General features: G+C 34.9%; 1 protein-coding gene across 7 annotated transcripts; it reads right to left on the bottom strand.

The window, feature by feature from the left end:
• Window positions 1–23,754: 23,754 nt before the first annotated feature.
• galnt14 (UDP-N-acetyl-alpha-D-galactosamine:polypeptide N-acetylgalactosaminyltransferase 14 (GalNAc-T14)) lies at window positions 23,755–111,600 on the bottom strand. 7 transcript variants are annotated; one of them, XM_073932855.1, is made up of 18 exons: window positions 111,257–111,600; window positions 107,743–107,799; window positions 98,003–98,172; window positions 78,763–78,861; window positions 67,790–67,857; window positions 67,449–67,514; window positions 60,230–60,351; window positions 57,464–57,551; window positions 57,096–57,180; window positions 51,849–51,952; window positions 44,087–44,213; window positions 41,745–41,837; window positions 41,549–41,632; window positions 39,507–39,651; window positions 35,317–35,364; window positions 29,793–29,912; window positions 27,120–27,436; window positions 23,755–23,981 (listed from the first exon to the last, which is right to left on the bottom strand). In XM_073932855.1, exons 1-17 carry the CDS (start codon window positions 111,389–111,391, stop codon window positions 27,278–27,280), a joined length of 1,770 nt encoding a protein of 589 aa, XP_073788956.1. In that variant the 5' UTR covers window positions 111,392–111,600; the 3' UTR covers window positions 23,755–23,981; window positions 27,120–27,277. The 7 variants fall into 7 exon arrangements, with proteins under 7 accessions (XP_073788956.1, XP_021324149.1, XP_073788957.1 ...); XM_021468474.3 differs by lacking the exon at window positions 35,317–35,364; XM_073932856.1 differs by lacking the exon at window positions 107,743–107,799.
• Between the last annotated feature and the right edge of the window lie 19,048 nt (window positions 111,601–130,648).

Below are 130,648 nucleotides of genomic sequence, written 5' to 3'. Positions count from 1 at the left end.
TTTAAAATAGGCAATATCCTTATAAATAAACTGCATAACTGCACTCTAAACAACTTCATTCTCACCTAAAAAGCCTCAAAAGTATATTATGTTGTACAACAGCTGCAATATTTGTCAAGCTGTATAGTGAGTTTATCAATCTGCTGTCACTCTATGTGAGTGGAGTAGGTGAGAGCGGGGCACTAAGTAACACTTTTTGGTTTTGGTCAAATAATAAACGCACTATTGGGGTTAGACAAACCATTTGTTTCTTACCAATAAAATACAAGCCTCTCCTACAAATGAGAACTAAAAGTATGATCGCCGGACCAATGGTTTCTGTGCAGTAGTGGCAAAAGTGCCAGGAGTAAAAATGTTACTATTCATCCCACCTGCGGGGCAAGTTGTAACAGACAGGGGGTTAGTTGTAACATGCTTAAAAAGGCAGATTACACAAAATTATTTAAAATCAGTTTATTTAAATAGTAGCTATATTTTCTCTGTACCTAGCTCAATTTATTTTTTATTCTTCATAGCACAGTATGTTTATTTATTTATTTATTGGATAAACACATTTAGATTATCATCCATTATTATTCAATGCCTTTATTTGTAGTATTAGCAATAAAATATTTTTGTCTATATTAAAAAATACTTTTATGCTACGAAAATGGTTTCTCTTGTGTTTCTCATCCAAATTTCGCCTAACTTTTTAAATAATTGGCAGGAAGACATCTGCTGACACTGTGGTAAAAACCTCAGTAGCATTTTATGCATGGCTAACCCTGAGTAAATACCTTAAAACTACATGTTACATTTAACCCTGCGTTACATTGTGCCCCGCGCTCCCCTAATACAGAAGGGTGAGCAGGCTGTAGGAGTTCTGATATTGCAGAATAGCACACGGCTATCAGCCAATCAGATTCGAGAACCAGACAGAACTATTCTATGTAAGTGCAATGTATCAAAAACAATCAACAATGCAACATTATGACTGTAATACAAATAGAGTAAGTCTGCTGAGACAATAACATGATCAATTATAAAGAGCTGGACCATGGTGTGATATGAAACAATAGACAAAAATAAAAATAAATAAATAAAGAGCATTACACTGTAAAAAACCCAATCAATAAAATAGTAGAAGAACAAAAATATACATTCAAGCCGGAAATTATTTCTACAACAAAATTATTCACACAATTATTCATATATTGAACTAAGTTGATCTAATTCTCAAACCTGGGCTTAGTTTAAAGTTAGTTAGTTATTTAGTTAGTAGGGTATGTGCACAGCTAGTGTTTTTTCCCATACCGACAATCTTCCCCTGAACGGTTATTGTGTCTATTTTTCAATTTTATACGGTTGCTTTTACAGTATTGATGTTTTAATGTAATTCAAATATAATCAGTTAAATAGACTTCAGCGTTCATTTAGTTGATCAAGCATAAAATGATATAAAAAGCTGTGTACATGCACGCGCAGTTAGGATCTGCAGGCTAGCACAAAAACTCTATGCAGGGGTAAAATTCATTCATTCATTTTCTTTTCAGCTAAGTCCTTTTATTATTCCGGGGTCGCCATAGTAGGAAAAACAAACACTATGGAAGGTTACAGGTTTTCAACATTTTTTTTTCAAAATATCTTCTCTTGTGTTCAACAGAAGAAACTAAGGTTTGAGTAAAAGCCGAGCAATTATTCATTCAATTTATCCAGCACATATTTTACGCAGCGGATGCCCTTCCAGCTGCAACCCATCTATGAGAAACATCCATACACTCATTCACACTCATACACTATGGACAATTTAGCCTACCCAATTCACCTGTACTCCATGTCTTTGGACTGTGGGGGAAACCAGAGCACCCGGAGGAAACCCACGCCAACACAGGGAGAACATGCAAACTCCACATAGAAACGCCAACTGACCAAGCAGGCTCGAATCAGCGACCGTCTTGCTGTGAGGTGACAGCACTACCTACTGCGCCACTGCGTCGCACCCTGCGGTAAAATAGATGTTTATATAATAAAGACATGGCACAGAAAAATGGAATTTAATGCAGTATTTTTGTACATTCTGTGACCCACTTTATATCGTATATCAATCAGGCAGTGAGGATTGTTGATTTTTTAAGACATTTTAACAGACCTTAAATCTTAAATGCGCCAATTTTGTAATGGCATATACATTACCGGAAGTCTATCTGCAAATACTCTGTTAGTTTATCTTCTTTTGTGAAGAAAGAAACCTTTGAAGTCAAGATTTCTTTTCCCAAACTTTTATTAATGAAGTAATTAATGAAGAAATTTTCTTTTTATGTCAACTATCCAAGATTAATCAAAAATACGTGTTCACAGTGTGCAAAAATATATTTTAAAATACTTTTATACTTTAAAATGTCAAATGAAGTGATATTTTGAGAACTTAAACATAAATTCAGCCAAAATTAATATCTTCTAAGTTGGAGTCAAGTTTGGGCGAACTAAAAGAATTATTAGTGATATTTTAAAATAGTTTATGTTACTGGTTGAATCTGCTTGATTTTTTTAAAACATCATTTACATTTTTTTGGTTAAATTAAAAAACACAGAAAACATGTAATGCTCTGAAAGCATTTAATTTCATGTAAATGTATATATTTTTATATTATCTCTTTCAGAAAACTCTTTAAATATAATACCTCTTGTTCTTGTGGCACTGAATTAATAAAAAACATGCAAAATAAAAAAAAAGTAAAATAAAAAAGTGTATTGCATACATTTTATTTTAAATTCAATGCAAATGTGACAGGACTGACAGAAACACGAAGACAAATTGTAAAATAGTATTTATTTGTAGAATTTATTTACAATTTCATGTTTTTAATGAATTGATGTGAATGATAACAACCTAAACTTGCTATTTCTGAAGTTTTTTTTTTCTCTCTCCAAATAAAAGTTTTTAGCATAACAAAACCATGAAATCTGTAGGTTTAATTTGACTGAGGACACTGACAGGGTTTGTAAATTTGTAAAGTGTTTTAATAAAGAAAAAAAAAACTCATTCATTAACAGAACAAAAACATATTCATTTACAGAACAACTCACAGAAAATTAACCCTCGGTCCATTTCGGATTTTTAAAAAAATACATTTTATTCTTTGTATTTACGTTTTATTTCAAGGAGAGATAATGTAGGCTTCTGGTAGAATGTCTTATGCCTGGAAATATATAAATGCCATGCGAAATGTAATGTAAACAAACAATAGGATGAGTGTATTTCTAAAAAATATAAAGCCAAAAATATATTTTTACACAAATCCACATCCTTTACACAATTCGTTTTATTATTTTCGACAGTGTTTCTCAGAAATCGCGTACTGCACCTTTAAGGAAATTGCATATTGTCGGCGCAGTGGCGTTGCTGTGGTTACAGTGGAACGTGTTCGAAGAACATGTTCGAGGAGAAACTAGTTTTGACGTCGGCAGTAAATGTCTGACCATCGTCGACAACGGAGGTATGTTAAGCTCTTCTTAAATGTTTAAATTTCGTTTATTATAGGCTGAATGGTTGTTTCAACTTGCTTTTGGTAAAAGACATTATTTCTCTGTAATATAATTTCAGATTGTGATTAGTTTTTGACCGTTTCTTCGGCTGTGGCAACCCCTGATAAACCAGGAAAGTGAGTGATATTCGTTTTTAAGGTTTAAATACTATATTTTCTACTATATGTATTACTATGTTGTACTAGATTGTTACACTGTCGACTTGTCAATTCTAGGATTTTGAATGTGATAATATACTGTATTTGATGTCAGATTTATTCCTCCCTGAATTATTAGCTCCCCTGTATATTTTTTTCCTCAATTTCTGTTTAAAGGCAACATTTTTGTCACACATTTCTAAATACAATAGTTGTAATAACTTGTATATAGTAGTAAGTTGTAATAAAAGTTGTAATAAGTAAAAGTACCACATTTCTAATATTCCCTTTTTTTTTTTGCCATGATGACAGTACATAATATTTTAATAAATATTTTCAAGGTACTAGTACTTCATCTTAAAGTGACATTTAAAGGGTTGACAGCTATAAATAGGCAAGTTAGCTAAACATTAATCAGCAAAGTCATTGTATAACAGTGGTTTGTTCTGTAGACAGTCGAAAAAAATAATGTGTAAGAGGGCTAATAATATTTACCATAAAATAATGTAAAAAAGTAAAAGCTGCTTTTATTCCAGCCAAAATAAATCAAATAAAACTTTTCTTAGAAGAACAAATATAAGAAATATTGTAAAAAAATCCTTGCTTTGTTAAACATCATTTGGGAAATATTTGAAAAAGAAAACTAAATTCATAGGAGGGCTTCTAATTTTGATTTCAAATGTATTTCCATTATAGTTTGTGTATTGTTATCTTCTTTAGTATTTACAAGTTAAATGTAGAATGGCATTTGTTGTGTTGTAAACACACAAATAGATAAATAAAGATAACATAAATATAGATTTAACATTTGCAGATTGTTCTGTCGTCAGATAAATTGATTTGTTATTATGTATTTGTTTGCTGTCAGGTTTACCACTTATTGCATATTACTGTACGTCTATTGTCTGATAGATTGTCTGGATGTTGTATTATTTATTTGTAATTTATGCTGTTGGCCAGATCAACATTGGTAGATTTTTAAATTGTTATTCTATTTACAGTTTGACTAATGTTAATGATTGTAACACATTTATCTACGTTTATGTATCGTCCTCTTGTAGAGTAATTTTACCTGCAAAACTGTATTTGTTATTTTTGCAACAGAACTAGTCTGGAGACAGTGATAGATGAAACAAGCATGCATTTGTTGAATAATTTGGTTGACTTTCATTGAATGGTATTAAGAATAATTCTTGACTTGTTATACTTTTCTTGTCTTTTGCAGTGGAGTGGACCGCATGGAGAAAAACGGGAATCACACACCTCAGCAATGACTGGAAACTGCATGGATGGATGGATGGATGGATGGATGAATGGATGTCTTGTCTGTGGCAGGGGTTTCTTTTTCAGGCAATGGACATACAACAGGGAGGAGAGTGAGATTCACAAGAGGATAGATGAAAATATGCTTGAGAAGCTGGAGCTCAGAAAGCAGGTACGCTGTAAAAAATGCAGGGTTCCACACAATTCAATCATGTTGTCCCAACGATCAATTAAGTTAACTTAACACTTTTAACAAATTTATCTGAATATTTCTTTTTTAAGTGTAGAACTATTTGAACAGATTGAACAATGGAGTTAACTTTCAAAGAAAGTTATTAGTATTAATTAAACACTTGATATCTTTCTCTTTGGCAGATTGGCATGCAGAAACAGAGAAACACACTTCAGCAATGACAAGTACATCATTATAAATGAGTCACTACCTTAAATCTTTAACGTGAATGAAATTAACTTTAAAACAGAGTTTTAATTTTTACAGAGTAAGTGAAGATAGGGTATTTCCTTAAGACAGACGGACGGACGGACGGACGGACGGACGGACGGACGGACAGACAGACAGACAGACAGCTAGATAGATAGATAGACAGTCCTTAACAGATATGTTTGCAGGTAATGGACAAGTAAGCAGAGCTTCATTGATTCTGTCTTTGTCTTTTACAGATTGGAGTGGAGAAATAAGGGATTCACAACCCTCAGCTATGACAGGAACCTGATTGTCTGGTATTAACGATATATGATAGATGTCCTTCCAAGAGGAAGGGGGTGGTGGTGGGCATAGATAGTTATTTAAATGTCCTGTCGGTGGAAGGTGTTTTTTTCAGCCAATGGAACAAAAGAGGAAGAAGAGGAAAACTCTTAATGAGAACAGTGGAGATATGCTTGAAGAGCTGGAGCTCAGTGAGCAGGTAGAACTTTTTGAAAAGATTGAACTATGGAGTTAACTTCCAAAGAAAGTTAATATTAAGTTATTATAATTTAAGACTTGATTTCCTTTTCTCGTTTTTTGCAGATTGGAGTAAACTGTATGGAGAAATACAGGAATCACACTTCAGCAATGAGTGAAAACTGCATGGATGTATGGATGGAAGGATGTCTTGTCTGTGGTAGGGGTTTCTTTTTCAGGTGATGGACATACAACAGCAAGGAGATGGAGATTCACAACAGGATTGGTGGAGATATGCTTAAAGAGCTGGAGCTCAGTATGCAGGTAGAATTGTTTGAACAGATTGAACAATGGGGTTAACTTCCAAAGAAATTTATTAAGATTAATTAAACACTTGATATATTTTTCTTTGGCAGATTGGCATGCAGAAACAGAGAAACACTCCACAGCAATGACAAGTACATCATTATAAATTAGTCACTACGTTAAATTTGTAAGTTAAATGAAATTAGATAGAAGGATGTTCTTCCAAGAGGGAGTTGGTGATGTAAATAGATTGCTAGATAGGTCTCTTTTCTGTGTCAGTTATTTTATTTGCAGGTAATGGACACACAACAGACAGAAGAAGGAGAATCATGAGTTTCTCTGTGGAGACATGCTTGAAGAACTGGAGCTCAGAAAGGAGTTTAAACTTCTTGAACAAATTTAAGAATGGGGTTAACTTCCAAAGTAATTAGGATTAATTAAACACTTGATATCTTTCTCTTTAGCAGATTGACATGCAGAAACAGAGAAACACATCAGCAATGACAAGTACATCATTATAAATGAGGTACTACCTTAAATCTGTAACGTGAATGAAATTAACTTTAAAACACTATTTTTACAGAGTAAGTGAAGATAGGGTATTTCCGACAGACAGACAGAGAGACAGACAGACAGCTAGACAGATAGATAGATTGTCCTTAACAGATAAGTTTGCTTGTAATGAACAAGTAAGCAGAGCTTCATTGATTCTGTCTTTGTCTTTTACAGATTGGAGTGGAGAAATAAGGGATTCACAAACCTCAGCTATGACCCGAACCTGATTGTCTGGTATTAACGATATATGATAGATGTCCTTCCAAGAGGAAGGGGGTGGTGGTGGGCATAGATAGTTATTTAAATGTCCTGTCGGTGGAAGGTGTTTTTTTCAGCAAATGTAACAAAAGAGGAAGAAGAGGAAAACTCATAATGAGAACAGTGGAGATATGCTTGAAGAGCTGGAGCTCAGTAAGCAGGTAGAACTGTTTAAAAAGATTGAACAATGAAGTTACCTTATCAAGGAAAGTTATTATTAAGTTATTATAATTTAAGACTCTTGATTTCCTTCTGTCGTTTTTTGCAGATTGGAGTAAACTGTATGGAGAAATACAGGAATCACACTTCAGCAATGAGTGAAAACTGCATGGATGTATGGATGGAAGGATGTCTTGTCTGTGGCAGGGGTTTCTTTTTCAGGTAATGGACACACAACAGCAAGGAGATGGAGATTCACAACAGGATTGGTGGAGATATGCTTGAAGAGCTGGAGCTCAGCAAGCAGGTAGAACTGTTTGAATAGATTGAACAATGGGGTTAACTTCCAAAGAAAGTTATTAAGATTAATTAAACACTTGATATCTTTCTCTTTGGCAGATTGGCATGCAGAAACAGAGAAACACTCCACAGCAATGACAAGTACATCATTATAAATGAGCTACTACCTTCTATTTGTAAGTTGAATGAAATTAGATAGAAGGATGTTCTTCCAAGAGGAAGGTAGTGGTGGAAATAGACTAGATAGATCTCTTTTCTGTGTCAGTTATTTTATTTGCAGGTAATGGACACACAACAGACAGAAGAAGGAGAATCACAAGAGTTTCTCTGTGGAGATATGCTTGAAGAGCTGGAGCTCAGTAAGGAGTTTGAACTTCTTGAACAGATTTAACAATGGAGTTAACTTAAGTTATTAAGACTAATTAAAGACCTGATATCTTTCTCTTTGGCAGATTGTCATGGAGCATGTGGAGAAACTGGGAAACACTTCAGCAATGACAAGTACATCATAATAAATGAGGTACATCCTTAAATGTGTAAGTTAAATCATATGAACTTTATAAAGCATTTTAAATGACATGTTTAACTTAAAGTAAAGTAATAAGTTAAAAGTAAGTTAAAACATTGTATTATTTTTACAGAGTAAGTGATGGTCATGTATTCTCTTCATATAGATATCTTGTACTTAGCAAGCATTTTCTTGGCAGGTAATGAACAAATAGGTAGAGCTCTATTGATGCTCACACTTTTTCTTTTACAGACTGGAGTGAAGGAACAAGGGATTCACACACCTCAACAATGATAGAAAACAGATGATCTAGTATTATTGATGGATGATAGATGTCCTTCCAAGATGAAGGGGGTGGTGGTAGGTGGATGGATGGACGAATGGCTGGATGTCTTGTCTGTGGCAGGGGTTTCTCTTTCAGGTAATGGACATACAACAGGAAAAAGAGGGAGATTCACAACAGGATTGGTGGAGATATGCTTGAAGAGCTGGAGCTCAAGAAGCAGGTAGAACTGTTTGAACAGATTGAACAATGGGGTTAACTTCCAATAAAGTTAGGATTATTTAAACACTTTATATCTTTTTCTTTTGGCAGATTGGCATGCAGAAACAGAGAAACACACTTCAGCAATGACAAGTACATCATTATAAATGAGCTACTACCTTAAATTTGTAAGTTGAATGAAATTAGATAGAAGGATGTTCTTCCAAGAGGAAGGTAGTGGTGGAAATAGACTAGATAGATCTCTTTTCTGTGGCAGCTATTTGCAGGTAATGGACACACAACAGACAGAAGAAGGAGAATCATGAGTTTCTCTGTGGAGATATGCTTGTAGAGCTGGAGCCCAGTAGGTAGTTTGAACTTCTTGAACAAATTTAGGAATGGAGTTAACTTCCAAAGTAAGTTATTAGGATTAATTAAACACTTGATATCTTTCTCTCTGGCAGATTGGCATGCAGAAACAGAGAAACACACCTCAGCAATGACAAGTACATCAATATAAATGAGGTACTACCTTAAATCTGTAACGTGAATGAAATTAACTTTAAAACATAGTTTTTACAGAGTAAGTGAAGATAGGGTATTTCCGACAGACAGACAGACAGACAGACAGACAGCTAGACAGATAGATAGATTGTCCTTAACAGATATGTTTGCATGTAATGAACAAGTAAGCAGAGCTCCATTAATTATGTCTTTGTCTTTTACAGATTGGAGTGGAGAAATAAGGGATTCACAAACCTCAGCAAAGACAGGAACCTGATTGTCTGGTATATCAGATATATGATAGATGTCCTTTCAAGAGGAATGGGGTGGTGGTGGGCATAGATAGTTATTTAAATGTCCTGTCGGTGGAAGGTGTTTTTTTTCAGCCAATGTAACAAAAGAGGAAGAAGAGGAAAACTCATAATGAGAACAGTGGAGATATGCTTGAAGAGCTGGAGCTCAGTAAGCAGGTAGAACTGTTTGAACAGATTGAACAATCGAGTTAACTTCCCAAGAAAGTTAATATTAAGTTATTATAATTTAAGACTTGATTTCTTTCCCTCGTTTTTTGCAGATTGGAGTAAACTGTATGGAGAAATACAGGAATCACACTTCAGCAATGATTGAAAGCTGCATGAATGTATGGATGGATGGATGGATGTCTTGTTTGTGGCAGGGTTTTTTTTCAGGTAATGGACATTAAGGCTTTACATTAACAACTGCCAAATGTGGATAGATTTCAGCTCTAGCGGGTAAGACAGCCACTCCCACTAGCCACTTTGGCTGGTTGGAAATAATTTTTACATTGTAGTTTTCTTAAAGCAGGGTTTGACAATGAGAATGGCCCAATATGCGTGCAAATGTAATCTTAGAATGGAGGAGCAGCACAAGTGACAAAAATAATTGTGTTCGCTCGAGCAAAAGCAGGTGAATACCTTATGAGAGGATGTTTACTTGCATACACAGGTAATGTGATTCGCGTGACTATTAAAAAGCGAGCAAGATCCGGTTTACTTGCGCAAAACAACCTTGTAGAGGAAACGCATGTGGTGCGATCGTTCTCTTTGAAATGGATTAGTCAAAAAGCGATGCTCATGTACCCACAGTCCTGCTGCTTTCAAGAGCTCAAGATTGAAAAAAAAAAAATATATATATATACATATCCTTTTGTAAGCAGCAGCAGCAGTCACTGCTTTCGTTCTAATTATTCTCAGACACGTGATCATCCTTTCATTATCAGACACGGTATGTTTTTTACCTGCTTTCTTTTGTTTACAGTTATTTTTGTTTATATAGTTTAATTATCATCCTTTACAATAACAGTGCTTTAATATGAGCTTAACTCCCCATTTATATGTAGTTAACTGCTGATCTGGGACCTTCAGCCAGGACAGATTACTGTGCATGTTTTAGATACACGACAATCGATCTTTTTGAATGCACTTTTTAGTCAACAAAACTTTTTTTTTTTTAAACTGACATGTATGCAGCTGTATTTTGCTTGTTTTGACACATTTAAAATGTGTGGCTAAAAAAAATATTATTTCTTTTTGGTGTGGTCAAAGATAAATTTAGTAAATCCTTAATTTTGAGCCCTAAAAAGTCATGTGAAATAAAAACTAGATGCAATACGACACAACCCATTTTCTCATGCACAGCGAGCAAGCTCATACACAACGCACACAAACAGTGAAATAAATGAGGAGGCATGTGGACAACACAACATCTAAATCAAGTGATTTTAGCATGTCAAAGTGACATTTATTCATATAAAATATATTTTCCAAACAACAAAAGTTGGGCTAGTGAAAATGGCAAGTGGCTAGTAATGTTGGAAAACTACCAGCCACAGTGGCTAGTGATCAAAACAGTTAATGTCAAGCCCTGATGGAGACAACAGCAAGGAGAGGGAGATTCACAACAGGATTGGTGGAGATATGCTTGAAGAGCTGGAACTTAGTAACCAGGTAGAACTGTTTGAACAGATTGAGCAGTGGAGTTAACTTCCAAGGAAAGTTATTAGGATTAATTAAACACTTGATATCTTTCTCATTGGTAGATTGGCGTGCAGAAACAGAGAAACACTCCACAGCAATGACAAGTACATCATTATAAATAAGCTACTACCTTAAATTTGTAAGTTGAATGAAATTAGATACAAGGATATTATTCCAAGAGTAAGGTAGTGGTGGAAATAGACTAGATAGATCTCTTTTCTGTGTCAGTTATTTTATTTGCAGGTAATGGACACACAACAGACAGAAGAAGGAGAATCACAAGAGTTTCTCTGTGGAGATATGCTTGAAGAGCTGGAGCTCAGTAAGGAGTTTGAACTTCTTGAACAGATTTAACAATAGAGTTAACTTAAGTTATTAAGACTAATTAAAGACTTGATATATTTCTCTTTGGCAGATTGTCATGGAGCATGTGGAGAAACTGGGAAACACTTCAGCAATGACAAGTACATCATAATAAATGAGGTACATCCTTAAATGTGTAAGTTAAATCATATGAACTTTATAAAGCATTTTAAATGACATGTTTAACTTAAAGTAAAGTAATAAGTTAAAGTAAGTTAAAACATTGTATTATTTTTACAGAGTAAGTGATGGTCATGTATTCTCTTCATATAGATATCTTGTACTTAGCAAGCATTTTCTTGGCAGGTAATGAACAAATAGGTAGAGCTCTATTGATGCTCACACTTTCTCTTTTACAGATTGGAGTGAAGGAATAAGGGATTCACACACCTCAACAATGATAGAAAACAGATGATCTAGTATTATTGATGGATGATAGATGTCCTTCCAAGATGAAGGGGGTGGTGGTGGGTGGATGTATGAATGGCTGGATGTCTTGTCTGTGGCAGGGGTTTCTCTTTCAGGTAATGGACATACAACAAGGAGAAGAGGTTGAATCACAACAGGATCAACGGAGATATGCTTGAAGAGCTGGAGCTCAGTAAGCAGGCAGAACTGTTTGAACAGATTGAACAATGGAGTTAACTTCCAAAAAAAGTTATTAGGATTATTTAAACACTTCATACCTTTCTCTTTGGCAGATTGGCATGCAGAAACAGAGAAACACACTTCAGCAATGACAAGTACATCATTATAAATGAGCTACTACCTTAAATTTGTAAGTTGAATGAAATTAGATAGAAGGATGTTCTTCCAAGAGGAAGGTAGTGGTGGAAATAGACTAGATAGATCTCTTTTCTGTGTCAGTTATTTTATTTGCAGGTAATGGACACACAACAGACAGAAGAAAGAGAATCATGAGTTTCTCTGTGGAGATATGCTTGAAGAGCTGGAGCTCAGTAAGGAGTTTGAACTTCTTGAACAAATTTAAGAATGGAGTTAACTTCCAAAGTAAATTATTAGGATTAATTAAACACTTAATATCTTTCTCTTTGGCAGATTGGCATGCAGAAACAGAGAAACACATCAGCAATGACAAGTACATCATTATAAATGAGCTACTACCTTAAATCTGTAACGTGAATGAAATTAACTTTAAAACATAATTTTTACAGAGTAAGTGAAAACAGCCTACTTCCTACAGACAGACAGACAGACAGACAGACAGACAGACAGACAGACAGACAGACAGACAGACAGACAGACAGACAGACAGACAGACAGACAGCTAGACAGATAGATAGATTGTCCTTAACAGATATGTTTGCATGTAATGAACAAGTAAGCAGAGCTTCATTAATTCTGTCTTTGTCTTATACAGATTGGAGTGGAGAAATAAGGGATTCACAAACCTCAGCAAAGACAGGAACCTGATTGTCTGGTATTACCGATATATGATAGATGTCCTTCCAAGAGGAAGGGGGTGGTGGTGGGCATAGATAGTTATTTAAGTGTCCTGTCGGTGGAAGGTGTTTCTTTCAGCCAATGGAAAAAAGAGGAAGAAGAGGAAAACTCATAATGAGAACAGTGGAGATATGCTTGAAGAGCTGGAGCTCAGTAAGCAGGTAGAACTGTTTGAACAGATTGAACAATGGAGTTAACTTCCAAAGAAAGTTATTATTAAGTTATTATAATTTAAGACTTGATCTCAATTCTCTCGTCTTTTGCAGATTGGAGTGAACTGTATGGAGAAATACAGGAATCACACTTCAGCAACGATTGAAAACTGCATGGATGTATGGATGGAAGGATGGGTTGTCTGTGGCAGGGGTTTCTTTTTCAGGTAATGGACACACAACAGACAGAAGAAAGAGAATCATGAGTTTCTCCGTGGAGATATGCTTGTAGAGCTGTAGCCCAGTAAGTAGTTTGAACTTCTTGAACAAATTTAGAAATGGAGTTAACTTCCAAGGTAAGTTATTACGATTAATTAAACACTTGATATCTTTCTCTTTGGCAGATTGGCATGCAGAAACAGAGAAACACTCCACAGCAATGACAAGTACATCAATATAAACGAGGTACTACCTTAAATCTGTAACGGGAATGAAATTAACTTTAAAACAATTTTTACAGAGTAAGTGAAGATAGGGTATTTTCTTACAGACAGACAGATAGATTGTCCGTAACAGATATGTTTGCATGTAATGAACAAGTAAGCAGAGCTTCATTGATTCTGTCTTTGTCTTTTACAGATTGGAGTGGAGAAATAAGGGATTCACAACCCTCAGCAAAGACAGGAACCTGATTGTGTTGTATTACCAATATATGATAGATGTCCTTCCAAGAGGAAGGGGGTGGTGGTGGGCATAGATAGTTATTTAAATGTCCTGTCGGTGGAAGGTGTTTTTTTTCAGCCAATGGAATAAAAGAGGAAGAAGAGGAAAACTCATAATGAGAACAGTGGAGATATGCTTGAAGAGCTGGAGCTCAGTAAGCAGGTAGAACTGTTTGAACAGATTGAACAATGGAGTTAACTTCCAAAGAAAGTTATTATTAAGTTATTATAATTTAAGACTTGATCTCAATTCTCTCGTCTTTTGCAGATTGGAGTGAACTGTATGGAGAAATACAGGAATCACACTTCAGCAATGATTGACAACTGAATGGATGTATGGATGAAAGGATGGGTCGATAGATGAATGTATTGTCTGTGGCAGGGATTTCTTTTTCAGATAATGGACATACAACAGCAAGGAGAGGGAGATTCACAACAGGATTGGTGGAGATATGCTTGAAGAGCTGGAAATCAGTAACCAGGTAGAACTGTTTGAACAGATTGAACAATGGGGTTAACTTAAGTTATTAAGATTATTTAAAGACTTGGTATCTTTCTCTTTGGCAGATTGTCATGGAGCATGTGGAGAAACTGGGAAACACTTCAGCAATGACAAGTACATAATGAGGTACATCCCTAAATGTGTAAGTTGAATCAAATAACTTCATAAAGTAATTTAAACTATTGATGCACTATTTACCTTTTACAGATTGAAGTGGAGAAACGAGGGAATCATACACGTCAACAATGACAGGAAACTGATGGTCTGGTATTGCCTATACATGATAGATGTCCTTCCAAAAGGAAGGGGGTGGTGGTGGGCATAGATAGTTAGATAGACTTCTTGTCTGTAAAAGGTAATGAACACACAACAGGCATAAAAAGGAGAATTACAAGAGGATCAGTGGAGATATGCTTGAAGAGCTGGAGCTTAGCAAATACATACTGTAGAGCTCTGTTAGTCTTGTCTTTGCCTTTTTGCAGGTTGGAGTGGAGCATGTGGAGAAACAAGGAAATCACACACCTCAGCAATGCCTGGAAACTGATGGTTAGGTTAGATATTTCCTGGATGGATGGATGAATGTTTAAATAGACGACCTTCCAAGTGGAAGGGGGTGGTGGTGGGCATAGATAGTTAGATAGGTGTCTGTGGAAGGTTTTTTCTTACAGACAGTGGAACCACAAAAGGCAGAAGACGGAGAATCACAAGAGTGGAGATATGCCTGAAGAGCTGGAGCTCAGTAAGGAGGTTGAACTTCTTGAACAGATTAAACAATGGAGTTAACTTTCAAAGAAAGATATATAGATCAATTAAAGACTTGAAATGTTTCTCTTTGGCAGATTGGCATGGAGGATGTGGAGAAACAGGGAAACACAACTCAGCAATGACAAGTACATCATAATCATAGGAGAAGGCTAATCTTTCCCCTGGCCACAGAACACAGGCTTGAGACTAGCAAAGAAAAAATTTCCTGTGGTATATTCTCACTCAAACCACTGCCTGCTTCTTTGCTTATGGAGAGAAAAGCTGCTCATATCTGCTGGTTCTTGATCAATATTTGATATCCAGCTTGGCTCTCTAGACCAGAAGCTGTGGATATGAAATATCAAGGAAAAATTTAGATGAAATTAAAAGCCTAGAATTTAGAAATTTAACTTATCTTGAACAGAAATTGATAGATGATTTAACTGCATTAGAAAAGGCAAAGGCTGTTTTTTAATTATATTGGTCTGCGATAGCAAATCACACACGGTATTTATTTCTAGCTAAAATGAACAGTGCTTTGTTAGATGCTCTCTTTAAAAATTTGCACTAAACTATTATTTTTACTTTGCATCATCATCTTGGAAATAAAGCTTTGTGTCTTTGCACCTGAATAAGTCATGATTTGTGTATTTAATTTCGTGTTTGAGCAACATCTGTTTCAAAATCTTGCAAATTCTGTGGTGTTTTAATTAGTTTCCATTTGAGAAAAGTTGAGCATATGTTGTTAAATTAATAATTATTTAACAAGTGTTGATCGGATTTGTACTTATTTCAACAAATGTTATATATTGAATAAAAGCATATCAATTCTAATGGTGTCATTGATTCTGTGATTTATCCATATAACTTTACTTTGCACAAAAGTGTTAAAAGATGTGTTCTATTATTAGAATGTTCTTCACAATAACCAAAATACAGTAATTGTAAGAAACACTCGTCAGAAAGGTTTTTTTAAGGAACCTAATACAGCTCTTCTATGGTACACATGGATTTCAGTTTCTTATGGATTACAGTTTAAAAATAATCACTTTTTACTTTCAGAACCTGGCTAGATTACCCCAGAAGACCGAACTCGGTCAGAAGAGAAAGAGTAAAATAACCGATATTAAATTACAGGAATTTACCATTAAATAACAGATGTTAAATTACAGAAATTTACCATAAAATAACCAATGTTAAATTACTGAAATTTACCGGAAAATTACAGATGTTAAATTACAGAAATTTACCATAAAATAACCGATATTACATTACAGAAATTTATTGTAAAATAACTGATGGTAAATTACAGAAATTTACCGGAAAATTACAGATGTTAAATTACAGAACATTACTGCAAAATAAAGGCTGTTAAATGACAGAAATTTACCAGAAATTTAAAGACATTTCTGTAATTTATCGTCCGTTATTCAATGGTAAATTTCAGTAATTTAACAGCCTTTTTTAGCGTTTTTTTCCGGCACCCCAGATGCTGGAAAAAAAACCGTAAGATTGTGGATTTCTTTTAACAGTGCACAGCGATTATACATTTTAAGGAAATCAGCAAATTCATGTCAAATAACTGTTTCTGTTAAGCTGGAATAATAAAAAAAAAGCATTCAACAGAAAATTACACACTTCATCTTTAAAATGCCACGGTTACAGTTCTGCTTGAGCAATTTGTTATTGAAACAGGAAGATCTCTGCGATATAATGATTTAAATCCTACAGCAGCTCTTCTGTCGTGAAATACAGTACAGTTTCATGCTTAACCACCAGGATTCTGAGATATACTAAAAATAGACTCCTCTGTATTGTATTGACTAGTGCAGCTCTCCTACACATATCATTAGGTAACATGTCTGAGACAAATCTCTCTCCTCTCACCCCTCTCATCAGCTCCATCTTCCCTCATTATGACTCATTCTTACTGAAATAACACAGGCGTGTGGTGACCCATGCGGAATTCACACTTTATAGGCCACCTATTGTGCACCCCTTTAATTCTTAAAGTAATATTGGTCTCGAGTGTCTCCAGAATGTGTCTGTGAAGATTCAGGGGGATGGGGTGGGGTGGGGTGGGGGGTCTAAAAAAAAGTCTATTTACTATGACTTAAATTCACCCCATCTTCAGAAGACCGGATGTCTCAGAATGCTCATCTGCATCATTTATGTGCCTGTTCACAGTCCATTTGCATTGACAGATAAGTAACGCACACAAATACAGTACATTGGTAATGTTTGTGATGCACTTTAAATGAATGGACACATATAAAAGTATGCTTAAAATGTCAGCTGAGCACTACAGCAGCATAACATTAAAGTGTGAAACTGTTCAAATGTCACAGAGTTGGTAAAGATCAATCATTGAGTAACAATCTTTTAGCAAAGCCTTCCTTGTAGTGAAATAATGTGCGCAGACACATTCATTTAGGCATTTTTTGAGGTGTATTACCTTTAAATATAAAAGCAATCTAACGCATCCTCAATGGCTCTGATCTTGAGAGAAAAATAAGACTTTTATGTTTATGTTTTTATGTTCTCTCATCTGAACATTATGAATTTTATCCATTTGGATGCGCATATGCATTAGCCAATCCAGGCTCATTCTGATTATGTACCACTATGTACATATCTGAAGATCGCATATGTCCCTGGAGCTACATTTTTTGCAGTTTTTGTTTTCATGTATCCACTAGAGGCCAAATTTTTCTCACAAGGGGCATTTGTACCTGCTCTTATTGCATAAATCCACCAGAGAGCACTGTCGACTGACTGATTTACTGACTGACCAACCAACCAATCCCCCCATCCTCCCCTTCACTAATCCCAAGCAATACATTTTCAAAAGCACTGATTGACCCGTGCTTACCACATCCCTAAACCCAACCACAGTATTTTAAAAAGCAACCCAGAAAAAGAGAAGCACCCTGATTTTTACCACGTTTTCAGATTTTACCACATTCTCACCCTGTTATTTACTTGTTTATTTTATTTCTTGCCTTTTGCTTTCTGGAACCGTTCTTCACTGGACACGATCCCCATTGTCACGGTCAACTTTGGTCTGTGTCTTAAATCCACCAATGTTGGATCTACCAGACAAACTGCGCTTAGCAGGTAAGTGAGAAAAGAAACAGCGTCATACCATTCGTAGCGATCATTATAAAAATGAAATACAGCCATACATGGCTACATAATTTGCGATCTCCAGAAATGTATATATATATATATGAACATTTATTATAACATAAATGTATATGCAAACATGGGAAGAACATGCAAACTCCACACAGAAATGCCAACTGACCCAGTGACCTTCTTGCTGTGGGGTGACAATGCTAACCACAAAGCCACCGTGTCACCTTTATATATATATATATATATATATATATATATATATATATATATATATATATATATATATATATATATATATATATATATATATACATATATACATATATATATATATATATATCGTTCATTTATGTAGTGTGCTTCACAGACGTGAGTGGGCTTGACAAACCACCTGTTGAAACATTCTTCTCTTTCTCCCCCCTTCTAACTGTAGCACTTAATTCTCTGAGCACAAACAGTTCCTTCATATTATTATATAAAATATAAAGGGACTTTATAGGTGGAGCGAGTGTTAATCACTTGTGCACCACCAGTCCTGAGTCTCCAGGAGGATAAAAGAAGTAGCGATGACAGTGGAAGATGAGAGAGAACCATGCCTGTGACACTTTATGCTTGATCTTTTGTGTTTAGGCAGCTGTTGTCCGTGACATTTAGTTTTCTGTTAATATTCTTATTAAAATAGTTTGAAATGTTTGCCCATTACTGACTTTTCCTTTCATGAGAAAGTTTATACTGCTATAAACTCTCTGAGGCTGGAGACCACAGTCATTCAGGACTGTCAGAAGAAGAAAAAAAAAACTTTAATAAATGTTCATCTGGAGCGGTTTCATAGTAAATAGTTAAAAAGATCTGTTATATGTTTTATTATTAATATTTAAAAAGCATATAATAAATAGTATACATTAGAAGAAGCAGCAAATAAATGAAACAGTTTAGCCTATTCAAATTAATAGCAATTATAAAGAAGTTGAATCGCTATCAAATCTCATGAACCTTTTCTTCACTGTGTAACTTAAATAATTCTGATTAAAGAGCAGCGAATGACTCTCTCATTTAGATTTTTCATTAGATTACATTAAATAACAGAGGTGTCTCTTTAAAAATGCACAGATCTATAATGAAAGCATTCGAATTCCGAACTGTTTCTGCTCATTTAAGACTAAATTTGTTGTGCTTAAAAGAAAACCCACCAAGATCGCCATGATTACATTATTATGTGTATATGTCTGTTCAAACACACACCCAAAACCGAGAGCATTCACATTTGCTCCGCTTCTAATCGCATGTACAGAATCCGTTTGGGAAACAGTGTCTATTTATCACCATGGAGCGCTTCTGACAGTCACTTACTGCTTACATGAGATTGAATAGGAGAGGCAAAGGTGCCTATTTTGGAAAGAAAGGGAATCCTGCCATTTAATATTTATTTCAAAGTGTTTTTATGCCTAAATAAAATGAAATCCCAGATCAAATTCACATTTAAGAGCAAGGGGCGTCCCCTGGTGGTTCGGCGGTAAAGGTTACATTTAGGGAGGTTTGGCTCTTTAATGTTTATTGCCACCCTTTGACTAAAAATACGGGAAAATACTTCTATGGGATAATAGCGAGATAGAATTGTAAAATTAGGCAAAACGGAAAACGGGAGGGGTAACAGTTACGCATCACATTGCTTAGGGAAGCACAGTAGCAATCCCTTTTTAGACTTGCTTTAGCGTAATGGAAATTAAAGGTATAGTTCACCCAATCATACTGTAAGTCATCATTGACTCAACCTCATATGGTTCAAATATGTTTGCGTTTCTTTCTGCTTTTGAACATAAAAGAAGATATTTTAAAGAATGTTAGAAATTGGTCCATAGTAGGAAAACCAAATACTAGAGAAGTCAATGGCTACCAGGGTTTCAACATTCTTCAAGATATAAAAGAATGAAATTTAAACTGGTTTACAACAAGTGGAGGAAGAGTAAATATTAACAATGCTCATTTTTGTGTGAACTATCCCTTTACAAAAAGGAATGGATGGATTCTTTATTCATGTAGGATGGCTGCGTTCACACACTGCCAACACACATTTATGTGAAAGTGAATTTGTGCATAATAGGTGCCCTTTAAAGCTATTAGGTTCGAACTCAAAGCTGGAATCAGGACAGCGAATGTAAGAAAACACCCAGAACTTAATTGGATGTAATTGGCGGGTGCAGCAGGCAGACTTGAACAAGTGATGAGGGCATTTGAGATGCGCCACGTCTGAGACTCAGAGTTTCTCCAGCTCCTGCAGAGCTCAGCTTTCTAATGAGAGGAGGAGGACAGACTGAGGAAGTGGTAATTGGATCCTCCCTGTCCTGTCGCCTGGGCATGTGTGGCAATGTGGCTGTGCTTTATTTAGATCCTCTAGGCAAACAGTCTCAGTTCTCCCATTGCCAGCAGCAACCGCAGAGCTTGTGAGAACAAACCACTCCTGCCCATCTTGAGCTCATTGGCTTGCAGAGCAGAAGTTTGCTCTCCGCAACTGCACTGCGCGGCAGCCATGCCATTATATTATAGACTAATGAGGCTGTGCTGACGTGCTAATTAAAGCTGGCTGCCTGTGCAGTACAGTACGCTTGGGATTTGGCTATTTTTGATCGTGTAATGCAGCTATATTAAATACACTTTGATCACTATTTACTTGCAAAAAGCAAAGTTTGGATTTGTAAAGTTGAATGCACATCCTTGCATTCTCAAAGTTCTCAAAGATGGCATGCTCAAAGTTAAGTAGTCATTTGCACCAGAAAGATTAAGGGCCCTATCATACACCCGGCGCAGTGTGGCGCAAGGCGCGGCACAATAGTCTTTTGGTAGTTTCAGCTTGGCGCAAGAGTCATTTTGAGGCGTTGCGCTACGCTGTTTAAATAGCAAATGCATTAGCGCTCATTTGTGCGCCCATAGGCGTTCTGGTCTAAAAAGGAAGGCGTTCTGAGGCGGATCGCTGGCGCGTTGCTGTTTTGAGAAACTATAATAGATTTTTCATTAGACCAAAACTAACCCGGTCTAAACTCCGGCGCAAAGTTGCGCCTCGCTTACGCACTGCTTAAAATGCACAAGAGAGCAATAGGCAAATATCTTTACATATGAAAAAATTTAAATATTAAGGATATATATAGGATATAATAAGAATAGATATAGGATATAAATATAAACGATTAAAATATTATGAAACATATTATTTTCTAGCTTACATAAATATGAAAAATCACTGCTTTTATGTCTTCTTCATCTCGGGAGGTTTTTTCAGATCATTCATAACAATTTGCTTTTGTATAATGTTATTATTATTAGCAGTATTATTTATTATATCCATATTTATATTTGTTTTATTGAAAACAAGCTTAGATTTGCCCACCTGTCAGGTTTAAGACCATAAGGGGCACAGCATGTGTTTTAGCATATAACTCAGGTTTTTGAGCACATTTTGTTATTATTATTCATTTATTCTTTTGCTTTAAATTAAAACTGAATTTAGAAATAGTTTTGAAACGAATATTTGCGCTTAACAAACAAAATAATTTATTTATAGACTAATTGATGTCTGTGCAAAAAGGTTTCCCTATCCAAAAGCGAATGTGAAAGTAGTTCCATTATCTCTCATTCTCACGCAGTAGATGCTCTGTTTAACAGTTTTCTGTTAAAAAACTGTTAACTGTTTGCTTGTGAAATGCTCATTTTTTCCACTTAGACTTACTTTGCGTCCTGTAAATAGCGAATGCGCTCTTGGACTCTTAAAGGGAATAGGAGATGAGACTGTAATTGGTTTATTCTCAAAACACATCTATAACTCATTAAGAAAATAAACTCAACCCTTTTAGACCATGCGCCGCGGTGCAAGGCAGATTTCCCATCCTTAAATTAGCAAAAACGTGTCCTGACACGCCCGAAAGCTTTTGCGCCCTGCGTTTTGCGATCGGCATGTTCTATATAAAAGCAACGGCACGTAATAGAAGGAATATTTTCACATTAAAATGAGTTTTTCCCCTAACCAACACCTTGCATAAAATAGAAACGGCTTCTATTGTCTGCAGCTGAACAACAGAACACTGACTATGATCACCTCAGGTACACCTCATGTGCTTTATTCAGCGTTAAATGCTAACAATGCGAGTTTGAATACCGTTTTACATGACACTTATTGCCATATTACTGAAAGCAGCAGCAGCAAACTCATGCAAGCCAACTCCTTTCAGTGATTAAGCATCTAATTTAAATTAATTTAAATTATGAATGTAAGTTGTAATATGTAAATTAGATTATAAACCTTGTCAGCGCCAATAGCCTAGTGATACCTAGTAATACATATCACGGAGGTGCTTGTGGTGGCCTGAGTTTGATTCCCGGCTCGGGTCCTTTGCCAATCCTACCCCTATCTCTGCTCCCCATGCTTTCCTGTATGTAAATCTCCACTGTCCTATTGAAATAAAGCTGAATGGTCCACTGGAGGTCGCATTTCAGTCACTTTAAGAGCCTTTCTGAATGAATGAATGAATAAATGAATGAATGAATAAAATATGTGGTTTTCCACCAAGGCAACCCGGGGTGCTGAAATATAGCTGAAATATATAATAATTGGCTAAACTGACATTGGGCGGGTTAAAAAAACCAAAACAAAAACAGAATTCCGGCACGTAACGCACATTTTTAAAGCACAGTATCTAACTTTAGCATTGTTTTTTTAGATAAACAAGAATGTATACGTTTCTTAAACATCTGCAAACATATTATCGTATTTGTATGCTTTAGAAGAGTCAAAAACTTCAAAACAGCATCTTTAATCCTTGTCCAGAGTCTGTGATTTGTTTTTGCAACAATATCGTGTAATGCTTAAAATGTCTTTGCACTCATTTAAAATATGGTTGTGTAAATCATTTCATCCACTTACACATGCACTCATCAACAGGCATTTCCAGACCTCAGGAAATTTTGTTGGCTGCAAATTCTGTGGAAATCTTTGAAAAAAGGTCTGTAAAAAAAGCATAAAAAATGCAAAAATAAATTTTAAATAATTAATGAATCGAAATAAAACATACAATTAAATATGATGATTAAAATATTAATAAATAAATTATAATGATAAAATATGATTAATTAAGACCAAAAACAATAATAAAAAATCAAACAAATAAATTAAACATCCAAATTTGATCAAAATAATACAAATAAATTTGATTTATACAAAGAAAACTAATACAAAAATATTATAACATGGGCGCCATGGTGGCTCAGTGGTTAGCACTGTTGCCTCACAGCAAGTAGGTCACTGATTCGAGTCCCGACTGGACCAGCTGGCATTTCTGTGTGGAATTCTCCGCCTGTTTGTGTGGCTTTATCTGGGTCTTTCCCCCACAGTCCAAAGACTTCCACTAAAGGTGAATTGAATAAAACTAAATTGGCCTTAGAGTGTGACAGTGTATGTGAATGAGTGTGTATGGGTGTTTCACAGTACTGGGCTGCGGCTGGAAGGGCATCTGCTGTGTAAAACATATGTGGGAATAGTTGGTGGTTTATTCCACTGTGGTAACCTCTGAAATAAGGACAAAAATCGAAGAAAAATAAATGAATAATATAACAATATACATTATGTATTGTGTATAAATACATAATAAAGAAACTATATAGATGCCTTTCACAGTTTAGTATGGAGCTCCCTTGCATGAGCATGTTCATATGTTCGAGGATCCACGTAAAACCATAGTATAGACAAGGAGACGACAAAGAATAAACACAAGCTGCAGGCCATTAAGAAAAAATAGGGAATTTATTGTATGTGGATGTGCTAGCAGATGTATCTCACAAGTGCTTCGTCTCAGGGTAAAGTCAAGCGAAACAGAAATAAAAAGGTTGTGCGCTGTTCTCCAGTGTGAGCGTGTGTGTGTCACACTCGGTGTGTGTCCCGCAAGTTTGTGTGCGTCCAGCTGCCAGACTCTGTTCTGCTGAGCATCAGTATGACTGACACTCCGGGGAACCTGGAGAAAAAGACAGAATAGAAGATCAGCACAGACACATACTGTACACCGACACTAGGGAGGTAAGACTGGTTATTAAGCACAGACTGAATGTCAAACTTTAATATGAGGTTTATTAATTATTGATATATAGAAGAAACAGATGCCCAAAACATAAAAATAGAGTTGAATAGTAATATGTAGAGTTGAAGTCAAAATTATAAGCCCTGCCTGTGTTTATTTCTGTTCTATTTCAAATATTTCCCAAATGATGTTTAGCAGATGAAGGAATTTTTCACAGTATTTCCTGTAATATTTTTTCTTCTGGAGAAAGTCTTTTTTGTTTTATTTCAGCTAGAATAAAAGCAGTTCTTACATTTAAAAAAACATTCTAATGTCACTACCCTTAAGCAATATATTTTTTAGTTCAGAGAAAAAGCCACTGTTATACTAATGTGTTTCCTAATTATTCTAACTTGCCTAGTTAACCCAGTTAACCAAAACACTTGACTACTTTGTTTATATTTTAGTAACTATAACTGACTTTTTATTCCCTTTGTGGTCTCATTTTATCTGTAACATTGTAAGCTGTGACATCGACTTGCTTTTTACTACAAACGCCGTTTTCGACTGTAAGTAAAATAGTAAACAATGTAAACATTTAGTCTTCGGCACAAACAAATGAATAACCATTCATAATTCAACATTACTGTGTCGGTGGACTAAATGTGTTCGATAGGATGATATTCTGAGGACTCTAACCTTTCAAAATAAACTGTGATTTACAAGAATAAATGTGTGTGTGTTGTTATTACGATACACAAATACAACTTGTACAAATATAGCAAATACATTCGTTATAAGCTTGCTATTGAGAAACAACTAGCTACAAAGGCTGCTTGAGGGTCGTCAATATTACTCATGTTCTTTCTGATGTAATCTATTGGCAAACACTGAAATCTGCAAAAACAGCATCCCAGTGCGCCCACGTCCTAATGCTGGCTATTAAGCCTTTAAATAGCACTTTGAGCTGAATACTAGTGTCTTGCAAAATATCTAGTAAAATATTATGTGCTGTCATCATGACAACGATAAAATAAATCAGTTATTAGAAATGAGTTATTAAAACTATTATGTTTAAAAATGTGTTGAAAAAAATCTTATATCCGTTAAACAGAAATTGAAGAAAAATATACAGGAGGAGTCATAAGATATAATTCAGGAGAGAAAATAATAATTAATGAATAATCAAAATTAATGTCTGTATAATGTTGTTTTTATGATCACCAGCAATCTAGTGGCTACAATATATGGACTACAGGTTCCAGTCATGCACTGCTCAAACACACCTGCTCCTCATTCCGTTGATTTTGGCTGAGAGCTGCTCATGAACTGATTACATGAACTATATACACAGCACACACGCAGACCTCTTTGCTGACTCTTATTATACTGTGTTGTAAACATTGCAATGTATTTTCCTTGCCTTGCTTTGCCATGTTAGACCCTTGTTTAATTGTTTATTCCTGTCTGCTGCCTGCCTTCTCACCACTTGCCTGATATTTGACTACGACTCTGGATTTTCTGTGTATATCTGTTTGATCCTGTGTTGGCCATTGTTTGCATGACCTTTCTCCTGTCAATAAACCTGCATTTGGATTTGCAACATGATTGTCAGCGTCCACATCACATTACAGTTGTCTACTGAAACACTTTCATTTAATTCATGCTTTGCTATAATCTTTAGCTTGTTTTTAAGCTATAATCTACACTTATAATAAATAATTTATACATGATTATTTCCCTACATAATGCATTAATTAAAAACAAACAAACAAGAATCGCTTTTGACATTATTCACATGTTAAATAACCAGATCATGTTTTGGCCATAAAACCTGTAATACGTGCTGTCTGCCTTTCCCGTAACATATTCACATAGTCTTGCCCATTGTGTGCGACAAAGTCTACACTGCAAGCGTGGCAAAACAGACAGCAAAAAAACTAGGCCATCCCCATTATAATCAACAAATCTGTCTACACGGCAAGACTGTCAGAAGGACAAACACAGCAGAAAACACCACTTTGAATTTTAAAAACCTGCACGCCAAGCACAGCCTTGACGTTATGAAAAAGCCAACTATTCTCAGCCAGCCCTGTTGCAGTGAAATACAAGTTAAAGTTCAAAGTTTGGATGGAACTTATAGTTATTATTCATATTATAGTTTTACTTTTAGTCATTTTACTAATTCAACATAAAGAAGATACATGTTGATTTCAGAAAGCCTTGTTTTTAGTGAAACAGGTGACATGTAAGTAATTTATTTAACATACAATCGACTGAACATGCTGTAATCCAATGATCTGATACAGTATATTCTTATTTATAGATTTTTCTTCAGCTTTTAACAAAATGTGTTCTCATATTTCATTCTAGAGACTTTCACTTTCAACTATGTAACAATCTTGTTGGCTGGATTTTAGACTTTCAAACCAATAGAACACAAAGAGTGCATGACATACGGGTAGTTTGATGTATAAATCAGCAGTACAACATGCAAGAATCGTATTTCATGTAGTAAATGTACACCAGGTACTGATGAAACCTAAAGAAAGAACCACTGAAGTCACATGGAATGTGTTTGGTTCCTTTTCTGGACTTTGAGTGTCCAGAAGATTTTTTATTTACATTTTTTAAGGACAACAGTATCTCCAGCAGATAGCCAAAGATGCTGTTTAAATTGTACAGAAATCTGTGTTTTTGAAACAAATGAAGACAGCAGAAGTCATTGATTTATTTGAATTATGTATCTTGACGTGTTTACTTTTTCAAAAATTTTAAATGTTTTTTAGGTTTTGTTTTAAAGATTTATTTTTTTTACCCAGACATTTAAAAAGAAAATATTTTAGATAAGTAATTAAAATACCGTAATACCATGAAAGGTTACCAAGGTTATCATACCATCAGAATCTTATACCAGCTACATAAGGGTGATTAATTAATAACAGAATTTTCTATTTTGTGTGAACTAATCCTTTAATGTTAAGACGGCACTTGTTTTTTTTGTCAGTCAAACTGATAACACAAAGTGCTGGATTAATATAGTAACAAAATCCAGGTCATTTAAATACGTCAGGTGGTTATGCAGTTCCAGCATACCTGGGGTGTGCTGAAGAAACAAAGGGAGTGGACAGAGCAGAACAGCAGGACACAGATGTAGCACCTCCTGGAGGTACACACTCGCTCTCTCTGCCTCTCTATCCATCTTTGACTCCAGCTGAGCTCTGAGAGGTGACGAGAGGCCAAGGAGAGAAGGATCACGAGAAAGGCATTTCCCATCTCTGTGTGTGTGCCGACAGCTCGCACGGGCTGATCACCAGCATTTTACTGCTCTCGATGCCATCCAGAGCCATCTCACTGTCCACACAGAAACGAGACGCCAGGTGCTCCAGGTGAGTGCCAGATTTCTGCCAGCGCTGCAGGAGGCATGAACACATGCATAAGTACCAGGGCTGCTCAATATATCCTTTTAGCATCAATATCACAATGTGTGTTACATTGAAGGATCTGCAGTGTCCGATTTAGATTATAATTGACAAGAAAATGTAGAGCATGCTAAATTTGATCAATATGAAATATTTTTAAATATGTTTTTTAAGGCCTGTTACATTCACTGTCAAGTTGATTTTTAACCATAGGTCTCAAACTCGATTCCTGGAGGGCTGGAGCTCTGCACAGTTTTGCTTCAACCCTGATCAAACACAGCTGATCCAACTAATGAAGGTGTTCATAACTCTTTAGGACACCTCGATTATTTGGATCAGCTGTGTTAAAGCAAAACTGTGCAGAGCTGCTGCCCTTTTGGAATTGAGTTTGAGACCTATGATTAGGTCCACACGGAATCTGCATGTGCAAAAATCTGCATTTTTGATTTCGATAATTATTTTTAAATTAATATTTATTCAGTTTTAAAAATTAATTTCAGTAATAATATTGACAAAATAAATGTGTTCATTTGATATATTTAGAATTCAGTTTGTAAAGTAATATTTTCTGTCTATTAGTAGATATATTATATACTTGCTTTGTTTACGAAATAAGTGGATGTAGATGGATTTGCATTGTAAACATTAATTACAAGCTAAAAAGCAACTTTTTTTATTTTTCATATATTAAGTTTTTAGTTACTGTATGATACTCCCAAAATCATTCTGCATAAAGTCGCAGATTACAAAATTCTTAGCAGAAATATCAAAAAATGTTGCAGATTCTGTCTTGCCCTGTCTATGATTTAAACCATATAGGTACAAAAAATTGTAAAGTTTGCCACTTTGACAAATACTAATTGCATTTAATTAATTTATACAATAAAGACTATATGAAGTGTTATTTTACATAATGAATTTCTATGCTTCAATTTCTATAGTTCGACTCGACAGTTTAAAAGTTTTCTACATATATTTTTGGTTAGACATGTAGTTTAGATATGGCGTGCAAATGCTGAAGATGTTTCTATTAGGGTTCTATTAGTTTAGAGGATAATTTTCAGCCAGTTTGGGGTTTTTGTTATATTGCTTTCTTTTATTTGTCACAGCTTGAAATCCTCTTTTTCTTAATAACATACATTAACTGATTTATTTTTCTTTTGTGAGACACTTAAACTTGTACATATTATTTTTGCTGTTCGAATTCTTTTCACTTTTGTCAATGATTTACTTATTTTTGCATTATTTGGTGGTCATTTTGCTATAATTGCCACCAACTCTACAAATTAATTCATACCAAAATGTTACCTCTTTAAGCCCTAGAGCTAAACTTTAGTCGTAACACATGGACATAGAAAAATTAAGACCCGTTTCAAATTATGTAAGACCTACAACACAATATTTCAGTGAATCTAAAATTTAGTTTTAGAAATTTAAGATATTTAAAGACTTTATAAGACCCCATGGACACGCTGATAACTAATTATCATGGTTTCACTTTTCCTTGATAAAATGACAATGCGTTTAATCAAGGTCTAATATGTTATGTTGTAATGATATAATGCAGGCTTGAAAGTGGAACTAAATAGTCCTGCTTGTTTGTGCCATGCAATCAGCTAATCCATTCCCGCAAATCACACTCTAAAGCAGCACAAGTTCAGGTTTGTTTACTTGTGGATTGGTCTCAAATCGATTATGTTTACATATTGCATTTCTATACTTCCATACTGTTCGACTCCACTGAAAACCTTAAAGCATTGTTTATTTCATTTTAATTTTTGTTCTGTTGTTTTCATATGTGCTTATACTATTTTGTATCATTTAGTATATTTTATGCAGATGCACTCACCTACAAATCATTCCAATCAATATATAAAATAAGGAATTCTTTCCTTTCCTTTCCTTTCTTGTAAAACTACATTCACATTGCAGAAAACAAAATATTGCAATGACAGCTTTTTTTCCAATATCGTGCAGCTCTAACAACTATACATCGTCATGTAATAAAACGTCATAAAACGTCATGTAATATAGAGTGTAGCATGCATTCATACATCTCATTGCACACACACTTAAAAACAAAGAAGCAAAAACAAAACAAAGCAATGTTTTCTGATGCTACAGTGTGCTGCATGTCCCTGACACTGACATGACGAATGTGATGTGTGGAAATGCTGACACCGGCCTGAGAGTAAAGCCTCTCCTGAGGGGCTGTCTAACGCTGGAACTGATACTCATAGAGCTGATGTCAGTGGCTTCCTCCGGGAGCTTTCTAAGTGCGGCCTGATTTATGGTCTGTCACGGATGTCTCCTGTGCTTTCGTCGGGATTGACTGCAGCGGAGGTACCTGCTTGCCGTCGCTGATGTTGCACGGCATGAGTAGGATCTGGGAGGCAGGGAAAGTGGTGGAGACGGACAGACAGTACTGCTGCTGGCGGATTTGCTGTCCGTGGGTGTAGATCCACTCCTGTGGAGGAAAGAAAGCAAGCTTTTCTCATGCTGAAGTGACACAGAATGAAATCAAAAAGCAAAGGCAATTCCTTTACAACTGGTTCCGTGCATTGCACTCCTTTGATGAATGTACATATATCTTTCGGCTGTTTTAACGATGAAGAAACAACTTTTGGGAAAACAGACTCTCTCAATCCAATTGTTGTTGTTGTTGACGACTGAATATGAGCATTTCATTATAAGTTTCCCACCCCTAAACACTGAGCCTCCTGGGCACCACTGAGAGCTGTCTACTAAAATCTGTCAATTACTTTTCAGCTTGACCAATAGCGAGAGAGTTTGGGGCGTGGCTACTTCAGCAGACAGGCTGAGACAGATGGAAGTTAGCTACTGTGGGATCATGACTGTCTAATCACATGGGAAAATAAATTCAAATACCCATACGTATGGACACAATCTGAAAAAATATTTAAAATATCCAGAGACAAAACAAGGATACACGCTGGCAAAGCGGCAAAGCTTTTACAAGTGGGAGGAATGTTTTTGCAAATGTACTGTCAAGCTCCCATCAGAATATGAAAATACTGTAAACATACAGAATAGCCTCAAGAGGGTATTATATTATACAGCTGGGATGTCTGGTAAAACCTATCAATTGTATAACCGAATAGCAGTGGGTGGAACCTAAGGTAAAATAATGTAGGGTAGTGTACTCGCCTTTGACATCTGGCTAAGGGACCACCAATGAAAACAAGTCTTTGGGCCAGTTATTTGGTACATTTACATTCTTGCAGAACATTGATTAATGTACAGGTACATTAAAATAAATAAACGGACAAAATAAAATAAACATTAATGCTATGTCTAAACTACACGCATGTTAAACTCGATGTTGTGCAGACTAATCAACATCCCAGCAGGCAACCAACATCATATAACCTAGGTATTTGGTTATATTTTGGTTGCGACATCAAGGAGCAAAATCCAATATCAGTTTAACGTCAATTGACGTCATAATAAGACGTCTATACAACGTCAGTATAACATCAGTAGACGTTGATCTTTGGTTGGTTTTAGATTGTGGAATAAACCAACCAAAGTCCAACATCATCTAAACGTCATAATGTGACGTCCATACAACGTCAAAGTCTCACATCAGTAGTCGGTGATTTTTGGTTGGTTTAAATTTGTGGCATTAACTAACAAAAATGCAACATCTGCCTGGCGTTGGACATTGACATCTGTCTGACGTTGGGTTCTAACGTCAACCCGATTTTCATTTCCAGCCAAAATGCAACATCCCCATGACGCTGGACATTGACATCTGTCTGAAGTTGGGTTCTGACGTCAACCTAATTTTCGTTTCCAACCAAAATCCAACGTCCTGTGCCTGCAGGCATATGACTTGCATGCTGGTTAAACATTTTGTAAATCGTGAGAGATCACCGATGCCATGACAATGTGGCATTTCATCCAAATACTGTTGATCAAAACCCAATGTGTTTTTTTTTTTAATTAAAAATATCAAGTTTAGCTAATGCTCACAAACACATGTTATTGAAACAACAGGAATTCATGTAATGTTTTACTGTGTCATGTTGAAAATAATAAAAAAATAATAAATAATAAAAAAACAGCACATAAATAAATGAATGAAAGGTGTATCTGTTTCTTTATGATATCTAAAACACCTGTGTTTGTGACTAATATTGTAGGAATCGAAGAAGAATTTGTCCAGAAAGCCAGATGCTACTTCCGTGTTCTCGATTATTAAAGTTGTCAACCACTGATTGTTTGAGAAGCAATGTGCCAATGACTAGCTTGGATAATAACATTATCGTGTAGTCTAAATCTTGCATAACACATGGTGTTAGTTTGCTCTAGAACTAGTCTTTGGGCCAATGCATTTGCCTGTCTGACAGACCCAAAAGCAAACCATTTTTGAAGCTTGATTACATAAATGTTTGCTATAACCAGAAGGCTATTTTAAATTATGAAATATGTACAGTAGGAGGTGCCACTGGCACAAAGCCCATTTATATGTCAAAAGATCAGGGGGAAATTTGATGGCATTATCTTAATAACGTTTAAAACTGGTAAGTCTATTCTTGACAGTAATGTCACGGGTTTACTTCACAATTCATCCTTCCGGCATTTACATTCATGCATTTTGCAGACACTTGTATCCGAACCAATTTGCAAGGGAAGAAAATAAGCAATCTGTCACAGGGGCTACAATATTCATAGTATACAATGCCAGGTTTATTAAGCAACTAGATTAGGAAACAAGCTAGAGTATTACATTCTCGTTCATTTAAAGATGTCTGTTCTAATCTGTCAGCTCCACTTAACTGGTAAACAGAGAGCGAGGGAGAGAAGTTGGAAGAATACAGCATATTTTCCCTTTGCTTTGAAAAGGTGGTCTCATTTGCTGTTCTGAGACACGTAGTGAGAAGATGACACAGAAGGGCAACGTGAAAATGTACTTTTGTGAGCCATGCTGATGAACCGCTTCCCATCTGGTGAGTCTTACAGACGCTTAACAAGGTCACACGCAGCAGGCAGTGGGGAAATATGCTCTTGTGGTGTTATGAACACACTTAAGTGCTCTGAAATCACTTCTGTGGTGTTCTGGACCCAAATCTACAGTCTGTCATCATCTCTGAGCTTCATAATTTAGAATAAACATTTGAAATATTCAAATTTTTATGGTGCACAATAGAATGAGAGATAGAGAGAGAGCGAAAGTCCAACACAATATCGCAGCAATTTATAACTTTTTGATTTAGTGGCTAATTTCTATGAATTTGTACAGTCTCATTCTTATTTTTCAGTTTGATTTGCTCATCCTCCAACCATCTCCAGATTGGAGGAAAGTCCTTACCCTAGATGGAGGAGTTCAATTATATTGGGGTTTTGTTCATGAGTGAGGGGAGGATGGAACATGAGATTGACAGGTGGATTGGAACAATGGCAGCACTAATGCGGTCGATGTATTGGTCCATTGTGGTAAAGGAGGAGCTGAGCCGAAAGGCAAAACTCTCAATTTACGGTCTATCTACAGTACGTTCCTTCTCTCACCTATGGTTATGACTCAAGCTTTGGGTCATGACCGAAATGACAAGATCTCAGATACAAGCGGCCGAAATGAGTTTCCTTCACAGGGTGGCTGGACACACCCTTATAGAGAGGGTGAGGAGCTCTGACACCAGAGAGGAGCTCGTAGTAGAGCCGCTGCTCCTCCACATCGAGAGAAGTCAGCTGTGGTGGCTCAAGCATCTGTTTTGGATGCCTCCTGGACGCCTACCTAGGGAGGTGTTCCAGGCATGTCTAACCAGGAGGAGGTCTCAGGCAAGACCGAGGACACGCTGGAGGGACTGTCTCTCAGCTGGCCAAGGAATGCCTCGGGATCCCCCCAGAGGAGCTGGAGGAAGTGTTTGGGGAGAGGGAAGTCTGGGGTTCTCTCCAAAGACTGCTGCCCACGCGACCCAGCCCCGAAAAAGCAGATAAAAATGAATAAAAGAATGAATGATTTGCTCATCCCTCAAGGAGGAATATTGGTGGTCTTTCTTTTTTAAAAATATTTCTGAATAATATAATTAATTCACATAAATTAGCCAACATGTAAAATAGTTTCCTTGAGAGATCAGGCTGGACAGTCTAAGGTAAGGCTGGGTGATAAAATGATAATCAGGATTTCTGCATGTTTCACCAAGTCAATAGGATTTTTAAGACTTTAATAAGACTATTATAAATGAAATTTCAGATTTATACACGACTAAATGCTAAGATTTTTTTTTAATGCCCCAGTTGGTCCAATAGAAATATTTTTTTTTTACTTGCCTCATCAAAAAAGTTCTTAGCCACATATTAAATAGAGCATCAAAACAAGCAAACCCTAGTTGCATACATTCTTTTTTTCAACATAACTTTTTAAAAAACTATAATAAACTAAATGTATGCACAACAGTCTGTCCAGGAGATTTTTAAAAAGTTTTACCGAAATGTATTTTTGGTGATTGGACACAAATGTGGAAGCTCTCTTGCTTTTGTCTTGCTTGCCTTTCTGTTCTTTTGTGGGTTTTGGCTTGCGTTGTGTGATATTATGTTGACTTGACTTTAGAATTTGATTTTGTTCTTGTTTCAGTTGTAGACTGTTACTGTTTTGTACATATTTCATAATCCTTGATCATTGGTTTCTTAATTCCCCTGAAAATCTACGAGTTTAGCCATCACTTTGTAACACGCAGAAAACTCCACTGTCTAAACACACCAGTTTAGAAGTGAGCACCACTCGCTGTAAGTGTTATATATATATATTTTTAGTTAAAAGTGTAGTTAAGATAGGGCATCCAAATGCTGAAGATGATTCTATTAGGTAGTTTAGAGGATAAATATCAGGTTTTTGACATGTTGCTTTCTTTTATTTGTCACAGCTAGAAATCCTCTTTTATTCTTAATAACATACATTAACTGATTTATTATTTTTTGTGAGATACTTAAACTTGTACATATTATTTTTGCTGTTTGAATTCTTTTTAATTGTGTAAATAAATTAACTTATTTTTGCATTATTTGATGGTCGTTTTGCTATTATTGCCACCAACTCTCTACAAATTAAGTCACATCAAAATGTTACCTCTTTAACCCCTAGAGCTAAACTTTAGTCGTAACACATGGACATGGAAAAATTAAGACCCGTTTCAAATTATATAAGACCTACAGCACAATATTTCAGTTGTAATACATGTACATAGACAAATTAAAACCTGTTAAAATGAAAACGTTCTTAAAATGTAAGATATTTTAAGACTTTTTAAGACCCCATGGACACCCTGATAACTAATTATCATGGTTTCACTTTCCTTGATAAAATGACAGTGTGTTTAATAAATGTTTAATATGGTGTTATTATGCATGCTTTAAAGTGGAACTAAATGGTTCTGCTTGTTTTTGCCACGCAAACTGTTAATCCATTCATGCAATTCACAGCCTAAAGCAGCACAAGTTCAGGTTTGTTTACTCGCGGGTTGTTCTTAAATCGATTATGTGAGCAGCTCTAAAGAAAAGCGCTTAAATTGAGCAAAGAACGCAAATGTCTCATGATTTAGTTTAAAGGCAGATGAAACAGTGCTTTTGTTCTCAATAGCACTGAAAAACAGAGGAAACACTGTTACCATGAATGATCCAGTTAAAGGCTATTTGTTGATTTACTATTTATTCACTGTAGTTACTGCACCATAATATTGTGGTAGGATTGGGAAATACTATACACACATGAACTTTGTTCATTTATTAATTTTCCTTCGTCTTGGTTCCTTATTTATCAGGGATCACCACAGTGGAATGAACCACCAACTATTCTGGCATATGCAGCAGATGCCCTTCTAGCTGCAACCTAGTAATGGGTAACACATGACCTTTATATTATTAATTTGTCCTTCCAGGATATTGTGAGTCCAATGGTTCTGGAAATCAAAACAGATCAATTTTCATGATAATTTTCATTATCTTTTTTAAATCACTTCCTAAAACGCACCTTTTTAGCTTGGCTTTTTAATATTATTTTATTAGTCCTTTCTACTGCTACATTTTTAAATTTTAGACGTTTCATTTGTCTTATTTCTATGTTTTGTATTCTGTCTTTTTATTGTTACTTTTTCTTATGTACAGCACTTTGTTCAGTCTTGTAACTGTTTGTAAATGTGCTCTATAAATAAATGAACTTGAATTTAAACTTGATTTTTACAAGATTTTATATATTTTTATAACAAAACACAAAAATGAAGCAAATAATGCCTTAAGTTTTGAAAAAAGGTAATCCCAAAAGCGCTTATTTTAGGTCACAAATATCAAATAAAGAAATAGAAAAGTCCCTGAAATCTCTTGGAGGGTCTAATTCATGTAGATGTGGTAAATGAATGAAACGATTATAATATAATATAATTATTACAATAATTGCTGTTATTAAGCTACCCCTATTATGCAATTTAAGAATTGTTTCAGTTTCTGTTTATTGCTAAAGCACATTTAAAAACAACAGCACTTGACCAAAGTGTGGTACATAACAGTTCATAAAACAAACAACAATAAGATACAGAGAACAGAAAGAAAAAGCACAGCTCTCAATGAATAAAAATGTGTTTTAGGACTAGTTTTAAAAGCAGACAAAGTTTTGGCCCTCCTTACAGACAATGGTAATGAATTCCAGCTATTGCAAAGGTACAATCTCCCCTGTGTTTCGAAATAAGGAGCATAAGGTCAGCAGACCTCAGAGACCTGGACGAAGTGTGCAATTGAATTGAAGATCAGAAAGTCAGGTTGGGGCAAGGTCATTTAAAGCTTTAAAAACAAGCACTAAAACCTTAAAATCAGTTCTAAAACGGGAATCCAATGAAAGTAAGCCAGTCCAGAGGAAATGGGTTCCTTTTTAAATGTTCAAATTAGGGCTGGGCAATATGGCAAAAACACAATCTCTATAATTATTTTTCATGTTAAACGATAATAATATATATTTCAATATAAGTTGGTATTGCTTCCATATTTAAAAGAGTACCCCATCAATGACTGAAGCCACAAAAATTAGAGGGTCCATTAAACGGCATAACATTTTTGGCTGATACATTTTCAGTGGAAAAAAATTCAGTGCATCTCTAATATCAACACACTTTTAGATTCCTGTTGTTGCACATTTCTGCTGTGTGATTGGCTCTTAGATCAATGTAGGGTTAAAAAAAAGTCCAGAGCTTATCATTGTTATTGACATAAATTTTATTGCGATTCTATATAATATCGTTTATGAGCCCAGCCTTAGTTCAAATTTAATCTTATTAAATTTAGTCTTGCAAAAATCTGCAAGCCTTAGCTGATAAAACCTTGACTGTGCAACAGTACTTATCAGTTTGTAAAGTTTAAAATTCATATTCATCATTACAGCCAATTTTTTAACAGCGGTATTAGCATGGGAAAGCAAAGAGCCCATCAGTGTTAGCAGCTGTATTTGTATCTGTTAGGACTAAAAATCATAATGTTAGTCTTGTTCTCATCATTCATGCATTTTCTTTTTGGCTTAGTCCCATAATTAATTAGGGGTCGCCACAGCGGAATGAACCACCAACTTATCCAGCATATGTTTTACTCAGCGGATGCCCTTCTAGCCGCAACCCAACACTAGGAAACCTTGTTCTCATTAAAATGTAATAATAAACATTAATTTCTAAATATTTTTTACAAAAATCATCTCCCTTTAAATTTTTTAATTTGCATAGAGTCTTTCAATCATGGTCCCTAAAGCATGTTTTAATATAATAAAGTATAATTAATCAATCAAACATTTTAATATTAATATAATGTATCATTCTTTTTTTGTATGTCATTTTGAATGATAACTAATGCAGTATTGACAAAATGCAAACAATTCTTCATCAAATTTTACCTCTGTGTCCATCTCTACAGCCCAAATTACATTTAAGGAATTGAATAGGCTTTAATAGCCATTCTCAATTCAATTTCGAATGACGCACAACACTGTTTTTTCACCAGGTCTCATGAGCAGGTGAGAGAGCCATGAAGGTTGACAGTAGGGCAGATTAGCTGCGTGGAGACCAGAGGGCACCTCTTTGTTTAATATAATTACACAGCAGTGCACAAATGTGACCTGAATTAAATCCCATTACCCTGCTGTAAAAGCTGCCCTTTCAACATGCCCCTGGTAACATAGCATTTAATGTAATCTAGCATCTCCGAGTCACTGCCTAACAGTGTGAGATGTCACCGATTCCCGACACCGTGAGAGTAAAAATACACACTACCTTCGCTTGACCAAATTGTTTAGGGTAAAATATGACCACAGTGCTTTCACGATATGCTTTATGTAATCATTAAAACATGGGTACACTTTTTTGCCAAACTCAAATGACCAAAAGATAATGCAGGTAGAGCTAATTCTGCAAGCAACATTATTAAAACTAAAGGTTCCTTATTGGTATAGAGTGGAGGAACTATGACGTCAATTTGTATGCAAGAACCCGGAAGCGAGTTAGCATTTTAGCAGTTCCGGTTCCCTCATCCCAAAGTCAATGAGTTTTTTTAGTGGGATTTTGGTTAAATTGCTTAAATAATGTTCGTGGCTACCACAAACTCGAGATACTTTTACATTTTGTTCTACGACATAAAACACATCAGTTACACAGTTGCTATCAAGCTGCTATGTCGGAGAAATTGTACGTCATCGAGCTGAACTGGTCTGGAACACAGCCCGCTTGAGTTGGGCATTTGGATTTGTCTGTTATTTAAGCATTTTTATAAATAGTATTTTATAGTTTGTATTATTTTTCTAATTGAGCATTCATATTGTGTGTTGCATTTGCTTAAACTTGAATTGAACTTTTAATAAATCTGTTTTATGAAAATTCTGCTTATCATAGTGTAGCTGTCTCTTTATTGCTTTCACTAATGCAAACATGTGAAAAAATAGGTACAAATAAATAAATATTTAATGAGATTTTAACGTGATTGCTTTACATTAACATACATCTAATCATTTTTTGACGTTTTTTTTTTTTATCCGAACACATTTAACTGTATGTCATGTGTAACTGTAATATGTACGCTCACCTTAAAAAAATATATAGCATATGTGAATGTATGGGCTGCTTTTCGCTGTACTTCGTGAAAAAAAAAGGATATTGAATGTTGTTCTCTATCCATTATGGGACTTGCAGGCATTTTACTTAGGTAAGCGGGCTGTACGCGCACAATAAACTTATGTAAATATAACTTATGATAATAATAGGCACATTTATAAAACATACTGTACGGTACGTTTTTTAAAACATTTTTTAATAACTGTAAAGCGAAACAAATGTATTTCTTACAAGAAATCTATCCAAAAGGTACCCAAGTCTTTATACAAATGTGCTTTTTTTTTTTACATATTTAAATATAATATACAGGGTGGATTATAATATAATAAATTAAGAGAGTAAATCTTTGACATGGACCATATTTCGAAAAATAAGCTTAAAACATTGTCGTTAGCAGTGGTCCTGACATACCAAGAGAGCGCCCTGAAGTCAGTGTAGTCTGTTTATAGCCTAATGTTAGCTTTTCAGTTCTTACATTTGCATTTAGGACCCACAAGAGAAAAAAGTGATATCATTGTGGAAGGATTATCTAGTTGGACACAATGTGTGAGTGTAATGAACTGTTTGAACATACAGCTTATTACTTGCAATCTTCAAAAACACTATGGGAAAATCCTATGGGGATTTTGACGAGGGAACCAGTTTTATGCTAACAGCCGATTGGTCTACAAGGTGACGTCATAGTTCATCCACTCTATTGATGGTTCCATGAAGGAAATATAGCATCCATAGAACCTTTCCTTTCAACAAAAGGTTCTTTATGGAGAAAAACTTCTTAAGGCTTCTTAAAATGTTCTTTGAGGAACTCAAAATGACTCTTCTATTGCATTTGTGTTAAAACCTAATTTTGAAATCTTTATTTTAAAGAGTGAACGATAGAAGTATTTATTGATATAGAAAAAGAAAGCTGCTTATTTAATAATTAATGCATGCTCCTTCTGATATTATGTCATGGAGTCTTGTACCTGATTGGCTGCTGGTGTCTCTTTGGTGATGATGCAGGGTGCGAGTGTGAGCACTGGGAGATCCTGGCCTTCGACTACTCGAGACTCTAGACAGTTCTGTCTCTGCCGGATCACACCAGACTTGGCATCAGAATCATCAGGTACTCTGGATCGAGGGAATTAAGCACAATAGTATTATAATAACAAATATACAGAATAAAGGGTACACTTAAATGAGGTCTCAATTCTTGCTCCTAAAGGATATTGTATTTAGAGCGGTTGCTATAATACTCAATACCTCACTGTATGTCATATACATACACAGAGTGACCAAAGAGCCTGTATTTATATGAAAACTCAACATAAAGATTTTTATGAAAATTCAGCCACAAAAAGCTATAAATAGCCCATGAAAATATCAACGTGAAATGAACATTTAAATAAAATGCATTTGTTTTGTAAGTTCTTAAGTTGAACATACCTGAATTATTCATCCAAGTACATCTTTCAATTACCTTTTTACCTTTAACTCAATCGTCCAATGAAAATTCCAAAGGTAAGCAGCACATTTCATAAGATTCATTGAATTTTTGAGTGCACCTCAAATTCTATCTAACAACTGAAAGACAGAAACTAGTGCCACTCAACATTTTTTCCATCTTTGAAAATCTGGCAAATATATAAGTACATTACAAAGAAATTCAAATGCATTTCTCTTTGAACATGTCCATTTGTCCAAGAACTTTATCCAAACTTTGTCCAAAAAAAACATTAGTTTGTTGCTTTTTTGAGAGAATCATGTCCATTTGTCCAAGAACTTCATCCAAACTGCCCAAAAAACATTAGTTTGTTGCTTTTATAAGAAAAGCTTAAAGAAAATTGAGATATTTGAGAATCTCCTAAACTGTAACAGGAAAGCTTCTGTGTATTTAAATGAATACTTAACATTTTTAAATTGAAGTTTAGTCTGTTAGTTTTACTTATAAATGTGCTCAATGTGTCATTAAAAGCAGGGATGATGTTGAGATTATGTTGATAAAACTCATCAGCTTCAGTGTTTCAGGGTCATTGTTCGCAGATAGCCATAGACTGGCATTACGCAAATGTATTACAGATCTTCAAATATCAGTTATTGAAGTGAAACTGGAGTCTCCGATAACTCATTTTGGCAGTTCATATTCAATTATTTCATTAACTGTTAGCTATAATATATGCAGTAGGTCCTGCATGAATGATGATATTTAAAGATCACGTGAAGCGCTTTGAAATGTGCAATTTTTATTCGATGTTTGACATAATCTCAACTGGAAAATGAATAAAGGGTAGGATGTAGAGTAGCTTCTCCCTATTTACAAAAACAGACAATAGAATTTATTTTTTATCACAGCTCTGCCAGTTAGAGTCGTTGAGATCAAGCACATCAAATGAAAAGCAAATGAGAAGTGTCTTGAAGGGGGAAGGACATATGTGATACTAGTGAGCATTTAATTGGTCAAGATTTCATGGAACAACTGAAGTATGAGGTGACATGAAAAAACACGATCCATTTTGTCGTGACAAACTGCAAGCTGTGGATGTTTATATCAGTATTATATTTTTTAAATGCAAATTTTATCTGTTTTGGGGCACACATACTCAAACTAACAGTCTGAAACTAACATCTAAAATGTTTTATCTTAATTTCATGGGACCCTTAAAAAGTAAGATGTAGGCCTTTAACTAAAATTGAATTTTTTGTTAACTAATTTATGTCAACATACTGAATAATACACGCACACCACACACACACACACACACACAAAAAAACCCTGATTATAACATACTAGTTTTTGAAGGACAACACGCATAACAAACATACAATATATGAAATCTGCCTTAGTGGGTGGAAAGTCTTTCCATTGAGACAGACGTGAGCAGACAGACAGCACTAGCGAACTACAAAACAGCTTTAGGCACAGAGGGGCCATACGCTGCCGTGCTAAATAATAACATGGCACTTTACAATCATCAATCACCACCCGCAGACACTCAAATACACACACCGCACTGACTCCTCAACTCACTTGAGCTCCGGATAGACGTTGTCCAGATACCACTTGAAGGATTTGCAGTTGAGACTCTTGCGGAGCTCCTGCCTGCCGTGAATGCTGATAAGAGAGAAGAGAATGAGCGGAATAAGAGATGAATCTTTTCCCTAATGCCTCCTCATTATGCAGCAGATATACACACATAAACGCACACGAGCTATCAGTCACTCACTCTCCATAGGATTTTCCCCTGGCAGCTGGTCGAGCCGAGTAGTAGAACAGTTTGAACTCATCCATCCAAACCTCAGCGGTCCTTCTGGTGTTCCTGAAACAAAGTGCATTGAGTATGAATGTTAAAGTGTTCCCCAAAAAATAAAGAAGACTTGTCAAATCGTAGCCATGAAATATTGTGTGTGCTGTACATAAAGGTTGTGAAAAGATCCGCCACAGACTTTCAAATGCACACTAGATTGTCGAAGAAGAAAAACACATTCAATTCTATACCTATTAGTTGTTGGTTGGATTTTGAGAGTGTTCTGGGTTTTTACATTCAGATGAACTATATAAATAACCTTCTGGGGTCTGAGGTGATTTTGGGGCAACTAAGATGTTTTGACATGCCCTGACAATTGTTATTACAAAGTATTTGCCAACATGTATGTGTGGATGTATGGATGTATGTATGTATGTATGTATGTATGTATGTATGTATGTATGTATGTATGTATGTATGTATGTATGGATGTATGTATGTATGTATGTATGTATGGATGTATGTATGTATGTATGTATGTATGTATGTATGTATGTATGTATGTATGTATGTATGTATGTATGTATGTATGTATGTATGTATGTATGTATGTATGTATGTATGTATGTATGGATGTATGTATGGATGTATGTATGTATGTATGTATGGATGTATGTATGTATGTATGTATGGATGGATGGATGGATGGATGGATGGATGGATGGATGGATGGATGGATGGATGGATGGATGGATGGATGGATGGATGGATGGATGGATGGATGGATGGATGGATGGATGGATGGATGGATGGATGGATAGATAGATAGATAGATAGATAGATAGATAGATAGATAGATAGATAGATAGATAGATAGATAGATAGATAGATAGATTTATTTAAGAGAGTGTTTTTAAAAAAACATAGATAGATTTATTTAAGAGAGTGTTTTTAAAAAAACATAAACTTTTGTTGCCCAAAAATGCTGTTGGTGAAGACGGAAGGCCAAAACGGAGTAAAAAATGTGTTTTAGATGAAAATGTATTAGTGTGAACATGGTCATAGTCTGACATCTGAAAAAAGTAAAGTAAAGTAAAGTGAAGTAAAGTAAAGTAAAAAAGGAAAATTTAACATTTAGCTCTGCTTCATTTAGCTTTTACATTAGTGTTTTTTATTTTTTATTTTTTTTTTGACACCAAACTTTAACATAAGGCATATATATTTAAGGATCTTTTGCCACATAACTTAACATTGTAAACACTTGACTGGATTATAAATGTTTTAAATCACAATACATTTGTGCACTAAAAACTTGAATTAAGAAATTTTTTTGCTGCTTGTTCAAACTACTTAAAAATGAGCTGAAACCATGAGCAGGGACAATTTACACCATCAATATGTAGCATGCACTGCACTTTAACCAATCCATACTTGAAACAATACTGCCTACAACTATGTGGACACCTATTCATTGTACATATTGCTGTCAATTTTTCATTGTCCTGTTTTTTTGGGAGTATGCTGTTGTATTTTGTCGTTGTATTTGCACTGTCATTTTATTTGCACTGTCAGTATTTTGCAATGTTGTGGTATTTGCATTATATATGTATTTTGTAATGTCTGGAGCCAGCACCTAAGCTTTTCACCCATTATAGCACACAAGCTGCTGATGATGTGACAATAAAAGTGATTTGATTTAAATCTTCAATCCACCTAAATTTGTTAAGTTATCGATTAGCATTTTGTACACAGTACATATAAATGACCATATGTGATTGTTACAATTCTAAACTTGCTAATGGATGTAAAAACATATAGTATTAAGGGGTGTCTAATAAGGTCTGCTAATGTCTTCTTCAGCAATTATTCATTAGCGCCTCTGAACTATATGAGGAAACAGATTTTGTTGACTGAGCACACTGCATAGCAATTCAGATTCAGAGAGAATGTTGTGCTGGGCCCTTAATATTTCATACAGTTTCATGCTGAGGTTTTTCCCCAGAGGCGAAACGTGATAAAAGCAAACAAATTTTACACAGCAGATTTTCTTCTAGGCAGAAGTTGGAGCATTATCTCTATCTTTGGCAAGAAAAAACAACAACAAATAACACAGGAAAATATTAAACAGAGATAACATAAAAAAATAAATAAAAAAACTGATTAAAATATTCAGATTTACAGGTTAACATCCCCCAAGGACAAAACAAGGTCTTCTGGTGCTGATAAAAAATGTTGCATTCTTTATCAGCAGGAATATTTTAATAAAAAAACTTGTATAGATATGACTTAATACAAATATGCACACTTCTCAAGACTCTTACTTTATGTAGGTGTTAGCATTGCCCTCTGGGAAGATGTAAGGATGTTTCTTGCGGAAAACGTGGCCGACCCTGCTACAGGGGATAATTTCCAGGCTTCCTCCACACATCCATACTCTGAACGAGATTTCTACAAACACAAACAGTGAACACCAATCACAGTGTGTTAGATTCAGTAATAACAATAATAATAATAATAATTATTATTATATTTCCAACACTTCATTTCATGGTCTCCAAATAATAAGTATAAACTCACAATACAGAAACGGATTAACTTTTAAATTAAGGCCTGTTCAGAGTTCTGTGGTTAATTAACTGTATATGTTTTCGATGAACCCAAGTGTTCATCCAGTTTTTTTTAATTGCAAAATGTTTATTGACAAAGTTTTTAATGGCAAAATTCATTTATTGGCAGACAATTCCACCAATTAGAGAAAAAACTTCAGAAATAAAACTTGTATCGGAACTGCAGCAATGGTTTGTCCGTTTGTCATCCTCTGAGAAAATGGTTGATGGCCGTCTAGTTACTACAGATGCAAAGGGAGTGCAAGCGCAAAATTCATTGAAAATGGTGAAGGAATCCACGTGCCATGCACTTTTCACATGCTTTTACATGCGATATGTGAACGGACTCTGGTTGGGTTGCGTCATCGCTAGCTCAGGTCAAAATAACACAGATTGTAATTAAAAAAGGATGCAAGGATGTTGCCAGTGGCTTTTCTTGTGCATCCCAGCCACTAGCTCCCCATCTGAAATATTTTTTAGCACAAATATAATATACATTCAACTTCACATTTTTTAATGTTCAGTGTGTATTTAAATAATGGTGGTTGGTTTCTATACTCGAATGCTTAGATTTGATTACCATAATTTGTTTTGTTTACAGAGTTTGAGGTTTACTGTATCATTATTGACATCTTATTGATGTTGATCTACTTTAAGGTTTGCTTTGATTGTTCAGGGTTTACATTTTACCATTGCACACACTTTGTAGCATTTTATTTATCAAGTTTAAGAGTCTCTTTAACACTTATGTTTATTTTATTATAAGACATAAGAGACAAGATATTTTTGTTGAATTTTTTGTTTTGTTTTTGACTATTAAAACTAATTGTCGTAGTAATGTTGGTAAATTAAAATAAAGTGGTTAAATAAAAAACTCCTGATATTCCTAAATGGATTGTAAAAAATATTACATCATTTTGATACCAAATTATATGATAACATTATAATATTTTTTTTCTTGTATAGCCCAGCCCAACTTTTATAGTCAACAGAACCATAAAAATATCCCACATTTCTCTCATTATCAATGTTGAAACTGCTTAACATTACATTTTGAAACTTCTTTTTCATCAGGATGTTTTGATAAATAAATGAAATACAAATAGTTGGTCTTTGCTGTGCACTTTTGATCTTTTGAACGTGCTCTTGATGAATGCAAGTACTAATTTCTTTCAAGAAATAAACCCTACAGGCTCTGCATTGATTACAGTTTTTTACAATTGCTATGACACTTTTATCAATACATTTAACAAGTTTCCTAAACTCTTAACACAGTTAGCACAACATCCATCTTCGTAGGCTATACAATTAACACATTTCTTGTTGTTTTGACACAAAATGCATTCAGTTAACACAAATTTAAAATGCTTTAACTTCTTTTACACACAAGCACAACCAAGAACAAAACAATGTAATTTTACAGTCAAATTTACAAATGCTTTAACACAGTATGTCAGAACAGATAACACCATGTTCTAAACAGAAATTATATAGGATAAAGTCAAAGTGAACAGCTGTTCTAATTGTGAATTGAAACAAATATATTCCCTGTATTTTATTCAATTGCCAATGAGAAACAGCATATTGCTGTTATTTAAAAAAAAAAAAAAAAAAAAAAAATATATATATATATATATATATATATATATATATATATATATATATATATATATATATATATATATATATATATATATATATATATAACCACAATATGCTGTTTCTCATTGGCAATTGAATAATATATATATATATATATATATATATATATATATATATATGACAGCTGATCCCCATCTAGAAAGCACACTCAAGTCTTGAGGTTTTTCCAATCACATGATCATATGTTCTAATAGAGGACTCTTGAGGTTTTTAAAAGAAACAGTGAGCGCATCAAAGAACTCTGTCACCAATACGTCCAGGTAAGATTATGCAATTCAGTCATTACTGTACTATACAAAGTGTGTTTTGCAGTAAACTACTCTTTAAACCTGGAGTTCATAAGTACATACAGTAGATATACAGTACAGCATTTGCATACACTGTGTCTAATTACTTTCAGAGAGTCATGAAGTTAGAGGCCAATTACAGTTTTTTACAATTGCTATGACACTTTTTTCAATACATTTAACAAGTTTCCTAAACTCTTAACACGGTTAGCACAACATCCGTCTTCGTGGGCTATACAATTAACACATTTCTTGTTGCTTTGACACAAAATGCATCCAGTTAACACAAATTTAAAATGCTTGAACTTCTTTTACACACAAACTCAACCAAAACCAAAACAATGCAATTTCACAGTCCAATTTACCAATGCTTTCACACAGTATGTCAGAACAGATAACATCATGTTCTAAACAGAACCTATACAGGCTAAAGCCACAGTAAGCCACAGCTGTTCATATTGTCAATTGAAACACAAATATATTCTCTGTATATATATATATATATATATATATATATATATATATATATATATATATATATATATATATATATATACAGAGTTCTGTAATGTGCTCACTGTTCCTTTCAAAAACCTCATGAGTCCTCTTTTTGAACATACAGTATGATCATGTGATTTGAAAAACCACAACACATTTTTTTTTAGATGGGAATCTGTTGTCATATTTATATATATATATATATATATATATATATATATATATATATATATATATATATATATATATATATATATATATATACACACACACACACACACATACACACACATGTATATATACATAAATGTATGTATGTATATATATATATATATATATATATATATATGACAGCTCCCATCTCCCATATGAACATGATTCCCATCTAGAAAGCACACTCATGTGTTGAGATTTTTAAAATCACATGATCATACTGTACGTATGTTCTAAAAAAGGACTCATGAGGTTTTTGAAAGGAACAGTGAGCACACTGCAAAACTCCGTCACCAATATGTCCAGATAAGGTTATGCAATACAGTCATTACTTTACTACTTTACAGTACTATACACAGTGTGTTTTGCAGTAACCTACTCTACAAACCTGGCGTGCATACATTAGTTATAGTACAGTGAACCATTTACACTGTGTCTAATTACTTTTAGAGAGTCATGAAGTTGGAGGTCAATCAAGTCCCACATGAAATTATCTATGTTGACGAGGCTGGCTTCAACTTGGCGAAAAGGCGTCGCCGTAGGAGAAACATAATAGGCCAAAGGGCCATCGTTACCCTGCCGGGCCAGAGAAGAAGTCGGCAGGCAGTATAGAAAATTATTTAGTTTTTTATTATAATTGCTTTGCTTTTTTTTGTTTGTATAGCTTGCAGTGATGTCCTTTTTCAAATAAAGTCTGTACTGCAGCAATTCTGGGTCTGTAATTTTTTTTTTACATTAACTGTACATTTTATAAAGCATTTTTTTTTCTTTATTTTTGTATTGTACTTTTGCAGTAAAATAAAGAAAATGCATGCATTTACTAAACCCAACAAAGTGAAAATGTAGAGTGTCTTAAAATATAAGGTCAAAGCTGACACATAAACTAATGCAGTTTCTGTAATTTTAGCTGATGATAGTGTTTTTATTGTCAGTGTGTTCTGATTGACTGAATGTTTCTGTTGAAAGAGAACATGTGTTTGTGTTTTGAACAATAATGTCATTTTGAAACATGTTTGTAGTGTTTTGTTAAACAAGGTGTAGTACGTTCGTTTATTATTGTAATTTGAAAAGTAGTTTAGAGGTTTAGTTTACAATGTGTGATTTTGAGCATAAAATTAATTGTTTTGTCAATTGTGTGTTTTAGGTGTGTTGCTGCGTTAAGAGTTTAGCAAACTTGTTAAATGTATTGAAAAAACTGTCATAGCCATTGTAAAAAACTGTAAGTACCACATGAAATTTTCAATGCTGACAAGGCTGGGGATGTCGCCGTAGGAAGAACATGATAGGCCAAAGGGCCACAGTTACCATGCCGGGCCACAGAAGATATCAAGTGTAATGTGGATGAGAACATGTGGCAAAAGACCGGGCAGAATAGAAGATTACTTTGTTATTTTATTATATTTGTGGTGCTTTTTCTGTTTGCAGTGATGTCCTTCTGCAAAAAAAGTCTGTACTGCAGAAATTCTGTGTCTGTATTTTTTTTTACATAAACTGTAAATTTTATAAAGCAATTTTTTTCTGTTTTGTATAGAATTTTTGCAGTAAAAGAAAGAAAATGCAAGCATTTACTTAACCCAGCAAAATGAAAATGTAGAGAGTCTTCATATATAAGGGCAGAGCTGACACATAAACTAATGGAGTTTCTGTAATGTCAGCTGATGATAGTGTTTTTATTGTCAGTGTGTTCTGATTGACTGAATGTTTATGTTGGAAGAGAACATGTGTTAGTGTTTTGAACAATAATTTCATTTTGAAACATATCTGTAGTGTTTTGTTAGACATAGTGTAGTGTGTTTGTTTATTATTGTATTTTGAAAAGTAGTTTAGAGGTTTAGTTTATAATGTGTGATTTTGAGCTTGAAATTAACTGTTTTGCCAATTGTGTGTTTTAGGTGTGTTGCTGCGTTAAGAGTTTAGCAAACTTGTTAAATGTATTGAAAAAAGTTTCATAGCCATTGTAAAAAACTGTAATGACTCTCCTGACACAGCACACAGCAGAAACGTACAATATGTAGAGTAAAATAACTTGCTGACATGTGTATATGTGATTTACAGTAGCGCTCCAGGATACAGCTCCACTCTCACAGCAAGAATTAGATCATACGGCTGAAATCTCCTGTCTAAATATGCCATTGCCCAATGCTCATTTGCAATTATGAGCACAGCAGCCTACTCGAGTCTCAATAAACCAGGCCTGCAACAGCTCAAGTCTAATTCCATCATATATGCATGGTTAATGATAGTTTAAAACTACCATCCTATTTCCTATGCATTGCTATCAATGATTTTACAAAGTCATACAGGACAAAGTTAAGTTCACCAAAGTGTTAGTCTACTTCAAATGTCATTCCTCTTCGTGATCAGACAACCCAAAGTCTAAATTTATGATTTATCATGCCTTTTAAAATAGAATGATTTTTGTCCATACTGGCATTTCCAATGTATTTTAGAAAAGATCTCAATTTTCACTACACAAGCAAAAATACACATGAAAGAATCTAAAAGCTGATGAATGTCCTGATCAGGAGTGGGAGTAGTTGAATTGCTCTCAGACAAAGTATAACTATTTTGTAAATATTTATATTGCATTAGCACGCAGCCTTTGTGACTAGCCAGTTACAGCTTTTCAAACTGATTGTGACTCATTTTTGATTTTCTGTTCAACCCTAAAGAAAACAGACCAAAGTTAAGGCCCCTTCACACCAAATATAAAGATAAAGGCTGCGTTCTAAACATTGTTCTGAATGTAAAGGTGTATTCACACCTGTAGATTGTTTTGTTCCAAAACAAGGATTAAAATTGCAACATTGTTGCTCTTTGTTCGTGGTGTGGTTCACATTCACACTGCAAAGTTTCTAAATGAACAAAAATAGCTAAAACAAGTCAAGTGCAAGTAAACTCTCCTCACATTGGTCAGAGTTCCACGGTTTATTTTTCAGAGCTTCGCTCAGCAGTCAAGTGTCCTTACTTTAGTTTACGACGATGAGCAATAAGACATTATAAGCGAAAAGCTGCGCTTTAATTTTGAATGGTGACACTCACAGACATCATCACCAAATATAAATCAGTGGTAAGATTTTCTCATACATAGACTTGGCTAGAAATGTGCATTATAGGCTTTACATTATAAAGAGAGATATTAGATAAACCAAGACTTAATTTCAGTCAATTTTCTATAAACGGATAAACAGCTCTCGTATAGTTCAGCATACTTTCACTTTTGACATGAAACGCACATTTACCTGTAGGAAAGACATCCCGCTCTAATCATAATTCTTTCGTCTTATAGCAAGATATGCCTATTACATATCCATAATACACTGTGATATAGCCTTGTTCCTTAGTTTGTTGGATTGTTTTGCTTTCTCTCTACACTCGATCCGCTCCAGAGGAGAGATCTGTGCTGGACAAAATTTTGAATCCCGCTCCAGCCTGTTTCCACCAGGTTTTAGCCCGAACCAGACCACTCCTGCTTATATTCAGCATTTGTTGTCCCGCTGCCCGACCCGCCCCGTTTTCTACTCGCCGCGTCTGTTCTTGCTAATGAGCGGGGGGAGAACAAAACAGAAAACCACCTAGCTATACAGAGTCCAAACAGCCTATAACAAGCTGTCTGTATAAACACACACACAGATAGACAGCACAAAGTTCTCTATCTCATTGGCGTGCACACGTGCACACACACACACACACAAACACACACACACACGCAACAAACAAGCTAAATGCAGCATCACGCTGTCTTATTCACACACATTCTTACGCATGCTCGCTTGCTTAGGAGTCGGGAGCGATATTGTTAGACCGCCCGCTCCCAACCAAAATTAAACCAGTTACCGACCACTCCCGCGCTTTATTCGAAAATTTATTCCCGCACCGCAGAAATTTGATCGGGTCCCGCAGCTCCCGCGGTACAGCCGCTGGAATGCAGACCTCTACTCCAGAGTTCGTTTTAATCAAGCCGAGACCACCTCATTCAGGCGATCTCGGACCAATTGTTTTGACGCGGATCCCAATGCGATTGCTGGGTTCACATATGCCAAACGAACTACACTAACTGCGGAAACCACCATGTCCAAAAAAAAAGTCTAGGTGTGAAAGCAACCCTAAAACAATAGCAGAGTTCAGACCACAGCTATAATAAAACTATATCATTGGGATCACTTTCAGTAAGAATTTTCTCCCAATCTAATAAATGCTAAAACAGTGACAGTCAGAATCCATTGAAATATACCTGTGAAATGATCACAAAATTTAAACCTTTAAACAACATTGTGGAGATACTTATTGCTTGATGTTTAACCCATCATTTTAAAGATCATATAAAGATAATAACATTTGGTTATGCCATGGGAAATAATGACTGAAATAAATACATGACAAGCTTATGAATTGAAGTCTAAAAATAGATGTATTTCAGTTATCCTGTGCTAGTTTTGTTGTATTTGTGTTGTGTTTGAAAATATTGGGAAAATAAGCGATCGCTAAATTCACTGTTTTTCACATCGATTCGACATCACAAGTTGGATTTACTGGTCAGATGTGCTTATAGCACACCAAGGACATCTGCTGGTCACAAGGGGGTAATGCCAAGTGACAAGCATAATCTAAAAATAAACAGAATGTTATCGTTCGCCTGTGTGGACAAAACAAATTAAATAAGAATACATATTTATTCTTATATTTACAGTTATCGTGTTTGATGTGCCTTTAACGTAGCCTGAGTTTCCTCTGTCAGTGCTGGATCGGAGAAGGAAAGTGATTGAGGTTTATGTGCTGTCAGACAGGTGCGCTCATGCATAGTAATAATAACTCACCGAAATTCTCCCCTCCCCAGATGTCCATGGCGGTGTCATATTTCCCCAAGCGATTGAACCAGGATCTGTCAATCACGAAAAGTCCTCCTGCGATGATGGGCGTTCTGAGGGTTGAAAGAGTGAAACATTAAGCTTTGACACTAAACTCTTCAATCCTGGTGACTGCGCAAAATACTGCCGTCACTCAGGATTGATGTATGAAAACATTTCTTTCAGAATGCGGGTGAAGTGAAGAGCATTGGATCGAGTAAAGAGGATAAAAGGTCAGTGAAAAGAGGGTGTGTGAAAAAAACAGTTCTTATTCTCCTGATGAAGCTCAACATGCCCTTCAAAATCAATGCATGCAGAGAGCTGCTTCAAACGCTGAGGACACTGGAGAAACAGCGCTGGTTTTATCGGAAGCATATGAATTGCATCAGCTGTAATCTCTCATTGTGAAGTGGTAGGACAGATCGTTTCCTCCGCACTCCTTAAGGACCACTCACGTACTTTCATTTCACATTTATTTCCTTTCTCGCACATCTGTTCTCATCGCTTTTTAGTAGGCAGAAACAAAGCCCAAAAGCTTTAACAATTGGGCTCAGTAAATGAGTGGAAAGTGGAAAAAGCTGGCAGAGGTTTTAAAAAATGAATGAATGTGAATGGATTTTTAGTAATACAATGAATTTAAGTTCTATGATAAAGGAATGCCAGAATTGAAAGTATGTAAAAATCTAGTACAAACTAAAAACAGCCCCTGCCCCAACAACAAAGAAAGCATGGAGGTAGTGTTTTTTTAATTTTTAAGTAGAAAATATTTTTTGTAACATTTTAATCCCTTGTTTTTTTTTCTTATGTAAAGATATTTGTGTATTGCTGTACATCCTGTGTGTATTAAGCAATGTGTAAGCGTTTGAAGCCACATAGGTGCATGACTAACACGTTCAGCACTGGACCTTATACTATCGTTTATTTGGTCAGTGGCGCAGTCTATTTCTGTCTGTTTGAGCATTCTACTCAGAAAATAAAGTCACAACATACTGACCACGATACACACATACACGCACACACGTACACGCACGCACACAAACATACACAATGGAAAGAAATTAAGAGACCACTTAAAAATTCTCTAAATTCATTGTAAAAGAGCAATAGCTTAAGCGCAGTAGATAGTGCTGTTGCCTCACAGCAAGAAGGTTGCTGATTTGAGCCTCGGCTGGGTCAGTTGCTGTTTCTGTGTAGAGTTTGCATGTTCTTCCTGAGTTTGCGTGGGTTTCCTCTGTGTGCTCCGGCAGTTTCCCCCACAGTCCAAAGACATGCAGTACAGGTGAATTGGGTAAATTGGCTAAATTGTGTTTGGATGTTTCCCAGAGATGGGTTGCAGCTTAAAGGGAATCCGCTGCGTAAAACATATGCTGTATAAGTTGGCGGTCCATTCCGCTGTGGCGACCCAAGATTAATAAAGGGACCAAGCCGACAAGAAAATGAATGAAAAAAAAAAAAAAAAAAAAATATATATATATATATATATATATATATATATATATATATATATATATATATATATATATATATATATATATATATATACAGTATGGATGGATGGATGGATGGATGGATGGATGGATGGATAGATGGATAGATAGATAGATAGATAGATAGATAGATAGATAGATAGATAGATAGATAGATAGATAGATAGATAGATAGATAGATAGATAGATAGATAGATAGATAGATAGATAGATAGATAGATCATCAGTAGTCAACAGAATAAACCAATACACATAATTAAATACAGAGAGACTGAGATTTTTCAGGTAATTTCTCTATCTCTACCCTTGTCTCTCTCTATACAGTACTAAATATATGCCAAATTTCCCATCTGAATAATACATGCACAGATACTGTATGCAAATTCTCGACAGCCAGAGAAAAACTGTCTGTCAGTCAAGGGTCATACAGTAGATGTAAGTTGTGCTGTCGCTCTAACATATATTCTCCTGATATACACACTGGTTACTTCCCATCTGTGTCCACACACACACACACACACGCACACACACACACACACACACACACACACACACACACACACACACACACACACACACACACACACACACACACACACAACAAAACACACAAACACACAAACACACAAACACACACACACACACAGACACACACAGACACACACAGACACACACACAACACACAACTTTTGTTTATCCCAGATCTATTCTGCATGTGTTGGCGGATGGTTTGCGAGAGACCCAGAGACCCAGGCTACAGTGCTGCACCGGTGCACAGACGGATCTCAGCCTCTCTCAGCCTGACTGCCTGCTTATCTGAGCTATTAACAGCCTTCATTACAGCAGAGGAACAGTGTGAATTACAACATAACAAGAGCAGAGAGAGAGAGAGAGAGAGAGAGAGAGAGAGAGAGAGAGAGAGAGAGAGAGAGAGAGAGAGAGAGAGAGAGAGAGAGAGAGAGAGAGAGAGAGAGAGAGAGAGAGAGAGAGAGAGAGAGAGATAGAGAGCATGGAGGAGGAAAAACATGCAGGATTTAAAGGGTGGCGCTGCTTTGTTTTAACATAATCAAAACTGATTAATTAAAGAATTTTATAGCAACTCAATATTTTAATTATGATGCAATTATTAAATTCTTAACGATCAACCCTCTCAGCGGAAACCAATGCTTCAAGTGCCCCTTTCTACCTTCAATGACAACATGAAATTAAAATCCTATTTACATTCATAATAAACGCTCTAGCTGGGAATGATTTTGGCACGTTAATATCAAGTTTGTTTTAATCAAAATATAATACACTAATGTTTGAGTGTGTGTGTGTATGTGTGTGTGTGTCACAAAGGCATCATGAGAAAATTAAGTCGAAAATTATATTAACCAAATACATTTGTATAATTATTGGGTGTCACCCAAAGTGCTACAAAAAAAAAAAGAAAAAAAAAGAAAAAAAAAACAGGTACTAGAACTACTACAGTAAGATTGGAATGGAATGTAGTGGAAAAGCCCACAAAATTATTCGTACTTAACTGGGCTGTACCATGCAGCGAAAAAGTGGGGAGCTTCAGTGATTCTGTTAGGGCTGTGAGATTAAATTTTATTTAAAAATTAATTTAAACATATTCCTATTATTTATTAATTTTACAATTAAAGAAGCACCTAACTGCTGCAGGAACATACAGTATAATTATACAGTATGAGACAGTCTATCGGTTGAATAAAGCACAGTTGCTAATTAATATTTAATGGATGACCATTGTAATTAAGGTATAGATGATTACAGCAACATCCAGGAATATTACATTAGGTGCACAAGTCTATAATCATTGATTCACAAACAAACAAGTGCTTACTGTAACATTGTATGAATCTATGATAGATATGCGCAGTTGTCAACATTAAGTCTATCTTGTGTATCTTTTTCATAAAAATAAAAAAGTAATAACATTAGAATACAAATATTTGTGTCAGTACAAAAGGATGGGCAAGGCTAATCAAAGTTCTGATACAGAAAGAAGGGTGTAAAAAAGGACGACTGAACTGTTGTAAGCAGAGTTTCTGAGCTCTCTCAAATGCTTGTACTATATTATTAATCTTCAGGGAACATAAACGTCTCCAATATTCCAAATTTAAATATTTTCCACCCAATGCATGACCAGGGGGCCAAGACTCGTACATTAGTAATGTGTTTTCACCATGTTCAAATGACACTATTTCACAGATCTAATATACTGATGCATATGCAATGTGTTTTGACTGCTTGTGTGTGTGTGTGTTTGACATGACCTTGTGTGTAAGAAACAGCTCAGCCAATATGCTGTCTGACAGCTAGCTTCACAGATCAATCCTGTCTTGTAGATAAAATTGCCCATATATAGATATCTGATATACGGCAATATATGTTAATTTCCTATGTGACCTTCAAGTTCATGTTTAGATTGTACAAATGTGTGTAATACACTCACCGGCCACTTTATTGGGTACACTTGTCCAACTGCTTGTTAACGCAAAATTCTATTTAGCCAATAACATTGCAGCCACTCAATGCATTTAGGCATGTAGACATGGTCAAGGAGATCTGCTCCAGTTTAAACTGAGCATCAGAATGGGGAAGAAAGGTGATTTAACTTTGAAGGTGGCTCACCAAAATTGGACGATAGAAGATTGGATAAAAGTTGCCTGATCTGATGAGTCTTGGTTTCTGCTGCAACATTCAGATGGCAGGATCAGAATTTGGCGTCAAAAACATGAACGCATAGATCCATCCTGCCTTTGGAGTGCAGTGGTTCAGGCTGGTGGTGATGTAATGGTATGGGGGATATTGTCTTGGCACACTTTAGGCCCATTAGTACCAATTGAGCATCGTGTCAACACCACAGCCTACCTGAGTATTGTTGCTGACCATGTCAATCCCTTTATGACCACAGTGTACCCATCTTTTGATGGCTACTTCCATCAAGATAACCCGCCATGTCATAAAGCAAGAATTGTCCCAGACTGGTTTCTAAAACATGACAATAAGTTTACTGTACTCTAATGGCCTCCACAGTCACAAGACCTTAATTCAATCAGCAACTTTGAGATATGATGGAATGGGAGATTCGCATTATAAATGCGCAGCCGACAAATATGCAGCAACTGTGTAATGCTATCATGACAATATAGACCAAAATCTCTGAGAAATAGTTCCAGTACCTTGTTAAATCTATGACATGATGGGTTAAGGCAGTTCTGAAGACAAAAGTGGGTGCAACCTGGTACTAGTAGGTTGTACCTAATAAAGTGGCCAGTGAGTGTATATGCAATTTACTAACGTCAACATTTAAAGTGATTAAAAAAGTTTTTTTTTTTTCAAAATAGTCCTAAAACTTAAATTGGTGTTGTTGAATAGTTTTAACTTTGACGAAAGGTTGTGATCCACTTCACATGGTGACTACTGTATTTTTTTTTAATATGTGCATACGTTCAAATATTGTAATTAGCTATAATTTCATACACAGATTAATATATGGCATTCAGATTTGCCATCTTACAGTACATCATTTCTATCACCAAATGTCATCTCATGTCACCTTTAAAACCTCTCTTTAAACACTTTCTTAATAAAGTAATTTGAACTTCCAGCAAACAAATAACAGTCTCAAAATTCTCAATAGATTCTAAACATGGTGCTCAAACCTCTGTCCTCATTTAGCAGAATGGTTATAAAAGCTCCTCTGCTTCTTTTCACCTACTTAATGGGCTCTGTAGGGTCAGCTCTCTTGGCTCGCTTTTCAGCTGATAGTTGCTCCCATTTAAAGTGTAAACTCCAGTCGAATCCTGCGGCAAGAGATGAAGTGAGGGAAAGCAGAAAGAAAGAGAGAGACAGATCAATGAAGATCCTTTTGCTCTATTTTCTTGTGCCTTAAATTTTTAGGAGTCATAATTATACACTGCGGCAGCGGTGATAATTAAAGTGAACTGCAGATGATAGGTTGGGCCTTTCATTGCAGCTAATTGTTAGATTTGTTTCTGGATGACACCGCTGATTGGGGGCTGTGACCGGCAGCCCTTAATGTCAATGGTGGAACAGTGAATGAGGAATTATAATTGCTGCTTTTACCTCCTCGCAAGTCTGAGGAAGCAGCGACGTAGGCAAACGTGTCCATATTAATGATGTCAATCACGGGGCTGGCGACAGAGGTCGGGTCCTGAAAAATGAAAACATTTCCAAATGAGACAAAAGAGTGCATGAGATTTGATAGAGAATGTGGACTCACTGTCTGTTCAGCTTGATTTCACAACAAAAGAGGTGGAAAATCGGCGAGCGCAGGGATTATCTGTGTTAAGAGTGAGAGAACGTGCGCTCACACACACACACACACACTCGTCCAACATCATTACACCAGACGCTCTGACCTCATCGCTCAACCCTCTCATGCCTCACAATGCCGCCTCGCTAAAATAAAAGAGCACTTGATATGTGTCAGCAGTACTAGCTTTTCAAACTTCACCAAATTGCTTGTGATATGGATTTTAAAAGGAGAGCCATTGTTCTGAAACTAAGTTGTCCCTTCTGAGTTAACATCTGATTTCAGAGTACACATTTGGATTACATGTTAAAGTCACAATGAAATTTAAACCAACAATTCTTATAGATCAAACTTTATTCAAAGATGCAAGTCACACTGTTAAAGGGATAGTTCACCCAAAAATGAAAACCCTGTCATTGTCACGATCACCAGCAATTTAGCCCTTGTAGATCGCTGGAAACACTACTGTACTACATTTCCCATCAGGCACCTCACTCACGCACCAGTTCTGGGTCACCCCTGATTATGTACACACAGCTTGAAGCTCATCATGGACTTATATCCTGAACTATTTATACACTACATTTGCGCACACACAGTGCTAAATCTTTTTATCCTGTAGCATTTCAAAGTGTTTAATTGTCTAGCCTTGCCTTACTTCTCGTTTATGTTGTTTTGCCACTTGTATTGACCATTGCCTACCTGATTCTGAGTTACTATTCTGCATTTGGATCATCAATTCTATTGTACCCCAACTCACATATTACAGTCATCATTTACTCACCCTTTACTTGTTACAAAAATGTAATTGTGTCTTTCTTCTGTTGAACACAAAAGAAGATATTCGGAAAAATGTTGGAAAACTGTAACCATTGACTTCCATGATAATTGTTTTTCCTACTATGGAAGTCAATGGTTACAGGTTTACAACATTTATTTTATGTGCAACAGAAGAAAGAATCTAATAAAGGTTTGGAAGCACTTGAGAGTGAGTAAATAGTGAGAAATGTTTAATTTTTGGGTGAATTTTTTAGCCCAATCAAGTGCTAAATTGCTTATTAATCATTAGTAAGGTTGTATTTGGGTTTACATATTGGATACTATTACTAATGTAGAATAAATAAATACTTTACAACTATTAATAAACAGCCAATATCTTAGTAAGCAGATAATGATCAAGTAGTTAATGGTGGGAATTGGTACATAAACTAAAGCCTTACGTCTTAATTTATGGAATATTGCAGTATTTATTACAAAGATATTAAAAAACACATGATATGTAAAAATCCGGAAAATTTCAACAAATAAGGCAGGCAGGAGAGTAGTGATAGAATGCTGGTGTAGTTCTGGTTAAATTAAAACTGATTTGATTCAGGTTTATTACAAATGTCTCTGTTAAAGATCCAAAAATCAAAGTCATCTATTCTCTTCTCTGTTTTCTGTTCAGAAGGATGAGGACAAGACATTCATCCAACCATATGAGACATTGACAAAAGAAAAATGATTTAAAAAATGAGTAAAAATTAAAAAATTCGGTCAATTTTCATAGAAGAACATAATAATAGTAATAATAATAATAATAATAATAATAATAATAATAACAACAACAAAAAAAATAAATGTTTAGCCCTTTAAAAAGTTGCTTTCTTAAAGTGCCGTACAAGCAAGCAACACAATAGTGAAAAAAACACATGTGAATAAAACAAATCCATGTCAAACAACGCATTAAAATTACAATATATAAAAGCAATGCAAGACCATGTGAAATGAATAGTCAGAATCCTAAAAGAAAATATTTTCAAAAAAATTTAAGGGTCCCTATAAAATTTGCTTTCCTGGTGTCTCCTGGGAGAGACTTCCACAACTTTGGAGTATAAAAGGAAAATACTCTGACAACCCTAGAGTGAAGCGGTGTCTTGGAAAAAACTAAAAGACCACTCAATGCAGATTATATGACATGGTGTCGTAAAGTCCCAGCGCAGATATTTTCTTGATCTTGTTTCTTGTTTTACTCAGATTTGATGTACATTTGTGGTCAAAATTGATGTCCAGTCTAAAAAATTGATAGTGCCACCCTTTAATCAAACATACTGATTTCATTCATAATGTACTATAATCTTTAATGTGACAAGCGACAACATATGTTTGTGATGTAACATAACTAAAATGTTTTGGCTTGTTCATTAACAAATTGTGTCTGAACAACAGGTGTCAGCTAAATGCTGATTTGTTGTGAAAAAAATCATAATTTCATGGTTGTGAAATGAACTGTAAACAAAGTAAATAAAAAGTTGAACATCACTGCTGGTGTATTGAATGTTTAACACATTGACAGCATTAGTTTTGTGGAAGTCTGCTGGTCAAAAGTCAAATAGCAGTGCTGCTAACATTTAAGCAGAACAAAGTGGCGTTATTTTGTTGTGCTTGACAAGAAATGTTACATTTACTAACCGCTGACCCTTCTCCACAGAAAACGAATTGAAAGAGGACACTAAAAGATGGAAAAAATAGCATATCATGCAGGCAGAATTTCTTAGCAGACTTTGAACACAACAAAACTGAATATAAAATGGTACCTCTTTGACCCTCTGCAGCAGTGGAGGCAGCCAATCTTTGTTGACCTCACAGTGACTGTCCAAAAAAGTCAGGATCTGGGCTCCTGCAGCGTCAGCCCCTCGAACACGAGAGCGGATCAATCCTGAAAAAACACACACACAAACAAATATTGACACACAGACAGACACATAAGCTATAAAATTCTTTCAAATTCCCAGTATTTTTTAGGCGTAGGTTTGATTCAAATGTTAGTATCTGTTTTATTTAATACAGATCTGATAACATTTTTTCCAAATTCAAAATAAAGTCTTTTGGTTTCCTTTTTTTTTTTTTTTTTTTTTTTTTTACAAAAAATAACATTTGATCAGAATCAGAAATGTTTTCTTTTCCTGTAACCTAAAATCTGGGTTATTTCACAAAATTAAAATTTCTAAACTAATCTGAAGTTATTACATTAGAATTGTGCTGTGCAAAAATGAATATACACACATAGTAAAACATGGATACTTTTAGTTTTTTCATGTAAAAATATAAATATCTCTAAATGACATTCTCATTTTTAATTTGTGAAAAGTCAATATTTTACATTTTAAAGAATTTTACAAAATATTTTCTGCAATAAATATATGGCCATTTATATACTGTATAAAAAATAAAGTACGTAGCCTCTGCTTTTGACCACAAAAAAGCATTTTTTCTATCTGTATGTGCTCATGTTAGATTCCCCTTTAAATGCTGATAATCAAAAGCACAACATTTTGACTAATACATAGAAAAAGGCATTTTCAAGATAAAAAATATGAAAATAATAATTTTTTTATGATAAAAGTTTATTTTTTAGATGAGATCTGATCTACACTGATCGCATCAGGGAGACACAAAGGTCCCGGAACTCATTCTGGACATAAACTATAGCAGTGGTCCCCAACCATTTTATCATCACAGACCAGTCAATGCTTGACAAATTTACGTAGATTGCTAGGTGACCACCGTTTTCTCAGAGGATGACAAGCAGACAAAACCTTGCTGCAACTCTGAAATTGTATTTATAGAGAAAATTTAAAGCACTTCAGTGTTTGAGTGTTCTGTGTTTGTCTGAAACAAATAGTCTACCGAAATGTGTATATCACATACAAAAGTATGAAGCTGATCAGTCAGTTATTGTCACGTGACTCTCTGTACTCTTGCAAGATTCTGAAAAGCTGAGAAGTTTTCAACTAGGCCTGCCTGGAAGGCTTAAATGTATGAGCGCGTCGCTCCCAATATGCATGCACAAGCTGCACGCCTCCATCGGAAATAACTAACTTGCATGTGGAAAAGACGCGATATGTGAACACCCCAATCCACCACCATCATTTGCGATCTATAACAGTTGATCTTTTTCTTGAACAGACATGCTCGATTCACCTTACTTGTTGACAAATGTGTTGCAGAGCCTTTTCCTCTTTCCATGAAACTTTTCCAAAGATGTCTGTTTCTTTCTAATTTTGCTAGCTTGTGGGTTAAATTTTGGTGCTCAAGTGGCCAAGATGTAACCAAGAGACTATGGTCATTTTTTAATATATATATATATATATATATATATATATATATATATATATATATATATATATATATATATATATATATATATATATATATATATATATATATATGTATATATTTAAGTTATATTTAAGGTATATATATATATATATATATATATATATATATATATATATATATATATATATATATATATATATATATATATATATAATTATTATTTTTTTTTAATAAAATATTGTTCAGACTCGGATAACAAATAAAACAGAAATAATTGACGATTTCTTGTATGGCTCGGTACCAATTGATCCAGGGACAGTTACCAGTACCGGTCTGTGGCTCGGAGGTTGGGGACCACTGCACTACAGAGCTTCCCTTACCATTACAAACTCCTCAAAAGTTACCCTCTTATTGATATGATACCCTATCAATGACAGGAAAAGAGTTCACACTCAAACTGCATTTTACTAAAACACAGAACTATAAATCGTAAATCCATATAAAACTGAGAATTTACATTTCTATAGCTGTATATCAGGGGCACTTGAGAACTCACTGTCCATCAAAATCTGTTCGGAAGCCTATTAAACTGACAAACACTTTCATTCCAGTAATCTCATTCACAAAAAAAAAAATTTTATAAAAAAAAATGATACGAGAAGAGCCATTTAAATCTGATTAGCTGAAAGGACAATTAAAGCCTTATGGTTATTACCGAATCAGAGCAAGACGCTTCTTTGTGAAGTCGAAGCTGTTAAACCGGTAGAGCCTGACTGAGGACGCATAATAATTGTAAACGTGCAAGACTAGTGCAAAGTTTCACACTGCATCGCAACTTCAGCCAATTAAAAATCCCATTTCATCCTCAATAAGGCTGTATTTTCCAGATGGGTGAGCGCAGTCTCTACAGAGCTGTTGTGTTTGTGTGTGAGTGTGTGTGTGTATTGGGGCTCTGTGTATGCATTGGGCAGATGGAGAAGGAAAGAGAGAGTGAGAAAGACAGACAATGAAAGAGAGAGAGAGAGAGTAAGTGAGTGAACGGCAGAGATTACATTCACCTACAGCTAATAGAGTTAACATAGCAGAACCGCACACCCCGCTTGTAGCTCCGGGACGACAATAGGGTTTAAATGCCTTAAACCTTTTAACAATTTTCTCTTGTACAGAGTTGGCTGCACAGGGGTTTTATGCATTAATCAATGCTGTCTAAGCGACAACGTGTGACAGTGTGTAATGGAACCTCGGAGCGCTGGAATAAACAGGGAGGAGGCAGCGAGTGGATGATCATTACTAATAAGAACTTTTCAGTATAACTTTCTGCACAATATAGGTGACTGAATGATGCATTATTATTGTTATTAATATAATCATACTGTAATTGGCGGCGCTTGTTCATACTTTTGTGTAGAGAGTAAACCTCTAAGCTTGGGTTATTGAACATTTGTACATCTAGAGAAGTGACTGATTAAGTTATTTGCAGCTTATTTGGAAAAGCAGTGCTATTACTTTTCTAAGTGAATGGACTTTGCATGGCAGATGATGAAATTAGCAAATAAATCCAACAGACTAAATAAAGCAGGGACTCAAGGCTTATCAGGAGAGCAAAACATCATAGCAACAATCTGGGGACTTTTTAAGACCCTTTTAAGACCATTATGAATAGAATTTTAGACTGATACAGGGCTAAACACTAAGGATTTTTTTCTAATTGCCCAGTTACTTCGGTAAATAGTTTTTGTATTAATGGAAGATCATGTAAAAGGATGTGTTGCTTTAGTTTTCTTTATTTATTTAAATAATTTAAATACAGGGAATTTAATTAGAATTTGCTATAAAAATGTCTAACAGCTGTTGTGAATTGTATCTTTTTGCAATAAAACAACATATATAAAACAAAACAAAAAAGTTGTGAGATGTATTATTTCTTATTGGGTAGCTTTACTTTGACATAGAAAAATTAAGACCTGTTTAAAAGGATTTAAGACCTACAACACAATATTTCAGTGAATATAAGACTTTTTAAGGCCTAAGATCTTGTTTTTGAAATTTAAGACACTTTAACACTGTTTAAGTAATTTTTTCCCAACATTTAAAATAAAGCTGAAATAAACTATTAAAGAATTGTATTTTATTTATTAAAATATGTTTGTATTAGAAGTTATTATAAATGCCACCTTGGCAATAAACAGAAATAAATACAGTTTAAGTTGAGGTTAATACTGTATATAAATATGAACAAACCTAATAAAAATAAAATAAAACTATATTAAAATAAAAACAGAACTAAAAAAAAAAATCATATAAAAATACTAAAAAAAAGAAAGAATGAAAATGGCAAAAGCACAAAAAAACACTAGAGAAATAAAAAATAAAATATAAAAGATTTCCAAATTAACTAAAATAAGTTATATTTAAGGTAAGAAAAAGCTAATAATTAAAAATAATGTTTTTTTAAAAACATTTAAAAAAAACAAAATGTACAAAACATAATTATTAAAATGAAAAATAAAACTTATTCAAAATGAAATAAAGCGCAATTTGTTGCTTTTTTCAGACCAGCGCAACCTTATTTTCATGTTTTGTGTCACCTTGTTTAAATAGCAAATCCATTTGCTGTTATTATAGGACTCATGGGTGTTTCTGTGTAAGTGTTAAGGTGCATTTGTTGCCGTGTTTGCTATTTTGAGGAATTGAAATAGACTGTGCCATTGACCAACTAAAAGCTGGCATAATGTCCAGCGCAGATCGCTTTAGTTATGCACCTATGCAGGTCTTTAGAATTAAATTGTTACAAAAAAGATTATTTTTCTACATAATTATAAAAAACACTGCCTTCTTACACATGCCTTCTTAGCTGCTTCCATGACTTTTTTCAGTTTATTCAATTTAATTTGTATTTGTATAATATTATTATTAGCAGTCTTATTTATTATTTATTATATGCATATTTATATTTGCTTTAATAAAAACTAGCTTAGATTTGTCCACTTGTCGGGTTTTGGAGACGCATGCATCACCAAGTTAAAAATAAGAATTAAAATGGCTAAAAATAAGTCACACAGAAAATGTTTTAAATAATCAATTAGGACAAAGTAAAATAATTAAACAGCTCTTACAAATTATTAATGTAAACTATAATAGTCTAAAAACTCCAGTGCTCAAAACACCTTAAAAACCACACTGCAACACTCTAAACCACTCATAATATGAAAATCTAGTTATTAACGACTCAATGCATGTAGACCCAGTGACATTCAAAGCATGGCGCTAATAAACTAAATGAGAAATTTAAATCTGAATTGGACATGGAAATTTATGTAAAGCCTGACCCGCTTAATCTACCAAAAAGGTAACCAGCCATAAAGATGACTTAACCTTTCAACATCTATAATGTTGTTAAACCATGCTAATGGGATTTCATTAAACATTAAGTGGCCATTTTAACCAGAGTCAATCTCTCGGACAGCCATTCCCAACAACGGCAGACATAAAATCTGCCACAGGCAGTACAGCAGTGGCAAAATCAATATTTGCTTTAACGGTTTAAGACCAATGTTTTCAGTTAGATGCACTGCGAAATGCTCTGCTTACAAATTGATTTTGAAACGTTTATTTATTATTTTATTTTTTCCACCTGCAAGAAACTGCAGGTGGATATACTGGTTTTCATGGTCTGCATTTTTCTTTTCTTTTAAGAACTCAGTTAATCACATCAACAAATATGTATTGCGATTGAATAAGTGTGACTCCAAAATATAATTGTTTTCAGTAACAATATAATAACTGCACACAATGTTATTTCTTTATTTGTTAAGCATTAACTTTACATTAATAGACATTAGCAAACAGTTTATAAACACAAAAATTTTTATAAAAAAACAGTTTATAAAAACTAAAAAATCCTGTATTCTTGGATTACAAGCATATATATTCCAATTTTTTTAATGATTTTTATAACAAATTAAATATTGCCATATTTGCAAGCCAGTTATTTAAGAGCAATTGGTGCTTTTTAAGATCATTCAGAATCATTACGTTAATGATTATTAACCAATTTAAATGAACTTTTATGCAGCTTAATTTTCAATCATATAGTAAAAGTTAGTCTATTTGTAAATAAATGCTTTATTAACACAAATTGCTACAATTTTGTGAGCTCATCTAAAGTGAGTACTATTTAAAGTGAGGCTTTGAAAATCCTTCATAAAAGACCATTAAAACCTCGGTTAGAGGAAATGAACGACAGAATGATACAAAAATAAATGGTAACAGTTTAGTTTATCACAATTCATGCTATTAATTACTGGCTTATTACCTGCCTAATATTAAGAAACTGTTCTGTTCTAAGAAACTAACTGTTCATTAGTAGTTAATCCTGCCCAAAACTCTAACTCTAACCTAAAACCAACTTCTACCTTACTAACTATTAATAAGCAGCTAATTAGTAGTTAATTAAGCTAGCAGTGTTAGTTAATTGTTTATTAATACTGTGAATCAAGACCTAAACTAAAGTGCTAAAAAAAATTCACAAGTTTTAACATTGGGATTTGATCATACATAATTTGACTGACTGTATGCAAGAAAGTTCTCTGGCTGTATTATGGAGTCTATTATTGGCTGTATTACCCAAAACACCTTTTGTAAACCTCTAAAGTGTCCAAAAAAGTAAAATAGTCCTTTTGATCATAGTTTCATCCACAAATTAGTGCATAATTAATAGAATAAAGTCTATTTTGCATGTTCAAATATATTCAAACAACCGGAGAAGGATGGTTATCACTATTAGTTATTTCTAAAGCTATTTTTACCCCTTTCCCCTGCAGTATCTTGCCTTAAATCAATGTCTTTGCAAGCCGTTTGCAAACTAATCCGAGTTCCGTCACCCTCTACATTCAATATATCTGTTCATCCGAATGGAAAGATACAGATGACAGTACGAGTGCGTGGCGGGGGAACTGTATATGCTCTGTTTTCCACCTGTGCAACTGGTGCGTGTAGGGAATTGTGAAAGGCTGGCCAATGTGCAGTAATCTTCTTCACAGTCTGTTCACCATCGCCCTCCCAGTAACGCACCACCTGCTGTTAAAATACTCACCAGCTCATGGGCGAAAAGCAAACAGCTGCTTTTAGAGTCTGGATGCTTTTACAAGCAGGCGTGTTGCCAGCCCAAAACCAAATATTTAATTCATCGGGTGGGGGGAGAGAGAGAGAGAGAGCAAAAACCAAAGCTCTCTGTTCATATATTGTTTTATTATTATTGCTTTCACCTTTTTAAGTTTTATTATAATTCAATTATTTTTTATTATGAAAACACATATTATTTGAATTACTAATATTTTTCCCTTTTATCACTGTATTGTATGCAAGATATGCTTATTGTTATTTTCAAAATGTACTTTATTTCATACCATATTAAAAAAGTAAATTTTACTCAAGCCATTTTGTGAATATTAGTTCTCGATCTTTAACAGAGCACAACCTCAATCTTAATAGATCCACATGATATATATATTTAAAAAATTCTTGACATTCCTAATAATAAAAAAACTCAATCAAAATAGATTCTCACTTTAATAAAACTCTTGACCCTTCACCCTCTATCCTTTCTTTTCTTGTTATGTAAATTGCCATTTTGGCTTTTCCTACAACAAAAATTAGAAAAAGAGAGTGAGAAAGGTGTCATCAGTGGCCTACCTTCTCTATGTTTATTGCGAAGACACTTAACTTTGGGCAACTTGGTGAGAAGAAGGCAATCGTTTGCTGAAAGAGGAAGAAAATACAATGTAAAAAATGAAGACTTCCGCAAGTTTCATCAATGTTTTCCCAGCACAAATGAAGGTATTATTACGTTAACTTAACAAATTTAAGTTAATTCGACATAAAATTAAGTTCACAAAAAGATCTCAAGAATAGTGTTGTTTAAGCTCATTTTAAATAAGTAGTTTGAACAAGCAGCAAAAATCTTTGAGGGTAATGTAATATAGGCTGCTTATACTGTACTTGTGGTGGTGTTTAATTATAGTTTAATTACTCACGATCTTCACTGAAGTCATCCACCAATATGATTTCATGAATAAGATGCACAGGCGTCCGATTCAACACACTATAGGGAAACAGAATCAACACTGTAAAATTGTTGCAAATCTACCATACAAATCTCTTAAAAATGTACTGCATGCTATTAAACAGTTTTCTTGACATTTAAATCAGTGAAAAATCACGTTGGTACTGAAAATGAAGTAAAACATGTATAGATATTTTATGAAAAGGATTGAATTTCTTTAAAAATTACAGTATCACTTTATTTTAATGGTCACTTTAACACATTTTGCTGAATTTAAGACACTTAGTTTGGATTAGGCTTAATGTAAGTTGACATGTACTTGCATGTCTAAAAATTAAGTTTATTATATTCAGTTAAATGTTGAAGGGGCAGTATGAGCAGACAGTCTACTAATACTCAAATGAGAAGTAATTGGCATGTAGTTGCAATGCAACCTTTAGTCAACAAAATGTGCAATAGGAACCATCAAAATAAAGTGTTACCAATATTGTTGCATCCACTGTAACTGAAATAAATTGAAAAAATTTGAAAAGTAAAAGCATTAGTTAATGTTAATGTGTTAACCAACAAGAACAATCAATGATCAACACATTTATTAATAAGTATTTATTAATCTTGTCAATGTTAATGAAAACAGAAATCTTTTATTGTTATTTGTGTTAGTTAAATAACAGTGGATTAACTAATGTTAACAAGTGCAACTTTGGATTTTAATACTAAAATAGTAAACGCTGAACAATGATTAATTAATGCTGTACAAGATTGCTCATACTTAGTTCATGTTAGTAAATACATTTTAAAAAAATAACTAAAAAATGATAATTTTAAAGTGTTAAACTACTTTTCATTTGAATACTTTTTATATTAGAAACTAATTTATAAAGCACATCACAACATTACTAAATTACTAAAACTGAAATTAACTTAAAAGCAGAAAGTAAACAAATATGAACACAATTTAGTACCATTACCATTACTATTAAAATATTACTACAGTTTGTAAGGGGAAAGAACAGACCATGTACTTTAAAGAGATAACCAGCAACTGTTAACAACAGCTCCTGGCAATTTCAAATAAATAAAACATTTACAAGCAAAACAAAATCAATATCTATGGCTCCTGATGATACACTACGTCTTCTGAAGCGATACGATTGGTCTCTACAAGAAACCGAACACTCCAGACTGCAGTGTGACCATTCACAGATGTTGTGGATAAAATAAAAATAAGGTTTAAAAAGATTAAATAAGTTTTATTGTCTTGCATAGTCTGAGAATTTTACTTCATAAGACATTAATATGTCATCCTCTGGACGCATAAGTGCTGGCATGTTATGAATCACCAATGGAAATGATTTAAACAAAAAACTGTCTACTTTCTACCTACATCTTGGATGACCCATGGGTGAATAAATAAACACCATTTATTTATTTATTTATTTTTGTGAATATCCCTGTAATGTAGTTTCAAACATCCATAATTTGCTAATTATTTCTTTATGAGCACACACACTTCATACCCACATCCCTGTTTCTTACAAAAATCCCACAGATAAACATGCAGTTGTGTTTTAAAAAAAGTTATGGAGGATAAACTAGAGCAACAGGGATGTGTAGATGTCGTGCTGTGGAGCTGAAGAGCACAGGCCTTCTCTAAACCTCTTTTCTTTGTGTTCATGCTAGAAGACTGATTGCATTGCACTCAAGCTCACAGGTATGTTTTCACATGTCTGAGTCAGTCAGACACATTCATCACAGCACTGCAGATGATGCGCACAGATACAAGCACTCACATATACACAAGTAAACATGCTAAATTGAAGTGATTTTCAGCTTTAAGAGCATCATATTGTAGTCAAGCACGCTCCAATTAAAGATTTCTACTCTTAAACAACAAGATTTATTTTTATTTGAAGGTTTTTCTTATTAAAGTTCAATTTGGAGTGTTTTATTTTGTCTTGGAAGTCTCCTACAACAGTTTGATATGCATTCAAGGTCAAAAAACATTTTCATTTTCCCCAAATATATATTTCACATCTCCTCATTTCTCAAAGAGTCACAAACAATTTGTTTGAAGATTTGTTCTTTCGAAACCCTTCCTCTCTGTGAGCCTATTCTGCACTGTTCATATGGCCCAGTCTGTTTCTATTAGTCTACCACTTACAGCATTTGTTGGGAACTGAACGCAAGCCTACATTTCTGCAAAACAAAATATGTTGCTCAGAGTACATTTTGTTGCACATTTTAGATAGCAAATCTGGTAGAAGGTAGGCCTGTCACAATAATCAACCTATCAACTTATCACACAACACATGGACGTGACCTCAATCATTTTTGCTAATTCATTATATATCGACGATACATAAAAACCAATTCTAGCAACACTTTAGCTGATAGTGCAACATCTCTATCTCTATTGGAGGTGTCGGTGTCAGTATGGTTAAAAAAACATTATAGTGTTTACTATAAATTACTATAATATATTTTCATTAGCAGATATTGCAGCCTCTGTTACTTTTTACCTTGCACTTTTTGTTAACATGTATTATCATTTATTTAATTTAAATGAAATATTCTTAAGAATAAAATATTATTTAAAATAAATATAATAATATTATATTATTTGGCATAAAATGGTCTTAAAATGACAATAATATCATATATCGCAATGTATTTTGGTGCAATATATCATACAACAAGAAATAGATATTGTGACAGGCCTACTAGAGGGCACTGTCTGCGTTTACACAAATATTAAATGTTTTTTTTATTTTTTATGTTTTGTTGTAAGTTTTAGATACACATTCTTCTTGCACACGTCTGCAAGAAATCAGGAATTGTCATACAGCTCACCTAGACCAGTGAACCACTGACCTAAACCCTTTCCTAAACCCAACCAACAGTAGGGTTTTCACGATACTGGAATTGGGTAGCAATCAATGCTGAATAAAAAAAATAACAACAACGTGCATTTCCAGCTAACATTTAAGCACTGTTGAGCACGTTCTTAAACACCGCTGGTTTGCCATTGTGTTCACTTGCTCAACAGAAATGATTAAGATTGGCCGTGAAGGTCACCAGTTCACCAAACTCACAGCTGTTTACTGAGTGAAAACACAGATACAGGCACACTGAAGGGTTTTAAAGTGGCAATGCATCAGCGGATCGCTCGTATGTCAGCTTATAAACAAACCAGCTGATCGACATGGCTTTAAAACATTCCAGCTTCCCTGTATCTGTTTACACTCAGTAAATAGCGGTGAGTTTGGTGAACTGGTGACTTTCACGGCCAATCACAGTCATTTCTGTTGAGCATGTGAACCTAATGGCAAATCAGCGGTGTTTAAGAACGCACTCAACAGCGATCAAATGTTTGCGGGAAATGAATGTTTAAAAATTTCATTACTGATTGGTACAGAATTCCAGTATCGTACAATCCTAACCAACAGTGATTACAAAAGCAAACTTAAGAGGAAAATGCACAGCGACCCTGTAGTTTTACCTTGATTTTGCATTGCTTTTATCTCTTTTTATGGAATCGCACTTTACCAGCTTAAAGCCGAGTGCTCTGCATCACAAGTACAACACAATACAAAGTGAGCTGCTGGGGAAACTGACCACATAAGAAAAACTGTCCATATAGAGTCAAAGGTATTCGATTACAAATCCTAATGTCAACACACACTCTGTTTGTTGAAAGTTCAATTCAAATCATCTTTATTTGAACGCTTGTTAGGTCCAAGAGTTATATCAAACTGCATAAGGAGACTCAACAAATGGTAATAATAAACATTTAAAAAGTGCTGTAATACTGTTGAAAAATCACGATTGCTATATATTTATATTGATTTTTTTTTTTTTAAATTGGATGTCTGTGATCCAGCAAGTCCATAGACTGTTGTGTACACTACGATTTTATATATAATTCACTTCAATGTGTGATGTGACTAAAAAGTGGTCATAAATAAATATTTTCTCGATTGAAATGAATAGCGGCTTGGACCCGAAAACAGTGCTCCATACATTACGACTTAACAAGCGGATATCGTTTTTACAATGTAGATTGTGTCAAAGCAAAGTTCTAGCAAATTGAAAGAGTTGAAGTTCAGTTTAGACGGTCAATAAGGAGCATAGACCGGCACTTTGTGAATGTGTTACAGATGTGTATTAATTGTGAAAGTGAAATTCGAACTGCTGACGACTCGATTCAGATTTTCAGAATCGACAATTAGTTTTTGTGCGCTTCCATTTTGTACAGACTGCACGAATAGTTATATTTGAAATATTAACATTTTAACTGCTCTCTTAATCTCTTGTAAACAGGTATTTGTTAACAATTATTAACATGCACATACAGTATGTACATTTACATATAATCATAATATGCTACTTTTATTTGAATGTTGTTCATGTATGTTTCCACCTTAAAGTGACAGTGACTTTTGCATGCAGATTTGTTTCGATTGAAGTCTTCAGTTCGAGTACTGTCCATCTTATCATTTTGCACCTGCTTAAAAACTAATTAAAAATCAAAGCATTTTTACCACCCATTTCTGCTGCTATTTCCTGTCACTGACTGTGGGACTGAATGTCAGACTATTGATTTTCACTTTTGTAGGTGGCTTTGTAAAAACAGGGTGGCACATTGACTTTGATGACCATCTGAGGCTGTAAAACCCATTTGAACTATAAAGCAGGGTCAGACAACTGGACAAGTCAATGTGGCTCAGATTGGTACTGTATTTGGGAAAAATCAACACAGGCTCCTGAGAAATATGTAGCCATGGCACATTTTAGTAATAAATAAAAAAATACATTACTGATTGCACATATCACAACAGTGCTAATGAGTGTGTTAAATTTGATCAGAAAACAGTTTCACATGATTGCAGTTTATACTTTATGCTAAACAGTTAATGATTTATTCAGCTTAAAAATAATATAACATCTACACTAAACCAAACCAATATGCAATAATACTACATTTGGTGAAACAATCATGTCCTTTCACTTTGCTTTAAATGGCTTTGAGTTATTCTGGGAACAGTGTTTCACAAGTAGTTCACATGACAAATGCTGTACTACAGGTTTAGAAAGCCAAACATATGGAGATTAATATGTGATATAAACATTCAATTGATTTTGTTTTAAACTCAAGCAGTATGGCGAAAGTGTTTTAGCTTCATATCATAAAACTTAAGTAGGGCTGCATGATTCTGGCTAAAATAAGAATCACAATTTTTTTTTGCTTAAAATCAAGATCATGATTTTCTCACAATTCTGTAGATGTAAAATAAAGATTAATATGAATAGGTTATTATTGGTATTTTTCAAACATATGGTAAAACAACAATAATAATATTAGGCCTATGTGTAGGTCTACTGTTTCTTAAAATGCTAAATGTTGCATAGACTTGGAATAGTGGACTTAAGCAGACTTAAATACTATTTGTCTTGGAATTGTCCTTTCATAGTAGTAATGATATCAGAATACAACAATTCATAATTCAACTATTCATAATTCTTAAGTTGAATTGTTGTGTTTGAGACATATGCTTGTCATTGACAACAATATTAGACCATTTTTGTTTACTGGTAAAATAAAACATTTGTCATTATCAGATTCCCTCTTGCATTATATTCAACATTATAACCTATAGGCTAGAGTAGTTATACTGACACAGTAAACATTTATTTTCATGCACAACACTTTGTGTTCACTGAGTGTGTTTTGAGTATTTTTACAGTTAAAACTTAGAAAGGATTTCGCTGTTATGTTAAAAACTAATTTTTTTCCATGGTGAGGTTGACATTTGCATGGAATTGCTCATAAAAATCTATTTTGAAATATGACATTTTATCAGAAATATGATTCAACCATTTTTGCGATACATTTATTGACTTTACAAAACAAAAACAGTAGCTACTATAGCGTAGAAGAAAATAAAATTCATCAAATAACCTGAATAAATAATGATTCCACAAATTAACATAAAAATTTAGCATAAACTTTTCTTGCCTTTGGATGCAAGTAATGTGACGCACACTCTCATCGCCTATCACAATGACAAGCGTTTCTCCAATGGCCTTCCGGCAAATCTATTCATATTCTCCTTTTTTTTGTCTACAATAGGAATTTCTCATCTTCAGACCGGAGGAAACAGTGGCCATGTTTTTATTAGACGTCACCAAGGTCTGTTCTGACCTCCCTATACCTGAGGGCCGGCAGAAAACAAACAGCCTCTCCGCATGTCTCTCTCCGTTGCCTGATAAGTAGCTGCAAGGAAAGTCTGAGGAAACTAGAAAATGCTCCGGAAAGTTCACTTCCACCTCTTAGGACTCCCTGTAGTAATAACCTCTGTCAGCAGCAACACCCATCAAAAAGTGCCTGGGGCCCACACTTCAAACCCACTCTGTGTAAATGTTTAGTTTATGAAAGCGTTCATGTGAAGGGATGTTTGTGTGCATAAGACAGAGAGACAGACAGATGCCACAAAGAGGAAAAGGTAAGATTTGACATCAAGCTGTCTGAGCGTATCTGGGATATTTTGATATTATTATCGGAGCTATTGTTTAATGGCTGGTATCTATCAAACATTCAGGGGTTACGGCAGGGCAGAAGTCCTTCCTGCTGTGTGCGTCAGCTGCCGTGACTAATGTGTGATGAGAGTAGTTTAGATTCTACACACTCGAGGGCCAAACACCTCACACCAAAGTCCTTCACTACAGCCTGGAAAGCCACACTGCACCTGCACACAGCTAACGCTACAGAAATCTAACTAAAACACATCTGGGTGATATTTCAGCGCATAATATGAAGTTTAATATAGCTAATATTTATAGGATCAAAAAAAAAAAAAAAGGCTACACTGTAAAGGTTTCTGTGTTTCTGTATTTCTGTGTTATTTTTATTTAAGGCTGTGAATTGCATTATGGGACTTTGATCTCTGCTTTATTGATTTTTGATGTTGAAAATTGAACTCTACAGTTTGGCAAAGTGACTTTTAGTAGTTTGAAATAATGTAATATATAAGAAATAATATATAGAGAAATGAGAAATAATGTACCGGCAGATTATAACAAGGTTTTATAGCTTAATAAACAACACCAACCCAGACAAAATATCATTTTAAACTATTAAAAATGTTAATAAAAGACACTTTTTCAAACATTTCTAGATTAAAAGTTGTTGGAAGAGAAATTACGGTCCCATAATGAACTTCAAAGGCATAAATAAATGGGGAAAAAAATAAATACAGAAAAAATACAGAAAACAGATCATTTACAGATATTTTTTACAGTGTAGATGTAAGAATACTGTTAATTTAATTCAACATAAATTAAAAGCAGTGCAACAAATACTATCAATTTAAAAAGTATAAAATTAAATATAATGTAAAAATAATGTAAGGTATATTTGAATACGATCACTATTAATATTAGAATTATTTGCATTATATTAATTTGAAATGGAGAAAAACACTGTCTTAGGAGCAAAATATAAGTAAAATAGTAATGTCTGATAACATTTTAGTTTAAGAACCAAATGTCAGCAATAATTAATGGCTTATTACCTGTCAATTATTAAGATATTGTCGGTTTATTACTTGTAAAGGACACATTCTGCATTATATTATTCTAAATCTCTAACACTTAAACCCATACTACTTCTGGAATAACAATTAATATGCAGCCAATTAAAGGTTATTAGGCAAAAGTCTTAGTTGATAGAAAGAGTTGCACTTGTTAATAATGTATAATGAAATAATAACCAATAATCTAAACATAGATTTCATTTTCTTGTACTGAATATATAATTTGCATTCATATACACATACATTTAAAACATGTATTTATTTTGATAATATTTAGAGGGTAACACTACGTAATTGTTAATATAAATAAATTAGTCAACAAACTGCCTGAGCAATGATTACAAAAAATAATTATTAAATATATTTGTTCATTGATTTCTTCATGTAACTGTCAGAGTACTAGCTCTTTTAAAAATGCATTTTAAATATAGTAAATACTAATACGAAATACTAATAAATTACTAATTACTAAACTATTATCACTATAGTAACACTAAAATGGTGCAGAAATATTGTTTCTTCTTAGTTCATGTTATTGAATATAATCTTTCAGTGAAATGCTACCTTCCTATGCATAAGCACAAAGCTTTATTCCACTGAAGTAGCTCCTAAAGAACAAAAAGTAATTAAAATGTACTCCTCGTCTCTTGTCTCTAAGCTATAATCAACACGGGGCCTGACCTGCAGATACAGCAAGACTTATTCAGTTCTCCATCAACCTACAGCAGGTCAAAGGTCAGGATTGAATGTGAAGTCCCCACATTTTTTCACTCAATCTGCACAATGCACACGGAAAACACTACAAAACAAATGGTCAAACACGTCCATAAAGCAAACATTTACACAGAAAAAAAAACATGAGAAAGCCATACAGTGCAGTTAAATACTTGCAAATAATTAAAATTGTCTACTTTGTCATTATTGTAATGCCCCTATATACTCACTTTAGAATAACCATCCATTATAACTATTTATCAGACCATTAATAAACTGTTAGTTAACAAAAGTTGTTAAATAAAAGTTAATAGTTTGTTAATTATTTTTAACTGTGCTTTATAGATGGCTAATAGATTACTTACAAGCTGTTAGTTAACAAGTTGTAAATGACTTCTTAACTGTATTTTAATGATTTATAACTATACCTAATAAATTAGTAATAGATCATGAACAAGCGGTTAGTAAATAACTTAATAAAGACTTGTTAAGTATCAGTTAACGGTGTATATATGTTATTGGGACGTTGTTCCAAAGTTGCAGCTATTCTTCATTTATTAACTGTTAGTAAATGAGGAATAGTTGCAACTTTAGAATAACGTCCCAATAACATACATAAACTAATAACTAACGCTTAACTAATATATTTACTCACACTTTACAGATGAGATCCCAATAACATATATACACCGTTAACTGATACTTAACAAGTCTTTATTAAGTAATTTACTAACCGCTTGTTCATGATCAATAACTAATTTATTAGGTATAGTTATAAATCATTAAAATACAGTTAAGAAGTCATTTACAACTTGTTAACTAACAGCTTGTAAGTTATTCATTGGCCATCTATAAGGCACAAGTTAAAATGATTAACAAACTATTAATTTTTATTTAACAAGTCATTTATAACTTGTTAACTAACAGTTTATTAACGGTCTATTAACTAGTTATAAGGGATAGTTATTCTAAAGTGTTACCCACTCTTATTATAATTTGAAAATAGAAGAAAAAGCCATTTGAAACTATAGACTATTTAAAGTAGATCTAGCTACAGCATGTAAATGGTTTTTCATTGCATGACATGTTGACATAACAGTAATGTTTTAACTGTTCATCTGATTTATGTGACAGAATGAAAGAGCTCTTATATATATAAATTTAGATTTTCCTGGCAAACCCAGGCTCATTCTGAAAATGTACCTCTATATACATTTCTGGAGAGCGCCAAATACGACCCAGGAGCTACTTTTTTTTGCAGTTTTTGTTTCACGAATCCACCAGAGTCCGCTGTGTAAGATTTTTCAGATCTCAAATATCTCTCGCGAGTGCCATTTGTGCCTGCTGTACTCATGTAAATCCACCAGAGGCCGCTGTCAACTGACTTATTGAATAAATGACTGACTGACCGATCGACTGCAACTCCTCTCTGCATCTCAAGTCAACCAACGTACATAGCGAGCTACAGGACAAACTGGTAGAAGCGGGAAAGCCATCCACACGGAGGCAATTGCAAAAAGAAATTACGTCATACCGCCCCGTAGACTTCATTTTAAAAAGGAAATGCAGCCATTTGTACTTCTTGCTACATAATTCGTGATCTCCAGAATTGTATATGGGCTACGTTTTCAGAATGAGGCTATGTTGCAACAATGTCTGCACGTAAAATCAGTATACGGTCATATTCTGAGCTATTGTTTGTTTTCTCCACAAGATGTCGCCATTTTCCCCAGTGTTTTTGGGGTTCATTTGTGTTCATTCTGTTCAGCTGTGTCTTGTTAGACTAGCCTATTTATTCTACCCTCTTGTCTTCACTTGTCACTTCAATTTTAAGTTTGATGTGCTATCGCTATTGCCGTAAGTCCTCTGGTCATTACATTTTGTGTTTTTTGGCTATAGTACCCTTTGCTCCACGGAGGACTTTATGTTTGTTAACTGCTTAGCTTGTAGAATTCCTATGTTTTTGCCTGGCTGCCTTTTTTGATGATTTTGGATTTCCTTAATAAACACCTTTTTTTGAACTAGACCTTGTGCCTTGGCAATTGGGTTCACCAACTCTCCCTGTGGCTGAACGTTAAAACACTAGTCTACTACACCTGAGACCCGGGTTCGAGACTCAGGCTCATCACATATACTGGCTCCTTTCATAGACAATCTAGGAATTCTCGAAAACTCTTTTAGGAAAATCCTTAACAAGTGAAATTCTTTAACATTTGCACTATGGTGAACACTTCATGTGAACAGATGGTTTTGCTATGTTATTTTAAGAGAACGGTTCCTGAAGCGAATTGTAGTTAATTGTTTAATTTAACTAGTTAAATGTAAAACTAATAGAACAAAAGGTAAATGGTCAAACATAAATGGGGAGGACTGAACTAATCCCTAAAAAAAGTTTCAGAGTAGATATACTGTACAATTAAGAGATTCCTGAGATCATTCAGCTCTTATACCCCTCAAAGACATAATTGTTGTATATTTTCGTAAGAAAGTGAATAAGGCATATAGAATAACAATGTCTACTTTTACGTAGCACAATGAGGACATAAAGGTGCATGTTTTCTTTGTCACACAAATAGAAAAGAAACAAATATGCAAAGCTGCAGAAAAATACAGATGGATTCATGTCCAATCTCACCTTCTAACTGTGCGCAGTAGGGTGGATCGCGCCTCATTGTGGAACGTGATCACTATGGTGGTGGATGGCAGATCAGGGTCATAGTGCAGTGTTGTACACCTGGGAGAGACAGGAGAGAGTCAAAATAATGAGACTCGGTGGTGCTAATTAAACATCAAGTTTACATGTGGCCAAACCTTTGCAGAATTTACATATAGTTAGTGTCACAAATGCTGACACTAATGGCACAGGCTTAGAGTACTTTGAAATATCGTGACCATTAGTGAATATATTTATATTATATGCTTATTTTACACTCTGCTGTTATTGACTGGTTGGCATCATCCTGTGAGTGGATTATAATATAAGTAGGTTAGTGTGGGCTGCATAGAGCTGTTTGATACATATTTCTTTCTGAAAGCTTTACATTAAATTAAAGAGCAAGTTTCAGCTCAGATCAATGTCTTTTGTCTAACTGTTTTTTGTAATTTTGTGTCAATGTTACAAACTGTACACAGTTTTGACAGACTTTCTGTCTCTTTCTACCTGTCACTTTGACATTTAGGTACCGCCTACATTTGGAGCACTATTGGCTGACAGGACTGTTAATCATAAATCACCCTCTGATGACACGTATTTCCCTTGCCAATCACAATATGCGCAGAAACCTTAAAATCAGAAGCGGCAACGGGAGAAATCAGTTGCTGTTGTTTGTCGAATGGCTATTTTGTGGAGCTATTATTTTAGCTTGCACTAATGCTGACTTTGAGTGAGATCTATTGGAATGATCTGTGTTACAAGTTCTGTTGTTTGTAATATCTGAGTTCACGAAAGATGTTGTGTGTCTTGCACATTTTGGCCCGCTAAAGCTCCATTTAAAACTTAAGATGACTTGCAGACAAGGGAGACCTGGAACAGCATAGTAAGTCACGTAATACACACCTTGCAGCCGGCTTTTTGATGTTTAGACACACTAGTTTAGCAAAGTGAGCTCATTTGTATTTGTCTGTTTTTAGTTATTGTGAGTTATTCTTTTCATTTTCTTTTCTTATTTAAAGGAGATTATGGGGATATTTTTGTTATATTTCTTTCTTTGATTTTCTAGCACAACTTTTAGTTCCCTCTCCCATTTGTTTTGGTTTTTCAAATTTATTATTATATTATTTTGTACAGCTATAAAAATGGGAGCAACAAATCTATTGCAATGCCAACTTGCTGTTTTGTGTTTCTCTTGCCACCTTTTTACCATTAGCTTATTTTTTGGTCATCTCGATGTTACACCTTTTTAAAGTTCTAGACATATTTCCATCAATGTTTGTAACTGGCAAGTGGTCATTTAATAAGCTGGACAATGTACATGCAGAATAATGCCCTTCAGTTTCATAGCAGCACTTCTCTTTGCGCTTGGCCGCTGATAAACCTGTAGGGCTTTAATCTGCGAGAACAATCAGCTTGATGTACACTATCCCTTACTTGTCACACTAAGTGTGAAATTTCTATTTGTTTTTACCTTGTTGTTTTTGATTTATCACCCAGTCATACTCTTATTGGAAAAACTCCACTATATTTACAGTCACTTCTTAACATTCAGGAAACATGTCAAAATCTGCGCTCTAGTAATTTTATTAACTTTTGCATACCCAAAGTTCGCACTTCATTTGGTTGCTACTCTTTTCAGTTTTCTGTTGCTGATGCTTGGAATCATCTGCAGCAGACCTTAAAGCTCAGCACTTTCATTCCACTATCATCTTTTTAAAATTCGATTCAGTCAATAGTTCAAGATCACTGTGCTTGTTTTTAGTTTTTAGTTAGTTTTATATGTATTATCTGCATTTGTGAAATTGTTATTGTATTGTGTTCCTACTGCTTTGTACTGCATCTGCTTTTCTTGTTGCCTCTTGGCCAGGTCGTCATTGTAAATGAGAACTGGTTCTCAAATGACATACCTGGTTAAATAAAGGTTATTGTACCAGTGCATGCAAATGTTATTTTAGTAACTGAAAACAAAACCCAATAGAACTATTTTCATTAATTTAAACAAACAACAAACTAAACTAACAACTCAAAATACATGACACTAACAACAGTTACAGAAAAACTATCCTCTATAAAATACCAGTTATCAAAAATAAATAGAGATTTTTTTAGAATAAGGAAGCACATATTATGATGGTAATGATGAAGCCTCTATTTATCACAACACTGTTGCATGCAGCGAAATTGGACCCCTCCGACCATGCACAAACATTACACATTTCAGGATAAGGTAGATCAGTCGAGAGAAACCATTTTTTATAGAAGGATGAAAAAAGATAACAATAAGAACAAAAAGTAGGTAAAAAAGAGACTGTCCTTAAAGTAAGGCAGTGTGAGAACAGGGGGAAAAAAGCCCCAGCAACAAGCACATAGACACATAAACATATAGAAAACATAACATTGCAACAGGGGAGGGGAACAGGGGATGTGGAGATAGTCTGATGCAGGCTACAGCCATCCGTGTGTGCTGTAAAATTGGGTGATTTGGAGAAATACCTCTAAAAGATGAAGCTTTTAGAGACAAACACATCAGTCAAGTGCAAGATTGTATACCAAAACATCTTTACTAAACAACAAGTACTAACTTTTGTTCATTTGCCAAAAAATGTAGATGTTTAACCACATATACAGTATGATCTTTAATATGAAGAAGAAACTAAAACTAACAAAACCATTACTGCAGCTACCTAAAACAAAACTGAAATATACAGCAAACCTAAAAATGGTAGAGAAATAAAAATGATAAACTATAATAACTTAAGGTATGCACTTGAAGTCGCCAAATATATAAAACAGGGACCATGTTTAAGAGAAATGTTGCCTGTGTTTACAAGCCAATAGCACCCCATTGTGCGCTGGTTGAGGGAACATGCGGTTAGAATGGTGAGGACAGCAGGCAGAACCCAGAGGAGCAGGAGCATCAATAATGGAGCATCTGATTAAAAATAAATAGCATTTTTGCTTCACCCCAACAGCAGGAGCAGTGGGCCAGTAAAAAAAGCCCTTTGTTTTGAGGATGAACATTTTGACTTGTGGTAAACACGGGCCATTATCCAGCAGTTTTCCAGCTCAGAAATATATCAAGGTTTTGCTTATAAAAAAGTGTCTGTGGATGACAAAAATACCCCACTGAAGATCAAAATGACCAGGTCAGAGCTGGGGGATTAAGTATCAGTTTAAAAACACAAAATGGCTGTATAGCAACTACTGAAAAGCAGTTTGTCCATAGAGCCATTTGGCCTTGGCACATGAGGATAGACTTTAGAGAGAATAAAAACAGGCAAAACAGTTGAGATTTGAAGGAAGCTTGTGTCACAGATTCAGAAAGGATCTCTTTAGCTGATTTTTTGTTTTATTTTAAACACAAACAGATGGAATGAACAACATCTGACCCTAAAGCTGCAAGGTGCAAGATGACAACTAGAAACAGAAGTGTTGTTAAAGATTTGTTCAATAGATTTTAGATTACATACAATTTGTTTGAAGATATACTTTGACTTGATTGTTTGAGTGGCAATAAGTTTTCAGTGTCTTTAAGTCACAGTACATATCCTTTGCATGATGTACTGGAGTTTGTTTTTTAAATCCTGAATAAAAAAATATCAATAGTGAAATTTTCATTGTGTTCTTTTGCCAGCAGTTATGGCTATTGCAGACTTAAAACATTATCAGGCATCATTACAAATACATACATCTACAGTAAGCCCGTGATTAAACCAAAAATGTGGGAATTGCATTATTTAAAAAAAAACTTAAATGAGTTGTATTATTAATAAAACTGACTACTTGCACCATACTCACTTAAATGAATCTATACTTAATATAGTTTGCTTAATTAATGGCTCTGTTCATACCTAGAGAGCTGCCCTGCCATCTGCTGCCTATATAGACAGCTGCCTTTAAAGAGCCCCAATTATTGATTTTTGAAAATGAAATTTTATGCAGTGTAACATAGCTCAAAGTGTAGTGAAATATCCAGCTAAGGCTTAAAACGGAAAATCCACAGTGTTTAAAACAATTTAATCTACAAAAGAGTCGACTCTGAGTGGTTCAAATAAATTGCCGCTGAAGAGTCAGTGGTTGAGGTTTGTTTTTGCAAAAATACATCAATGGTGTTGAACTGCATTGCTTTAATGCACTCGTGCATTGGGCTCACACATATGCTCTGCAGTCTGACTACTTCAACAATGTTGATAAGCCATGGTGAGCATTTCTCTCTGTCTCACGCTGAACGCAGTCAACCAATCACAACAGACTGGGTCATCAGACCAATCAGCACAGTTTAGCCTCATGCTAAGGAGGGGTTTGGGAACAAATAAATTGCTGAACGAATCCTTTGGGAGTCGTTGGGATAATTAGGTAAAAATAAATGCAGATTATATCAGACTGTTGTTGGAGACCCCCAAAATCAAAATAGGACCTTTTTAATTGCATAAAAGGGGTTCTTTAAGGAATACAATTTCAGACTATACTATTAAAACAGTACTTTTGCACAAATCACATATATTAGATTGAACCAATTGTATTTCAAAGTATGCAATAACACTATAAGAAAACAATCTATAAGCTCACAATCAAAAACTACTAAACAAAAAATATAAAGCATAAAATGCTTTATCAAAAATTAGTACAAAATTGTCAATTATTTATTCAATTTATGCTGCCTTCCTTTTTGACTAATCCTCCTATCACAGAGTTTGTGAATAATGTTTCATAATGTTGCCCATGTAGGCAGTTCACTAGGTTTTGGAACAGAGCCAATCTGTCTGGAAAGCTTGCTATTGAAAAAGTGCAAAGTGACTGAAATTGACTGTTTACTGCATTAGCAGAGTGTAATTTAGGCCTTTTCCATCTTTTTTTTTTGTTTGCCCTAATGCGATCATTTAAATATTCAGTCATACTGTGAAATAACGTGATATAGATTTTACCATTCATTAGACAAGCCATAGCCTCTAAAACGGTTTATTAAGAGCATCAACGCTCTGTTAGAGCAACACTTACACATACTGTAAAGAGCAGATGTATTTATGTTCCATGACAAACAATTTGAGGGTTAAAAGTTTTTAAAAATTAACTTTGGAGTTAAGTACATGTATATATCCAGCTATTGCTTATTCATTCATGAATACAGTTAGATCTGCCTTAAACACACTTTATAAGCTGAGGGCTGTTTTCACAGCTTTATATGCTGTTTGAAGCCAGCCTGGAAGCGGGATCCATCGCTCAATGCAGCTATAGCCCAAGGTCTTTTGAGATAGGGGATGCTTTAAACAGCAAAACACAGCACATCATTAGGGTTTCTGTCAGAAAACAACATCTGGGAGACAGGAAGCATATTGCTGTGTACTTGATATTTCGCCAAAATGATGGATGCGTCCCTGAGAAAATTGGGAACTGGGAATTTGGTCTTAGCATTTCTCATTATGATGTATCCAACTTGCCTTCTTTAAGAGTGCTACTGTTGGAAGGAGGGAAAAAAACAACAACATATGGCTGTACCAATGGAAATACTGCATTTGACAAATAGGAAAAGTCAGTATAAGCTAATTAAATAAGCTACTCTAGTGAGTAATTGCTCTGCATATGTTTGATTGTTTTTTATATGCAGAACAATGATTGGACCTGATAAAGAAGTTTATCTGAAAAATATGCATTCATGTCTCAGATGATCTGTGGAGACGCAGATGTCCTTCAGGTGCTCCTTTTGTTATGCACACAATAGGATGTCTAGGAGCTCTAGGGAAGCGACTGACACTGCTCCAACCTTGAGGCAAGGCCCATGAGGCAACGTGCCTTTCATTAAGCTTTAGCTACAACAGGAATTAAACACACTCACATACTGTACAATAGATAGCCCAAATTTAAAAAATTCTAAGTCACATAGAGACTCGAAATAATGGACAGGAAAACAAAAAAAAGAGTCTCTAGCAACATTTACAAGTGCATTTCATCTTTAGATAGAATGAAGAATAGATGCTGTAAGAGAGTGTTACCATTGTAATGGCAGATACATTTTTATTTGTATAGAAATAAACTGCCCCACTGAGTGACACGCAGTGGGTAGCGCTGTCACCTCACAGCAAAAAGGTCGCTGGTTCGAGCCCCGGCTGGGTCAGTTGGCATTTCTGTGTGGAGTTTGCATGTTCTCCCTGTGTTCACGTGGGTTTCTTCCGGGTGCTCTGATTTCCCCCACAAACTAAATTGTTCATAACGTATGTGTGTATGTCCTGGTCCTCCAGATTGGGGGTTGAGCGTTTGGCTAGATTTTACAAAACACCAATATGGTGCAGCTAAATATCAACTTCAATTTTAATGGCCCTGGGAGTAAGTAAGTAAGTGTACTGTAGATATAAAAGTCCGAATAGAAAATAGAATAGATATAATTGGAAAGCCTGAGCATTTTAAGTATAGTAGAAAAAAAGAATAGAGAATATTAGCGATAACAGATCCGTTATAGTGAAAGAAGATCAAACAATCATGAAAGAGATTCATCTTTAGCATCAATTCTGAAAAAAGGAAAATTAATACAAAGACTCTGTGTGGAGAGACTATTTGTTACCTAATTTTATTTTTAGGTTCTGAGGTTCTTGATTTGACATTTATTGAAAAAGCCACATTGGCTTAAGCTTAAGTAAACTAGATATAAAAACATATTTGTCCTGGGATCAGATGATTTATTATCTACAGAGACAGTTGTAATTCGTTAAAGATTGCCATTTTTTATGGACAAGAAATATTTTAGACTACATATTACTGACCAATCATTGTTAGCCATTAATGACAGGATTTGATTCAAAAGGCTGAACTAGTGATTGACCGGTATGTTGTCATTCCACTACGACATCTCCAAGCCCATTATCATTTATGAATAACTAAAAAACTCTACGTCAAACAGATCATGCCAAAATTGGCCTAATATAGTATGTTCTAGAGCTGTGCAATATATGACAATGCATCATATGGACAAAATAAAAAGGGCTATCATCTTATATTATGCTCTAGCATCTATTTTATGATGTCACAAAAAATGTTTACTGTAACACTTTTTTCATAAATTATGAGCACAATATTACATGCCATTATGTTGATGAGTAACAGCATTGTAAGAAATTTGCAATCATAAAGTGCAGTAGGCGATTGTCTACGGAAGCATTTTTTGTTGTGCTGGTTGAAAGTCTCTTCACAGTCCAATAGTAATGATTCAAGTAAATGATCTAAATGTATTTATATGTATTTTTATATTTTGGGTAAGGCATAAAACTAAAAAACGTTCATCCAATGAAATAGAGTCGAACCGACATCTCTCATAATTTCGATAAGTAGACGAAACTGTCAGCCAATGCAGATTTGAACAACTGTGCAGCTGTTTTTTATGCATCTCCGCCGACCGCTGTTGGCACTGCGCATTCACGAGAGAGGGCGCATGCGCGCGATCTGTGAAAATCTGCTTGATCAAAACTTTTTAAAAACCTGAATCAATATTGGAGTTACCTTTGCACGCTGGAGAAAGGATGAAACAATGGCTGAAGGATTTCTCTTAGACAGGTGATGTTTTGTTTTAAAACTGTTTTAGCTTCATGCAAAGCTGATGTAACTATAGATGTTGTTGTTACAAATGGGTTATATCTTCACAGAAGTGTTGTTCAGCCATTAAAATCTTCCGATAAAAGATTGATAAGACTATTTTCAATTTCATAAGGAACCTTTTACAGCATCTATAATGTAGATTTTAATTAGTTTAACAACAAAACACAAGTAAATAGCGCTATTCCGCCTAGTCTCTCCCTATATTGTTTACCATGCAACTCTAAATATTCACTCTGAAATAGCATGACAGTTTGGCTTGCTCGCCGCCGGACAAGCACTAGTTGCAATATCTTTTTTTTTCTTTGTCCATGTTGGACCTGTAGTTTCTGAAAAAAAATGTTTTATATGTTATTATACGTTTTTTTTCCCCACACTTTCAATAAAACATTTGCCTTGGAGTTCTAAATAAAATGAGAAAATTCATCACATAAAAATGAGTACATTTCTGAGTACATACTTTAAATTGTAAAAAGAAATAAACCTTTACATGCGGTCAGTATATAGAAACTATTATTTGATTCAAATTCAAGAAATGGGATTATATTGTGACATACATCAGTATCAGCATATGAGATTAGACTGTGAAATTAGATTTTTGTCATATTGCCCAGCCCTAGTGTACTCTAAACCCTGTATTGGGTCTTGCAAAATGTGTCTTAGACCATGCACCGTGTGCAGTGGAGACCTAACAGGAAACGAGAGAGAGATTTCTAAAGATATCATGCTTCTCTGAGTTGATAATGAGCATTAGATCATCTTTTATTAGGGGCCTGTGCTTGATTTGCTTGTATGAGGACAATGTCTAATTGATTCCTGCTGATGTTCTGAGGTACTTCCTCTCAGACCTGCCGTATGCACATCATTACTGAGCAAATAAATCTAAGAATTAAACCTCTCTAATACGAAGCCTAAAAACACAAGCCATCAAGGCATTAGTAAAAATTTTCTGCACTGTGTTTTTGGAAAGCAAAACACAAACAAGCTATTTGCAATTAGGAAATAATAGTATTTCATTGTTCTGTCCCATTTGAATCATTCATGCGAAACACATCAGGCTCCATAGTGGATAGTTACATCTGAATAAATAACATCTATTTACTCATGACAGTGTCCTTGCAATGTTAAAAATGTCTGTGGTGCTCAGCGTAATAGTGTCCTATTATTGCAGAGATCGATCGATCGTAGTTGCTAACGCTGTATTGATTTGCAAATTCATAGTTTCACCATTGCCATGTAGGCTATTTGAATGTCATTATACAGCAGCCATAACTCACAATGTAACTGAATTACAGGAACATTTCACTCATAAATGGCTGCAAAAGGTTCCCTGACTGCATTCATCAAAAAATGAAGATAGATTTACAACAACAGGCCAAATGTGGTTTTCTAAGAATACATAAAAACGATAAGGTACCTAATCTGTTTTGGCAGAGGTTTAAATGGGTAATATCATGTACTTTTTATTATTTAGGGGTGTTCAAATGTAACTGGATCTGGTATGTAATAATAAAGACGATTTTTCTTATTAACAAGTATGGATTTGTGACAGGTTTACAAAATGTAGGCAGTCACATATTCAAAGCAGTTCCATTTAGTATTTTAGAGCACAAACGCTTGAAAAGCATGGCTTGAAAGGGCAGCAAAGTAAACAAGTCAGCTGTCTGTGCTTTGGATGAAGCCAGTGTTCTCAACGAATCTACAGAATGAATGATTCAGTGGCCATGTAAGCTGCAAACAAGAAGCTTGCAACAAATCCTCACTTCTACATGTATGTTAACATAAAGCAGTTTGTTAGTTTAGCATTTTTAGAAGTAATATTATCTTGGCCATTCATTTATACGACAACTGGGATTTGAGTGCATTTAAATGGGTTCCAAAGTGCTTGTTTTTGACAAAAATATAGATATACTGTGAAAAAAAGAAACAGGTTTCGTTATAATGTTGGCATATTACATGTCAAGTGTGTGGATATTTGCAAACCCTTGACCAAAACAACACTGATGAACTGCTAGAGCATTTGTGTAAAAAAAAGCAAAGTGTTTTTGTGTGTGTGTGAGTGTGTAAGTGTGTGTGTGTGTGTGTGTGTGTGTGTGTGTGTGTGTGTGTGTGTGTGTGTGTGTGTGTGTGTGTGTGTGTGCGTTTAACATAATCCATGCATAAAACAAATTTTCATCTATTTTCACAAATCTACGCTCATTCAGTAATAAATTAGCATATTATGCATATTTATATACATATTCAATTTAAAGTGTTCCACCTAATTCACATGTGGTACACAAAAAATTTATTCTCATGCTAATTACATTAGTGTATTTGAAATTTGTGGCAGGTGCACAAAGTTATGAAAATATTAATATAACATTAGTATTAATAAAATATAATTATTTAATTATTTATTTCATTGTAAGGTTGCCAACTGTGTGTGCTTTTTGTCAACTAAAGAGTTTAGATGTTCCAATATTTTTTGTAAATATACGATAACTCTTTTCTAGTACTGGGTTGCGGCTGTAAGGACATCCTCTGCATAAAACATATGCCAGAATACTTGGTGGTTCATTCCGCTGTGGCGAACGAGGATAAATAAAGGGACTAAGCTGAAGGAAGATTATTGAATAAATTAATGAATAACTCTTAGTATAAAATATTTGATGAAAATCATGATTTGATAAGGAAAATGTCTGTACATAGATTTCACACACAACTCAGTGTGTATAAATGCTTAATGAAGAAGCAAAATGTCTAAGTAATGACTTCAGTAATGACTTGAGTACCAAAACTCAAGCAAAACTTATGTTTTTTTTTTTTTTTTTAATGACTAGTCTAGTTTTAGGCTATTCTTTAAAGTATGTTAGATTTCACTGACAGCTAATTTTTGCCAGCTTTGTTTTAGCGAAATCATATTGGATGATAATAATAATAAAATAATAATAATAATAATTATTATTATTATAATAATAATAATTTCTAACATTTATTAATAAAAATCAGAGAGCTTTTTTTTTTACACATTGAGGGGAATCTCCTCATCCACCTGGATGATGTGACGGCAGCCATATTGCGCCAGACCGCACACCACACACCAGCTGATTGGTGGAGAGCAGACAGAGTGATGAAGCCAATTGTGATATGGAGATAGCTAGGAGGCCATGATGAAGCAGAGGTCAGTGGGCAAATTTGGCCAGGATGCCAGGGTTAAACCCCTACTCTTTTCGAAGGACTTTTAATGACCACAGAGAGTCAGGACCTTGGTTTAACGTCTCATCTGAAAGATGGCGATCACTGAGCAGTATAGAGAGCCCTTCACTATATTTGGGCGTTAGGACCCACACAGACCGCAGGTTGAGCGCCCCCTGCTTGCCTCACTAACACCACTTCCAGCAGCAACCTACTGTAGCTTTACCCTTGCAGTATCCCATCCAGGTACTGACCAGGCGCAGCCCTGCTTAGCTTCATTGGACGACCATTTAAAACACAAAAATGCTTGTGGAGAGTCAAGCCATGATCATTGGAGCCAATCACAGTCATATCTATTGAGCATATGAACACAATTAACCAATCAGTAGTGTTTAAGAACCTCACAAATGTTAGATGGAAATGTACAATTTTCAATTTCAGAACCAAAAAGTCAGCACTTCTATCATCTGTATATTACTGTTGTGTAAACTTCCAGTTCGAGTGCTGTTTGACTTATATCACCATTCAGTGTTTCCTCCTTTTACACAGATCTACCAACTACCTATGGCGTTATTTCAATGACAAATGTCATGAGCGAAGTATTACAAGTCAAGATTGCATCTATTTAATAGAGCATGCGAACCTTTTTGCTTGCACGCCGATTTCCTCTGTTGTGCACAAAACTTCTTGCACGCCCTCTCAAATACACGCTGCTCAAGTGCAGATTTTCATGTGCGCTCTCAAATAAATGCTGCTGAAGTGCAAGTTAGGGCGCTTATGTAACGAAAATGTCTCTAACATTGATTAGATTTGCTATAAATATTGATGAATTTCTCCAATAGACTTACAGAGCAGCATTACTCCTGAAGTAAAGTAATACGGCTATAAACTCCAGCAAGATAAAGTCATTATGCAGAGCCATAGACCTTTATCTATAAAGTATATTTATGGAAACTGTGCTCATCTTAACTGAAAGCTACATCATGTTTGCTAGCCACACGCATCAAGCACCTGTCAGTCAGTCAGTCAGCATGTCACCCTAAAGAGTTAAACAAATAACACACAGCACTATTACGATTACAGAAAAGTTTGTGCTCTTATAATTCACTTACCTTTTAAAACGTTTTGGTGCGATTATAACCCGCTATTAAAATAAAAACGACTGAATGTTTTGAATGAGAAGCTGTAATGTAGCCATAGCGGGATGAATTTTAGTGTGGCGCCCCGCCATGGTAGAATGATGTAGCGGAAACCATGAGCATGCTTTTGTTATTATACTGTATGTTATTAGAGGATATCACAACCACCATTAACAACGACTAACAGAGCAAAAATGCAAATCAACACTGGAATTTCTAAAAACATCCTGCGTTCAGTAAAAACTAAAGCGACCTTTTACATTATCTCTCAGGTAAACTCATCAAGTCAGACTGCAGTGTTTCAGTAATCTTCAAAATAACTGTCTACAACAACCATACTCCACTTGCTCATCACAGCGATGAATTGAATAAATGGCAGCTTTTAATGAACAACGTGTGCAAAGCTCCTGGCGCCCGAGCTTATCAGTTATTAGCCCTTAAGGAATGGAAGTCCTTCTGAATCGAGGTTGATGCTAATTTCCTCTTTTAGTGGCTCTTTTCTCTGCAGCAAAATGAGGTCCGGGCACTAGGGCTAAATGAAAGGACCGGGGTCTTGCCACAGATAGCAGTCAAAGTCTCATTCTGCATTTGACTGAATGCTCCACCAGTTCAGCCGGAGACCTAGAATATATAAGTATTTTGCCTTTCCCACACAGATAGGACTACGCTTGCCTGAAGACACCTGAAGAAATGTGTAAACTGAGTGCAAAGTGAGTGCGGATGCATAGACCACATTAGGTTGCTTAATGCACTCTAATCCGATCACGCAGGATGAGAAATTGCACTTGGTTAAAAAAAAGAATCCAGCAAGGTTATATTTATTGAGCAAATACAGGTATAGTCGACAACACCAACACAATACCTTGCGTCAATACTGACACCCAAAGCCACAATCAAAGCGCTTTTCCCACTGGAACGTTAGAATTATCCTTTGTTTGTCCAATTCAAGCTTAAGTTAATTAAGAGGTAACGCTGGCACTTTGATTGCATTTCCCTTGAAATTTCAATATTGCTGCTGGTCAACAACGGCATGAACAATGAGTGTGGTGTTCCTACTGTAATTACAAAGGCATTTGAGTCATGTAAGAGGAAGGAAGAAACGAGGGCTACATCGAAAAAAGGGAGAGGGAGAGAGAAAGAGAGAGAGAGTACAACATTAGAGCTGTGGGCCTGCATAATGAGCCGCCTCCTCACCTTTTATCAGAGATTCTCTCTACTGTCTCCAAGCCCTGGCATGAATTATTTTATAGAGAATAATACTGCGCTGCTACAGAGGTTTCAGCAGCTCTCTAGATGATTTCTCACAAACTTGGCATCTACCTGCGTATTTTGTGGAGACTGTGCAACTGAGAATAACCCATGGTTAGGTTTTGGTTGACAAGGCACATTCATCAATAATTTTCTCTGTTGACAAAAAGAGTGGGACCATGCTATGAGACGTGCCTGCAATCCTCAGAGGGGTCTGTAGGAGGGTTTATAAACTATAATATATTTTTGGGGGGTTTGTTAATTCTGTGGAAATCTGTCATTGAACTGTAAACTATAGAAGGTCTAATGCTGAGATGTGAAGTCATTCATTCATTTTCTTTTTGGCTTAGTCCCTTTATTAATTAGAGGTTGCCACAGCGGAATGATTTATACTTCTGCGTCAAGCACATGCATATACTCCGGCATAGCCTATGCGTGGTTGCATAGCCCTCTCTGTGGCCATCGGCGACGCTGATGAGCATTTCTCAAAAAAATGTAATTACATGTCGCAACGACACGTAGCGGAAGCTCTGTGATTGGTCGGCTTGGTAGCGCTGATGAGCGTGGGCGGAGGTAAGAGCCGCACGAGCCCGTTGGAGCGAGTGCTTACAAGTGTGGAGTCTCGTGAAGGAGCTCTAGATGGAAACTTTTGTGTTTACCTTATGATTGAAGTTGTTGCACATCCGCCGATTCCTGCATCAAAATGAGCAAATTTGAGGCACTTGTACTTGTAGGTAGCGTTCAGAAAAAACAAAACACCAGCGAAGAAACTCACAGAGCAACATAAACACCTATTGCCAGCTTACGTTTCGGAAGTGTTAAAGCAGAGCAACACAAACAGCACACAGAAGTATAAACCAGACTTTATCCAGCATTTGTTTTACACAGCGGATGCCTTTCCAGCTGCAGCCAATCACTGGGAAACACCCATACACTCTTATTCACACACATACACTACAGACAATTTAGCTTACCCAATTTACCTGTACTACATGTCTTTGGACTTCTGGAGGAAAACGGAGCACCTGAAGGAAACCCACTTTAAAGAGAACATGCAAAGGCCACACAGAAACGTCGACTGATGCAGCCACCCTATTTGTATGTTAATAATTATATATTTGGAATATTATTTTTGTTACATTATTTGATATGATTCTGCATTGTAAGAAATGACAACAAAAAGTCATGACAAATTGTCTTTACATTAACTTAACTTATAAAGTTGATCAGGTTTCCATTTAAGTTAAACACAATTTAACAATCTTTTAGGTCCGCTTAATTGATGCAAGATAAAATTATTTGTAAAGTTAAATTGGTTCAACTTAAAAATTTAAGTTAGCAGCCTATTATATTATTTATAGTGTATATTGTTAAATCTCCTAAAATCTGGGATCTGGCACTGGGTCTGTGACGTTATTTACTTTAAACTTTATTTATTTTAAATTTTACTTCATAACAAATTCTTTAAATTTTAAAGATCGATACTGGTCTAATACCCCCAGAACTTAAAAGGTATATTTTCAAATTTGAGTTTACAAAAAAAGCGCCTCTTTTTTTTAGGGAGGTTTATAATAACACAGATAACAAACTGTGTTTTATAAAAATTCAAAGTTTTTTTTTTTAAATGATACCAAACTTTTGCATTTACACCTCTGCATGTGGATTTGGGAAGCTTTTAATTTTGAATACCCCAAAATAGCACTTGACATTAAAGGAAATTGACGCTTATTCAACAAGGATGCATTAAATTTCCAAGACAATTTATTGACCAAAAAGTATAATAAAAAAGTAACATTGTGAAATTTTAAATATTACTGTAATTGAAAGCTGAATTATCACCACCATGATTTTCATAATTCATTTCAATATATCGATTTGCTCCTACATTAGAATCAATTATTGGTGTGCCATCATTAATAATAAAGAAGTCCTTAATATCATAAATGTTAAAAACTTGTTCAAACTGAATGTTTTTTTTTTTTTTGAATACCCTTACACATTTTACTTTTAGGAATGTCTTTGCAGTCACTTTTGTTCATATTAATTAGACCTTGACTGATAATTAAAAATAAAAGAACATTTATTTGCACAATACTGCTTTTTATTTTTTTTTTACAAAAAAGTAAACAATGTCTGCAGAAACAGATTGCACTTTATTATTATTATTATTATTATTATTATCATCATTATTTCATATGGGTGGCACAGTGGCTTAGTGGTCAGCGATGTTGCCTTACAGCAAGAAGGTCGCTGGTTCTGCTGTGGTGACCCCTGATAAATAAAGTGACTAAGCTGAAGGAAAATGAATGAATGAATAAATTATTTTACATGTGTACACAAAACTTTGATCTTGTTCTTACCTGGATTTATCATTTGATCAGATGTGGAAAATGCTACTAAAACATACTCGATGGTCCTTTAAAACAAAATAACTGTAAAAATCTATAACATCTAAAACATGTATGTGTAATATTTGCAGTAAACTTAAAATTCTAAATACATTTGATACCTTTTTTTTTTTTTTTTGCACTTTATCAGCATGACACTTTCCTCACCAAAATATGATCACACATGGTCAGAGGAGGTGCAAACATGAGAAAATCTGTCATGGCTGACCACTTGTGATCTTATTATCCAAGACGGATGTTAATACCAGGTGTAAACAGAGTAAACACGATAAGCTTCCAGAAATAGCTGCGAAATGAAATCTGCCACTCTGCTCGACTGAAGTGACATGCACTAATGAGTGAGCGACCTCCCACAGCACTGCAGAGGGTGAAAATGCACTGTGGCCAGGAGCAGTCTTATTTTAGCAGCTACAAATACCACGAGGTCATGTTGACACTGTCAGTTATCACAAACAGTGCTTTTAGGAAAATCGCAAATGCAATTACCAATGCAAGAAAAATCACGTCAATAAACAGCTTAATTCGATCTGCTGAATGAATAAAATCTCTATAATTACTTAAATCCATTTTGGGTATTTCATGTTAAAGAGCATGAGAAAAATATACTGCACTACAATAGAGATTTGTGTGTGAAGAAGACTATAAAGATCAAAGATTCATGGTAGGAGTAATACAGCTTTAAAAGAATTCACCTTGATTAAATTCTTGTAAAGAGTTGAGATTACATTTCGTGGTCATTACTTTATGAGCAGTTCATGTTTAAATAGAGAGCGCTTCTCGGGTTCTCTAAATTTGATATACTCTACATTTTGATGAATTTACACCTAGATTGATTGTTCTATTGTAAGTTATTATTTGTGCTCAATAATTAAATGTGCAGTATGTAAGTTTAACACTCAGTGGTTGACCTAGGTATTGCACTCCTGGTTCAAAACATATGCAACCACAGGTTGCCAGATTGAGGACATCAACAGAAGCGTGCCAGACTGTCGAGCCTAATGGCTGATTTAAATCATGTTCTAAATAAAAGCAAAGGCACGCGATAATAAATTCAAATCAAAAGGAGATTTTGTTCTAACCAACATCTGAAATATATATTTTAGCTATTTCTTGCAGCTAAACGACAGGATAAACTGACAATGACCATCTCAGGTAGACCTCATGTGCTTCATTCAGTGTTAAATGCTAATAATGTCAGTTTGAATGGCATTTTACATGACAAATCCTGCCATACTACTGAAAGCAGCAGCAGATGGTTTACTTCAGATCTTGAAATTAAAATAAACTGTTGGAAATTGAACTGTGGCTTAGTGCAAGCCAATACATATCAGTGATCAGCATGTACATTTAATAGTGTTAAAGAGCTTTAATATGTATAAATTAGATTATAAACCTTATCATTTCGTTGGAGTGCAGTAAGTGCACATATATTCTGTGCTTCTGAATGACTGTTTTTTAATTTCTCTCGTGTTTCTTCTTCTGATGCAAACAGCCAAATTGCTTATTACTGCAAATCTTGTCATGTAGCAAGTTGTTAGGACACTGGGTTATAATGTAACCTGCTCGCCTACTGTGTATGTTCTGAATATTTATATTGTTTACTAATAAATAAGCTTATGTGGAACTTATAATGTGCGTACCATTTTTGAGGCGATTACTGTAATGAATTAAATGCATTGTTTTCCACCAAGTCAACTTGGGGTGCTGAAACATAATCAACTAAACTGGCATTGGATGAGTTAATCGTAATTAATCATAATTAAAAGAACTAAAACAAAGACAGACGTTCATTTACATTTTCAAAGCAGAATAACTTAATTTAGCATTGTTTTTCAGATAAACAAGAATGTTCTCTAAGCATGTTTCTTAAAAATCTGCAAACCTATTATGGTAATTTTATGCTTTAGAAGAGTCAAAGGCCCAATCCCAATTCTACCCTTTAGCCCTTCCCCTTTCCCCTACCCCTTGTTTTGCGCATTCCCGTGAAGGGGTAGGGGTGTCCCAATTCTCTTTGGCTTGAAGGCGTAGCGCTAAGGGCAAGGGGTAGATACCCCTTCGAACAAAGATTTTTTAGGACCACACTCGAAACCAAGGGTTAAGAAAATTTCCCAGAATACACCAGCAATACACCAATAATAAGGAGATCCACAAATTAGTATTTTTGTCATTATTCTGAATTTTTACAACAAACAAGCACGTTTCAATATATTCATTAAAAAAAAAATCCATAATCATAAATCCTGTACAGCAGTCCCACAACATTCTGACACTCGATGACACTCAAATACCCTGTCAGAAAAGTCTATTGGCAGGGAGTGGGCTTTTTACAGTGTCTGCTATAATGTTAATGTTGTTTTGGTGTGTTTACTTAGATGAATATGGCCATGCTGTAAATGCATAGTATATTTACTGTCTTATTGTCACATTATATCGTTATGATAACATAATATATGCCTTTTCTGATTTCCTAAAGATAAATACCTAAAAATAACACTGGATAATAACAATAACAAATAATAAAAATAACAACTGGAATAACTACAGCAGTCACGATTGTCTGATCTCATATGAAGAATGAGATCGTGATGACATACTGTATGATGAAGTGTGCAGGTGCTGTAGTGCTGTCCCAATTCTTAGGGGTGAAATTTTGAAACCCTTTCCCTAAACACTCGGTTTTAAGGGCCAAGAGGAAGGGGTAGGGGTACAAAAAATAGAATTGGGATTGGGCCAAAAACTTACAGCAACTTTAACAAAGTAAAAAAAAATTGCTGGGCTGTTTCAACCCAAATTTGGACAATATCCAGAGGTCAAAAGTTCAATTTTAAAATGAAATTTATAACCCAGCAGTGGAGTTTCTCCAAATTTTATCTAAATTTGAGCTGAAACAACCCAGCAATCCAGCATTTGCTTCATATTTTAGTGCAAAACTTTTTAGGATTATGTGATGAATGGAGGCTTCAAAATAACAATTTATGAACAATTGAATGTTTTTTTTAACATTATAAATGACTTTACTGTGTCAATTTAATATGCAGATCATAAATTCAACAAAAGTATGAAGCAGCACAACTGTTTTCAACTCATTACACTTAGTTCTGAAGTATTATGTGGCACTGAAAACAGGCTGCAGAAGATTCGGTTCAATTTTGAACAGGAGTAAATTTCATTTTAAAATCTAGTTCCTATTTATATTATATATTATTCATTCTTTCTTTTCGGCTTAGTCCCTTTATTAATCAGGGGTCGCCACAGTGGAATGAACCACCAACTTATCTAGCAAACTGTATGTTTTACGCAGTGGATGCTCTTCCAGTCACAACCCAGCACTGGGAAACACCCATACACTCTCATTAACACAAATACACAGTGGCCAATTTAGCTTATTCAATTCACCTATACCGCATGTCTTTGGACTGTGTGGGAAACAGAAGCACCTGGAGAATTATTATATATTACATATATTTAAAATACTTCAAAACATAGATACCTTATTCACTACACTGCTTTAAACCATATATAAAAATGCCAATGTTAATCCCAACTCCTCTTACCACAGCAAACCTTTCATCAGTTTCTTAAAGTTTTCAAGAACTCACAGATGTACCTTCATTAATTTAATATGAAGCGTGTGGGCATTACATATAGATCACACACACACACACACACCTGTAATGTCGGGTGTCTCTAAGTGCTCTGTTGCTGGGGATTCGTTCGCTCTCTCTTTGATTGAAGGCATACAGACTGTATGGGTCCTGGCCCGGTTTCCATCTGTGAGCACTGAGGTAGCTTTTCTCTTCAAACTCTTCCAGCAGGTCATCCCACTCAGTATCTGAGATCTACAACATAATGAAAACACTGCGGTCAGATTGGTTTTACATGTATTAAGCCTATTCATTCTATTCACACGGTCTCCTTTGATAGAAATACTAGGTGTCAAAGGCACATCGGGTTAAATGTATGTTTGAATATTAAGTAGAATTTCAGCATAAACAATAACTCAAAACATGCTTAGAGACATGAGCTGATATTAAATAATATTGTGATAAGAACATGCATGATATTGTTTTTATTGTGGGCATTTAACCACTTCAAAAGCTTTTAAAGAATATTCTGATTGTTTTATTCACAGTGATTTTCATCAATGCACCAGATGATTGAACACATAATTGGCCATTTATTTTTAACATATACATTTCCATGTGTTAATCTGAGTTACGACATGCCAGAGATATTTATAAAATAGTTCTGTTTTTTTATAGATCTATTGTTCATAAACACCTACAACAAGGCTCCATTTGTCAACATTAGTTAATTACTCTAAACAGTAATTAAAAATGACGTGTGAAGCATTTATTAATCCTGGGTGATGTTAATTTCTTATTTAAATGTTTAATAGTTCATTAAAATCATACGTTGAAACCTTTTTATTTAATACAGCTAATAACTAATAAAATCAGATGTAATTTTAAAGCAAATGTTAACAATAACTAAGTGAAGTGAAGTTAGTTAACACAGTAAGTAAGTTTTACTCTTGAGACCTTATTATCTATTTATAGCCCTTTTGCAATTTTAATCAAAATCAGAATCAAAAAGAGCTTTATTGCAAAGTCTGCTTGTACACACAGGGGATTTATCTTGGTGGTAGGAGCTTCCAGTACAGAGAGCACAACAAATACAAACATAAAGAGAAAAAAGATCATGAAAAACTGACAATAGCATAATAAATAAAGAAAAAAAAAGTTTCCTATAAACAGAATGCATAATTATGTTATTTAAAAAGGTGGCTCAGTTAGGATATGGCCTGTGGGAAAAATATTAATGCACATTAATGTACAATAAAGCAATACACACAATTTACTTTTGCAATTATACCAATAAAAATAATAATTTTTGCAGATAATAAAAAAATCCCAGAAGATGAGCAGCATCAAATGTCAAATATTTAAAGAAAAGTAACGCAAGCACAATTTTGGGTTTGGTTCAGTATAAAGGTATCACCTTTATTAATGCAAATCTGAGGCCATACAAAAATGATCAATAATTTATATTAAACTTTTTTGGAAATTTCATACGAGGTTGAGAAAATATACTTGATGCAAAAGTTTTGCCTGTGAAGATGAAAATAAAGATCAAGGATTTATGGTAACAGCGGCGCAACTTAACAATTTATTAATTTGACTAATTTCTTGAGTAAAGATTACATTTCATGGTAAAAAAAATCTATTTTTTTTATATTTGAACAAGAAACAAGGCAGCCCTACGTATTTTGCATTGTGACAACTCAATTTCTGTATCTAAATATTTGGTAACACTTTACAATAAGGTTCATTAGTTAATGCATTTACTAACATGAACTAATCATGAACAACACTTGTACAGCATTTATTAATCATAATTGAACATTTACTAATGCATTATTAACATCCAAGTCCATGCTTGTTAACATTAGTTAATGCACCGTGAATTAACATGACTTAACAATGAACTACTGTATTTTTATTAACTAATGTTTACTAACATGAATAAATACTGTAGTAAATGTATTGTTTATTGTTTGTTCATGTTAATAAATGCATTATTTAACATTAACTAATTAACTTTATTGTAAAGTGTGACCAAATATTGGTTAGACTCCCTAGAAATAGAAAGGAGAATTCAAACCATTTGGTGAAACTATATTCATATCACATTATTTATGACAAACATATATATATATATATATATATATATATATATATATATATATATATACATCACAATGCAAGATTTTTCCAACATCGTGCTGTCTTAATTTAAGGCTGTACTAAAACAGTGCAAGAGTGCAAAATGTTTTTGAGAAAAAAATCCTTCCTTATTGCCTTTTTTAGTATTGTGCTAATACCATATATCATGATAAAAGCTTCAGCAATTTTTGCAGTAAGACAATTTGATCCCCTCCTATGCCTAGCCATGCTCTAATAGGAGTATTTTAATTAGGTGCAAAGACATGTTCAGTAAACTACTTAAAAGAGTTGCTATAGGCAATATTCCTAATTATCATAAAAAAGGCATTAATATTTCAGCATTCTGCAGCACCATCCCACCACCAAACCCCTCGAAATACGATACTGTAGTCACAAATATTGAGGGCTGAACACACCCCGTCTTAGAATCCATAAGGCCATATCAATCATAATTTAATAAACCTCCACATTCTGCACCGACAGCAGCTTAAGAGTTTCCATGTTTTCCCACTTATTATTTCCTAGAGCTTTTTTTGCTGATGTTAGACCATTAAGGGGGCTGGAGGCTGTTGGTTATAGTTGAGGCTGGTGATTACCAATGCCAGCAGGTTGCTGGTTTCTCCCCAGACGCCTGTATGAATGCTGACTGATGATGATGCCTCCTCCTCTCCTGCCTTTCCAAATGCAGCTACTGCCCTCCATGGAAATAAGCACCACTAACGTTCACATCTGTGTAGAAATTCGGCTTCACATAATGGAGAGGGTTGTTGTTATGAAAACACACATCATCAATCAATAACCCATGTTCATGACAGGTTTGATTTCAGAGGAATTGTAATTAGAACCAAGGGGGTATAGAGAACACGATGATCCTCTTATTACATTATTTTTTAAATATAATAAAACTTTAAAAAAAAAAAACATTAAGCCAAAAGTCAAATTTTCTGACTTTTCTTTGACTATTACTGGCTTATAAACTTTCACATTTTGCACCACGTTGCTTAAATAGCAAATCCATTTTAGGCCACTTTGTGGACTCATGGGCATGCCGGTCTAAAAAGGAGGTGTGTTAAGGCGGATTGTTGAGGTGTTGCTATTTTGAGGAACTGAAATAAATCATGCCGTTGACCAACTGAAATCTGGTCTTAAGTCCAGCGCAGATTGTGTTAGGTATGGGCCTATACGGCCCAAACGCTCACACATTGCTTAATACATACCGGATGTACAGCAATGCACAAATATTTTTACATATGAAAAAATGAAAGGAAGAAAATGTTACAAAAAATATTATTTATCTCCATAAATATAAAAACCACTACCTGCATGCCTTCTTCATCTCTGGGGTCTTTTGTCAGTTTATTCATGACAATTTGCATTGTTATAATATTATTATTAGCAGTATTATTTATTATATGCATATTTATATTTGTTTTAATAAAACAAGTTTAGATTTGTCCACCTTTCGGGTTTCGGAGACGTATGCATCACCATATGGGGCCTATCAGGACGTGTGCTTGGACAGAATTCTTCTTTATTAGTATCACTTCTTTTATTATTGTTCATTTATTCGTTTGCTGGAAATTAGAAATGAATTTAGAAATAGTTTTGAAACAAATCTTTGCGCTTAACAAATGAAATTAGATATGTGGGCTAATAGATGTCTTCAGTGGAGTGAGTTTCCATCATTTCCTTATCTATGAAAGGAAAGAAGTAAAATAAAGAGTAAAAGTAAAGAGAAAGTAAAAAGGCTGAATGGAGGAGGCTCGTTCTTTATCCTCATGCTACAGATGGTCTATTTAATCGTTTTCTCGCAAGTGAAGCGTTTAGTTTTTCCTTTTACTAAGTCATCTATGTACAGTAAATAGCAAATACACCACGGCGCGACGCAACCTACTCTTAAAGGGAAAGTGAGATGAGACTAATTGGTTTATTGTACATTATGGTCAAAACACACCCATAACTTAATAAGAAAATAAGCACAACCCTGTTAGACCATGTGCCAGGGCACAGAACATATTTTTTAGTTTTTCGTTCCGTACACACCCTTAATGCTTTTGCCATGCACTTTAGACTCTGCGCCTATATATATTTAATCATGTTATCATGTCACATCAGTTTAGGAGACATTGATAAACTGAAAGTTAAATTGAATTGCCTTTTTTTAAATGAAAAGGTTAGTTAATATTCTTGATTATAATTTTAATACAATACTGATTCGTACATTAACACAAATTTTACATAGTACTCTAAGTCTTTAAATATGTGATCAAATAATGGCCGCAGAGACAAACAAATGTCCAAAATTAGCAGTAATTAGACTGCATCCTACTTATAGCTATATTTTCAGTTCTGTCAGTGACCTTTCATGCTACCCATACGCTTGTTAAGTTGTGACATTTCGGTGACGTATAAAATACTGTTTCCAGGTACAAGCCACTACTCAATTGAATTGAAAAAACTGTTGTTTATGACCACTTTTTAGACATATCACACAAAGTGAATTTTACATAAAATCATTGTGAACACAACATTCTCTGGGTGCACAACACTGATCTCCAATATTTTAACAACTTATAAAAAATGTATCACTTTCTGGCCATCGGATATTAGGCATGCATATATACATCTGACAATTGAATAGTAAAATGTAAAACTAATAACAAAAATCTGGACAAAAAATATATGAAACCCCCTTTGTTCTCCAATATCTGGAACAGACCTTTTAAACATCTATGATATTCCAGAAATTCCATGACTCGTGGGAACCCTGCTCAAAACATGAGACTTTTTACTATAACATGAGACCACGTGACTTTTATTTATTTATTTTTTTAATTTCTTGAGTACTTTTTGAATAATACATTACCTTTTTTTAATTAAACTTGTTTTATACTTACATTTTAACCAGTAATCTTTTATTGAAAATGGACTCAAGAAACAAGCATACCTTAGTATGTATATGTTTATACTAAGGGTACCAAGTCATGTAGTTCTCAAGTGGAATCATTTTACGAAACCTTATTCTTTTTTTTCTTTGGATTTTTTTCATCAATAAAATAACAACAATGTTAATGCTGAGCTATTAAATTGTCCTTTGGAGCGAGTGAACTTGAGGGCATTGTAAACACGATGAGTTAAGAATTAACCAGTGAGCCCACATGTCTTTTCTCAGTATTGCTTGTGTGGTTGGGATGTCATGGCCCGCTGCTTTACAACAGCCACAACAGCATCTTTACAGCCAGTAATAGAGGTTGGTAATTGCACATGTCTGTTTCTTTCCACTGCTTAACATGATAATGACTGGGCTTTCAATTCAGCTTCCCGGTCATTTTGGTATCAGATGACATTAACAATTTCTTTAACAATCGCTTTCTGTCTGTTTTAAAGTGAGGCTGATATTAGAATGCAGATTCATGCATTGTGATACATTTCATTATGGTTGTGCAAAACCGCATATTTCAAAATCAACCTTTTGTGTTTAAATAAAATAGACGTGCAAACACTGTAGAATTTAATGGTTAATTCATTCTTTAATGCTTAATCTTTTTCTGTATTTCAGAATGCAGAATGACAACCACATTTAATTACAATTTCAGGTATAGTGACAACAACATTTAGAAGAACAACTAGTAGTTAATGACGTATCAGAGCAGTGTAAACCATCTGTCTGCATGCGTACAAGGCCAAAACGAAAAAATAAAAAGCAGACAAACATTTATTTTTCCACAAAATGGTTACTGACAGATTATTTAACAAGTACATAATATTGCATAATATTGGTCATACATTTTCTTCAGCATATGTAATCTTTAGGGGTGTGACAATTAATTGTTTTTTCGGTGCACCGCGATGCAGATGCGGACAATTCGGTATCGGTTCAGTAATAATCATAACCGGTTAATATGTACTGACATAATTTATCTCCTATGTCATTTATCTCCTATGCACTATGTAGCGAGGGAGGTGAATGGGGGTATTTACAACACTCTAGGAGCCGGCCCGTGGCATAGGCAGTATAGGCAAATGCTAAGGGTGCTGTACATCCAGGGGGGCACCAGAAATGAGCACGGTTACGTTGGTTTTGTTTTTCGATATTCCTGACACATTCAGTTTTAGTGGCAATAACTCAAAAACCTCTTACCCTAAAAAGATGTAAAGTGTGTTTCCTACAAAAATTCAAAGCTGGTTCTGTTTCACAGCTGTCTTTTTTTTTTTTTTTCACTCAACGTTACGACCACTGCTCTCTTTAAGTCCTCGCAATATGCATTTTGCCGGGAGAGCTCGTGCGGACCGGAGCTCTCTTTAAGGGACCGTCGGAAAAGTGCTTCTTTTTTTTTTTTTTAATTGCTCTGCTCAGCTCGAGCTCTCCCGGCTAAACGCATATTGCGAGGACTTAAGTGTGTGTGTGTTTGTTTGTTTGTTTGTTTGTTTGTTAGGTGCTGTCTACGTTTGTGTATGTGTATGAATGAGAGACAGTGTGGTGCTGTGCGCCTGTGTGTTTATACAGAAAGCTTGTTATAGCCTCCCCCTAAAACATAACACTGTGTATGGAAAGCATCGTCAATGCACCGTGATGCACCGAGATATCGAATTGAACCGAATCGATGGCATGATAATCGTAACCGAACCGAACCGTGAGACCAGTATAGGTTCACACTTTTAGTAATCTTAGGATAAGTAATAATTTTTCTTGGAATAGACATAATTGGCCCTAACATACACCCGGTACAATGCGGTGCAAGGCGCGATGCAATTGTTGTTTGCTAGTTTCAGCTCAGTGCAAGAGTTGTTTTGACGTTTTGCAGCATGCTCAAATGTGCGCTTATAGGCGTTTTGTTGTAAAAAAGGAGGCGTTTAGGCGCATTGCTATTTTGAGAAACTATAATAGATTGTTCAACAGACCAGAACAAAACCGGTCTAAAGTACAGCGCAGAGCACGTTAGTTGTGCGCCTCGCTAACACATTGCTTAATACACACAGGGGGTACAGCAATACCCAATTTTTTTATATGAATTATTAATAACATTATTATTATTAATAATAATGTTTTTATTATTAGCAGTATTATTTATTATATGCATCTTTATATTTGTTTTATTAAAAACAAGCTTAGACTTGCCCACCTGTCAGGTTTTAGACTATATGGAGCACAGCACATGTATTAGGATATAACTGCTTTTGAACACACTTCGTTATTATGGTTCATTTATTCGTTTGGTGGAAATTAGAAATTAATTTAGAAATAGTTTTGAAACAAAATTTTGCGCTTAACAAACAAAATTAATTATTTATAGGTTAATGGATGTGTGTGCGTACATAAAGTTTCCCTATCCACGAGAGTGAAAGTAAATAATGAGAAAGTTCATCATTCTCACGCTGTAGATGCTCTGATCTTGCAAGTGAAACGCTTAGTTTTTCCTCTTACGAAATCCGTCATGTTAACAGCAAATGCGCTATGGCGCGACGCAACTGGCTCTTAAAGGGAATGGGAGATGAGACTCTGATTGGTTTATTCTCAAAACACACCTATAACTCATTAAGAAAATAAACTCAACCCTTTTAGACCATGCGCCACGGCGCAAAGCGTTTTTTTCCACCCCTAAAATAGCAAAAGTGGATTCTGACACGCCCTTAATGCGTTTGCGCGTTGCGATTTGCACATGGGTTGTCAAAAGAGAGCCCAATAACTCTCAGCATTCTAGAAAATGGATTTAAAGATGCACAGCACACTAAATAATAATAATAATAATAATAAAAACATTACAACTTGTTTCAGATGGTGTTAAAAAGGCACCCTCAACAACTGACTCAGCCCTTCTTTTTTCTTAATTAACAGCGAACAAATTTATGCCCAGTCAAATGATAAATGCATGTAAAGAAGAGTATCTGATTTATTGGAATAAAGCAGCAGGAAAACAAAGTAAACCTAAATGTTATTTAGACCTAAATAGAGATTGTATGACAGCAACATATCAGAGTTCAGGAAAAGGAAAGTAAATTAAGAACAACAATGACCAAATACAGGCTGAGTGCTCAGTCTGACTGTAGAGAACTGTAAACCCAGAGAGAGCTGCAACTGCCCACACCAGTGGCATGCGGTGAGGTTTGTGGCTGGTGGGGCACGACTCTTTCAGGGTCAAATTTACATGCACCCAATATTTTCTTTCTACACACATGGCAGGTACATATTGGGCATATCAGTATGCCCCCCAAAAACACAAAGGTGGACGCTACAGACAGCCTGTACCAAGCGATGTGCACACACACATACACACACACACACACTTTACATTAAATTATGTCTTGAATGTCTGAATGAATGATCGAGCTATCTCCTGTCCTGTTGTTTGAAGCACGCCCTTTAGCTCCCGCATTGGTCGTCCATTATTTATTCACATTTTGAATAATAGTCCAATTTTGAGAAATTGTTTAAGCTGAGATCTTAAAGCTTCACCCAGGATTTTTTCAGTCAGTTAGAGCAAAACATAAAATATCTAACTTCTATTAAACTTTACTAGAAGAAGAGCAACCACAGAACAAGAATAATTTTGAGCTCATGCGTGCCCTCTTCATTGCGGCAGGGCTACTGCCTGCCTCACCTCATGTCTTCAGTGCCGCTTTATGTCAGATTCTAACACTAATTAAGTGATAAACATACGTGAAATACATTACCTAATATATGCAAAATGAGGACATATACAGTAATAAAAAATGTCCACAATGTATAAAAACATCTTAACAAAGCATTACATTGGTAGGCACTGCCTCACCTGCCTCCCCTGACCCACACTGTGCCCAGGCAGAGGTGGAGATGAAGGAACACTGCCTCACCCACTGCACAACCTCACCCCACGCAACGCAACGTGTTCATGCTTTTCAGGCACACCTAGTTGAGATGACAGGGGGCATTTGTGACCGTGGGAACTGCATACGGCTGAAGTTTGAGGAAGAAGCAATGGAAAGTACAAAGGGTTTGCAAACCCACTTACAAATAATGGCGCCGATGAGAACTATCATGTGGCGAGTGTTAATCCGCCAGCTGAGATTAAGTGAGTGTTCTTGGAAAGAGTGCTGAAAGACTCAAGCCTGTTTCACACCACAAGCGTGAGCAGCGCATGTTTTTTTTTTTTTTTGGGCGTCCATGTTAACAGATTAGAGCTTTATACTGCATGCAGAAGCAGCGTGTCAGCGTGAGCATCACTGAAGCAGCAGTGCCGTGATAGTTTTGGCACTATGTCTATTTTTGCCATGCTGCACACGCTAAATTAAGGTGAGAATGCATTGATAATGACCAAAAACAGATTGAATCACAGTAAAATGTAGCAAGTTACCCAATAAATGCATCAGTAATATCCACCGATTTTTATATAGTCAATTAATTGAACTTTTAAAACAGCAACAAATATGTTTTTAGGCCCGAACTACAAAACCAAATTTTAAATAATTTTAGTTTTAGTTTTAACTTCTAGTGGGGTTTTGAAATCAATGAATGCATTGTGATAACCATGAAACAGAGATTATTTCGTACAACCAAAATTTATAATCGTTGCATCCCTACTTTCCATGTGAGAGCAGTCTACCTGACGTACAATACAATTTACCAAGCTAAAACCTCACCTGTCTAGCGAAGAGGGCAGTTTAGCATGACTTTACTATTATCAATCAGCAAAATTTGCAACTTACTGTGTTGATCCGCTGCTGCCAGCAGTTAGTGTCGACCATTGAAGATGCTGCATATGCCTGCAAAGTCCCGGGCAGTGAAAAAGGGGTCACGCCAAATTATTAAAATCACATTTGATGAACAGACCTGCCACACATCGACAGCTGCTCTAATAAATTGTCTGTGTCAACTCACTTTTATAACATTTATTCTACACAATAACCACATACAAAAATCTACTCAAATAAATTGCATTAGTTTTATTCAAAGTAAACTGTTATATAAAAACGTATATATTTTAAGTAAAGAGGAAGCAAATAAATATATTTCTGGTAAAAAACAAATAAAATAAACTAGATTGAAATTATATAAAGTATATAAAACCTACTTTGTGAGTTTAGCACTTTCTACAGTGCAATTAGAAATGCCCATGGCATACATTTATTATCTCTCCTTGATATCGAACTAATTTTGATATCGGATCGATACCATTAAAAATAGCATTTACCGGCCGATAACAATTTGGCTGCCGATATATCATGCATCCCTTAAACAAGAAATAGTTAACTTCCTAGTTAAACAGAAAATGAGGTGCATAACTGCAAAAAGGTCGACTTTTTGTGAAAAAAGAACCACCCTTTTCACTAGGCTGGCTACAGGCCTGTGGCTGGTATCATCTCTTTACAACTCTTGGATCCCATCAAGTGGCGTAATATCTTCATTTGTGTTGAAAAGAAGAACGAAGGTCTTGGGGGATTGGAATGAAGTGAGGGTGAAGAATTCATTTTTAAAAAGCATTTTTGAGTGAACAAACCACTCAAAAGACAAAAGGGCGCAAATAAAAAAGTAACATTAAACTCTTTGCATTAGGGCACAATGACTCACTCCAAAATGAACTCTTTTAATCATTAAGCATAGAAACTGAATGTAATTAGCACACGAAAAAAAAGATGACAGGTTCTGAATCCATGTGTCAAATTTCCTATCTGCTTTACAATTTCATCCGCCTTCAAAAAAAGCAGCGTTCGCGCAGCCACCCCCACGCTCCCTGCTGAAATCATTAGCTCCTTGATGCTCCACAGTCAGTGATCAGGGCATTTGAGCCATGCCACGTTTGGGGCTCAGTGTTTCCCCTGGCTCCCACAGAGCTCAGCCTTCTAATGAGAGGAGGAGGACAGACTGAGGAAGTGGTAATTGGATCCTCCCTGTCCTGTCGTCTGAACTCTGCATGTGTGGGTCCTTTTTATAGAGCGCTACTCCACCAAAGCCTCTCTGCCCTCTTGCAAAGCAAAAAACCACACATACCGAACTTCTATTGAAATCCTGCTCTCTTTTCACAGGCCTCAGCAGCACACGCTCAGCAGGTACACAAGTCGTGCACGACTGTAAAATCAGTATTGCATTAAAATGATTCATTCCAACATTGTGTCAAAATTCATGTGCAGGCAAATGATGAGTCCATCAAACTCCATCTGTCCGGTCTAACACCTGACACCGAGCCACCGCGAATATACCGCACAACAACACTGTCTGCTTGTGTAATCTGTATTGTGGGACATATCAGCCATGAATCATGGTAATAGCAGATGTCACGGGTGATATCTGAGTCCTCCCTTACCATTATAAAGATAATGCATCACTCTGCTGATGGGGGAGTATCTTCCCATCGAATCTGAGTGAGATGTCACCGCCATTTGATGAATGGTTTGAACACACTGGCCACGGTGACACACAGCGCATTCACCTCAACAGCCGCTGCGCCAACCCTGTATTTCACATTCCTCCTCGCCAATAACAGCTATTGCGGGTCTGGCCTTCCCTGTCAGGGTTATTACAGAAAATAGATATTGAAGCAAACAGCAAATTGAAACATGATGTTCAACACAGAATACCAAAGCAGGCATTTCTCTTCCAGCACTAAGTTGTGTTTAAAGGGAGGAGTGTCTGCAAAATCTATCACTTCTCACTTTTCAGGGTCACAAAAACCATTTATTTTGATTTATTTTCACATTCCCCTCAAAAAAGAAAAGAATGCAAAGTCAAATCCAAGCATTTACCAGCCCTGAATGCTTTCTTGAAGATAAATCCGGTCATAAAAACTCAATCATTGTCTCAGTACAGATGTAAGGAGCATGTGCGACGTGTTTTCATATTTCCGCTCCTATAGAGTGTTGCTCAGTGTTGAGATATATTGCGCCATATATCATGTTTCATACCCCATTACCCTCGGTGATACTTTATTGTCATATACCAGCCGCTGTTTGAATGAAAAACTGACTTACAAGATGTACAAGCAGATTTACGCATCTAAACAGCAACAATACAGGAGCTAGACTATTAATGCAACAGATATGAGAATCATCCCGCTATGCTGTTTGTGAATATCCTTGACCTTCTGTTCCCTTACTTTCTGAATAGCGCACATAACAGTGCAATTATTTATTGATTATAGTGGCTCCTGGTAAAATCCGCTGCAAGATAACTATTTCTTCATTCGGGATTCAATCCAAAATGCGTATAAAATTAACTGTTTAATACAGTACACTGCTTTATCTTAAAAGTCAAGGAGAATGAAGTACAAAAAGAGATGTGTTTTTTAATTAGCACATGGAGAAAATAGTATTGAAGACATTGGCATAGTTTTTCTCCTCAGATGTTTCTCATAAAATTACCCAATATAGAATAAAATAGAGAACACAGAGATGTAAGATGAATGTGAATAGCAAAGCTCAACTCTTTTGCTTTTAGATGGAATTAGTTTTTTTGAGTTTATATTAAAATCTCAGATGCTTGGCATCGTTTAGTCTGTTCTCAAACTCCAGGTCTGATAGAACCACATGTCAGAATATTATTTCTCATGAAAAGCAAGTATTAAGTAACAAATCCTAATAAAACGAATTGAGAAACAACTGAGAGATATTACAGTGATTTCTAATTCAGTAGGAAGTTAGAAAGGGGCTGAACTGTTTCTAGGGTAAAATGTCGTGGATACAATGGTCTTGATGTATTTATAGCCTTAATTAGGAACATTTTATACATGCTATTTAAATATTTACTTTCCTACTCAATCTAGATTGAGTATCTGCTCCCTCTTGTGCGCACTTACATGAAAGCTGTAACCATGCGTCCGTCATTCTGAAAGATAAGAATTTATGCTTGCATAAAGAAAGACCAAACTGACCATTTTTGTCAACAAACTAAATGTGAAAAGGTTATCGAAAACCTATTGCTTCGTCTTCTGAGGGAAAAGTATAAGTTAAATTATTCTCTTGCAGGTTCAGAATAAGTTCAGAAGAGCAATTCGTGAGACAAAATATTACTTTTTTTAACATATTCAATATGATAAAAAGATACTGCAAGCTAGACAGTTTTATCCTTTATTATCGACAAAGGTATTGTAAAAATGACGCACCTATACATGCTATATTTTCTCTTGGAAGAGGAAAAAAATAAGTTTGTGACAGGTCCTAAAAAACAATATGCCAAACAATCATCGTCGCGGCTTCAATTTTCAACATATCATAATGTCTCACTCACCTCTTTGACTTGCGGTTGCTCGTTTCTTTGGTCAGGTAGTATTTTCCGGCTGTTCAGCAGTATGAAATAGAGTAAAGCTGCTATCCAAAAGAGCGCTGCCAGAGCTAAAGTCAGCTTTCGAGAAAGCCTCTTCATTTTCAAACGGCCGTCAACGATTCATTTCAGTTTGGAAAGCATTCGCGCGCTCTGCTCCTCTCAGCCAGCGGAAGGCGATTTGTGTCCGCGCGCCGCGCTCGCGCACTCGCCTCTAGTGCCGTATATCCAGGAATGAGGTTGTTGCTCTCGTGCGCAGGGCGCTGACTTGCTGAGACCGTGAGTGACGCTGGCCGCTGTCCAGCGCGATTAAAATCATCCTGTGTGCCCGCCGAGCTACTGACAAAATGTGAATGAGTTTAGCACCACCTACCGCGGAACGGCGCTTTCACGGACCTGCCCGTTCCTGATGCGCTTCTCATATTGACTCGCTTTGAATTTCTCTCGGTTATTTGGGTAAAGGGCTTACAATAAGCAGGAGCCCTACACCTACCATATAAAGCCTGGCAATATTAGAGGATTTTGTGCGATTTTTAGAGCAAGACAAGCCATGGAAACCACTCAGAGAGAAAGTAAATATAATTTATGAAGGTTTATGCGGTTCCAAGCCATTAAGGCGCTAAAACTTAAAGTTTAAAGCCATTCAATGGTATTTTAAAATGACTATGATTAAAGCTATATTAATTAATAAAACATTAGAGGTCAGAAAATGTAAGTAATCTCCATTTGAAAAGATTACACTTTATATAAGTTAACTGTATTATATTTATCTAATTAACTAAACCAATAAATATCCAATTAGCATGTAATTATTGCACATTCCACATAAATTAAATGCAAATCGTTTAAAATGGGCAAATATATGGATATAACAAGTAAATTGCATCAAATGGACAAGCTGATAGTAAGTTCTGGAAGAAATGTTGTTTTCATTTGTCATTAATAGGTTACTGTTTCCAAATATAACATTAAATTATGATACACATCATAGAATGTAATTTTATAAAATAATATATCCTAAATAATCAACTCGTTTGTTTATCAGGCAGCTTCACTCTTTCTAGACCCAAATAGTTCACATAAAAAACTTGCTGTTAACTCACCATCAGGCAATTCAAGATGTACTGTAGGTGATTTTCATCTTCAGTAAAACCTTAAAGAAGATTTTCAGCTGTGACTGCAATCCTTGCTGATTCATAATTGGCAAGGTAACAGCTACCAGCACCTTGAGAGTCAAATAAGTAAATAAAATAAAAATGCAGGCAAGAGACAATTAACACATGTGACTCCTGATGCTACACTGAGATCTTAGGAAGAAAAACAACCAAGCAAGAAACTTAACATTAATAAAAGAACAGCATAATAACAGGCATGCATGGAAAAACATCCACTATATCTTGGATTGGTTACAGTAAGTGAGCAAATTAAATCTTGTGTATAATCTACACCTTTAATTTCCACATGGACAATTATCCTTGAATCATATACTGTAGGTGTTGTATTATAGTACCAGTCAGTCAGTTTAAAAAAAATAAAAATTAAGTGGCTCTGATGCTCAGTTGATCCATTAATACCGTTTTACCCTTGAAACAGCACCTAACCTCAGGAGGACTGTGCCTGAAAGATGTGCACTAGACAGTGAAGACTATAAATAATAGCTAAATGACAAATTACACACCAAAAAAGACATTTGCTGTTTGTTCAAACTACTTATTTAAATTAAGCTGAAACAACACAACTGTCCCAAGTTTTTTTTGGAGGGACAACTTAATTGTTTTATGTTCAATCCACACTGTAAAAATTTAAAACTTAAACAAAATACTTCGACTTGTTACAATTAAATGAATTAAGTTTGATAAACTTAACTTATGACAATTTTCAGTATTAAATTAAGTTAGTCCTTTTAGGTGTAACAACTTTTAGTAATTTATTTAAGAAAATAAGAATAGAATAGTACATTCAGTACAATACAGGACCCAAATAAATAAATAAATAAATAAATAAATAAATAAATAAATAAATAAATATATATATATATATATATATATATATATATATATATATATATATATATATATATATATATATATATATATATATATATATATATATATATATATATAAATTATTTTTTAACATATCTATAGTTATGCGGTGGCACAGAGTTATACCTCTTTCTTGACTTCAACCAGAAACAGCAACGTGTGCGGCATGACATTACTTTGTGGCAGAATAGCTATTGGTTAATTGCGACAAAGTAGAACACAAAAGCTTGAAGCGGAAAGTGTGAGTATGTCTGCGGTCTGGAGGTAATATCAATTTGATGACTACAACATTGCCATAGCAATACAACTGTGAGATATGTAAACTTGCAACTTGACATAAAATTTTTCACCATCAAAATTAGCAGTAAAATGATCTACATTTTATGAGCAAATACTCTAGGCTAGGAAACTTTGCTTTGTGCATAATTTTTCTCCTCAAAGAATAAAAATTTGGAATAACGTATTGATTACTGCTAAAGGAAAGAGTTTATACTTGGAAAAAATGATTGGAACATGGGTTGGTATATGTAAGTGATTTATTTGATTCATCTTTAGGGATCAATTTCTATGAACCATTTTTGTATAAGTTCAGTTTTCCTGTTAAATTTAAAGAATTTTCGACAGTGATCAAAGCTATCCTCTCGAGACTCGGTAATTTAATGTGCAGTCATTTGACCTATTATAATCTAGAAAATAAAGAATGTAATTTCCTAGTAAATGGTAAAAATATATTTGACAAAAAATGTAGTAACAATGACATAAGGCAAGTATTTAAAGATAAAAATAGAATTAATTCAAGAGGGAAATTTTAATGCAATTCTTTATTATGGGAGGTTAATTGGAGAAAAGCATGGCTGCCACCATACAAACTTTACATTTCAAATAAAGAGAAATTCAGTAAAAATTTGACATAAAATATACCAAACCAACGTGTTGCTTTCCAAATTTTCAGATATTGAGAAAGAATGTTCATTTGGTAAAAACTGAGGAATCCTTATGTCACGTATTTGTTGATTGTCAGAGTGTGCAATTATTTTGGAAATACTAATATGTTGATAATAAGGGTGTGATGAGATCTTGGGCTATGAGATCTCACAAAACGAAACCGCAACAAGATTTATCATCGAAGTGCAAAGCTATCTAGTGAGTTGTGATGTTATGATGGAGCTTGAGGGTGAATTTAGCACTCAAGATTGGAGGCAGGATTGGATTTAAACTGCTTGGGCAGGTGTGACACTTTTTTTTTTCTTCATTTTTCATTAGTTCAAAGGTTGCTGCATCCAAAAGCAGAGGCCACAACAACTGCAGCTACACAAACTAGCCACGGCTCATAACCATGTGATGGAATAGCACTTTAGATATGCTGAAAGTCATAATAATTGTAAACACAAATGGAATCAAGACATGTGGAGTATTCCTATTTTAGCAAAATTATTGACATCAAGTGCAATACAAACATGTAAACACCGTAATCAAACTAATAATAATAATAATAATAATAATTCCTTACATTTATATAACGCTTTTCTGGGCACTCAAAGCGCTTTACACATTGGCGGGAATCTCCTCATTTACCACCAGTGTGCAGCATCCACCTGGATGATGCGACGGCAGTCATTTTGCGCCCACCACACACCAGCTGATTGGTGGAAAGGAGACAGTGATGAACCCAATTATGTTATGGGGAGGCCATGATAGACGGAGACCAGTGGGCAAATTGGGCCAGGATGCCAAGGTTAAACCCCTACTGTTTTTCGATGGACATCCTGGGATTTTTAACGACCCCAGAGAGTCAGGACTTTGGTTTAACATCTCATCCAAAAGACGTTCAAGAGCACCCACTGAGCACTATTAGCATCATGTAGGACTTTTAGCCAAATTCTGCAACAGGAAAAGGCATACACGCAAAGCTGTTTGACACTATTGTCTGCACCAATCGAGTCAGTAAAGGACCACAGACACACACATCTCTGAGTGCACACACACACAGTGAACTCCTTGAGACACACACTCGTCATCATCATCATCATCCTTGAACGAACACACGTTAAAAAGCGTCCAATTTGGAGAGAGGAGTTCGATTTCACAAGTGAAATTGTAGATGGGAGAAGCCAGTCAGTCTAGTTCATAGCTAAATATTTAGCAGTGTTTGCATATCCTTTACAGCACATAATTCATTAAACTGGAAATAAAATAACATTCATTACAGGTTGCATTACATTTTGTGATTTTTTTTATTTACTTTTTTTCCACAGTTGAATAAAAATCTTTTTTTCCCCAATATTTAAAATGATATACAAACATTATTTTCCATTCATATATAAGCAAAATATTTAGCAGGGTTTGCATGTCCTTTAAATTCATTAAAATAGAAGTAAAATAACTTTTTGAAAAGCACCTAAATAGTTTTGCATTTTGTGTTTTTATTTATTTTTTCAGTTGAATAAAATATTTTTCATACATACATTTTATCATTGAAGATTTCTTTAAAATAGGGTAAAAATCTCATCTCGTTTTTGTAAACCCAATCTCGTGTCTCGTCTCGTCTTGTGGAGTAAGCGTCTCCTCACACCCCAAGCTGATAACATTGAATGCAAAATAAATTATTTGTTATTCTAAAAATGGTGATTAAAAAATATATATATATATATATTTTTTTTTATGTGATTCATTTAAATGGTAAATTCTTTATCCACAAATGTAGACTTAACATTTACTTTACTTTATAAAATTTTCTCCCTTATACAAGGTTTTTTTTTCAATGTACTTATTCTGTTAATGAAGTCTCTCAAAGCTGTAAAAATGTGAAAGCTCTGTTTGGCCTCTTATGAATGTCTAACATTTGTTTTTGTTTTTGTTTTGTGTTTTTTTTATTTATTCATTTATTTTTGAAATTTTTGACACTTTTTTGCTGTATTTGTAAATTACTAATCCACTAAAAAAAAAAAAAGTCAAGTTTGAGGTGCTATATATTTTATTATATTTACTGTTGTACTAAAGTCAAAAGGTAAGGAATTTATGTTATTTATTACTTCATTGTTTAAGCTACCACACAAAGTGCTCTGTTTGTGCAGAGTTGTTGAATGTTAAAATAAGGTGACTTAAATAAAAAATAAGGAATATCCTGGATCTGCTTCTTCTTTCTTTTTTATTCTTGTTTTATGTGTAATAGAAGTATCGGATCGGGATTGAGTATTGGTGGATACTCAAAATCAAATGACTCTAGGGCAAAAAATACCTGATCGAGACATCCCTACTTATATTTAGTCAGCTTTAAGATGATGTATAAATCTCGATTTCCAAAAACTGACACTTATAACTCTTCATTAATTAATAACTACACTGTTTTTTTAATATCTTGGGAAACAAGTGTATCCTAATTATAATCTGCAGAAGTTAAATAACTCTCAAAAAGTCACAAAAAGAACTGATAAGAGCACCTGTAAGGAACTGGTTTGAACAATACAGACCTATATTATGCAGGGTCTGTAGTGTCTCCGAGTCATTCTTGTTAGTGTCTGCTGAAGCATGACAGATATATCAAAGCACATAGTTGGTTTCCTCTTCAGTCGCTGGGCCTGAGGGAGCACATTAGCATAGTTCTAATTAGCTCTTATGCCATATGCCAAAGGTTGAATATGCAGCTCAGGGAATATTTTCACAGAAACCTGAAAAGCTGCCTTAGTTCTGCTACCGCTGAATTTTGAGTATATTCTCAAGTATTGTGAATAGAGTTTGAGAAACAAAAGGATGTGCTTGGTGTTGCCAATGCTACATGGGTGTGACAGTCATAAACCACTATTCGCTGAACTTGCATCTCACTGTTGTAATTTATGGATTTCAAATAACAATCCAGCACTTTGCAAAAATGCGACAGACTAACAATGGAGTCTGCCAGAACATGGCATTTCAGAGGAACGCGGATGTCAAAGGCCTTGGTTATCCTGGCATTCACCAGACAGATAAATTAGAGGAAAGGAGCATAGAGCAAGGATAATGTTACATGGACAGTTCTGTTCTACAAGGCAATCAGCCAGGAGTGAAAGGGGAGCGAAACACGGCCCCTGAAAAACGAATTACCTTATTGACTGAAAGGGAAACAATAGACTAAGAGGGTGCAGATAGCTAGAAATTCCATTTTGCTTTGTCTAATGGGTCGATAACAGCGGACGGCCAAAAAAGAAGCCAACAGGAGCGTGAAGAGAGAAACAACATCTGAGAGCATCATTTAGGACGGCTGGTCTTTTCAAGTGTCTGAACGAGCGCGCTGTAAAGAAAATAATAAGTCAAACACTGAAACACTTTTATGTTTTTCATTTGAAGACAATCAATTAAGATCTGTTGTTGTGCTGTATTATAATATATCATTTAATATTTAGGGCTGGCTATATTGTTGTATGCTACTGAACACACCACATAACAGAAATGAGTTGGTATTATTAAGATATGCGGTTACAAAAATCGATCTGACTGCTTTATGAATCCTTTTAGACTATTATTCATTTTCTTATAGCTTAGTCCCTTTATAATTCAGGTGTCACCACAGCAGAATGAACCGCTAACGTATCCAGCATTTGTTTTACACAGCAGATGCCCTTCCAGCTGCAACCCAGTACTGGGAAATATCCATACACACTCATTTGCACACATACACTACGGCCAATTTAGTTTATTCAGTTCACCTATATGCACTATATAGTCTATGGAATGTGGGTGAAACCGGAAGAGATCCACGCGACAGTGCAAACCACTACATCACTGTGTCGCTCTTTTAGATTATTAATGAACTATATTGTTCATTACATTTTTCAGAATAGAATAATCTTGTTGTATACTGATATTGTCACAATTACCAGCGATCTAGAATTGGCAGATCACTGGAGAACTACAAATCTGATACTTTAATGAACTACAGATCCCATTATGCACTTCACTAACACACCTGGCCCAGATTCCCCTTGATTGCAAACACGCTCAGCTAAAGCTTTTCAGGACTAATAAGATGGACTATAAACACAGCACACACACATTGTTGCTAAATCTTATTCACTTTGAGCAAATAAAGTGTTTGAGCAAACCTTGCTTTGTCTTGCCGTGTTTTTGCCCTTTGCTTTGCTGTTATTGTCGATTTGCCGCCTGTCTTGACCATTCGTCTGAACTCAGTTTACGATTTTTGGATTATCTGCATGCTTCTGATTGTCCCTGTTTTGACCATTGCTTGCCTGACATTTCTCCTAATAAACTGCATTTGGATCCTCAACTCCGTTTTTCCCCGACTCTTCATAGATTAATTCATTTTCTTTTCGGCTTAGTCCATTTATTAATCCAGTTCGCCACAGCGAAACGAACCGCCAACTTGTTTTACGCAGCAGATTCACCTATATACGCAGCTTACCCAATTCACCTATACCACATGACTTTGGACTGTGGGGGAAACCAGAGCAAACCCATGCCAACACAAGGGAGAACATGCAAACTCCCCACAGAAATGCCTACTGACCCAGCCGAGGCTCAAACCATGCGACATTCTTGCTGTAAGGCGAACGCGCTACACACTGCGCCACCCCTGTTTGTGATTATTAACATTTTATTCTACAAAGTTGACAAAATTTTATTTAAACTTCACATAAAAAGTTGTGTAATTTAGAGCTTTTTAAAGAAAATGTCAATTGGTCTGATTAAAATGTGTTTTCATTTGTTGTGTTCAATTGAAAATCAGGGTTATTTCACCAAATATTCATTTCTTAACAATTGATGTTACTGACATTTGACTGATATGGTGTTGTCTAAAATATGTGTCTGAATGCATGGCATATTTGTTTTTATTTTGATGCAAATAATAATAAATAATAGATAGTATTACATAAATAATAAACAATAATAAAACCTGTCAGTTATATTTTAATTATTTACACAAGATTTTAATTTAAATTACACACGATTTATTTATGATATAATAGCCCTGGCTTGAAAACTTCAAAAGACACATTAATACATGAGACAGAATTAATTAACCATGAATAATTAACAACCATTTTGTCAATGAAATGAATTTTTATTTAATAAATATAAATTAAAAACATTTTCAATTAAAAACGCTACTTTAAAATGATAAATAATCTGATTAAAATGTATGTTGGTATTTGATGTATCATCGGATTTTGTAATACAGACCGCTTTTAAAAATAAATAGTAGGGTAGAAAATACATCATTTTCTACAAGCACTTTTTAAGGGACTCTTTCCCATTATTTCCTACTGTTCAGCTGAGACTGTATTTCTATGCGTTGATATATTGAAATAACCGACGATCAAAATATTATACTGATAAATCAAAAAATAAATAGTAAAACTAAATAGAATAGAATAGAAGAATTTTACTAAAAAACTTTGTGTTAGTTCAGTATGTTGTGCTGGAAAGTTTGCTGATATGGTGTGGATGAATCCTGTTACATTATTCAAAAAGCTTTATCTGAGTGGGCGCAAAAAAAAAAAAATCAAATCAAAATAAATGAGAAAATGGGTAAAATGCACTGCTGTTCTTGGCAGTGAGTGTGCAGAAATGCCAGCGCAGCTCTAAAGTATAAGCAGAGCGACAGGTGATAAGGCAGTTCTGCATGTTTGGATGTTGGAAAGGAAAAAGCGGAGGCAGGACTGTGGGAGAACAGAGACTTAGTCAGATTCCACAAGTGCAAGATGAATCTTGTCTAGCGAACTGTGAAGATCGGAAAAAAAGCTGACTATAACAGAATAAATGGCTGAGGGTGAGAAGTCCAAGCATGTTTGTTCAGACACAGTGAATGTGGAAAGCTAACAAGGACATACTTTCACACCTTCACAAGCTGCCTGCGAAGCTTTCCAGAGTTTCAACAATTAATGATGATCCAGTATGGTAAAAAAGAGCAGATAACCTTTCTCTATTTTTCATTTCATGCTCTCGACAATTGTATAAGAGTGCCCTTCACTAATACTGGCACCACTGGTAAATATGAGCAAAAAAAAAAGGTTGTGAAAATATTAATAACTTTATTGTTTAGTCTTGATCTTTTACTCAATATACAGTTAAAGTCAGAATTATAGCCCACTGAATTATTAGCCCTCCTGTATGTATATTTTTCTATTTCTGTTTAACGGAAATGGAAATTTCAATACATTTCTAAACATAATAGTTTTAATAACTTGATTCTAATAATTGATTTATTTGAACTCTTTGCCATGATGGCAGTACATAATATTTTAGTAGATATATTTTTTAAAGATACTAGTATTCAACTTTTTAAAGGCTTAACTAGCTAGGTTAATTAGGTTAGGCAAGTTTGTGTCATTGTATAGCAGTGGTTTGTCTTGTAGACAATTGAAAAAAAATCCCTTAATGAGGCTAATAATATTGACCAAATAGGAGAGCGAATTACTTTTACTTCAACTGTATATAGGTGTAACGAGGAGACTGACACGGAGGGATCCATTATGCAGTATTTATTTATCAAGCTCTCATTCACACACACAATATGCACTAACGTGCAAACACACAACAGCAACAGTCTATGATGGATAAAGACTGGCGATGAACAGACACAGAGAGTTTTACCAGGCATGGGTCGAGGGCAGGCTGCAAGTATCAGAGTCCGTGTATCAGGCGTGGGTCGTGGGCAGGCAGCGAATATCAGAGTCCGTATATCAGGCGTGGATCGTGGGCAGGCAGAAGGCGAAGCAGAGTCAGAAACAGGCTGGAGTAATGCACGAGGAATCAGGCAGGAATAACGCTCAGAAATGCTGGCCGGGGCTAAACAAGACTTCGCACTGACTGAGCGTTTGGAGCTGGCTTATAAAGGGTACGTGGGTCGTTAGTTTGATTCAGAACAGGTGTGAGCACAATCAACATGGATGGATGATGTAATGTTAGAAGTCCGGAGATGGCGGCCTCTGCTGGCCAGCGAGGGGAATGACTGGGACCGAGTCGGTGACAATAGGGCTGGGCGATTAATCGAAAAATAATCGAAATCGACATTCAGAATCTAAAAGCAATCTAATTTTCCCAGGTGGATTATTTTCCCTACTGTGTATGGAGCCACGTGACCCCGCTCTGTTAAGGCTGATTAAGGCTGTTAAGGCTGAAATTGTGTGTAATATAAAAAGAAGTGTATTCCCATTGAACAGAAAGTTGTTCAATCATGGCCTTCTTTTTAAAGGGCTATATACAGTTTGTATATAACAATCATTCATCACAATGGAGAAAACCAAAGAACAGAGCAGTGATTTGTGGCAAAGCTTTACAAAATGGGAAATGGCTATAAGACACTAGCAAAAAAAAAAAAGAAAATTATAAATTCCACCATCAGGGCAATAACTAAGAAATTCAAGTAAACTGAAAGTATCATAAGTACGCCTGAAAGAGGATGTGTCACTATCTTGTTCAAATGCATTGTTTGGAGGATAATTTGATTGGCCGAAAAAGACACACAGAATTAGAGAATCGCAGCAGTTAGTTGGATCTTAGGTCAGAAACTACATTTCAGTGGAAATGCCAGGCAGCAGTCTAATATTTTTGTGAAAATGCAAAATACATTTCTCTGAACTGTAAAAAAAAATCCTGTAAACTTACAGCAAAGAACTGCCAGATATGGTTGCCAGAAATTTGCCATAAAAAATACAGTAGAAATGTGATTAAGTTAATGGTAGTAATAACTTTAATACTTATTTATTATAAATAATGGTATAATAAAGAGAAAGAAAATGTCAGACAAAGAAAAATTAAGAGAAAATTAAGAAAAATAAAATGGCAGAAATATATCATAAATAAATACAATAGAAATGTGATCAAGGTTATGGTAGTAATAACCATAATACTTATATACTATACTTAAGAGAATTGTAAAATTCACAGCAAAAAAAAAAAAAATAATAAATAAGACAGCTGTGCTGGTCAGAAATCTACTATTAAAAATATTGTAAAAATGTTTTTCAGATTGCGGTACACTTAACACAACTGCAGAATTCACAGTAAAAAACCCAGGCTTGCTGGAAATACGTGCCTCAGTCTACATTTTTGTGAAAGACAAAATACAGTGCTCTGCGTACATTTCATTGCAAGTTTCAGATGACAAATCCACTAGAGAGCGCTGTCTACATTTTTGCAAATCTAAAATACATTACTTAAGGCTGCAGGTCTCAATCCTGGTCATCATATCCCCCACACCGTTTATTTTGCATGATTAAGCCCTATTCAGCTCATTTGAACTATAGTGTTCTCTATAGTGTTTACTGCTCTCTACCCCATGCCCACAGGAAGTCAGCTGAACTTTATTTTAATTATTGAATTATTTTATTCCAAAAATAAAAGCTTTGCACTACACAACTGTTTGTTATTGTCTTTAAACTACATCGTAGTGTTCATTTTTGCCAGCGGTCAAACATGTTGAGGTTTCACATAAATGTAGCCTGAAGCATTTATTACCAATAGAGTGCTCAGTATATGAAGAGCTCAGATGCAAAAGCTGCTCAACACTATTGACCTTATTCTAAAATGCGAAAGTGCGTCTGTTTTCGTGATTGTCTTAGAACTTCCGTTTCAGTCGCTTATGGGAGAAACGACTAGGAACAATAAACGGCAAAAAACGGTCAAACTACCTGCTCTACAAACAAATGTTTGCATGACTATACAGACCAAGTTGAATAATATAACAAGGAAATATCAGTTTGCAACATCAAACAGCGAAACGAGCAGTTTTTAATGTCTAAAAATGAATGGAAATAAATGAGACCGGAAGTCTCGTGCCAAAAAGATTCAAATGGCTGCGCCCGCTCGTCCGCGGAGAATAAGGTGAATACTTCCACTTAAAATGAGCTAATGCATTGAGCAATGCTTTAGGCATGTAGTACATGTTCAACAAATATATTTGCTTCAAATCATCTAAATGGCAGCGTCAGTGCATTCAGAAATAACAGTTTGTTGGCAAAAGCCACTTAATGCCACTTGCAAAATCCGCTATATCCCGAGAACCAATCAGAAGGCGCGAATTGAATCATATGTTTTCAATGTAGCAGCGTACTGATACGCTGGCTTTTAAAAGAAGACTGTTTGATTCCGCTTCTGATTTAGATTTTAAAAGTCAGAGTTTGATGAACTGCATGAACCTGACCGACTGTCAATGAATGGTAAATGAAAATGTCCATCTCAAAACTGCATTATAAGAAAAAGAAAACACAATGTACAGTCAGAAGTGTAGCATGCATTCATGATGTTTTTTTTTGCGCAGCGACACTTCTTTGAATGAGTCTGATTTACTATACATTAAACGCCAAGTCCATTTCATGAAAGACGAAGTTAAGATGCCGTTCTACTATCCCACATGGATGCTATGAGGATAAATAATAGATAAAAAGAGACCAAGACCATCAGTATAGTGAGGATGAATGAATGACAGCTTCTAAAATTGTCTAAGAGACAAGCTTTTTTTTTTTTGCCCAGTAGGTATTTTATTTGTAATTGTGCTTAATTTGATAATGTAAGCTATTTTTAAAAAGATAAATATAATATATAAAACTATACATTATTTATATTCCATCGATTATATATATATTTTTTTATTAATGGACAATGCACAGATATTGATGTTTCACAATGTTTTTACACTACATTATTTGAATCTACCAAGCTTAGTTTACAATGTTTACACTGCTCTACTTACATTTAATCTAAATCCCAAATATCAGAAAATAACAACAGATTGTTAAGATTTAATTAACCTCTTAGGGCCCAAGGTGTTTTTTTACATGCATTTTCTATTTCTCTTTGCTATTTGGGCTTATTGGAACCTAATTAGAATAAAAACCTTTTGATAAGATGTACTTTAAGAGAAATATTATGTCCATGTATGTGGACCCGTGGTCCGAATTTATATAAAAACACATTTTCTTGATTGTTTTGTAATGCATATTTAACATAGGAATTTTTAAACAGGTTTTGACTAACAGAGAGTAAAAACTATTTTTTTCCCCCATTTTGGACAGTTAAAAATTGTGTTTGGAACATCTTTTTTAACATTCATATGCTACAAAACAGTTGCAGGATGACACTGCATGTCTGTAACAAAATATAAAACATTCAAAGTACTTTAAATAACCACTTAATAGCTAAAATGTGCTGTCCACGTATGTGGCCACTACTAGTACTAGGAGGTTAATTTTAATGTGATTGATTAAAGCACTTACTTGACAGATTTCATTCATTCATTTTCTTTCTGCTTACTCCCTGGTTAATCAGGGGTTACCACAGTGGAATAAACTGCCACTTACAGATTTCTGTATTTTTTATTTTAGGTGGTTTATGTAATGTGTTTTATGTTTAGTAAAAAAAAAATCTAATTGCATCTTTACTGATTTTTTAAACTAATTAATGTCTTGTCCCAATCAGTGGATTTAGAGGTTTTTGCAAAAAAAGCACTAGTGGATTTAGATGGTTTGGACGCAATAGAAAATCTACCTTGTTAAAAACCAAAGATTTGTCTAAAAAAAGTTATTTTATTTACTAGCTAATAACCTTTCATTATATAATAAATAAAACTTCTGAACCTAATAATAGAAGCCTGATAGAAAATTCTCATTTACAAAAAAAAGAGAAGTCTATTGGATTTAGAGCGCTTTGCAACCAAACACTTCATACCCTATCTGCCTTTTTAGGCTAAAATATTGAGTAAGATCTAAATCTTTTCTAAAAAGAAAAAGAAAAAAAAAGAGAGACATTTTCTCCCCAGTCTTCTTTGCTCATATTTACCAAGGATGCCAATATTAGCGGAGGGCACTGTATAAGTCATACAGTAGGTAATTCTTGATATATTACAACTGGATCATTCCTGTTCAGCGCTGTCAGCTATTTTCCAATGCTCACAGGATTTGATTATTTTATAATGCTCTTTTGACTATTAAATGCGTTTGTGTATGCACTCGAGGGCCACTGGGTGTGTGCTTTAGTTTCAGTTCTGCTATTATTCAAGTCAGCCTAATGGATTTGTTTCAAACGGCAGACAAATAAGTTCTTATAATTTTCACTATTATGGTGTCAAGTATCATGGCACGATGTTAATACCTCCGTACAGGGTGAATGTGCGGGATTGTATTGCATGGCGAAATGTATGGTAATAAATTGAGCTGGAATGGCACGGTCATTAATCAGAAGGAGCACAGTAGACCAGGCTCAGCAGAGAGAGATGAAGCACTTTATAAGTAATGGAGAAGCTGTCGGTGGGGAAGATGGGAGGCTTTCAAGCAGCTTTCCACACATAGTCAGCAAAGACCAACCGCAAAGCAGGCAAGGTGCCACTGGAAGAGAAACAATCCCACTGAATTTAAGAGCACGCATTCACATATATATAGCAAACTTTGAATGTTCAACATGATAAAGATGATGATTTGCACAAAGGCATCAGTTCTGAAAATTCTGCCTGCATGAAAATTCTTTGCTCGGAATTTAAAGCTTATATATACAGTATAAATAAACAAATCCCAAACTTGCACATGTAATTGTTGCATGTAATTTAGAAAGCCTCAAAACTATAATAGACATGACAACAAAACTAAACTAAAAACTAAACAAAGCGTTTTTTTTACAACGCATCAAAGCAGATGCAGCCTCAGAAATACATTAATAAAATTAAAATACTTGAGTATAATAAAACACCAAAGATAAGACACAGGCTCAAAATATAAAATAAAATATCCCACATGGCAGCTGTCATGATCATCAGGGATCTAACCCTCATAAATTGCTGGAGAACATTCACTTTCACTTGGACTACCATTCTGCCTATATGAACTACAACTCCCATCAGGCACCACACACACACACCTGTTCTCCATTTATTACACACACACACACACACACACACACACACACACACACACACACACACACACACACACACACACTGCTGAGTGTTGCTGGTACATGCCCTGTAACTTTACGAAATGATTCCATGTTTAGTCTCTCCGTGTTTTGACCCTCACTTGTTTTATTGTTCAGTGTTATTGTTAACAAAATTTGATATCAAATGAAATATTCCAGACTTGCACACACTTTGCAAGACGTCAAAGCTAACAGACATACCCGGAAATATAAATAAAATACATTTAAATTAAATAGAGGTTTGAACCTACACTAGTCTCACAGTTTGGTTACGATCATTATGCCATTGATTCAGTTCAATTCGATATCTCTGTGCATCAGGGTGCATTGACGATGCTTTCCATACACAATTTTATACTTCACAGCACAGCAATTCTTGTATTAAAATTTATACATATTTCTATAAACTATTCGTGATACAATTTTGTCCTTCAATATAAACAGTCAGATACATAAACTGTACCTCAAACACATGCACAGAACACAAGCATTTATAGCAAATGGACAAATATAATTATCCCGCTCACTTTATAAGTCACGCCAGCAGGTCAAATGGGCCACAGTGAGAGAGAGAAATGGATTTTACTTTCATTTTCTCAATCACAGTGAAATAGCAGCTTCTGCTGTAAATGTCAGTGAAAGACTGTCCAGCAAACATACATGCAGTGAAATTGTGCACAGCTTCTGCGTTTTTAAGTAGTTGGAGCATTGTAAGTGCTCGCACTCGCCTCCCTTGCCATAGTAAGCTAAAGCGACACAGCCCAGACATAGTCTAAAAAAATTAATTAAATAAATGATAAAATTAAATTTTAAATAAAATATTCCAGACTTGCGCACACTTTGCAAGACATCAAATCGAACAGACATACCCTAAAAAAAAAATTTTTTATTTAAAAAATAACCCAGGCTTGCATGCACTTTGCAAGGCATCAAAGCTATCAGACATAGCTTAAAAATATACAATTAAAGTCAGAATTATTAACATATTTTTAGCATCCCTGTTTATTTTTGTCCCTTATTTCTGTTTAACGGAGAGATTTTTTCAACACATTCCTGAACATAATAGTTTTAATAACTAATTTCTAATAACTAATTTCTAATTTCTAATTTTATCTTTGCTATGATGACAGAATATAATAGTAGACTAGATATTCTTTAGGACACTTAAAGTGACATTTAAAGGCTTAACTCTGTTAATTAGGTTAACTAGGCAGGTTAGGGTAATTATGCAAGTTATTTTATAACGATGGTTTGTTCTGTAGACTATCAGAAAAAAAATCGCTTATAATAATTTTGACCTTAAAATGGCTTTTAAAAAATTAAGAACTACTTTTATTCTAGCCCAAATAAAAGAAATAAGACTTTCTCCAGAAGAAAAATTATTATCAGACATACAGTAAAAAATTACTTGCTCTGTTAAACATCAGTTGGGAAATATTTAAAAGAGAAAAAATATCAAAGGGGGGCAGATTTACAGATTTCAACTGTATATAATGAAATAATATTAAGTAAACAAATTCCCATATTTGCACACTTTACAAAGCATCAAAGCTAATAGATAGAGCCTGAATAATAAAATAAAATGAAATAAAATAAAATGATAAGCCTCAAAAATGAAACCCCATACAGAATTTATTGTAGATAGTATTAAAGCTAACAGGCAGCATCAAAGCCAGAGAATTTGCTATTCTCACTGACACACTGATCTGCAAACATCCTGTTTCAGACCATTGTCTCACACACCAAATAGTCATGGTTGGTGAAACAACAAAGAAAAGACATTCATCTCTCCGAACGTAATATTGTCAGATGTGTTTGCCCTGTGTATTCACACACACAATCATGCTCTCTTTGACTTGGACAGATGTAAACAGGAGACAATTACAGAGCTCTTGCCTTCCACAAATTCAGAGAATGGTGCTGAAGAATGAAGAAACACAATAACAGAGAGATATGTGCAAATATGTTCCCTATTTTCTATGGTTGTTGTACACCTTAACACATAAGGGGCTCTATTTTAACGATCTATAGGCGCAAAGCCCAAAGCGCAGGGCGCAAAAGCATTAAGGGCATGTCAGAATCCACTTTTGCTATTTTAAGGATGGAAAAATCCGCTCTGTGCTCTGGCACATGGACTAACAGGGTTGAGCTTATTCTTTTAATGAGTTATAGGTGTATTTTGACTATAAACCAATCAGTCTCATCTCCCAGTCCCTTTAAGAGTCAGTTGCGTTGCCCCATATTACATGGAAGACAATGTAAGTGGAAAACTGATCACTTCACTAGCGAGAAAACAGTAAAACAGACCATCTGCAGCGTGAGAATGAGATAATGAACCTCCTCTTTCTTTACCTTCACTTATACTCTCTTTCGTGGATAAGGAAACAGACATCCATTAGCCTACATAATAAATTTAGTTTGTTTAGCACAAAGATTTGTTTCAAAACTATTTCTAAATTCAGTTCTAATTTCCAGCAAACGAATAAATTAACAACAATAATGAAGTGTGCTCAAAAAACCCCATATGGTGCTGATATGATATGATATACAACAATCATAATGCCTATCATACATTTTTGACATGCTTTACAGCAGACACATACTAACATGTGACTTAATATAACAACAATTAATTTACCAACAAATAATCCTGTCAGCAAAATTAGAGCATGGCGCATCTGATAACTCTTGCATTCTGTCTGCGATGTACTGTTGCTGTAAAAGAGGCCAAATAGTTTTAGAAATACAGATTTCAGGTGGGATTAATTGTTCTAAAAAATGGACCAAGAAGATGTGGTGGAGAGGAAATACATATTTCTTTAAATACGAATATATTTGCTTGACTCATTGACTTTTGTTTTGCATCGACTGAGTGCACGAGTCTTGCATGCATTCTTCTACCTAACGATTTCAGATTCTAAAAACACTCCCTTAAAGTTCCCATTTATTTACATAATGTTATTTTTTGAATGTTCAAATTGTTTTTTTTTTTAGACTATGTATTATTGTTATTTTTTTGGCTATTTTCTAAAACATTTTCATAACTTTTTAGTCTCACAATGTTCTCAGAATGTTATTTAAAACATCATTCTGTCCACAATATATGTCCAAAAAAAAATTTCTATTAATATTTTCAAAACATTCCTCAAGAACAATTGTAATGTTCTAAAGATGTTCCAAAAAAATCTTAGAAAACATTTATTTTAATGTTACAACAATGTTTACTCTAAGGAGGTACTCATACTAGGTTGCCTTGAATCGTGTCGAAGTGTAGTTGTCCCCCCTCCTCTCTTCCCCGATGGCCTACACTCATACTGCATTTTTACCTACAGAACCTGAGCACGCTTACGTTATCAATAATGCTACTGTTAAGTTTAACAGGAAGAAAAGTGCTCACTCGGCACAGTGGGAATTGCATTAGTTTTAGTTGTCTGTTTCAAAAAGATAATTTTTCAGACAATAAATAAATAAATTCAGACATGCATGTCATTTAATGTAGGCTATAGGTCTGTTATTTTTTACTAAAGAAGATATATTATTTGAGCACCAAACTATAGAAACTGTATTAAGTTTATAAAAAAAATAAATAATAATAAATGGCACAGTATCGAGATTGGATCTGTATCGGTCGATACTCAGAATTTTGGTATCGGGATCGGTTCTAAAAAATGTTATCGGTGCATCCCTATTAATTTGTGTTCTGAAGATGAACGAAGGTATCAGGGATTGGAATGAAAAGAGGGTGAGTAATTACTCATTTTCATTTTTGTGTGAACTATCCCTTTAAGAAGTACAATAGAGTTGGACAAGCCAAAAATAATTATAACACCAAGCAAAATTCATTAATTGTTATAATTTTAACAAATCAAACATGGAATGTTCCAATAATACTTAATTCATCTACATTCTGATGCTCAGTTGTATTCCTTCACTGAACTTGAACATGACAAGGTTTCTTTGCTATCAAAGAGAAGTCCACCCGGTGGTTGGTAAGACAAAGCTGAATTGTGATTTTTTGCACCATCTTCCCCAGTGTGGTGCTCTTTTTTTATCACGCTGTTCAACATCGCTTTCTGTCAGGCTGAGTAAGTGAGCTCATAAGAATCCGCCTTAGGGGATAAAAATCATTCATGGACAAAGCTGTAAAACCAGAGATTAAATGCGTCACCAAATCCCTCCTGATTACTGTTTGTCATTAAACACTACATCTGTAACAGGTCTGTCAGAGCCATTACCCAGCTGATGATCAGACAATGGAGCAATCGGAGACGATGAAGACGAGTCGCTTCCCTAAAGTTTTAGCAAATGATATTCAGCTGGAGGAGGACAGAAGTGCGGGATGAGAGGTGGAAAGATGAGACCGGAGTGACAGATAAAGCACAAAGATGAATGGCTGTCCGCAAAGCACTTTGGG

Source organism: Danio rerio, chromosome 20 (genome assembly GCF_049306965.1).
Source record: "Danio rerio strain Tuebingen ecotype United States chromosome 20, GRCz12tu, whole genome shotgun sequence".
NCBI classification, from domain to species: domain Eukaryota; kingdom Metazoa; phylum Chordata; class Actinopteri; order Cypriniformes; family Danionidae; genus Danio; species Danio rerio.
The sequence above is the reverse complement of the archived record's forward strand: the minus strand, read 5'-3'. Positions and strand labels throughout refer to the sequence as shown.

Coding starts and splice junctions, on each gene's coding strand:
- galnt14 (XM_073932855.1), bottom strand. CDS start 111,391: ATGAAGAGGCTTTCTCGAAAGCTGACTTTAGCTCTGGCAGCGCTCTTT. Junction 107,800..111,256: donor AGCAACCGCAAGTCAAAGAG/GTGAGTGAGACA, acceptor GGGACTTTGCAG/GCATATGCAGCATCTTCAAT. Junction 51,953..57,095: donor GACCCTACAGAGCCCATTAA/GTAGGTGAAAAG, acceptor TTCAACCCTCAG/AACGCCCATCATCGCAGGAG.